Below are 112091 nucleotides of genomic sequence, written 5' to 3'. Positions count from 1 at the left end.
TCTTGAACGGCTTATTTTTGAACCACAACTTTTTTTGTGTTTAGAGGTTCAATAACAGTTTAGGGTGTAAGTATGACAGTTTCTTCTAATTAGGACTGGACCTAATATTTGTGATTTTTTCCGCATGTCAGTATGCACAAGTTCCGTGTTTGCCCACCCCTACCAGCTTTAAGCACAGAGCTCTGTTTCCATAAGGCAGCCCCTGTTTTGTGGAACCTGTCCCTGGTAAATCTTTGTCTCTGTTTTGTCCTTATTTTTTCCTCTTGGGGACATCTTGTTCGATTTGTTTCATGTGTGCTGCCAAAATTGTCATTCTTCAGGATTCAGCTCTCTCTTTAATGTCTCATCTCTAGAAATTAAATCTCCCGGTGGGTGGGTGCATCACATCTCTAGTACACCTGCATGTCAGTGGGTGTGCACACCACAAAAGCATTGCACAGCACCCAGTGGATAGAATCCAGTCGTCAGCCATGGCAATTGTGGGTGGGGAGCTTGGGCAGTAAGTTGGTGTGAAGATGGTTGTTAACATGGTTATTTCCTGTTTTTACAGGTATGCAAAATGTTTGAGGGCATGGGCTTGGCTTATCTGCTTTGGCAGTCTACAATAATGTGTTCTCCATGCACTTGATTACCTGCTTTCTATTTGTGGCATGCATGTAGTTAGAACTGTATGTACACCACACCTCCCAGGTTGCTTTGCCATGGTCCCTACACATTCACAGGTATGTCTCTATTTTCACTGGTGAAATGTTAAAGATGCACATAAAGGGTTCCAGAAAATGGCTTGGGAGCATAGGAACATAGGAAGCTCCATATACCGAGTCAGACCATCGGTCCATCTAGCGCAATATTGTCTATAATGGCGGCAGCTTTTCCAAGGTTGCAGGCAGGAATTTCTCTCAGCCCTATCTTGGAGATGCCAGGAAGGAAACTTGGAACCTTCTGCATGCAAGCATGAAGGTGCTTTTCCCAGAGCATCTCCATCCCCTAAGGGGAATATCTTACAGTGCTCACACATGTAGTCTTCCATTCATATGCAAATGGAGAGAGGAGAGCTGGTCTTGTGGTAGCAAGCATGACTTGTCCCCATAACTAAGCAGGGTCTGCCCTGGTTGCATATTAATGGGAGACTTGATGTGTGAGCACTGCAAGATATTCCCCTCAGGGGATGAAGCCGCTCTGGGAAGAGCAGAAGGTTTCAAGTTCCCTCCCTGGCTTCTCCAAGAGAGGGCTGAGAGAGATTCCTGCCTGCAAGCTTGGAGAAGCCGCTGCCAGTCTGTGAAGACAATACTGAGCTAGATAGACCAATGGTCTGACTCAGTATATGGCAGTTTCCTATGTTCCTATGTTCCTAACCATAGCAGACCCTGCTTAGCAAAGGGGACTAATCATGCTTGCTACCAGCTCTCCTCTCATTCTCTTGGGGATAGTTTCATCCCTTAAGACCCCTCAGTAATTCTAATCACATTTGCCCAGTAATTCTGATGGGTTAGTCCACACTCCACACCACCAAACCACCACTATTTATATACTGCTTTTCAACAAAGTTTCCAAAGCAGTTTACATAGAAAAAGAAAGAATAAATAAATAAGATGGTTCCCTGTCCCCAGAGGGCTCACAATCTAAAATAAAGGTAAAGGTAAAGTGTGCTGTCAAGTCAGTGTTGATTCCTGGCAACCACAGAGCCCTGTGGTTGTCTGTGGTAGAATACAGGAGGGGCTTACCATTGCCATCTCCCACACAGTATGAGAAGATGCCTTTCGGCATCTTCCTATATTGCTGCTTCCCGATATAGGTGTTTCCCATAGTCTGGGAAACATACCAGTGGAGATTCAAACTGGCAACCTCTCTGGCTTGTTAGTCAAGTCATTTCCCCTAAACTACATATATAAAATAAACACCAGTACCAGCCACTGGAGGGATGCTGTGCTGGGGTTGGATAGGGCTCTCCCACTGCTAAATATCAGAGAATCACCACTTTGAAAGGTGCCTCTTTGCTCAGTTAGCAAGGGTCAACCTATCGACCAGCTCATTTTGTTCTTTCACCATGGTAGATAACAGAAATTTCTGGATCATTTCAGATACACCATCTGTATGGCAGGCATAATACATTCACAGTTGCAAGAAACATATTGCTTTGATTCCACTTCCAACAGTGCAAAAGCTTTGAGCTTTGAGTCTCTGGGCATGCCTTATGTGGCAAGAATAGAGCTGTCCAAAGTAGGGCCATTTCTGTTAAGTCAACAAAAATGCAGGCATCATCCCTGTTTCCCCTTCATATTTTCCCTCTTGGTTTAAACTTCTGGCATGCTCTCTGAAATTGTGCCACCTTGACAGAACAAGATACTATGGTGAATACCAACATAAAAGGTCGATTCGTCATACATAGCAAATTACCATAAGTGTGTTGCATTTCAGCAATGATCACTCCCTGGCTGAATAATGTCAGTGTGGAGGAAAAAAAGTATAAATGAGGTTAGAGACAGGAACAGTAAAAAGCCCCATCAACATAATAGACTCACTTGCCTAGCATGGATGTTGATCCTCAAAGCACAAACTTCCGTTCATGTAGCAGTTTGCAGAGGCACAAGTAGATGCCAGAGTCCCAGAACGGAGGGGAGCCTGATTAACAACAGGTATTGGGTGGGCCACTACATGAAACAGGATGCTGGACTAGATAGGCCTTGGGCCTGATCTGGTAAGGCTGTTCTTATGTCCAAACCTTACTGGCTTTCCTGTGAGTGGTCAAATGCAGCATTATAGTATAACACAAAATCATTATATCACAAATAAAGCACATATATGCCTTATGTACCATGGGACTTGATAATGGGCAGAAGTGTGTTGACGGAAGGCAGTGTCATCTAATATTAGAGTATTTGGAGTGAAAGGGAGAGCAAGAGCATTTGCAATGGAATGTTACAGAAATTAAAGTAGGATGGAGAAGTTTCAGTAATACTCATCAAAATCTTCTCATGGCACAGGAGGGCACAAGACAAGAAATGTGCTGGCTTTAGCATGGGAACACAGGGAAGATGGCCCTGAGCCAACCACTCATACATGCTTTCACAAGCCAAGCTTAGGCATAGCAAGTCTTATAAAAGATGCTGAAAGACCTTTTTTGACAGCTGACTAATGAAGTGGAAGGTATGTATCAAGATGAGATAAATGCAATAATCATACCTTGAGTGTGTCTGACAGAATGCCTGGCTACCTTACTTGATGTATTTTAGGGAATTAGTTCTTAAAAGGTAATTTGGCATCCCATGTGAGAAGTGTGAAACTACCTAAAAGGAGAAGAAAATACTCACCGTTCCGTGGCTTGTGTTGAATAATTCCTGTTTGCTTAGAAGCTCTCTCAGCAAACTGGTTGGTCACTTGTGCCAGAAAAAACATCCAGGGAGTTCTACAGGTTCTGAGGGCATGTTATTGTGAAAAGGTGGATCAAGCAAAATCTCCCAGGTGTAACGCACATTAATGAGCCTGCTACTTAGAAAGACTGGAAGGAGGAACGCTTAATTTTAAAACACACACCCTTGGATATAAAAGCTTTAATTAATCTGTTTACAGTCCTTTAAAACATTCTTTCCTTTATCAGCTCCATAACTGACACAAAAAAGCATAAAGATGTAAGAACTCAAATGCTTGGCCCCTCAACCGCCTCAGTCTATGGGTGTGTCCTCACCAACCTTGGACTGAAATAGCAAAAGTGAAGAGTAACTGAAGTAAGAGTTTTTGGGTTGTTCTTCATGCCTCTAATCACACTTCTCAAGGTGCCCCAGCACTCTTGGGGCAGATAGATCTGCACTACTAACGACACACGGATTTCGTGGCTTCCCCCAAAGAATTCTGGGCATCATAGTTTGGTTGTGAAAATGCTCTGCTCAATATTCTTTAGCCCATCCCCCAGCACAGCTCCTGGGTTCTTAGGAGAGAGGGGAATAACTATTAATTAAATCAGTATGTTGCATAGATGTGACCTTTTGCTGCAACAGAGTAACATGGCTAAAATTTCTGGAATTTGAGGATAATAGAAACCTCATCAAAAGCTGGAAACAGCATCATTGCTTTTGCTTTGCCCTTTTACTTTTGCATGGGAGGAATCTCCTTTTGCAAGGAGAGTGTGCTGAATCTCAGTTGTGGGCTGTGTGAGCTACTGTAGTAGTCAGGTGGCATTTGACTTGCACTAGTCCATGTCACCATGCATCTCTCTGGTGTTGAGAGTGCACTGTACAGTTCAGTTAGATGTGGTACTAGTAGGTAGTATGATAGTTTTCTCAAGGGTGGAAGGATAGTGCAGATGTTACTGAGCTAGATGAATCAATGATCTGACTTGGTATAAAGCAGTTTTCTAGTAGGACATAGTTGCACATTCTACCCCCAACAGTCATTGCAGTATTTAAGATTCCCTCTTCACACACACACACACACACACCCCAAACACCGCTACCACTCTTCAGCACAATGGCTAACCTTGAGAGTTACTTATAGTATTCACTGAAAACATGGTAGAGATTACATCCAAGTTCACACAGCATACCCCTATTCGTCACAAGGAAGAGAAGTCCCTCGTAAATCCTTTTCCCCATCACATGGGAATATGAGGAGAAAGTAAGAATCGGGATGGAGACCAGCTCCGAGTGCATGCCCTCTCATGACTTATTGCTTAATTATAGGCCTTGCTATGTTTAGAGGCACCTCAGACGTCTACAGTCATATCATCCATCAGTGGCATCTCTGTCAAACTTCTAATTGCTTCAGCATTCCAAGTACCGTGGGACACTGGAGCTTGACACTCCGCACGTTTCAGGTAATGGCTCTAAATTCATTGCCAGTGGGGCCACATTTCTAAGCAGCGATGATGAATGGGATTTTCTCCTTTAATGTTTGCCAAAAAGGGATTTAGTTTACATGCACATTAAACTTGATCCAGTCACTGTGTGCTAATGCCTCTTTTGCAATCCATTCGAAAGCAGGCCTTATTTGCTTCTTTTTAGGGTTGAAAAAAAATGGAGGTGGGAGGTCTGACCCCATGGTTTGGTGAGGATTGGAAAGCAGAAAAGAAGAAGATTTTGTCTCAAAATGATGCTCCAACTGGGAAAACAATAAATAGAATATGCCCATTGTATTTTAGTATACTGCCTTCTTTTGGGCAAAGAGATTTCTATTCCACTCTTTGTAGCGATTAAGTCAAAGCATGTTGTCTCATAAATGTTGGTGATGGCTCCAAAACAGCACTAAAACTCAAGGGCATGATGCACAATGTTTCCTCGATGCTGTGCAACATATCGGGACCACGGCAGGTTTGTACGGCAGCCCCAACGCTGCAGAGAATGCGCAGCATTCATTCATTCCTTTGTTGCACATAAGAGTAATTGCGGGTAGCGCTGATTGAGCAATTGCTCATTCTCTGCAGCGTCTGGAGTTACCTTACAAGTTGGAAGCAGCCCTGATGTGGTATGCTATGTCAATGAAATGCGACACATCATGTCAGCCACTGGTTTTTAGATTTAAAAAAAAGTTCTCCAGTGATGGGCAGCAATGACCTCAACAGAAAGACCTCAACTCAAAAGTGAGCCAGCGTGGTGTAGTGGTTAGAGTGCTGGACTAGGACTGGGGAGACCCGAGTTCAAATCCCCATTCAGCCATGAGACTTGCTGGGTGACTCTGGGCCAGTCACTTCTCTCGCAGCCTAACCTATTTCACAGGGTTGTTGTGAGTAGAAACTTAAGTATGTAGTACACCGCTCTGGGCTCCTTGGAGGAAGAGCGGGATATAAAATGTTAAAGAAAGAAAGAAAGGTCACTGCAGACTTCACTCTATAACAGAATTAGAGGGGTGACAGAGGACCTCCCGCTCTTTTAACCTTCATGATGGTCCCCTTGGCTACTGTGTTTAAAAGGCAATGGGGAAGGCATGATCTAGGTAAAGTTTGTGTGGGAGTCATGGAGTATTATTACCACTATGGCTACTACTAGGGATATTTATATACCACTCTTCAACCAAAGTTCAATAAAAATGAGTAACACATACATAACGTGTCTCCTGTCCCCCAAAGGCTCACAATCTAAAAAGAAACATGAGACAGATACCAGCATAAGTCACTGGAGGGATGCTATTCTGGGTTAGATAGGGTCAGTTGCTCTCCTCCTGCTAAATATAAGACAATATATAAATATTACCACTTATTTACCATTTTATACCACTTTTCAGCAAAAACAAAAAATCTCAAAGTGGTTTACACAGATGGAAGAGGAGAAAAAGATGGTTCCCTGCCTCCACAGAGCGCACAGTCTAAAAAAGAAACACAAGGGAGACACCAGAAACAACCACTGGACTGATGTGCTGGGCTTGAACAGGACCAGTTGCTCTCCTTCTGCTTAACATGAAAAGATTCACTACTTTGAAAGGTGCCTTTTTGTCCAGTTAGCAGGAATACAGCTTGTGGGCTCTCCTGCCTTTCGCCCCATCGTTCAAACACTGCTCTGTAACATACACATGTATGTAACTCAAAAGAGTCATGTATTTGTCAGAAAAACATAAGACCAGGCTACCACATCAACTTTTCTGTATCCATATTTTTCTTAGGTCAACTGATGTCACAAACAGTAAGTGACTTGAATTCTTACCCATTTGCAAATTAGCTACTTCAGTCAGAAAAATGGCCACTCTTTAAATGGATTACATACTATTTCACATTTAATGTCACCAATTGACTCACGATGCATGGTCAAAACACCACCACTAAAAAAACAAAAACCATCAACCCTGCAGGGATATTAGCACCTTCTAAACAATTCACAGCAGTGCACAATGTTTTGATGTACAGTTAATTTAACAGCTTCCCCTGAAGAAATTAGTAATCAGCACCGGTGTTCAGCCAATCCAAATATCTCATCATAAACTAGCTAAAGCCCTGCAAATGCTATATGGAGGTGACTGACTCATTCATTCTCTGCTTAATGGTGCCCATAACCGTTCCATCATCAATGTGTCTGGTTTTTATGTAAATCACTGCCCACTTCAGCACAGGGCTCAGAAGCTGCTTTTCTGCTTTCAGCTTGAATTATATAATATTGTGCTAGGTATGCATGAGTTTATCTAAGGGCACCTGGAAAATATCATGTGGCTAATCGTCCCCATGTCCCTAGTTAAAAATTAAAGACAAATCTATTAGGCATCCTGTCTGCCTGTGGAAGTCTCCTGCTGAGATTTACAGATTGTATTTCCTTGCTCACACCTGCACCCCAGCTGGTCTGGTGGAAGAGCGGGGTGAGAAGAGTAGTCACTTCAGGCAACCGCCATCTGCATTTAAAGATACTCTGGGCAAAGGCATTCTATTCCTTCTTCAGTGTTGGGAAATGCTCCGTGCCCATGGAACTCTCCTTGCCTACATGTCCCAGTGCATTTTACCAGCCCCAAGCTTGAATTATCTGTATTAGTCATTGTATGATCTCAAATTGTGATCCAGGACCTCTTGAATTTTGTTTTTGTTTTTGGTGAATATGCTGAATGATGCGATCATTTGTGGCAGTTCAAGAGTCCACCTTCCAATCACACCTTGCTTCATTCTTTTTTAAAAAAACAATACATTTTCTATACCGCCAAAAACTTGTGTCTCTGGGCAGTTTACTGTTAAAATCATTTAAACATCAAATCAATAAATAATTAAAATCATTTAAAACATTTAAAAACCAGAATTAAAATTTTTAAAACTGTACATCGAATTCAAAGCCTGGGTGAATACATGTGTCTTCAGTGCCTTTTTAAAAGTTGCCAGAGATGGGGAGGCTCTTATTTCAACTTATTTCTTATTTAAATCATTGGCACCTCTAAAAATATGGTTGCCCCAAATGACTTCAGTTGCTTGCACAATTGGCCTAGTCCTGATTTCTTGATGTCAGTGTGAGTGGGGAAGCATCTACATGCGCAGAGATCTGTTTGATTTTTGAAGTCATACGCAGGTTGCGAAGCATAGGTTTTACAGCAGCATACATCTAGGTTAGCAAAAAGAACATTTAGGTGTTTTGTAAATATTGGCCATAGTCCCAAATGCAGCTGAGTATGTTTAAGCCCATTGAAACGGAGTGTCTTAAGATTGCTTAACTGCATTGGATTGAGACCGCGATTAAATGTGATTAAAAAGAACAACTGTAGGACATGCATGTTGTCCAGGGAAGTAGTGTCATTAGTGAGGGAGAGTCATCACCGATCCTGTGTTTCCAACCATGTTGTTGTTAGTGGAGCATCCGCTGGACGTTTTAGGCACCGTGGGGATGTGGTGTGCTCCTAAGACACTGTGCATGCCCTTATGCAAGAGCACTCTTGCACAAAGGTTAGAAACAGAGTGAACAGAGTTACGTGAAATCATGATTGCACAGGACCATTGTAACTGCACACATGCTGTCTTAAGACAAATGCAGTAGACCCCCACAGTGACTGAAATGCACACGAGATGTTGTGCCATATGGAGCCAGTGTCATTGAAAATTCTGGTGACTGGCATGATGAGGCAAATTACTCAAAGTAAGTTGTCCTTCAGAGTTGCCTAACGTCCTTTTAATTTCAATGGGACTGCTATGGGTTATTTTCTTCCAGTCACGCATTGTTTTTAAACAAGCTAAAACCAGCATGTAGAATGCTAAAACTGGCCACTGCCATATAGCAATGCATCAGGGTCCCTGACTAATCCTGAGGCACAAGATGTAAGACTTAAATGGCCAAGCACATTAGTTTATGATTAAGATGTAGTTAGCTGTTAACCCTTATGTCAACATTGCCAGCTGATGTGACATACTGCACATGACAGGGCCCCGAACTAAGAATGTTTCCTTTTGTGCCAGGACTGGGTGTTGCATGCCTTTGTGTACTAGATCACAGCTGATGACACGAGCCATCTGAAAGAGCAATTTGTAAAGAGAGGAGAAAAGGAAGACAGATTTGTCTGATAGCTTGCCAAGGTCAAAGAAACACAGATGGAAACAAAAGCCTCAAACGTCCACAATTACAGCAAAAGTAATGAAATGAAAGGTTTTTATTTAGTTTAGCCTTCATTTCTAGTCCTTCATTGTTTCCACTTCTCAGTCAATGTCTGACTTACTTCAGGATGCATATTTTTTTGTGATTACTTTTTTCTAGTACTTCTTTGGGGTCATGATTTGCTTTCTTATTAGGCACTGTTGCATCTAGAGATGGGCATTTGACTCAGCAAGAGAAATCCAGCGTTGAAAAGAGGTGCTAATGCAATACCCCCTGCATCCACACAGTAGCCTCTCTGCCACACCACCAATAAGATGTTAACAAAATGAGCTTGAATGCAGATCAAAGGCAATTTAAGTCTCACATGTGAGAACACTGTGGGTGTTAAAGCTGCACTCTTGCCCAAATCCAGAATAGCTCAGTGTTGCCATGTGCTACTAACATTTTCCCTCAAAACATTTACTCAAGAGGAAATCTTGGCTGACCTACTGCCCGTCATTATGTGCATGTTGCAATGCGATGTTTCGGCAATTGTGCAAGCACAACTTGAGCAAGTGCCAAAATAGCACAGAGTTGTGTGACAGTAAGGCCACTGGAAATAATGGCTCTATTGTGGTGCAACTGTGTTTGCACCATTTTGCACTTGTGTGAATGTTAAGTTGCAACATGCACATAGTCTTCCTACAGGAAAATATAAACCTGAAACAAGCAGCTTTTGACACTTTGTAACAAATCTGTGGAGTATATTTAAACAGAAAAATTTGCATTTCTACATGACACGGGGATGTAACAACATGGTTGAAGAACTGTCTTGGCTCTGTTGACTGTAATCAAATAAAAGTAAAGAATTCTCTGATTTAAGAACACAGGGGAGTCTTATGGCAACCTGCTATTGTGTTTTTCTGCCAGAGGGGGAAAAAATTGTCTGTCTCTGTGTGTGGTTATATTATACACACATTACAGTGAAACCTAATTGGTGTGACGAATAAATAAATTTCAATAAATGTGACTAATATGCTAAGAAAACATTATATATAGTATAGTTTGTTTATGTAGGTGCCATGGATAATACATACAGGTATTTCCTTTACAACTTAGCTTAAGGCTATATGGGCCCAAGTTAAAAACCACTACTGTTTGGTGTGTGGATTACATAGCAGAATCCACACCCCATAGGGCACAGGGTAGCATAAACAAATAGTGGCCACTTTACATGTCAACAGTTCGTATTTAATGGGTGTGTAAAAGATATAGAGATTAGGATACTTGCAGTTCCCAAAGTGTGCATCATAAAACAGAGTTAGAACTTGTTTAAACAACAAGCAGAGTCTGTTATTACCATAAACATAAAATTTTACATTGAAAAGCCTTGCATTGAAGGTGATGTGAGACAATGAGAAAGTTCCATCTGTGCTGCAATATTGGGGATAGTCCATTCACATGTGCAAGGCATCACCGGATGCTGCAGTGAGGAGCATGTATGTGTGAGCCAGCCCTAATATCCAGTTGTCTTGAAGACCAGAAGATTACCACTAGAACTACTAGAACTTTTCCTTTTGAGATGGGACCACGAGGGTTCGCTCTATAGCTGTTGCCTGTAGTCTGAAAACATGTCCGATGCCACTGGTTTCATAAGCCATGTTTATACATTTGCTTTTTCCATACTGTCTGGATGCAGTCAACATGGCCTTTTGACTTCACTGTTTGGTTTAGTCTCTAAAGAAATTCAGCCGCAGAGTTAATGAGGCACATCAAACAAATGAGGAAAGGGCTGAATATCATGTGGCAGTCGCTGAATTCTTTTTTTCCTGTTGAAGTCTTATCTCTGTAAACAATAGCAATAGGATTATATTCTGCTTATTTGATTAAATGGATGGATGCAGCCTGAAGTGACTAACAAAACCAGGCAATCATTCATTGCACATTGCTATTTCAAGTTAGCAAACTGAATGCCAAATAACCATAAAAGCCAATGTCCATAAATTTAAAAAGGTATCTTTATTTTGAATCCATTTTCCGGAGGGGGGGAGGAATTAAACATTTACTTTTAAAATTATTAGCCGGCAAGATGTTCTACAGTATGATTGATCATGTGTTCTATTTGAACTTAGTGCAATATTGGTTTGTTGGCACTACAAATAATATCTTCTGGTAGAAGTAAGGAGCCTTTGTTTTGACCCAGCCATGAAGTCACCAAATTACAGGAAGAAGGGGAATATGAATTCATTTTATATACACATCTGCAGGCCATTATCTGTCTGTGGCCATCATCAGGCCACATTTTAAATGTCCTGTAATGCTTAGCCCTAGGGGTGCTGCGGACTCCTAAGGCAGTCCTGATGCTGTTCAGAAATGTCCAGCAAACAAGGTCCACTCACATAGCAGGCATCCATACACCCAGATCAGATGCAGATGTGCTCGCCCAGATGTGCATCAATGTTCACACTGCATTTCGATCATTTTCCTTATGTATAGATCCAGGCATTTAGAACCCACCTAGTGTGAAGGCAGCTCACAAGCTATTAAACATCTGGCTATGCATTCCCAATCTCATTGCAATACATATGACAATACACATTGCCACCCACTCTTATTCAACTGCTAATGCAGAAAACCTTATGCAGCACACATATGGCTGGACCAAGGCCACTGTGCAAAATTATTGGGTGGCATCTCAAGAGTTCATGGCATGTTGCTCCATCAGTGCAAACTCCTTGCATGAACAGAAGGAGCTTGTACTGATGGGCACAGTTCCATTGACTCTCGGACTGTCACCCATTGTGTGCATGCTTTGATGTGACCAACAGTGGCAGGTTCTGTTGTATATATTGTCTCCTTTAAGCTTGTTCATAACTATATCTCCACAGTGCAGCTTTACCAGAGAAGCAGTTATTATCCACAACCTAGCATGAGAAGAGGAAGAATCAGCCCAATAGAGAGAAAATGGATGTATGGAGAGGCAGCAGTTTTGTTTTTAATCTGATCAAACTGGAAGCCAAATTAAGGTTAGGTCAATCAAGCTGACAATTAAAATGACAGAAAAACACATTTCTAGGTAGAAAAACAGTTTGGCGCATCAAACGAGGCTGTCTTCAGATGATACCCTGAAGTGGCAAGGCAGCTGCACATGTGACTTTGCATCTGCTCTTTGTGCAGCGTGTAAACATTCAAATGGAAAGTCACTTGTTTCTCCAGTGGGGAGCTGAATGAGTGTGCACCTCACCACAAAAGAGATTTGTGATTTCCCGCTTTTGGCTATTACACCAAAAGCATGAAAAGCAGATGCTCAAGGAACTCATGCATCCATTTCCCTCCTTTGGCATGCTTCCAAAACTCACACACAGAGATCTCCTCTTAAAGAGGACCTGATGGTGCCATTCTATAGCCATTAGAGTTAAGGAGCAGTTCTCGCTCGAAATCGAGTGTATGAAACCACACAGTGAAACCCCAGTTCTGATGCTTTTGCACAAGAGCACAAATACTTTGAGTAGTGTGCCCATACTCCAGAAGCACTGGTTAGAGCAAAAACATGTTGCTGATGGTCAAATAATGTGTTTCTGATCTAACAGCTAGCGCTTTCAGAGAGCAGGCGCCAGGGCTTCACAGTGATCAGCACCACCCACATTACTCTGCTTAACATCAACCAATGTGTATGGAGAATAGTGGCTGACATGTTGTGCAGCATTACAGACCTGTAATGCTGCACCCTGGGGCTGTGGCAGACTCCAAAGGCATCAGTGCAGGTAGAACAGGCATTAGTGTAGGTAGCACTAATGCAGGTTTCCCCATTCATGACAATGCTTGCCCTACCACCCATTCTTAACTGTATCAGGGCTGCCTTAGGAGTTTGCAGAAGCTATTGGGGCAGAGTGTTACGGTGAGGTCATTTGCACAACCAGGCAGGTGGGGGTGGGGTGGGGTGGGGAAGGCTTGACTTTACTCACCTTCCCCCCCACCCAGATGATTGCGCAATTGTTGGTGGAAATGCTGTCTGCACTCCCCCACAATCTCATTTCGGAGAGCCAGGACAACGCATCCCGGCCTCCAGGAATCCCACAATGCACCATGCACCAAGCGCAGTGCATTGGAGGATTCCTCCGGAAGACAGACACTCTAGGCTCCTGTCTCCATGTGTGGCCAGCCTGGAAGCAGCCCGTGCTCACACACAAGCAGCAGGCCTTGCTCCCTTAACCTAGGCTAACAGCCAGGCTAAAAAGCCGGGCTAGGCAGATCTGCCCTCCCAGGGTTGGGCCCAATCCTGGCGGTTCCTATGCACAGCCTAACCCAGGCTGGGCTTCCCTAGCCTGGGTTACGCTGTGCATGAGAACAGCCTCTGAGCATCATGCCAGCCACTGTTAGGTTAAAAGAAAAACACCCCCATCCGAAGCTCCCTGTGAACTCTTGTCTCACACACAAACCTTGTATGTGAGCAGGCATCCCATGCATTGCAATATGTGAGGCAGCTCTGCAGATTCAGAGTTCCTCCATTAATCTAATGGGGAAGCTCTTGTGGGTGGGAGGGTGCATTGGAAACCCAGGCCCAGTCTGATATTATATTGATGAATAGTCCACATAGGGTGGTTTGTTCAATACTTCCCCAGCTCATGCAACTAAAAGGAGGAGAGGCTGAGTCTACTCCCATCATAATATCTTTCGCAGAAGTCCAATCCCCCTCTGGCACATCTCTTTATTGCATGGGGGGGTGCTGTTTGTCCACTCTGCGTGCAACACAGTATAGTACACTGGTTTTGGGATCACATGTAGAGCTGCTGTTTAGCTGAACAGCTCCCTGCTCCACGGGGCTGTCCTTTGGGTAGAGCAAATCAGGGCTCTACCCAAGCAGACTCCCAGCCCATGAAGCATTCCTATTGCCCCATGCTATTCCAGGCCCCATGCCTTTTAACGCTTAAATGGCCTGTGTGGGCACCTTTCAGCTGAGAGGTGACAGTGAGAGGCACCCATCTGAGCCATTTAAGTTCCAAATGGCCCATGCGGGCCATTTCAGTGTTAAATGGCCACTCCTGTACCACTCTGTTAAGGAGCCCTAAACTCCCTGCCCTGCCCTGGGCCTTGCATCCCCCTAGGGACAGCCCTGCCCCCACATACAGTAAAGGGATGTACCAGGGTGCTGGCGCATCCATGAAAGAGGTCACACAATAGGCACACACTCAGTGCATCCCCCTTTAATCATGTGGACTCATCCAAACCAGCACTTAATATTATTTGATCATGTAACATTTTTAAAAGCACTGCTTTCTAAGGCTACAATAAAATACTTAAAACTGCTGGCAAGCACAATGACCCTTCTATGATATAGCATGTCCTGGGCCCATGATAAATAAACATTTTAATACTGTCAGAATATTACTGAGGCTGTAATCCTAAGCACGCTTTCTTTGGAGTAAGCCCCACTGAATATAGAGGAACTTCTTTCTGAGTAAACGTGCATAGGACGGCATTGCATATCTGTGTTTGGCCACAATCCAGAAAAAACACATGACTGGCTTCCTGCAAGTACAGGAGTGTTTGAATTTCACCCTCCATGGCCCCCTCCCTCAAAGAAACCACAGCCCCTGGCACAATGAGGCAAACTGCTTTGGAAATTTTGGATAGTTTCAAAATCAGATGGTGATACAGTGTAGGAGGCTGTGATACAAAAGAGAAAAATCAGATGTTCTAATGTACAAGAAGGGTACAAACTTTAGGTGCAACTCAAAGAACTCCAGATTGTGGCCTGTGTCATGGTTTGTGCCATTGGACTGAATCTATTCTTTGAGTAGGACAGATGAATGCTGCATACGATAAGGATGTCTCACTGTGCAAAGAGAAAGGGAGTGGCTTTCAGCAACCCCCTTTCTTTCTGCTGCCATTAATCCTACCCCCATATATCCCTGAAGATTGAGAGTCCCTCAGGGACATATTTTCAGAGCATCAGGGCAATAAAAAGGAAAGAAGCAAGCAAGAGGCCACCTCTAATTTCAGAGGCAAGATGCCTCTAAATACCCGTTGCTGGGGAGATACAGCAGGAGAGATGGCAAGCCCTCAGCGCTTGCCTGTGGGCTTCTGAGAGGGATCTGATGGGCCACTGTGTGGAACAGGATGCTGGACTAGATAGACCTTTGGCCTGATCCAGCAGGGCTGTTCTTATTAAGTGGGATTGCTGAAAATCACCCCTCCCCAACTTGCGTGAGCAAAACATTCTTCTGTTGTACTGTATCAGCTCAGATCTTGTTCTTGGATTTCAACTAGAAATAGCTTTGACAGAAGATAAGACTGAGCTAATAACTTACATATTACTGGCTTATTAAAAAAATGGGGGGAAATGGGTTTAATATTGGGTACAATCTGGCATGTGTTAATAATCACTAGGTCCTGTTGAAATCAATGGGACTTAAGTTGCAACTATGTCCAATCGCATCATTTTCAAGAGGAATGAGACATGAATAAATTTTGCAGGACTGTGACCATTGTCTTCAATCTACTCTTTTATGTTTTAAGACTGAACATGGCATTATAATGACACAATCACAGCTACACTTATAAAACAAGTCTCAAAATAGAAAGATGGTATTTGGTCTAAGAAAAAACCCTCAAATAACAGTGAAAATAAATCTTGCCCCCCCCATTTTAAATTGCTTCCCACGCAGAAAAATTCAGCATAGGGTTGTACATTTTAGCAATCCATAATGCATTTGAACTGAAGTCCTACAAACCTATGTGCATACAATCCTACCCACAGCCAGAGCTGTCTTACTTTTACTCTAGCCAATTGCGTAGCTTAAAAGGCAAGCTACATTTAAAACTTAAAAAGCAACTTGCCCATTTAGCTGTGCAATTGGATGCCGGAGAAACTTTAAAAACTCCCCTGTGTGCACCCTTAAGATTGCAACTTTAGACAATAAAAAACAAACATCAAGCACCTTGATAAACACTGTTTCTGCCCAAATCATGAGATTATTAGCTCCGCAAATAGAGTCTGAGAGCTGGACCAAGTTATTCAATATTACTACTCAGGAGTTACTCTAAAGGACTACTTGATTTCAGTAGGGCTTTCGTCAAGTAATTTAATCAGAATGTCAGCCAGTATATTTAGTCATTGTGTCCAAGAAACACAGCAAAAGAAGTTGCACCATTCTATGAAATAAGTTAACGATGGACTAAATTGAAATAAAACTGAATTCAATGAGGCTGTTCTCACGATGGAGGGAGACGAGGCTAAGGGAGCCCAGCCCAGTTTCCCCCCATCATGAGAAGTACCGGGCTCATGGGTGAGCCCAGTGGTTCAACAGTGGCTAGCCTGCCAAAATAGCTCTCCCCTTAGACCAGGTTAGCGGAGCAAACACTCCACTACCCCCGTTTTCCTGATCATGAGTTGCTGCAGTGCAGCTCTGTGCCACGGAGACTCACAAGGAGACTCCTGGCCTCGGGAGTCTCCCCAAAATGCCCTGTGCACTTGCGTGGGACATTCTGGGACTTCCAGGGGCCAGGTGGCCCCCAATCTCCGCAACCCCAACCGGCTCCATGACGGAGCTGGTAATTGTGTGGGCAGTTGATCCAGCTGCCCAGGGCTCAACTGCTGGGTGTGGGGAGAGTGGGCTTGACTCGCACTCCCCACCAAACCCCTCCCGGCTCGACACACCAATCATGTGTTGAGCTTCAAGTGTTCAGCCAGAACATTAAACAATGCTCTGGGCTAACCACAGAACTCACACCATAGTTTAGGCTTCCCAGACATACCACATGCAAACCATGTTATTTGCTGCTTATTTACTTCGGTTTCTCATCTGCTCAGGACTCAACTTCAATCAGGGAAGATGATTGTGCTTTTTTGTAGCTACATTAAATAGTTTGCTAATTTAGAGACAAAAGGAGAATGTTTAGCAATTTGTGAGTGACAAATGAATTGTGACGAGGCCACTCCTTCCCTGACTATCTGTGTAGGATTGTGAACTCTAGATTCATTTGGGCATGCACAGTTGTTGTTTATCTTGCAACTAGATTCTGTAAATACACAACACATATAAATATATTAATAACCATACACATTTATACAGAACACAGCACTACCAATATTAAGGGATGCAGGGATTACTCTATCATAAATGTCTCTTGTTAATAAGATACAACAAAAGAATAAATGCTATTTGTATATATATATAACACCCTTCTTTAAAAGTCAATGGCGGTAGAACAAGCAAGATTCAGGTTTAGGCCTGAGTTAGTTTCAATTTATGAAGATGAGCCAGCTCCACAGTACACAGTATAACCAGCAAAATGGAAAAGTTAGAAGCTGATATAATGGAACTGCTGTTTGTACCAGACTCCTTTTGATGAGCTCTAGCCACAGTCTGTTTTTCTTCATAAAGAACGTTGTATATCCTTAATTAGGCATTCAGCATGCCTTCATCACATACTCAGCGTGATCTGGAAATTTGTTAATGGAACTACCCAATGTTGGCTTGAACTTACTTTGCCCTTACAGAAAATTGGCTTTATTTAAATGAAGGTTCATCAGGGTTTCACAAAGCGGACAAGTGAAAAGTAGTCATCGACCTTCTCAGCCAAGAGGCATGGGAAATAAAAGGATGTCTTTTGTCAATCTATCTGTACCACTAATGGTCTTGGGAGCAGAGTCCTTTTCTCAAGCTCACGTCATCTAATCCAATTTCCCTGGTTCTTCCTTTTCCTTTTTCGCCTTTGAAAATCACCTGAAGAAAGAAGACATTTTAAATGGTAAGCTATAACCAAGAAGAGCATGTAACCCAAATGGTACTACAGTTTCTGAAGATTCCCAGCACATATTTATAAGGGATCTTCTGTTTTTGCATAGGATGTTATGACATTGATTGCTTTAAGGTAGGGGTTCCCAACTTTTGGCACTGTAACTGGGGATGATGAGAGTTGTAGTCCAAGAACAGCTGCAGACCCCAGGTTGGGAACCTCTGTCCTTAAAAAAAACCCTTAAACCTTATTCAGTTTTTTGTTAACTACAGTTGCATATGCACATGTGCTCAGGATGGGGGATATAGAAATTGTAATTACAATATATATGAGGTTTGTGAGCTTGGCAAGATTTGGGAAGACACTCTCTGAGTTCACGGGTTTTCTTTAAAAGGCAGAAGTGTTCACTGTAATTTAATATTCTTTTTTCAGGTACATTCTGTAACTGGTTTTGAAACACAGTTCTTGTTCTGTACTTATTGCTTGGACTAGCATTTGGAATTAGCAGGAATAAATACATAAATCAAAACAGATGATGTCTAACTTGCATATATCTGGGTCATGGAATCAGCTTGCCTATGGCCCAAAACAACACTTTGATCCCTGGAAGATGAATGTCTGGATGTGCCCTAAGCTGGGCACTCCTTCATACATGGCACTTTGTCCTATAGGGAAAAATGAACATAATACTGAGTCTGACTACAGGTCCATCTAGACCAGTATTGTCTGCGTCAGGGATTCTCAACATTGGGTCTCCTGATGTTATTGGACTTCAACTCCCATAATCCCCCGCCCCAGTGGCCTTTGGGTGGGGGTTACGGAAGTTGAAGTCCAATAACATCTGGGGACTCAACGTTGAGAATCCCTGGTCTACGTCAAAACACGATGCCCCTCAAAGTTCTTAGGCAGAGGTCTTTCTCAGTACTGCTTCCGAAGACATTTTAAACTGAAGATGCCAGGGACTGGACCACTGAAATAAAAACTCAGTGCAAGGAAATACATGTGTATCAACATGTATAAAGTGAAGTGCAAGTTTTTCATGAGCTGATGGTGCAGACATGATGGGGAGGGGTGCTAAATGAGGCGTAGGTATGGCTCACTTCTGCTTTCCTTTTGCCACCCTAACCAGCACATTCTGCCTTGTCTCGCCCACCTGCAGGATTAACCCTTGGAGCTCAAGTGGTTATTTGCCCGGTTCTTGTCTTGACTGTTACTGCCATGAATATACAGATTGAGCAGCTGATGCCTACATGGGTTGCCACACCCATGTGTACCCAGGAAAATGAACTTCCGTGCCATACTTGATCTGTATTGTGGAGATTATCTACACAAAGATAATAATTGGACATGTGGCTTTTTCTTAGAGGCATTCTCTAGTAAATACACAATATCTCTACATCTCTGGTAGTGATTATCTGCTTTCTCAATACATCTGCCAATTTATCTGAAGGATATTTTATTCCCTGTTCTCTCATGCAGTCTATATATTTTGGAATCTTCTCTTGAAGATTCTTCACCTTCAAACAATTCACTGAAGTTTATTGAGTTTGGTCTTAAATATGACAACCCCTTTGGTTTCATGATAAAAGCATCTGGAGACATTCTACTTCAGCGAGACTTCCACTTCCTGCAAAAATGAAGACAAGAGCCATTTCTGAAGCAGGATGGGAGGGGTGTCATCTATGGTGAAATATGTGAGACTGGACAACACATGGCCTGCAGGCAGCCATGTGCTCCTCTTAATTTCCAAGAACCCTTTAAGCCAACTTGCTCACAAAAATGAATGTATTTAAAGTGTTTGGAAGAATCCATAATCATAAGAGAAGCCCAAATTACTTAGAGCCTTGAGTTACAGTACTCAGCAATTCTCAAGAACCTGACATTACTTAACGTTTTATTTCTCACAGATTCTAGGCCCACTTCACATTTTTATCACCATGGATGATTATTTATAACATGTTTTAATACAATTTATCTATCAGTAGCAAGCTAGCATCTGAAATCCTTGGGCAAATTCTGTTGAATCTGATCCATATCAGATGCATCTCTGTGACTCCTGAGACGTTTCCAAAATTTCTGTTAGTGCTATAGATCCAAATGAAGTAACTTTGAGGGAATTAGAAAATAAATATACTTCTTAAAATGAAATAAACACAAGATTGTCATGTTATTCTTTAAAATAACTTTTTAACTTTTTAATTTTAATTGTTGACATGTTTTAATCTTTTATTGCCTGTTTTTATTGTTTTGTAAACAGCCCAGAGAACTTGTGTTTTGGGCGGTATAGAAATGTATTGCAGAGACTTCCCTGTTCCCATCCTTGAGCTGGGGGTGGTCCAGTCATGCACTGGGAAATTTCCAAGCAGGCAAAGAACACTTCCTATCTTAGAAAAGAGCAGGTGGTCCCTGTATGTGTGGGGACTTGCCCTCACCCTCCAGAGGAGGAGGAGAGCTGGTCTTGTGGTAGCAAGCATGACTTGTCCCCTTAACTAAGCAGGGTCCACCCTGGTTACATTTGGATGGGAGTCTAGAAGTGTGAGCACTGTAAGATATTACCCTTAGGGGGTGGGGCCACTCTGGGAAAAGCATCTAGGTTTCAAGTTCCCTCCTTGGCATCTCCAAGATAGGGTTGAGAGAGATTCCTGCCTGCAACCCTGCAGAAGCCACTGCCAGTCTGTGTAGACAGTACTGAGCTAGATGGACCAATGGTCTGACTCAGTATATGGCAGCTTCCTATGTTCCTATGTATTAAATCAATCAATCTTTACATCCAACTGTTTCAGCTTGATTAAATGTGTGGGTTTTTCTCTCTAATTTAAAAACCTTTCCAGTAAGGTTTAAATACTGGAAGTAAGTAAATAATTCTACCCATTTGAAACATAAGATTATAATATTTAGCATTTATCCAGTATTTTTAGAGAGTTTTCAAAGCACCCCCCACCCCCACATACAACCCTATTTTAATACATAGAGTAGAGCATCTTGTAAGGAAGATCAACATTATACCCAAATTTCAAATGGAAGGTAAGGCTAACACTGTACCAAGGAATTAAGGTGTACCAATGTGCCCAGTTTTCCATCTCATACTTCCCAGTACTGTACTCACACTCTTGATGCCAGATCCTTTCAAGGTTATATGTGTTTGTCTCCAGCCATGACCACCATTCCTTCCCCAAACTGCTGGTCCATGAGCGCCATGCTTCCTTACAAAGACTTGAAGCAAACCAGAATGTAGCCCAGACACTTTATGCCTGAAGGACAGACACAGATCCCCCGAGTGAGCTAAATGGCCAAGTGGAAGGACCAGACGTGCTACTCGTCCCGCTTTTCCTTTAGGTTCAGAGAGAGATAAATACTGTCCACCTTTAAAGAAGAAAACAGCCGTGTCAAAATGCTTATACAGTTTCAGCATGTCCATAAAGTTAAAGCATGAAATTTGTGACTGGCAGTATAATCTTAATTCTGAAGGTTTTGGTTTTGTATTTTAAGTTTATAGTGTGTCAGATTAGGAGTCATTAGAAAGTCTTCCACTGTTTACTCCAGAACGTTCAACTGCAATGAAAGGAAAGGGGAAAATTTGCAAAGCTTGAAACATGGCCTCCTGAACCTACGAATAACAATCACAATATCAGTCGCAATACCAATAATAACAATCACAAAGATGGGCCTTCTCCATTGCTGCCCCAAGACTCTGGAATGTGCTCCCTGCTGAAATAAGAGCCTCCCCATCTCTGACAACTTTAAAAAAGTTTAAAATACACATTTATTCACCCAAGCTTTTTAACCTGACTTGTGGTTTTTAATTGTTTTAATGTTTCAATTGCTGTTTTATTTCGCTGTAAACTGCCAAGAAATGGATGTTTGGGGTGGTGCACAAATATAATCAATCAATCAGATTTATCAAGTGCAACAAGGCTTACTTCAAAGCAAATACTCTATGCAAAATATTACAGGCTTAGATTCTCCACACAAAAACTTAAAATATGTCCATGCATGGAAAAATTGCTCCAAACCTTGTAAACATGGAATAAGACCCCAGCTCTCTCCTGTATGTCCTCTACCCCACCCTTACTGCCATAAGGTTAGATGGCTGCCAAACATGTGGAATTTATTCAGGGTCATTCATGAGCCTCTTCCTTTCTGGGAAGTTATCTGCTCAAGAGTCATCGGTTGCTAAATGAAAACCAGAGGACTGACACCATTTAGAAAAGTCAAAATCAAAAGGGCATGCAGTACCAACAGGTTATTTCACTGAGTCTTTCATGTATGAAGTCAAAACTCTGATAAATGAATCTTCACGTCGTATAAACATCTCATTCCTATACTAATGAGGGTGTGTTTATTTTGAACACATTTTATTAAGTATTCAAAAGTTAGAACCATTCCTTGGAGAAAGTATGGTTTTTATTTGAAAGCAACAGGAGAAAAACATCAAACAAAACTATCACCCTTATCCAGCAAGATATAAGCAGCCTTCCATATACGTTTGCAGAGTTCAGCACATATTGCCAACACAGATGTGCACCCTTATGTTGACTGTGATGCTGTTCCAAGCCCTGCTGAACTGGCTGGATGCATCTTTGGATGCAAATGAGAATGTGCTTCCTAATCCAGAGCCATCACTTGTTATGCGTGGATAGTTGCCCATTGTAGTGACTGCAACTAGGTTAAGGGCCTACATGTTTCTGGATTTAAATGCACTGGGCAGCAACCAAACTATTTAGTCATTAATAAGCACCATTGAAATCCTCAAGACAAGTTAGTGATGATTAACTTAAGACTTATTAATTTCAATGGAACTTGTTATAACTAACTTGGATTTTGCCCATTGCCTTTAATTGTATGAATATTGGCTGACCTCCCGACTACTACTGCACTGGTGCAACAGTGGCTAACATCCAGACTAATGCTGCACCATCATTCAAGGCAGAGGGGCAATTTTTGCTGATCTCTCCTTCTCTCTGAAGCCCTCTGAAGGTTGTGAGGCTCTCAGGGACATATTTTCTGGAGGCACAATAGAAAGGAAAGGGAGATTGTAAAAAATCATACCTCCACCCTTGTCCAATAGCGCAGTAAGAGTCTGGTGTAGCAATAGTCACTGAAGTGTTCCCATGTGCAGTCTAACCCGGGCTAGGGGCACCTAGCCTGGGTTAGGTTGCGTGTAAGAACTACCGGGATCCATTGGATCCCAGCGGCACCTTGGTGGCAAATCCACCAAAGAAGCTTACGAGTTAGCCAGGGCTAAGGGTGCGCCTGCGCCCGTAGCCACATCTAATGTGCTCATGTGTCGTGCTGAGACACTGCGGGGCTCCCGGCCGGTGCTGGGAGGATCCTCACAACGCACCATGCAATTCTGCAGTGCATCTTTGTACCTCCACGCTGCCAGAGGCAGCAACAGGACCATCTGCATGGAAGGGAAGCTCCTGCAGCCTTCCTCACTGCCCATCCTCTCTCACAGGATTGTGAGCAAGGGCTCACTATTGTACCAACACAGTACTAGACTGTAGGGCTGTGCAAAAATTGCTCCCTAGCACCCTGTTGTGCTCCCCAGCACCCCTCATGCGGCGGTGGCCCGCGCATGGCTTCCGCATGAGGGGTGCTAGGGAGCGCCCCACCACAGCTTCCTGCTGCAGCAAGCGGCAGGTACAGACCTGCTCCTCTAGCTCTTAAAGGTTCCCCACCTCACCTTTCGAATTGGTGTACGAATCATGATTCGTGCACATCCCTGCCTGACTGGATGTCAGCCATTAATTCCAATTAATATTGAATCTTAAATAATTCTTTCTTGATTTTCTTTAAAAAAGGGGGAAAGGAAGAGATCGATTGTGGCAATCTTGGAGAGGGAGTTAGACAATTGCGATGCTTCTACTGAAACATAATGACTTCTGAAAAAATATAGGAAACAGTATTAGTTAGAATGTGGATAGAATGTGATGGTCATCCCCATGTCTCTTATTGAAAACTACAGTGGTTTATCTAATCTCAGTGCAAAAGCATTAAATGTTCCAGAAAAATTTAATCTGAAATTTAAATTTTAAATTTTAATGTGTTTTTAATCTACTGTGATTTCTGTTTTTATTTATTTTAAATGTTTTATATTTTATATTATGTTTTAATCTGTACACTGCCTAGAGATTTCTATATTAGGCGGTATAGAAATTCAATACATGGTAGATAGATAGATAGATAGATTCCAAACAGTCCTGCTCTTTGTGTATGACAAAGAGTGCGACTGATTTACGGCTCTTTTTTGTTCCTACTTCCACTTCCATAACTAGCCTTTGTGCACTACATGTGAAGTGAATGCCAGCCGAGATGCAGAAAGAAGCAAAGGCTGTGAAGCCTGATCCACAACTGCCCTGGCTGCTTCAGCACAGAAGTAGTGTCGCTTCACATACATGCAGAGCAACATTTCAGCACAACAGCTGCACATGCTGCTGGTTTTGTTCATATTCCTACAGGGAAAAGTAGAAATGTGCCCTGGCACAAACAGCATGGTCATTTCCCCCCTCTACCAGGGCTCGTGTGACTCTAATGGCTGCTTGGCATGCAAAACTTTTACAAGTGATGCTTTCTCCTTCATTTCATCTACATAAGAAGAGCCTTGCTAGATCAGGCTTAGGGTCTATCTAGTCCAGCATACTGTTTCTCACAGTGGCCCACCAGATGCCTCTGGGAAGCCCACAACTAGGAGATGAAAGCATGCCCTCTCTCCTGTGGTTGCTCCCCTGAAACTGGTGTTCAGAGGCATCCTGCCTTTGAGTCTGGAGGTAGCCTATAGCCATCAAGACTAGTAGCCATCATTGACTTGCCCTCCATGAATTTGTCTAAGCCCTCTTTAAACCCATTCAAGCTAGTGGCATCACCATACCCTGTGACACAGAAGATCTTCATTGCCTGGAAGAGCTTCACATATTGAATTTCTTCCTATACTGCAGCTCTTAAAAAGCATAGGAAACCTACCAGAAAAAACCATGGCAACCCTAAGTACAGAAACAGACAACAAATGCATTGTATGGTCTTGTTCTACCAAGACAGCTTCTGTTTTCTTCTTACTGCAATCTCTGCAATTCGCTGAGAATTGGGGGTCTCTTCCAGGCTGAGCCAGGAAGGGCATAGAGAGGCATTTTGGGTGACTGTCCCCCAGCTTTGGAATTCTCTTTCTGAAAAACCAAAGCCAGATTGCCTGCCAGGAGCAATGCAAGAGACCTTGTGATTCCAGAAAGCATTTTGTGCCTATAGGGCTATCAAGAGCATCTTTTAATGGTCGATCAGAGAGTTTTGTTCTCTTTTAATGTTTCTTTCTTACCCATCCTGAGTCATTACTGACTAAACAGGTTCAAATTAAATCCAGAGAAATCAAGCATTACCTGAGGAGTCTCTAACAGGTTCCCAGTGTAAATCATCCTCTTTCTCCTTGAGCCACCCACAGAGTCCATTATCAAAGTTACAGCTATGAATCAGAACACCTGCAAAGAGCATATCAAAGGTTAAATGGGGGAAAGGGCTTGACCATTGAAGTGGAGGGACTTCTCAGCATCTAGCTGACTGGTTGGAATGTACAGTAGGGGATCGACAGTGCACCGATAACAAGAGAAACTAGGGGTAGCCCACACTTCTCATAGCAACTGCTGAATGTGTGCCAGTGTTAAAGATTTACATGGTTTACATTTTTTGCCATGGGAAACACCAGTGTAACACTAATCTGCATACATTAATAATACTTGCTGCCTTCCGAAACTTCAACTGGTATGGAACACAGTGGCAAGGTTCTTGGCAAACTGTCAGTAGGTGACAAGTACTGAGGTGGCAGGTACTAGTTTAAGCAAGAAAGGAACACCACTGTTGCCCCTGCACTGACCTGGGTAAGCCCCTGCTCTCTCTCTCGAAATCTGACATATTCATGGGTTCCCCCACAAAGGTGTTGAATTTCCTCCCACATTTTGCCTCCCATAAAAACATCAACACAAATGTGGGGAAGGGCTTAGGACCAGCCCTATGAATACTGCTGGTGTGTGTGTATGTGAGAGAGAGAACACTGCCCTGTTCACATTCTCCCTCCCCAAAAGTTGGAATGTGCCCCTCTAATTTTGCAGCCTGAAAATAGAGCGACAAAGGTTTTGTTGGCGGGGAGGAGATGTGGCTCTGTTCCAAAATAATAAAATATTCTTTTAAAACATGAATTTTCCATGCAGATTATAGAATGATTTGAGCACAAGCCCTATCCACTCCCAGCAGAGTATTTCCAGTGACTGTTGCTGGTGTGTATCTCATGTTTCTTTTTAGATTGTGAGCCCTTTGGGGACAGGGATCCATCTTATTTGTTTGTTATTTCTTTGTGTAAACCACCCTGAGCTATTTTGGGAATGAATGAATGAATGAATTTAAGCATCCAGTGTGACAGCTCCTTCAGTGTGCTTGGCCACCCCCACCCCCAAATCAAAGGAACTGACTGAAGGTTGGTGTGACTAAATACAGGATTTCAAACCAGTTGACTGAAGGACTGCATGCAAAGTGCAAGAAATAACAATATTATACAGTTTTTTAAAAAGGCACATCAAAAAAGAATCTTTGGACTCCCTCAGCAGCCCCACAAAATAACATAAGGTCCCAAGTAAAAACCCAGCAACTACCTGGATCATCGTTTGCTTCATCTTCATCTGCAGTAATCCCTCTTTCAATTTCAAAAGTTTCAAAGAGATTATTGCTCACTCCAGGCTGGCGTGGAACTGAGGGAGAAAAAAAGGAAGCAATTTAAAAGAAATGAATGAAGGAGATAAGGAAGTAGGCCACTGACTAATTTCATCTTTAATATAAAAGACGGAGGGAAAGCTTCTGGCTTTGTGCTCTCAGAGAATTCAATATTTTTAATTACATTTCATGTGCAGATTCACAACTTTCCCTGCTCAGTAATTTATGCTATAAGAGTTCACTGGTTTCTATCACAGGTGAGTCAGAAAAGTTCAAAGAATGGTTCAGACTGAGACTTGTTTTCCACCAGAGTTCTTCTTGTACTTTCCTCTTTCTCCTGACATGCCAATTGTTCTCATTCTTACATTTTAAAGTACAAGAAATACTCCCCTCACTCACATATTCACTTCACACAATGCATAATCGACTTGTGGAATTCTCTGCCACAGGTTGTGGTGACAGCTAACAACATGGAAGGCTTTAAGAGGGGTTTGGATAACTTCATGGAGGAGAGGTCTATCATCGGCTACTAGTTGGAGGGCTATAGGCTACCTCCAGCCTCAAAGGCAGGATACCTCTGAGTACCAGTTGCAGGGGAGTAACAGCAGGAGAGAGGGCATGCCCTCAGCTCCTGCCTGTGGCTTCCAGCGGCATCTGGTGGGCCACTGTGTGAAACAGGATGGTGGACTAGATGGGCCTTGGGCCTGATCCAGCAGGGCTATCCAACAGCTGTATTATGTTCAACAGATGTACAATCTATTTACTTTGTATGCATGTAAAGTTATTCACACATTATGGTCAATGCATGAACACAGTGGCAGCCAATGCTCGCTAGGGCAGGAAGGGCAGTGAGCGAGGCAGCTTATACCTCTAACATGGGACTAAGCCCTGCCACTGCAGCTTCCTCGCCACTGCAGCTGCTGCCACTCAGCCAACCAGAGCACAGGTATACCAGTCATTTTGGGTGGAACCCAGTAAAAAAAAACCCCTTCATTTTTGAGTGGGCTCAACGCTGAAATGGTAGGCATGCCTGCATGTTGGTCAGCTGAGAGGCAGTAGCCGTGGTGGTGGGGCAGTGGTAGTAGCAGGACATGATTAAAGCATAAGCTGTCTTAATCACTATTCCTCCTGCCACAGTGGCCGCCATTACATGTACAGCAGTATACATCCTGTCTGTATCCTGCCTGAACCCCACTCCACATCATGGCTCCAAACTTGATTGTTGTTTCTCTCCCTGCCAAACACAACTATTATTCACCCTCAAAAAAACAAGCACACAGAACAAACACTGCATATATGTTTGGTGAATGGGGAGCCTAGTCCTTGTAGGCTCTCTAGAAATAGTAGGTAGCATCCATGGTGATGTTTGCAAAATAAGTTTTAATGGTGACAGTGCTTCACAATTTCACACAACCACCAGCGGAAAAACCACTAATGGTACCAGAGCTTGTGAAAGAAGTACTGCAATGGGTTGTGTGCAATGTCTTCTGCTTGCATAATAACTGATTTGAAATAGAGGTTACAACATCCTTCTGTCTGAACAAGAGCATTACCACTAGTGGCAGACACCTCCGGATGTCTCCCACCCTAACTACTAGATGCAACAGAATAAGCTTAATAACAGAACTGTAGTTTTCTGGAAATTTTATGAGCAAGCTCAGGATTATTTATTGAACTGAATAATAAACGACTCAGGTTCTCATCTGCTCCTTCCTCTCTGCAGGAAGAAGGCGTGTCCCATCCAGACTACACCACAAATAAATGTATTTCTTGGATCTCACTTTAAATGGCTTCCCTTGGCACCTCCTCCCACATGGTGAGCTATCCATGTGTACTCGTTCACTAAGGAGGATCAGATCTTCTCCACCCCACCACAATTCTACAAAAGAAGGAGGCCTTTTTAAAATGGCTCCATATAGAAATGGATTCCATGTAGTGACTCTCTTGGGTTCCCCAGTCATTAGAAAGATGCTTACCACACATTATCTTTATACCAAATTTAGGTTACAAACATTGCTGTTGAAGAACTGCTGTAAACTGTAGCTAAAATGCTTACTGCACTTGTTCCAGCTGTCTTGAAAATTCCTTTTCAAGAGACAAAAAGACATCTAGCACAACATTAGCGACAGTAGCTGTGCATTTCAGATTTGTTGTGGTTTGCAGATATTAAAGCATCCTGTGGCTTTTAGAATACTTGTGGTTTTGTTTAATAATCCACACTGAGAAATAAACCAAAGACCTCCACCAATAAGTTTGCAACTCAGTTTCGCCGCAAAAGCTCAAGTTTGTGTTATCTGCTTTAAAGATAATCTGTTACTACTGTTGAGAATATTTATATTCCGCTTTTCAACAAAAGTTCTCAAAGCAGTTTACTCAGGAAAACAGATAATAAATAAGATGGTTCCCCGTCCCAAAAGGCCTCACAATCTAAAAAGAAACATAGAGGCTATTCACACGAGCAGTCCAACTCACCCTAGGTCAGCCCAGCCCAGCCTGGCTTGGGCGGCTCATGTGGAGTGCTGGGATCGCTCCCGAAGAGGAGTGGCCCTAATGAGAGCAGCCACCGTGCTCATGGCACAGGGCCCTATAGGATGTGGGAGGGGAAGTCCTCCCACTCCCAGCATTTGCTTTCACCGCACCACCACTCATGTGGGCATAGCGGAGACAAAGATGGCTGCCGCTCATCTGCTGGGGAAGGCAGGCGAGCTCTTGCTTTCCCCGCAGCCCTCCCGGGTGGCAGCCAGAGGTCGTGTGCACAACCTCATGAGTTAGACACCTGGATGGAGACCAAACTGGGGTTGGACAGTTGCTGGGTGGTATTCCCTCCTCTTGCTGTCAGGCTCCACTATTACTCACTCCCTGAGGCCTCAGTTGATAGGAGAGGGAGGTCATTTCCCATTGCCCTCCTCCTCCTCCTCCTCCTCCTCTACTCCCTGGATGGCTTTCTCTCAAGGCTGGCTCCTAGGCTCCCAGCTGCAGTCCTCTGCGCAGCCACTGATCTCCTCCTTGGCCTCCCTGATCTACCCTCTAAGTAGAAGCTGGGCTTGCCAGCAATCCTACACCTGCTTTGCAGCACCACAGGAAAACCCTTCAAAGATGTTTCCAGCTCACCAGCCAGCAGTGTGGCTCTTGGTTGACCCCAACCCTGTGTGGGTTCTTCCCTGCCCTGTCTCCCCTCCTGCTCCCATGACTATTAGGATCCTCATGGACCCCCAATGACATTTGTGAAATGGGTAAGGGACATCTCTCCCACCAGGGAAATAGCCATATCTCAAGAAGTCTCCTAAAACACATTCCACACATTTTAATTGTTGCTAAATATCTTGAGTGGATCTTATGGGGAAAAGAAAGTGTAGTTGTTGTTTTTTTTACATCCTAGAAGAAAATGATCAAACAACAAGGCTTATGGTGACCACAGTGTAATCACATGCATCTAGTCACATTGATTTAATTATTTAACTAGTACATGCAGAGCTGGAATGCCTACCAGCCAATACAGCCCCTTATTATCCAACGCAGCAAATTCAGCTTTCCAAGTTAGGATGACAAAAAGCATAGGAACATAGGAAGCTGCCATATACTGAGTCCGATCATTAGTCTATCTAGCTCAGTATTGTCTTCACAGACTGGCAGCGGCTTCTCCAAGGTTGCAGGCAGGAGTCTCTCTCAGGCCTATCTTGGAGATGCCAAGGAGGGAACTTGGAACCTTCTGCTCTTCCCAGAGTGGCTCCATCCCCTGAGGGGAATATTTTACAGTACTCACACATGTAGTCTCCCATTAATATGCAACCAGGGTGGACCCTGCTTAGCTAGGGAGACAAGTCATGCTTGCTACCAGAAGACCAGCAGAACTGTACATTATATTTTTATAATTCACACTTATTTAAAAACATACTTGCTGTTGTTTTTAATACTCTTCGCTGCCTCCAGAAGCACTTATTCCACATAGAGGCTGCAGGAATATTTTTTAAAACTGAAGAGAGAAGTAACTAAATTTTGTTTGAATGCATAATTCTGCCTTCCCAAAAATATGGAAATAACTGACAGAGCTCCTGAAATATTAACAGTCCATTAAAAAATATGAATGGGGGATAAGGCCAACAGGACTCAGTTTCCATTTCACTTTGTTTTTGCTTCTGAAATTCATTAAATACAATTGTGATGCTTCCTGTATACTTTGGCAGAAGGGTGGAGGTGTGATAGAAATGCATAGCTTGCTAGGCCAGTATATTAATTTCAACAATTTTACAAACAGCACAGATCTCTATGAATCTAGGGAGTGTCAAAGGGAGGAAGGGAAACAGAATATTTCAGAGGGCCAATTAAAACTATTTTTCACTCCACCTTTTAATCTTGAGTGCTTTAATCTATTTAATTCAGCCAGTGGCTGAATTTGGTTGGGAAAGGGTTGCGTTGTGGTTAGTGATTAAGGGTCTCAGTTTCAAGCTGATTCAAAGTGGTAAAAAGAAGCTTAGTAAATGTTGTAGGAACATCTGTGTACTAAATATCAGGCACGGGATTAAAGAGATTGTGGAATGAGGGGTTTGTCGTGAAAGAGGAGTCAGAAACAGGATCACGACCATGGAACACTTCTACAGAGGGATACCGAGTTATGCCAGACATTCCTGATTAGGCCCAGCTCTGCCTTCCTGTTTGTTCACAGGCTTAGAAACTTGCTCCTGAAGACAATGGGAAACCACAGTTGCTCACAATCTGCACAGACAAACGTTGACAGGTGAAAGAGGTTCCTGCACTACTGTATGATCCCCACTGCACGTTAAGGTCGTTTGAGGAGGTCCATGTCCAGGTCGCTCCACCAATATGTCTGGTGGCAACTCGGAACCGGGCCTTCTCGGTTGCTGCTCCTGGGCTGTGGAATAAACTCCCTAGCAGAAATCTGTAGCTTGGGTTCATTGTGGGCTTGCAGGAGAGCCCTTAAAATCTATTTGTGTGGCCTTCCAGGGTTTCAAACTTATTTTTAAATGTTTTAATTATATTAGTGTTTTTAAACTGTGGGTTGTTTTTTTTAATGGGGTGGTATACAAATGTAATCAATACTGTGAGGCTCTCCAAATTAGTTCAGTGCTGCTGCAGAGGCAGGCTGCTCCATGCCTACTAAGCTGCACAATCACAGCTGACACAGGACTTCTAGATAGGGATGTGCACGGAACCACAGAGGCGTGGTCCGGCACTGGGGGGGGGGGAGTGTGTCTTTAAGGGGGGGATAGTACTTAACACACACACCCCGCCACTCTTCCCCCTCCGGTGCTGGACTTTCTTAAAACGTTCTTGGGGCGGCAGAGTTCCTCCCTGCCGCCCCTGCTGCTGCCATTGTCTTTAAAGTTAGCAAGCCGAAAAAGCTGGAGCCACGCATGTGCCCTTCGCGGCGCGTGCGCTTGTTGCCACCACTGGCATGTGCGTGCCACATACGTCATTGTGACATATGCAGGTTGCGCGCGCCGCGAAGGGCACATGCGTGGCTCCAGCTTTTTCAGCTTGCTAACTTTAAAGACAACGACGGGGGCAGAGGTGGCAGGGAGGAACTCTGCCGCCCCAAGAATGTTTTAAGAAAGTCCAGCACCAGAGGTGGAAGAGTAGCGGGGTGTGTGTGTGTTAAGTACTATCCCCCCCTTAAAGACACACTCCCCCCCCCGCCGGACTGCCCAAATTCTGGACCGGTCCGGAGGCCTTTTGTATGGCCCCGGACCGGTCCATGCACATTCCTACTTCTAGACACCTAGAAGTTCTACATGTCTAGAAAACCAGTACAAAGCAGGGGCACTGCTTTATCAGGCCCAGCATCAGCACAAGGGCAGCTGCCAAGACCCAGCAACTGGCTACTAGCTGGGTGGGACCCCTCCCCTTACTATGGCAGAGAACACTGATCCTTTCATCATTATAGGCCAGTAGCAGCAACTACAGCGTTCTAGGCACTGCTGGTTGCCCACCATGTTTTCATCTCCATTTAGCGTTGTTTTCAGCTACCACAATAAGGGGAGCAGTCCCACCAAGATATGAGAGGGTTCACCAGAGGTCACCTTACTGAGGACTCCCAACAACCTGGAACCAGCACACCAAGAACAGGAACCAGAGAACAGGGACTATGCCTGGTAAAGAGGGGCCGCTGGAACAGGCAGGGGCGGATTAAGCTTTTTGCTGCCTGTAGGCAACCAAAGATTTGCTGCCCCAGCTTGAAGGGCTTGAAGGCTATACTTGTAAAAGGGAATCTGGCAAGGATCCCCCTTTACAAGTAAAGGGCTTGTGGCGGGGGGGAGTTAAATCTTGTTCCCACATGCAGACAGCCCTGAAGTGGGCCAAAAATGGCCTAATCTGTCATTTGAGAGGCAGGCGGGCCCATGGGAGGAGCTTTCACTGCTACCCCCGCTGCGCCGCCACTATCCTTCCCCCATCCCGATACGACCCAAGCCCTTTACTTGCACACCATGCCCAAAATTTGCCACCCCTCAAAATTTCCCGCCGTAGGCAAGTGCCTATATTGCCTATGCATTAACCCACCCCTGGAAACAGGTGTTGCTAACCATAATACATTATTGATCTCATCGACAAATTTCAGTTAAAAGAAATGCTGGTATGTACTACAGCTGAATAAGTGCTCAGGTTACAGGGGAGTCCAAGGGACAGTAAGGGATCCCCTTACCTGTGGCGCATCCTCCTTAGAAGGCTACAGAAGGAAATGTGATTTAGCTAAAACTAGAGTTGAGCCAAGTGGCCCTCCCATTCTTGCTCCCCATTGAAAGTGGTGAAAACGGGTGGTGGTGCATATTGTCAGATTTTTATCTGAGATGCAGGAGGAAGGAAGCACCTTATCTGATTGCCCTGTACCAAATTTCTTTACTTTTTTAGGCATCAGGGGAAAAAAATATTTCCCCCCTACATTTTAAATAGCTTTAAGACTTTCTGGATATGTTCAGATGTGTTTCTGGATATGTTCTCTTGGTTTTACTTCTGTTTTAAATGTTTGTTGTGGTGCTGCTGGTTTATTCTTAGAGAAAGCTATTATGATGATGATCAAACCTGCCCTCTACCTTTGGCAGTGGCAATCTCTCACTATCAGGGATCTCACAGGGGGTTACTAAACCCTTATTTTGGCACACACATACCCCAAGTCAAACATATGAAGCTGGTCAGAGTATCGGTCCACCCAGCTTCTTACTGTCCACATGGATGGCAGTAACTCTTCAGGGTTTCTGACAGGAATCATTCCCTGTCCTACCCGGAGACTCCAGAAATTGAACCTGAGACCTCTTGCATGCAAAGCAAATGCTCTATCACAGAACTATGGCCCCTCTCCAAACATGAAAAACATTTTGCAAGTAAATAATCAAAATGGCAATACATGGGTCCCTGTAAATCAGGATCTGTGCACTTGAGAAAAGGGAGGTAAGGTCAACAAAGTCATAGCATTTTTGATATTTGCAGATATTCACAAGTGGTCAATATTTCCATGGACTAAACCAAGATTCTCAGCTGAGCTCAGCTCCCATTTTTGTCCACCTTGGGCAAAACACTGACACTGAAACCTGTATTTTAGTTTTTGTACTGTTCCCCCTCCCCCAATGCCCCTGGAGTTGATAAAAAGCATGATAAATTGGCTCTGAACTCATCTGAAAGAATAAAGCCCTAAGAGTGATCGCCAGAGGAGTGCTCAACAAATTACCAGCATCTAGAGCATGACAAGAATCTCATGTGTAGATCACCCAGCTGTGCCTTTGATTCCATGTATATCAACTAGAGGATAGCGAGATTAATATGGCATTACATTTTGTATATCTATAGCTTGGAATACCAAAGTATGCATTCTGAGGAATTCGTATTTTTCAGGGAATCCAGCAGAAACTGTGGCTGTTCAATCTGGCATTAAATTAAAATAAAGAAGAGAGCTAACTGGCTAAGCCACTTATGGTCATCTAGGTAATAACCTTTCTGCAGATAATCCTTTTCCCTTGGTTTTGTGGAACACAGAATAGCAAAGTATTTAAACAGCAAGCAAACCAACAATGCCTTCTTTAACTGGTGACAGCTTCCAGCCTTTGAATACACACACATGCACATAGACCAATAATTAACAGAGAGTGTAAAATAATTTAGAAATTAATGAGAAATAGATGAAAATAAATAGAATAGGCAAAGAGAACTGACAGAATTGTATGCCAATCACAGAGCCTTGAAGATGGAAAAAATATTGTTAGGGATTCTTAGGGCTGATTACTTATGACTGCAGAAGTAGAAGTCATATAAGGAACACCAAAGGCCAAAAGCCCAAAACATTAAGAGATCATTACTGTGAATTTGTTGTGCGAATGGTATGTACCCATTTGTGTGTGTTTTTTAAAAACTGAATGGAGTGTTGTGAATAGACAATATGACTATTCATTGGATAGCTTCATACAAGAAACATTTAATACCGAAGGTGTCAATGACTCCTTTTTAAACATGTTTTTGTGCAATAATAACTAATCACCTGCTCTTGTTAGAGCAGCCGCCATACTCGGTGTAGCTGCTCCTTCTCCCCAGCTTGCCACTGGAAATGGCCCAGATGATCGCCAGCCGTGATTAAGTGAACCAAAGGTTTGCTTAACCTCAGCTAAATGCCAGGTTAAAACTCAGGCTTGGCATGGGGACAGCATCGAGATCACGCTCAGTCTTGGTACTTCATATGTGGAGCCTAGGCCAGGCTGGACTGTGGATGTAAACAGCCGCGTTATGTCAGCAAATGCATGTTCCAAAACTGGTGTACAGCCACATATCCAAAGACAAGGGGGCACCAACAATGGATGGTCAGTGATAGGTGGGGAGGAGACTAAACGTAATGTAAGTTTGGGGCTGTATACAAATATGTTAAATAAATAATAAAATAAATAAACAACCCCTGGGTTGCAGAGGCTCATCAGCTAACAGGGAAAGGCCATACCACACCCCTGCAAAGCACATTGTCTTCTTTATCTCATCCCAACTCCAAAAGCCATCCATCTGCAAAACCCTACTCTTTGGACAAGCAGGGAGGTCTAAATTTCTCTTGCTGAAGTTCAGGGAGAGAGAAAATACAACATGTGCGCAAGGAAGTAACAGCAAGTCAGAATGAATGACGTTTGCCTAAATGCTCCTCTTTAAAAACATTATTTTACATTAATTTTTTTCTGTTCTGATTTTGTTGGTACAACAATAATTTACAGATTGGAACTCTCTGCAATCACTGGGGATCCCACCATAAGAACAGCCCTGATGGATCAGGCTAAGGCCCACCCAGTCCAGCATCCTGCCTCAAGCAGCAGCCAACCAGGTACACTCGGGAAGCCCACAAATGGGGAAAGGAGGGCAACCACCTCTGCTTCATGTTCCCCCCACCTACTCTTCCACTCCTCAAAAGGGTAAATATCCATCCCTGACTTCTGCAGCAGTTCCCACTTCCCCATCCCATCACATACATTCAACTGTTAAAACTTCTTTCCTATTGGGTTTCTAGTGCTGCATACTGTGGAGAATTTCAATTCACCACATCACCATGATGAGGTTGTTTGGCAGTGCAGCAGTAGAGGAATACTGGAAGCCTGCAACCAAACAAGTGGCTGTCCGGTTCAAACCAATATGGCTCTTCCATTCATCAATTTGCATCTCCACCACTCATAGGTTCTTGTTTTTCAGCCTACTTTCTCTCACTACCTTCAGCCAGCTTTTCTTTCAGCCCTAGCACTCCTGTCTCCCCACACAGTGCATACTTAAGCACTGCCTTTAAGCATTGTGAGGTTTCTTCAGACCCTCCTTTCTCATTTGTTTCTTCTTGCATCAGTTCCCCATCAAGGTGCTTTCCTCAAGATTCCTTCCCTTTCACTTCACCTCCTGCACCTCACATTTTTCTAAGTCTGTTGCCCACTTGGAACTTCTCCTTCAGCCATCTTACCTATGGGCATCATGTCTCATTAGGCTACATACATTTTTCACAATCCTAAGATTTTCTCATGAAGCTACTCTACCTAGAACCTGTAGGAGGATTAAATCCCAGCCAAACTGACAACTTTCCTTTGCCTCACAAAACCTGGTCTACAAACATTCTGACACTTCCCCCCTGAAGAGTTTTTGTTTTGTATTTATCATTTTTATGTGAGTTGCCTTGAACACACCTTTTCTGGCATGGATAGATGAGAAATTACATAAGAAATAATAAAATAGAAGATTTATGAACATTCCATACCATCACACCAACTGTACCAGAGGTTTCACTTCAACAAGCACAATGCATAATGGGAGACTCTTGAAAGCACTATTGGCACAATTATATAGATTTATTCTCTAACCTGCATAAATTATGCTGAATGTCCCTATCCATAGGAACATAGGAAGCTGCCATATACTGAGTCAGACCATTGATCCATCTACCTCAGTACTGTCTACACAGACTGGCAGCAGTGGCTTCTCCAAGGTTACAGGCAGGAGTCTTTCTCTGCCTCAACTTGGAGATACCAGGGAGGGAACTTGGAACCTTCTGCATGCAAGCAGGCAGATGCTCCTCCCAGAGTGTCGCCATCCCCTACGGAGAATATCTTACAGTGCTCACATGTAGTCTCCCATTCAAATGCAAGCCAGGGCAGACCCTGCTTAGCAAAGGGACAATTAATGCTTGCTACCTTCTCCTCCCCAGCTCCAGCACAGCATCCCTCTAGTAGTTGTGGCAGGTGTACCTTATGTTTCTTTTTAGTCTGTGAGCCCTTAAGGGACAGGGAACATTTCTATCTATCTGGATTGAGAATTTTTTGTTGAAAAGCGGTATACAAATGCAAAAAATATTTGTATGCCGCTTTATATAAATCTTCATAGCAGCAGTGGTAGCACCAGACAGGCACAGGTACAAGAAGGTACATAGGTGGCAGCAAGTACCAGACTGCCAGCACCCCATATGTGTCACCCCGCCATCCACTAGCACTGCCCTTCCTCACCCCACTGGGGCACACTGTCTGCGTTCCCTTCCTCGTCCTGCTGGGGCACATTTCTTCTACTCTCGCACCTAACTGGAGCTAGGAATGCCCTGTCACCACTGCTCACATGTTTCTACCAAGCATGGGCTTCTGAGCACCCGCCCACAGATGGGGGGAGTGTGTCACATTGCCCTCCGCCTCGGGCAGCAACACGTCTTGAGCCATTTCTGTTCTCAGTGGATTGTGCCTTCATCTTCCTGAATCCCTCCTACTTCCCATTTTGTCGACTCTACCCCAGTCCGCATGCCTACAACATACGTAAAAGGTGAACCGAACCAAACTCTCATTTTTGAGTGGGGTGTAGGACAAAGAGAAAACTTTAAGATATCCCAAAGAACCATCTTTTTATTTATTTATCTAACATAATTTTTATACCGCCCAAAGCCTGTGTCTCTGGGAGGTTTATTGCTGGGAGTTGTTGAAGCAGAGCCACAATCAAAGCCATCAAGGAATGCACTTGTCCATCTGCTCTAAGCTAACAAAACTCACCTCCTATTTAATTCAGCAGCATTATGGTTTACAAGGCTGAATGGCAAGACTCATCCAAATACCCTCCCGAGCTCTATAATTAACCTCAGTTGTGGTGCTAAAGATGAAACAGGGTGTCGGGTATTTCTTGGCAGGCGTGCCGAAATACACGAGCCAGAAAATGTGGCATCTGTGGCATGAAGTCAACTTGGCATAAAAGTAATGCAATATCTTTCAGTACCGCTCTCAAAATGACACTTCCTCATGCAAGGAGCATCTTTACAATCGTAAGCTTTAAATGTGTCCCTTTGGGTGGGCACATTCCAGATAGCAGGAATCGAGAGTTATTTTTAATTTGATTTCGGCAGTTGCTTAGCAATAAATAACTACGGGGTGGCTCTATGAATTCATGCAGAAGAGCACTGTGCAGCTCAGAAGCTTGCACCCGAAAACAGAATTGGGTGCAAAAAGTCATAATTATCTGATTTTAAAGGTGGGGGGCAGACACTGTTCCCAGGTACAGCATCCCAAGAGCACACTCACAAGCCCCACCCCAGAGCCGATGTGCTCAGAAACCTCATCCCTGCACTGAACATGCTTGCAGCATTTTTCTCTGCAGAAAAAGGAATCAGAACATTGGAGCACACTGGTCTTCCTATATGGAAAGAATCTCTTCATGCTTACAGCATTTGTCTCTGCAAACAAGAGACAAATGCCACAAGTTATTATAATGTCCCTTTCCCCCACCACATATGAAAAGGGCTTGCTTTGTATCTCTCATTTCATTCACAGTCACATAGTTGAAGGAACTGCTCACATCACAGCAACCTTTTCAATTATCTGTTTTCCAGACTGACTGTCAAATGTTTTGACATCACAACACATGCTCACAAATACTTCTCTATAGCTTCCGCGGCTACAATTTGGACTGTGAATATCTTTCAGTGTTTGATGTTGTCTGCCATTGTTTAGGTGGCCAGGTGAGATTAACTGGGGTTGTACTGTAGCAGATTGCCAAGATATATAAACAAGAGGTATGGTATGTGACTATTGACTAAGTTGTCCATAGTCACAGTATTTACTAATTTATTACTATGGTTTAGTAATATGTTACTAGCATTTATACCTACAGGATACATCCACCAAGCTTTGTAGTAGTACAAACTATTTCCATCACAATTTACAGTTTCCTAGGCTGCATGGAGCTTTGTCATTTTAGAGCTAGTACTCTGCATACTTAGCTTCTCTTTGACAGCATATCAAATTGAACTCGTATAACCAGTTTCAGTGTTACTTACTAAACACATCCCCTCGGGGTTTCTGAGGATCAATTGGTATTCTGTTGTCAACTGTAGATCCCTGACGAGGTGTCGTTGCATCAGGAACATTTGGTGGCTCTTTGGTTGGAGGTGTTCTGGTTGTTATAGGCCTAGGCGGCGTTGGAGGTGGTGTTGGTGGCCTTGTGACTGGCAGAGGTCTTGTCACTAGTGGAAGTCTTGTCACGGGCTTCAGAGCTGGTCTTGTTGTTGCAGGCTTTGTTACAAACCTGGTAACTGGCTTGTGTGTTGGCTTCAGGGTTGGATTTGGAGTAGGCCTCAATGTTGTCTTTGGAGCAGGTCTTGCCGTAACTATGGCTGGTATATGGGATGGCTTGATGGGTTGCCTTGTGCCTCCAATTTCAGGTATCCTATTGGTCATGCCATTGCTGCCTTTAGGAAAGGTGGTATCGCCCTTAAATCCACTAAATGGGCCAGACGGATCAATCATAACTTTGGGAATAGCTGTGAGGGGAACACAATGGGGGGAAATTGTCATCTCTCCATGGAAAGGAAACCAAGGACACAATGCTAACTCCACTGAAAACAACAACTGACTTCTTCCTATTCACGTCAGAATATTCGGGATTATATCAAGACTATTAAACTGCATTACAATTTAGTTTTATTACTACCAGTTCCTCTCTTTTGACTTTTGGAATGTGATTGATGAGAGAAAAATAATCAACATCCTGACAAACTGCTGGTGTCCAGCCAAAAGAAAAGTAGATGCGTGGCAGATGCACTTTTGCTCCTGAAGCATCGGAGTTTGCTCATAGAGGGGTGATTTTTCCCCTGATCTCCTCTTCCCCTAGAAGCACTTTGTGCAACCTGCAATTATGTCCCTGAGGGCCGCACAGCCGCCAGGAACATAACTGCAGATTGCACAGAGCACTTCTGGGGGAAGGGGAGATCGTAAAAAATCACTCCACCCCGCCATCCATGAGCCCTTGTTCTTCTGAAGCAGGAGCACATCCACCAAATGCATACTTTTTTTTGGCTATACTCATGTAGCGTTAATCAGGATATCAGCTTTCCCCCTATAACTACATTGATTATTATTATACATTTTTAAAAGGACACCATTTCATAAGAACACACCATTTCAAAGAAACTGTTTATGATTCAAAATGACTAAGAACTAAGCAGATGCTTTCCTGTGTGTGGTATCAGAAATGGCCCCTTAAGGCATGTGCTTGTAAGGATGATGGGGCGTGTGTGCCACATTCCACACATTCAAGAACCCACAGAATGAGCATGGAGAAGCACACACATCCATTACACAAATTGGTACAGAGGCGCAAGGAGCGACATGCGCCATTGCAGCCAAGTAAGATTCTATGGTTGGGAAGAGAGGAGCATTTTCCCAGAGACATGCAGTTTTGCATTGGCCTTTGTGCCTTCTAGGATCCAAAAGGTCCCATGTCAAGTTGTTACATATCCCCTCCCCACTAGAGTGATATGATTGTCTTGTGTGGCAAAGCTGTAGCTCAGTGTTCTTCATTGTAAGGCCTGGGGTCCCCATCAACCCTAGGTGTGGTTCCCTGATATTGTTTCCTGGGCCTGTGTGAAGGTTGACCAAACTGAAGCACTCTGCACAGTCCCCCTGGCATCATGTGGAGGTGACCGTTCCTATCATACAGTGCTGCATTGTGCCCAGCACCAATGGGGCTGCTTTAAGGGAAACACAACCCTCTTGAGCCCCTACACCATATTGGAAGGGGTGTACAGAGTACTGGGAAGTGTAGCCCTTCCCAATGCTTTCTTCTACAGCTCTTAAGAGTGGGCTCCCTCTCTTTTAAAGGGCCCTTCCAGCACTGAGAAAAGTGTGGAGGTCAGCACAATGGGAAATGGCTCTCACATTCAAGCATGTTTGCCAAAGGGGCCTCCTCTTGAAAAAAACAGTGAAGATCACTGCTATAGGAACATGGGAACATAGGAAGCTGCCATATACTGAGTCAGACCATTGGTCTATCTTGCTCAGTATTGTCTTCACAGACTGGCAGTGGCTTCTCCAAGGTTGCAGATGGGAATCTCTCTCAGCCCTATCTTGGGAGAAGCCAGGGAGGGAACTTGAAACCTTCTGCTCTTCCCAGAGAGGCTCCATCCCCTGAGGGGAATATCTTACAGTGCTCACACTTCTAGTCTCCCATTCATGTGCAGCCAGGGCAGACCCTGCTTAGCTAAGGGGACAAGTTATGTTTGCTACCACAAGACCAGCTCTCCTCCTATAGTACACAAGGATGCTTGTGGAAGAGCACCAACAGGTCCTAGCACTGGGAAAGGACTCCAGCTGTTTCTGACCCGACTCTTAATGAACTTCAAAACACAGCACAGACATAGCGAAACGCTTGATGTGAGTTTTTATGCCTCTTACAATAGCCACCAGCAATGCAAAACAAGCAACATGATGGTGAGAAGTCACACGGTAAGGAGTTCTAGACCTTGTAGTCAGGAATGAGGTCATGTTGTCATGGGGGAGACTTTTTCAGCAGCTTTGTGCAAGGATGATATGTGCTGCAATCCAAATGCTCAGGATTGGTCTATAAAAGACCAATATGGCTAGCACTCTAGCCTTAATATAGCAATCCTCAAGACTGACTGAGCAGGGATGACTCCAAGGGGTAGCATGTGTACCCCTCCAAATATTTCTCACTCCCCCTTTTGCTCCCCCATCCACCAGGCTGGTACATTACAGCAAAGTGTCAGACAATACAGTCATAGTATATTACGGGCCTATAGCTTGAATTAATTATTTTAAAAGGCCCCCGTTGTTAAAGACGCCTTGTCCACTCATTCCTCTACCCCAACACAAGCAGCAGAAGCCAGTGCAGCCAGGTAGGTTGGAGACTCCTCCAGCCTCCCAGGAGCTAGGCCATCCCCTTAGCTTCCTCCCTGGCCAGGAACTGAGCTGGGTGAGACCATGTGTGCAAGGGTGCAGGGTCATCTCGGCAGATTTCAGCTGCCCTGGTACTGACCTCTCTCCCTAACCTAGTCTTTCCTGACACAGTCTTAGACAGGAAAACTAACTAGCCTGGAAAGCAGACTGGAAGTTTTGGGCTAATCCAGAAAGGCAGAATTTTCTTAGAGGAATCTGGCCCATTTTCTCAACAAGTTTGAGAATGTCAAGCAAGATTCATTAATAAAGTAAATAAACTAACAACATTAATTACCTTACCTCTATAAGTATTTGTGTACAACAAATCCTTGCTTCCCTAGTAACATTCTTTGCCACCCCTTCCTCCCCCAAACCAGATGTACTAGAGTCACCCTACAATAGAGACGTTGACAATTTCTACTGGGAATGCTAAACATTCTTTCTTCCCCTAAAGCACAAGTAGTAGCCAAATGAAATACTGCTAAGAAAGGCTGTTTATTATTTGCTGCAACATTACATCAGTTATACCCAGCTAAAACGACTAGAGCCCCACTGCACTAGGAACTGCACAAAGACAGACAGACAGTCCCTTACCCCATATTTCCCTCTGAGATGCTGTCTCAGAGAAAACCACATTAAAAGGAACTTGTTCACCTCTGCCATGTGTCTCAGTTGAGTCAAAACCCGTCTCATTTTCAACAGTATCGAAAGCTGGTGAAAGATTTCGTACCATCAGCAAGGTATTTGTTGAGTGCTCTGCAGAAAGAGCTCTCCACTGAGCCTGTTCAGAATCGTTGAAGGCTCTCATGCATGTCACAAGCATCAGGCTTGTATGCAACTCAAACAAGCACACTACCAAACCCTTCACAAAACTTCTTCACAACTTTTGGCAGCAAGCAATCACATTTCTATTCACTGATTTTCACATGCAGAAAATCACTTCCAACCAGCAAAGAAGGAATCAACAATTCTGGTGGATACCTAGATCTCTTGAGTAGCGTCTTGGGAAAGCATGCAGAAACCAGATGTAATTGTTGGCCTTAACTCTGCAAACTTTCAAAGGCCATCACACCATGCAAATTCCCTCGAATTTCAATCTAATTTAGGATGTTGATATTTTGATGACAAGGAGTTTGAGGTGGAGGAGAGACTCTACAAAGGAATCTTTTCTTACTTTCCTCTGTGTGTCATCACATAGAGTTCAATTCAGGACAATTATGAACATACAGTAGCATCTTACAGCGCATGAGGAGTTTAGTTCATCTAGTTCAGTACCACTTTAGCAAGCAGCAGCTCTCTATAATGTGAGGCAAAGGAGTTTCCCAACCTTGCTGCCTGAAATCTTAACTGGAGAGGGCATTATTGAACCTGGGACCTCCTGAAAACAACATGTTTGCGCTACCACTGAACCCATTCCATTGGTTTTATTCAGTGATTTTCAAGTGATGACCTGTGATCCATTTGCGATCAGAAGAGAATTAAAGGCTGTTTGCCATGCTGCTAGAAATGAATGTTGTGGGCCCTCGGGTACTAAGAGTGAATTAAAATTCAAATAACTAATGTAGGTTTCAGGTCAGAGAAAGACCAGTGGATGTGGGCATACCTACTTGCTGGGTGACTCTGGGCCAGTTACTTCTCTCTCAGCCTAACCTACTTCACAGGGTGGTTGTTGTGAGGAGAAACTTAAGTATGTATTACACCGCTCTGGGCTCTTTGGAGGAAGAGCGGGATATAAAATGTAATAAAATAAAATAGTAATAAACAAATAAATACCGGTGGTTGATCTCAACAACAAGATAGTTGAAATCTGGGCTGCCTGATGCCACCAACTACTCTGGAGTTGACACACTGTACATCATGAGAGGGAAAGCTTTAACAATAACCACTAGCAGGGCTTCTCAAACTGCGGTTCCCAAATGTTGTTAGAGTACAACTCCCATAATTCCCACTGACAATGGTCAAAGGCCATTGTGGCTGGGGATGAAGGGAGTTGTAGTCCAACAGCCTCTGGGGACCCAAGTTTAGAAGCACTGACTTATAGCATAAGCCAAGGATACCAGACTGTATTCCTGTTTAAAGCAGATGGTAGATTGCAAAGCATTAAAACTATTAGACCAATGTGCAGAATGAAAATGAAAACTGGGTTCACTGGATTTTCATACTGAGAATGAAAAGAGCTTCAGGAAATGTATTTTTACCCTGGCATATTAAGACTCATAAAAATTTAAATACACCATTGACTGCTTTAAAATATCTGAGTGAAACTGAAACAGACACCGCTGAAGCTGAAGATTTACTGCCCGAAGGGCCTTATTTTGCTTCCTGTCTCATTTGGATTTGGACTTCAAGATAGAAAGGATTATTACGTACTTATGCAGTTCAATCCGTCACCTCTGTATCCTTCCTTACATTTACACTTGTAAGATCCCTGTGTATTGTAACACTGCGAGAAACCTCCACACTGATACTGGCCGAGTGAGCATTCATCTATATCTGTAACAGAAACAGTTACATTTTCAGATTAAATATACCATTCATCTGTGATCATTCTCTCCTGCTAAAAAATTTGGGCAGTATGCTAACTAATACTGCTCTTGCATAAGAATGTTTTACTCATGCAATGATTTTCACAGATCTTCTCTCCCCCTTCCTTCTGCTGCCCCAACACCCCTGCCAAATATGTGCCTGAGGGCTGGGGAACCCTCAGGGGCATACATTGGGAGCAGTAGAGAGAAGAAGGGGATCAGTGAAAATCATTGCACATATTGGTATTTCAAAAACTACTAGCCAATTTCTAGACTAATGAAGCACCTATTCAGCAAAGACGTGGAACATGCTACAGAAGAGGTATGGTTTTCATCAATCTCTCCTTCCCTCTGTAGCAACTTTGAGTCCCGAAACTATGTCCCTGAGGGCTATGTGGACTACAGGGACATATTTTCAAAAGTCATAGTTGGCTACAGAGGGAAGAGGAGTTCAATGAAAATTCCCCTGCCCCATAGTGCATGCTGTATATTTTCTGCATGTGCACTCAATTATTCTGGATGTTGGCCAATGAAATATCAGCGATGAGAAATCAGAGAATGAATTTGACAGATTATTAGTTCTACTACTAAACCAATGTGGTCCCCATAGAACCTACTGCATTTGAAATTGATGTGCATTTGAATGCTAATCCCCATCCACATTTTGGCAAGTGAGTCATGCATAAATATCTTGTTGAAATATGACTATAATAGGAACAGGACATCTGCATTTGTGGAAAGTTTGCCATCATGTTGATTAATTACTGTTTGTCGAAAAACTTGTGCAAATGACTCAGAGGATTTGTCCAGGCATACATTTGTTCCAACTGGAAGGTTGGCTTCCATGGGGGATGTTGCACTGGGGGATGTAGAGAAGCAAAATTTTTAGAACACAGCAAAAAGCAAGTGTTTTTAAAATAAACTTCTAATGCACATTTGAGGGCTATTTGCAGTACAAATGGGATGTGCATCGTTTAGACACAGTAGAACATCCTCCATAGAAACCAACATTGCAGTTGGAATAAACGTGTATCTAGACAACGTCCAAGAAGGTACTTGTTCAGCAGTGATCTCAGGAATAAAAATTATCTAGACTGGTGTAAGTATGCAGTTCTTCAATATGAGCCATTCCTACAACAAATCTGAATGTGAATCAAAGTTTGCACAAAAATTTCCAGGGAGGTCACTCTTACAAAAGAAGAGTTTGTTGCCTTTATAGGCCCTTACAAGAGAGAAAACTTGCGGACAGATCATGGATTATTTTAATAGACAAGACTATGTTTGTCATTTTAGAACTTCACAATTCATTTTGCTGTGAAGAGCTTGCACGGCATCTAAAAAGCTCTCTTCCTTCTATGGCTTCTTAGCCTCTAAGTCTCAGTAAATCTTAAATTAGTATTCTGCAACACACACATCATGTTGGAATCTATCTCATTTTTGCAGACTGATTGGGAATGAGAAAAGTCATTACAGAATCAGCAGAATCAGATTTCTAGCTGTAAAGCTAGTTACAGAATAGATGGGAGAGTTTTTTAAATGTAGCACTAAGGTACGTGATGAATAGCTACTTTTAGGGAATTAAAGATATATGTAATTATGGTACAATATAGAACACTTGCTGAAATGCTGGCTGAAATATTTTAGCCTTCGCAGAAGCTTTGCTTTGTTGCATTCAATCCATGCACAATTGTGCCAGCATAGTAAAGATGGAGAATAGTTTCAACATTCCACCATTATAAGACCTGAACATTCTATTGCTTATAAAATCAAGACTATTTGTCCAATCTGCCTGGTCATTAGCACACATTCACTAGGTGCGACAAGACACCTCCCCTGCAAATTTGGTGAAGATACGTTGAAAATTGGCTTAGATAGAGCAGCTTAAAGTTTTTCTCTTTTGAATAGAGGTTTAAGGGGTCCATTTGCATAGTTTCAGCCTTTAGACTGTATGCCAGAAAAGTGCCTTTTGGGACCAATCGATGGTTATTTCAAAACTGATCCTCAAATTTGTGTTTTAGGGGGTAGAAAAATGCATCTTGCCTACTGAAAGATTCAGGGCTTTTGAAGCTGCTTTATTGCTAAAAGATTCTGTGCAGTAGGACTTTTGAAGCTGCGGTGCCCTCAGAATTGCCCATAACCGGTATGGCAGTCAGCTACTTCCCTCTCCGAGCCTTAGGAGCACAGCCCTTCAGTTTCCTTCCCTGCTCTCTTCTTTCCTTCCCCCACTGCAGCTACACATTTTAATACTGTTCCTTTGCCTTAGAAAGATCACTGTTCAACTCTGGTCATCGATTAGTCTACAGTCACCGGCTCTTCAAAACCACGCGCGTTTCGTCCCGACCTCCAGCCTAAACCAGTGCGCTGCTCTGTACAATAGAGTGTAAGCAGCAGGCAGGAGGAAGGAAATGTGCTCCATTTAGCTAGCCTATGAAGGGCTCCTCTAGGCTCCTAGAGGCTGCAGTTTGTGTATGTGTGTGGGGGGAGAGATGATTGCAGTGTGCATGTGTAAGGGGTGTGTGTGTGATGGTTCTCCAAAACCACGCGTGTTTCGTTCTGACCTCCAGACAAAACTGGTGTGCTGCTCTGGGCAAGCAGGAGGCGGGAGGGAGAAGACGTGTTCTGTTTAGCTAGGCTGTGAAGGGCTCCTCTGGGCTCCTCTATTCATTCATTCATTTATTATTTAAAATATTTATACCCCGCCCTCTCTGCTGTAATTTTTAAAAATGTGTTCTAATGTTTTTAAACTGCTTCTTAGATGTCTTGCATATTTGGATCTGGCTTTTAGGTATTAAAATATTTTATTTGACTATATTTTATAGTTTTAATTATGTTGTATGCTACCCTGAATGTATGGAGGAGGACAGGATAAGTTTTTTAAAAATACTCATATGCGCAAATGCACAATTGTCTTCAAGGAATACTTTTGTGACAAGTTACGTTGATTACCGTGACACTGGTATTTTCCTCCAATGTACATCAGATCGAAACCTTTATGGCATTTGCAAATATAGCTTCCAAAAGTGTTGACACATTTCCTGAATCGGGGACAGGTAACTCTCCCGGTGGCACATTCATCAACATCTACAAATAAAAATCAATAAATCATTTGCTGTAATAGGTTGCATGCATTTAATCTTGTTAAACATTCAAAAAAGCTGTTTATCTTAACAATCTGGTCAAATATAGTCATGACTACCTTGTCCCATTTATTTCAGTCGCACTACTCATGAGTAATTTAGTCTGGCTGTCAGTCACCAGATTTTTTTTCAAAAAACCATCATACACATTTTAAACTCATAGTAACACTATTATGGTTATTGCGTTTTAGGGATGTGCACAAAGCACTGGAGGGGTGGTGGAGGGGCCACGGAGGAGCAGGTAAGACAGCTTTCCTCCTCTTAAAGCACATGCTCGCTCCTGCCAAAATGATTTAGTGGGGGAAGCTCAAAGTGTCTCAGCACCTGAGAATAGAGGTGCCAAAGCACTTTGTGCACATCCCTATTGCATTTTGTTAGGACTGTATAAACAGTTGTTTTTGCACATGTGTGTTCATCTGGAACATATAATGCCTTGAAGACTAACAAGCCACGGAACTGGAGATTACTATAGAAAAAGGAGTGTACTTGTATTGCCACAAATCTGATACTGCCTACATTGTATTTCCTGCATGTGCATGCTCAGCCTGTGCATTTGTAAACAAACAGATTATTACAAGGACAACATGCGTTTCCAGTGCTTTCACCTCCAAAGAAAACTGACCCTGAACAGGCTGCTGAGAATTTTCCATTGCCTGGGGGAAAGAGGGGAATTTGTAGCCTTTGGACTTACCTACACAAGTCCTACCATCGGGTGCTAATTGTAACCCTGGAGAAGGACAGCGGCAACGCACCTCTCCCTTGACTACATCACAACCGTACTGACAGTTGGCCATGGAACACGTGAGAGCATCTGTGGAGATAGGATGACAATCTTCTTATTACGAATTATGGCAAGGCCCTCAGGATTTACATGCTGTGCCAGATCGTGAGCCGGGTCTCACGATCAGTGAGTTTCTGCAGCAGAGCGGGGAGAGCGGGCTCAGCTCACGATCAAAGTGGGAGCCCTGGGTGGCTGGATCGGCCACCCACACGATTCCCGGGTCCATGACGGAGCTGGTAGGGGCTGGGGAACTCGGGGGGCCACACGGTCGGCCACATGGGGGCCACATGCTCCACAAACCCGGGCTTAGGGGAGGGCTACAAAAGCGGGCTAGCCACTTGTAGCCACTGGGCTCACCTGTGAGCCTGGTGGTTTACATGAGCAGCAAAAATCAGGCTAGACTCTTTTTTGCTGCTCATGAGAATAGACCATGTTTTATCATGTTTCTTTTTCTTTCTTTTTTTAATTTTTTTTTTCAATTTTATTGAAATGTAAAGCAAAAAAGAAAAACAAAAACAGTGTCATGATATTTCTTTAAGCAAGTACTAGAAAGAAAACATTCTGAATATATTAACAGTTGTAAGAAAATTCGGCAGCAGTGATCAACATTTGATTACATCTGATCAACACTTGGTTGCATAAAGCTGGGTATGTAAAACTTCACAAATCAAATCCGGACAATGTTTCTTGATAAACAATCATGTTTCTTGATAAAATGGAAGTGAGCTTTAACGAGAGAGAAAATCCGTGGAAAGATTACTCTTGACCTTAACAGGAGATGTCAAGTGGGGTGTCTTTGCTCCCCACACTTCATACAGCAAACTAATCCAGTGAGCCATACCACTGACCAAATTACCCTGGGGAGAGCTCAACTGGCTGTATCATGCTGCCATGTAGTACAGAGAAACTTGTACCGCACATCAGGTGCAAATGTGAGGTGAAAATTGTGGCAAGCTGGTCATCTGTAACCACCCAGTGGCTCTTTAGTATCCCAAAGCAGAGCTTCCCTGTCATGGGCCCCAGATGTTGCTGTCCGGCAACTTTATAAACATACAATCCATTGCAAATTACATACAATTAAAACCAATAAAACTATACAGATTGGGTACCTGTTGGGTACAACAGATTGTTGTACTGCACAGCCCCTCATGCCCAACCATAATGGCCTTTGGAAGTTGGAGTCCAACAAAATCTAGGGCTCCAAAGTGGAGAACTCCCATCCTAAAGTAACTTGAGGTTTGCTCATGGGTAGATTATCTTCAAGTATAGGAATCTTTCAGCAAACTGACCAGTGAAAAACAATTCTGTACTTTGGAGAAACTGGTATGCTTTTATCTTCCGAGAAAGCCTTTTAAAATCTAATCTCTTGACTTCAAGGAAGGCTCTGTAATTTCTCTCTCCCCATTCTTGGTGTGCTGAAGTATTCAAAATATTCACATATAAGAGGGTACGGAGGAACCTGACCTCTGGGAAGATTATACTGCAGTTTTAAAACAGCAGAGCCAGCAAGGATAATGCCAAGATGCATTTATAATGCGCAGCGACACAACCAGGTATACCTGTCTCCTGCATTCCCAGACTGCTATGGAAGAGCATTTCCTGATAATAAAATTAATTGAATGAATTATTCTGAAAACGTGAAGCTGCCTAATGCTGAATGGGATCATCTAGCTCAGACTTATCTTCTCAAACTTGCACACAAGGCCAAGATAGCAGGGCCAACTAGAGCCCTATTCAGACACTGAGGTCATTCACACAACCATTTCTGGGGCAGGGAGGATGGGGGAAGGCAGGGTTGGATCTACTTCCCGCTCCCCCAGATGATCACTGAGCTGCTGTGTGGCATGTGGCTCGCATGCCCACATGATCCACGCTGCTCCAAGCAGCACAAATCTCTGGAGGCTGGGAAAATGAGTCCTGGCCTCCAGGAATCCCAAGATGCACCACATGAGCAACTCAGAGCAGTGAGGGTTTCCCCTTCAAGCCAGGCACTCTAGGCACCTGGTTCTGTGACTGCTCGGTCTGCCTGCAACCAAGCACACAGACGGCACCAGATGTGGGGTAAAGGGCGTGCTTGTGCCCTTTAACCCAGGTAAAAGCCCAGGTAAAAAACTCGGGCTACTGGGGGAGGCAGCACCAGGATCGGCCTCGATCCTGGCGCTTTACACGAGCAGCTATACCCAGGCAGGGCTGCCCATGCCTGGGTTGTGTGAATAGTCTTATTATGTTGAACACTCATACAAGTGTACAGTGGACACAGGTACAGTTATTCCCATGTTATACCAACACAGGTACAGCTTCCTATTTTTACCATGCATTTCAGGGGGCTGTTCATTTTTTTAAAGGAATGCATGTCATTCACACAAAAACATGTATAAACGTACAGACATCTGTGCATGCATACAACATAATGTCTGAAAAGGACTTCGACGTGGCAATAATTGGCCTATTTTTGTTTGTTTGTTTTTACTTTATAAACTGCAGTTCTGCATCTGTGGTGGGGGGAATGATCAGAACCACAGTAAGCAGGGCCTTTTAAACATATCCTTCTACTTTCTATGCCATGGTCCTGATGAAAACCGCCCCTCTTGAAATGCCTATCTGCATTTGGATGGCATCTTTCCTCCCAAAGCAAATAGCAGCTTGAGAGGAAAGTTTCATTTGGACTGCAGCAAGAGAATAAAAGATGAAAAACCCTCTGCTCTGCTGCAGCCCCAATCCTGATAAGCCCTGCCCCCAGATTTGGGCATACAGCTGCCCAAGTAAAGCCAAATACACCCACAGTGCCACTCGGAGAGGTCGTTCAAATGGCCGGGTGGGCAGGGGGTGGACGGGAAGTCTGATTAAGCTTACCTTCCCCCCAGACAAGCAATGGCTTGTTTCTGGGAGTGCAGATGCGCTCCAGGATGAGTAGCACTGTGTGCCTGCAGTACACAGCTCTGCAATGCATTGGGGGATTCGTCCAGGAAACTGGCACTCTAGGCGCCTATCGCTGTGTCTGCTGGGGCTAAACATAGCCCTAGCAAACACACAATCCTGGAGCCCGGGTTAAGGGCTTGCTTGAGCCCCCCTTAACCCTGGCTAAGAGATGGGGCTAATTGGCACTGCCCTGCTGGGATTGGGCCCAATCCTGGTGGTTCTCACGTGCAGCCCAAGCTAGGCTGGGCTTCCCTAGCCTGGGTTAGGCTGCACGTGAGAACAACCTCAGTGCGAAATGTTCACAGCTAGTTTCACTCTTAGGCAGGGCCCTGTTTCCCAGGAGAATTTTTGAAATGGAAATACTAACCACTGAACTTGAGACCTTGTGCATTCTCTACCATTGAGCCATAGATTCCAACTGTCTCTATTCAACCAGGGAAAGTCCCTATATTCTAGAATCTGTCCCTGGCAAATCACTGTCCTATTTTGTCCCCATTTTTTCCTCTTGAGGATCCTTTTCTTCCCCATGTGAGCAGCTAGAATTGCGATTCTTCAGGATTCATCTACCACTCCAGTGTCTCTAGAAATTAAACCTCCATGTGGGTGGATTGATGTATTTCTTGTAAATGGATACACAACACTATATGGATGTATAAGAGTGTACATCATCTAGCAAGTAGAATCCAGTCTTCAGCAATGAGTAACACTGGGTGGAGGCAGGCTTTGACAGTAATCCTTGGTATGAGAATTGGTTGTTACAAGCGTATCATTTTAATCTGCAGAATGTTAGAGGGTATGTTGAAGCATGGATTCTTTTGGTTTTTCTGTTTTGTTTTTGCTTGTCTAATTTAGCAGAGTTCATCTTCTATTTATGGCGGTTCTTTCCAAAAATTATACACTTAAGAAAAACAGTAACTAAGCAGTGGATTCTAACATACTGGAACATGATCCGTCTGGCATAAGCATGTAACCATTCAGACAATAACACTTGTAGCTGCCATAGGTATTCATGCACCGGTGTTTGCATGGCCTTGGTTTCAGTCCACATTCATTGAGATCTAAGACAAAGAAGGCACGGGGAGGGGAGGAAAGAAAAAAGAGAATGGGCATTATACACTGGTATCTTGAAAGCTGCAGAAGACAGTACAAGTCAGGTTCTCTCCCTAAGCCAACTTAGTCTTGATTGGATCCAACAATGTTTCCAGTAATATACTGCTCTACATGCCATCAGTAGGATGATGCAAACTTGCCCATGACTGTAGTGAAGCATGCTGTGGCACTGTAAACTCCTTTCCCCAGCTCTTTCCCTCTCCAGTCTAATATCAACTTTCCTTGTCCACCTTAACCATGATTAAGGCTTATGTTGGCACTAACCCCATGGCTTGCGTAAATTATTATCAGATCTGTACCATCTTTAATCACAGTTAAAAATGGCTGGATAGAGAAGTGAGGAAGGGAACATGTGGTCCTACAGTCCTAACAGACATTCACACAGAATCATCCAGCACATTTTCAGGAAGAAAGTAATTTCACTTATAATATCCAGTAGCCTGGTTCACACAACTATTTGAACCTAGGTTTAAAGTGAGTAACCAGTGTTGGTGTGATTGTGCGAACACAGGCGAATGTGGGAATTTCAGACTCACCTTGGGTCATAAACCAACTTAATGTAGGTTCATACATGTTGGTTATTGACTTTAAACTTAGATTCAAATGATTGTGTGAATCAGGCCTAAGTCTAGAAAAGATTTGGCTATAGATAGACAATGATGAATAAATTGCTACATGCATTCCCACTAAAATAAAGTTTAGATAAGGGCAATAGTGTGTTAGATCTCAAGTGAAGAATGTAACAGAGACCTAGTAGATAGAGTAGATTCATTTCTTAAAAAAAAAAAAAAACCACAACCCATAATTCATAGTTTTTAACCTGTTGCATACTCCTTTCACCATGTGCTGGTCTAAGACCATAATAAAGATAGCTAGATAGGTTTTTTAAAAAATCCAAAATGGTGACTTAATGGTTGGGCTTACACAGTCGTTAAAGTCTAGTTTTGATATGGGTTGCCAACATTAGCATGACTGTGTGAACCCAAGCCAAGGTGGTTTATTGCTTGAGATGAATCTGATATTCCATGGGTTCACACAATCACACTAATGTTGGTAACCCAACATTAAAACTAGATTCTAATTATTGCGTGAAGTAGGCCAATAACACTGAATGCCAACCCACCTACTGTACTGTAAACAGCTGTTTCTTTCTATAGAGCTTTGAATATGACACCACCTGGTGCAATATATTTGGTATACTAGTATAGGCCATGATACTGGCTAGCTACTAGTGACACAGTCTAAGAATAATGTGAGCATATTTTGAATGTTTCTGCTGGGAAGTTTATTAATACTTTGTTCCACTTGAGTGTCTATCACTTGAATCTTCTACTTTTCTAGTGGGTTTACTTAACAGCTTCACCAGAAGGTCAGTTAAAGCATCTATAGTGCCAGGGTTTTGTTTAACTTTAAGATTTCTGTCTTGGGGGGGAAATGCTGGAAATATTAGGAAGATACTTAAGGGTCAGATTACTTTTCCCCCACTGGTGCTCCATTCATAGACCAAAATCAATACACAAAGTTGAATCAAGGCCCTCCATTAAAATTACATTAAATTTAAAAATATTGTTGTTGTTTTTAATTTCCCCACCCCCTATATCTTAAAATCTTCTAGGAGATGCTTTTATATTCCCAAGTTACATTTCTGAAACAGTGCTTCCACAGTCTTGAGTAGAAAACATAGTATGTAGGCAATGGAAGAAAGTCATTGTAGGCACAGGGGTACCTCTGGGTTTGGTGTAAGTTTCCACTTTCATTTAGCTCCTTCCTAGCATTTAGGGACACGAGACACTGCCTTATTCTGAGTCAAGACCATTGGTCCATCTAGCTCAGTATTGTCTACACTGTTATACCTGAACAGGTATATGCCTATACCTGTTATACCAGCTAATAGTAGCAGCTAGCTTAGAATGAGATACGGCAAGGATGCACAGTTTCAGCTCGTCTGCAGATACTGGACTACAACCCCAATAATCTCTATTAGCCACCATGGCTGGGGATGATGGAAGTTGTAGTCCAAAATCAGCTAGAGGGTCAAAGTTGTGCAGCCCTAAGATACTGCAAGGCCCTTGATGAATTACAGCAGAGCTGCACAACTTTTGCCCTCCAGCTGTTCTTGGACTACAACTCCCAACATCCCCAGCCACAGTGGCCAATAGTGTGGGATTATGGAAGTTGTAGTCCAACATCTGCAGGAGGGCAGAAGTTGTGCAGCTCTGAGTTACACAGAAGTTCTGAATTTTCTAGAAGGTAGAAAAATTTACCTGTTTTTATTCATTTTATGTGTTCTCTTAACAACTCATTTAAAATAAATACCCTCTTATTTATTCTAAGAGGGGGGAAAGGGAGTATATTCCAGAAATCTTCATTTTCCAAGATGAAAAATTACAAAGACTTTGGGAGTGTTTTCACATCCCCCTTGCTTCTCTGGTCTTTGCAAAACTTTTAATGGGTTTTGAGAGGTGTTTTAATGAGCCCCATTAGACTGCTAAGTTTCCCCTCCATTATTCCCAATGAAGCAATTGACTATAAAAGTTGTTCACATTTCAGATGCTGCAATTATAGAGGCAGGAAAAAACAACAACACAGTAGTATTGTGGCACTATCAAAGTTGCATACTGAGAAGCACATAAAGCAGGCTAGGTGCAGCGATACTTTGGAGAAGTAGTCCCATACATAAGCGCAGGCTGATAAGCTTGGATTGCATTCGAAGAAGAGAGATAAATGTGAATGCATGAAACATTTCCGAAAGAGAATTGCTTGTGCACTGCGTATTTGCATATAAACGACTAGACGATGGACAAACATAATAGTGAGTTGCCTTCTATTCTGTTCCCCAGTCATGAATGATATTCTGCAGCTGAGAATGAAATATTACTTCCTCTTAAGGATAGAACAGCATCCCCATTTTTCTTTGCTGTAATCTAGATCAGGGTTTCTTAACCTTGGGCCCTCAGATGTTGTTGGATTACAACTCCCAGAATCCCAAGACATGGCCTTTGTGGCTGAGGTTTCTGGGAGTTGTAGTCCAACAACATCTGGGGGCCCAAGGTTACGAAACCCTGATCTAGATGGTTCTCGAACTACTTCCAGACCGGCATCCTCTCACAGTGATAACACTGCAGATGGTGCAACAGCAGGAGGATGTAGTCTCCAGAAGCAAGAGAATGAGCCATTTTAAAGGTGCAGGGGGACACTTGTGGCACACTGGGCATCTCAGGCTCCATCCAATATGCTCTGAGACCGGTGAGAAGATCTCCCCACAGGGATATGGTAGAATCATGGTTGCCAGGCAGCACTGCCAACAGGGGGTAGAATAGAAGAACCTCCTGTACCAGCCCCAGGGCAGCAGGGGACCCCAGCAGGGGAAACATCACCCCACTTGCTTGTGCCCGCCATTACAAATATGTTAAAAACAGTAGGATACTGGCCTCAAGTTCCTCTGCAGAGATACTGTAAGTCAGCACTGTCCTGGCCTCAATATACTTCCATTCCTTTCCAGAGTGGTAGAAGAGGATACTGCTGGAGAAGGCAAAGGAGGTGATTTGGCTGGGGGTGGGGGTGGGGGGTTGCAAATAGCTTGGAAAGAGGTCTGGGGCAGGGAGAATGGTGTGTGTGTGTGTGTGTGTGTGTGTGTGTGTGTGTGTGTAAAATAGCTGCTCAGCATGCTTTGCATCTTAAGGAGAGGGCAGCAGCCCACCATGTAGGTGTTGCCAACAGACTGTGGGTGCAAGGACCCAATCCACATACAGTGGACTGGAGCCCAACTATTCTGTTGGCACCCCTGTTGCTAGAACCAATAACTACTGTTTATCAACAACATGGGATCTTGATCTGAGTGCTGGTAAATAACAGCTTCCCACGTAACAGAAGCATTTGCTTGAGTAATGCTAAGGTGATTCTCATGATCGGCCAAAACTGGGCTAAGGGAGCCTAGCCTGATTTTGGCTGAGTGTGAGAACCACTGGTTTCTCCAAAGCGGGTGACCGGCTTTTGTAGCCCTCCCCTTAAATGGGGTTAGCGGAGCGAACACTCCACTAACCCAATTTTTGTGATCATTTATTGCCGCGCCGCAGCTCCATGGCAACACATGAGGAGACCCACACCAGGAGGCTGAAACAAGCCTCCCAGCCCTGGGAGTCTCTCCAGGATGCCCCACACACTCGTGCGGGTCATCCTGGACCTTCCGGGGGCTGCACAACCCCCGATCCCCACAGCCCCCACTGGTGGAGCTGGCGTGATGGAGCCAGCAGTCATGTGGGCGGCCGATCCAGCTGCCTAGGGCAGACTGAATGATCATCTGTACGGAGAGCAGGCTAAGCCTGCTCTCCCCGCAAACCCCCTTCTGGTGAGTCTCACTGATCGTGAGACTCGCCTCACTGTCTGGTCAACCTCCTCCTGTTACAACAACCATTTCTGAAAGAGTCCTAGCAAACAGATGGTGTTGTTCTACAATACTGAGACTTTTTTTCTTGATTCTCAACCTAGCACCATGCTAGCCCATATCAATGCTGTTGGGCCAGTCCAGGGGCCAGAGGCAATAGTTGTCTGGGAAGGACTAAATAAACTTCATGAATAATCAAGTGGAAGGCCTTGTGTGGCCTGCTGTAATTCAAACAGCCCTCCAGAGGTTGACCAACTTTTAGACATACGGTACTGTAAACGGTCCAATTGAGAAGGTATTAATGGGCATATTGAGGGACACTTCACACATTTCTGAAACAGATATTAATACCTGTGAGAAAGGCATGTAAATTGTGAATCTATTGGTTGCATGTTTGCCTACATTGCCATTCCTATATTGTATTTTATATTCATTTTATATGCCAACACAAGTACCAATATCCGTGTTAGGAAAAACACAGATATTAATGATGATGATGATTAATATACAGTTATGATTCTTATTCCTATCAAGCAGTTGCCTTAACCTATATGAGCAAGCAACTTTCTTTGTAGTTTAGGAAGGAGCTTAGAAAAACAACATATATTTCAAAAGACTAGAGAAGGAAGGTGATACAAGAGCAAATGAAGAGAATTGTCTAGGGTCAAGCCTTTCCAGAAGAAAGGTTTACAGCCTCAAGGAAGTGTCAATGCTTATTTGCTTTGCATGCCAATCATACTGCAGGCTGGGCTTTGACATAGCAGCCAGAAGTTTGCTATTCTTCAGCAGATTTGCAAGAGGTTTCGCTGTAGTTGAAAGCCGTGCAGGTGGAAGGAATGCACCACCTGAATAAAGGATTTTCCTCACCCCTCAGTGGGAAATTTGTTGCATGATGATCCAGAGCACTGAAAAAGGGTGGTTCACTGGGCCAGTCATGTGAGGTACTATACAAGTGTTCAGCTTCACAAATTGGGAAGAAGGTATAACAAAAGTCAAAAGACTAATATCCAGTAAAATGACATGTCAGTTTATGTCAAATACCATCAGTGAAGAATCAGTAATCTCAAGTGTATAAAAAGAGAAAGCAGAGGCAGCGAAAAAGTACAAAATTTGAGAGATGATTTCTCTATAATCACCCATCATTAGACAAACACGTTTTTCAAATGCAATGAGCCCAGGAGCAACCATGAACCTTCTTGCTTCAATGATAATCCAAAGTGCTGATTGGCATGCTCTTGTGCCAGTTATGAAGCGACCTTCTTCCTGCCTCCCTACAGTTATGCAACCAAACAAAGCCCTTCCCCAAGCCCTTTACTCATAACAACAAACAAACAAACAAACAAACAAACAAACAAACAAACAAACAAACTTTATTTGTTAGCCTCCTCATAACAAATTGTTCTCTGGGTGACTTGCAACATGCCAGGTGCACATGTTTGTGAGGCAACATGACTCCAAAATGACTGCCACACCAGGGGGAAGGAATGCCTGAACGGGTTAGTTCTGGAAGGGAGGGAGGCCAGTGGGGGAGGGGGAACCTCTACAGACCCCCCCCCCCTTGGAGGGGGTACATTTAATTTAAAAAAAAAATTTTAAGAACCAATACTTGCAAACCCCCCAAATAGGCCAGGGGTTGGTTGGTTCGGGGTCGGACCGAACAAGGGTTGGTTCAGTTCGACCCTAAACTGTCAAACTGAACCAGTTCAATGTCAAACACATTCAGCGTTGAACCTGTTTGCACATCCCTACTCTGTGCCTGTATTAGTACAGAGATGAAGTTCTGGAGAGTTCTGGATCAGGGGAATGTTTGAATGTTTTTCTGAAGCAGGATGTTTATGGTTTTATAATATTATCACACTGAACATTGAACCCATCCAGGAGATCTGTTCCAGGAGGAACACAGACCTTGGACAGCTCCAAGGGAAAGGAGGGTCAGGACCTCGGATAGCTCCAAGTAGAAACACAGGTGAGCAAGAGAGCAACATAGGAGAGAGATCCTGGAGTAGTGTTGATTCTTAAGGTTGCTGTTGCTGCCCAGGTAAAGTGGATTGGCTCCATTGTTCCTCTAACAGGGATTCCCAGATGTTGTTGACTACAGCTCCCAGAATCTCCAGCTGCAATGGCTTTTGCCTGGGGATTATGGTAGTTGTAGTCAACAACATCTGGGAATCCATTTTAGAGGGAGCACTGATTGGCTCCACCTCTCTTCCCTCTGTTAGTTAAAAGGAGCCTTGCCTAATTTTAGGTGCTGACTCTGACAGCACTAAGGGACCTCTAATTGGCAGCACTAAGGGACCTCGGCCAGGTCTTTGAGGGACTCCTCCAAGTCAGAGGATGAAGGCAGGACCTCAGATTGTGGTAGGGGTGCTGGCTGTGGCTCCTAATGGAGTGGGTGATCTCAAGTGGCATGGAGTTGCCTGCAATTTGAGTCATGTCTCATGCGCTGAACCCCCCACCTCATCCCTCAAATCTAGGATCATCACCAGATTTCTAAAGATGAACATAACAGTTATTGAACTACCAACTGTCAATCCACCTAAAAATCTAAAATGGATTGCAGCCCAATCAAATTGTGTGCATGGCCCCTTAAGCTAAGAAGGAAAGTACATTTCAGAGCTGCACATGCTCTGTAAGTTCTTGGATGATTTGGAGTGTTGTCTGGTATACTTTCACTTTTGGAGTTGCTTGCAGAGTTGCACAGGCCCAGTTTGAAGGGATTACATAAATGCCCTGAACATCTTGGCTCACACAAGTTGAGATGCAGATGCATTTCTCTATACTTGTTGAGCAGCCACATTTTGGCAAGGATGTTGGCTGGCATGACACACAGTCTACCCCCTCCCTAATGGTCCCATCTCAGAGCTACTGTGAACTTCAGTTTGAAGCAGTGACTGTGGAAGCTGTGTTTCCAGAGGTTCCATGTTGTCATTAATAGATAAACCTGTGTGTGTGTTGCATTCCCTGCTATCTCTGGGCTTCTGGGAAGCAGAAAGGGCCCATTCTGGGCTTTCCTGTTTTCCCACCAGCTAGGAGGAGCCTGATGAGCAGGTAGTGGGCAGCAGTGTCAGCATGGCAGCAGGGGATGAGTGGGGGGCCATGCACTGGTGAGCAATCACAGGTCACTAGCTACTCCAATGCCTCATAACATTAATGCAGGGCACTAACTTGTGGGGGGAAATCGATTGATGGGAGGGGATGCATAATAACCTCTCACCTGCTTACTGGTTCTCCCAGGCATCCTAGTCATACTGCAAACTAGAAGGGGATCTAGTTGGGGAAAACCCAGAAGGAGGCTGTTGGATGGGAGAATCAGTGGGCACTGGAGCAGTTAACTGTTCTGCCTTCCCATCAACTGAGCCCTGCCTTGCAAATAATGATCCATCCCAACAGACCCATTATTTCAGTAAATAAGAGGATGGGATGGTATATATGTCAATGTAACTTCTTGTTCAACTGTAAAACCTTCAAACAACCTTGTTTATTTATTTATTGTTACCATTTAAACGAACATTTTGAAACTGAACCTATATGCTGATGGGATCTGAGCTGTCGGTGACTGACCAGCAGAGGGATCATGGGGTCATGGTGGACAGCTCGTTGAAAGTGTTGACTCAATGTGTGGCAGCTGTGAAAAAAGGCCAATTCCATGCTAGGGATCATTAGGAAAGGGATTGAAAATAAAACTGATAATATTATAATGCCTTTATACAAAACTATGGTGTGGCCACACTTGGAGTACTGCATACAATACTGGTTACCACATCTAAAAAAGGACATTGTAGAACTGGAAAAGGCTACGACACCTGGGGCTTTTCAGTTTAGAAAAAAGACGACTACGGGGAGATATGATAGAGAACTATAAAATCATGCATGGTGTGGAGAAAATGAATAGAGACAATTTTTTTCTCCCTCTCCCTCTCACATAACACTGGAACCAGGGGTCATCCCATGAAATTGATTGCCAGGAAATTTAGGAGCAACAAACGGAAGTACTTTTCACACAACACATAATCAACTTGTGGAATTCTCTGCCACAGAATGTGGTGACAGCCAACAACCTGGATGACTGAGGTCTATCAACAGCTACTAGTCTGAAGGCTATAGGCCACCTCCAGCCTCAGAAGCAGGATGCCTCTGAATTCCAGTTGCAGGGCAGTAACAGCAGGAGAGAGGGCATGCATCTGGTGGGCCATGGTGTGAAACAGGATGCTGGATTAGATGGGCCTTGGGCCTGATCCAGCAAGGCTGTTCTTATGTTCTTAACCTCAATCAGATTTTTTTAAATCTTTTTCTTCTCCATTGAATTCATTCATTCTAAGCAGTTACCCAAAATTAGTTGTAGCAAAAACAAATGCTAAAGTAACTGCACAATGAACTTTCTGTTATCTAATGTACAGAGTTTTTGGAGTTTAGCTATTCCCTTAATTTGATCACCTAATACTGTGCACATGATATAATGTACTAAATATAACACATTCATTGAGAAGGAGTGAAGCAATTTTAATTTCTACAGCTGAGCTAAGCTGAGGGCAGGAGAAGAACTGAGAGGTTAAGTATTTGACCGCGAACATGTTCAATGTTGAACCTGTTTGCACACCCCTAGTAATGAGTACCATTTTGTCTTCATACTTGGACTCTAGCTTTGATCGTGCTTGTTCAGTGACTTCAGCAGGTTAGTTCTAATCAGAGAGGTGAATTACTCAGACAGTAGAGTGGACATAGGAACATAGGAAGCTGCCATATACTGAGTCAGACCATTGGTCCATCTAGCTCAGTATTGTCTTCACAGACTGGCAGCAGCTTCTCCAAGCTTGCAGGCAGGAATATCTCTCAGCCCTATCTTGGAGAAGCCAGGGAGGGTTCTTGAAACCTTCTGCTCTTCCCAGAGTTGCTTCATCCCCTGAGGGGAATATCTCTCAGTGCTCACACTTCTAGTCTCCCTTTCATATGCAACCAGAGCAGACCCTGCTTAGCTAAGGGGACAAGTCATACTTGCTACCACAAGACCAGCTCTCCTCTCTATCACATCACTGATTCTCTGAGTCACCTGAACCAGTGATGTAACCCACTCTATGGGGACATGATAGAAGTGTATAAAATTCTGCATGGAGTAGAGAGAGTGGACAGAGAGAAATTTTTCTCCCTCTCTCACAACACTAGAAGTAGGGGTCATGCCATAAAAATGAAGGTCAGGTAATTTAGGACCTACAAAAGGAAGTACTTTTTCACACAGCGCATGATTAGTTTATGGAATTATTTGCTATGGGATGTGGTGATGGCCACTAGCTTGGGTGGCTTAAAAGTGGCTTAGACAAATTCATGGTCAGGTCTATAAATGGCCACTAGTCTGATGACTATAGGCCATCTCCAGCCTCAGAGGCAAGATGCCTCTGAATACCAGTCGCAGGGGAGCAACAGCAAGATAGAGGGCATGCCCTCACCTCTTGCCTGTGGGCTTCCCAGAGGCATTTGGTGGGCCACTGTAGGAAACAGGATGCTGGACTAGATAGGCTTTGGACCTGATCCAGCAAGACTGTTCTTAGGATTAACAGCCTAACTAAACAAATGTTTTGTTGTAATTTCAAATGTATTTGAGCAAAACCATAAAGACGCTTCTTATTTAACAGAGAATGTCTGCTTTCTTACCTTGGTTGCATGTTTTCCCAGTGTACCCTGGGTTACACTTGCATTTGTTTGGTCCAACACATTCACCATGTTTACATCTTGGCTGACATATAGCTGTGAATACACAAATGCAGACCATCAGGCTTCTGGTCTAACTGAGGTACACATGGACTAGATTATAAGAATGCATTTTAACACAGTGAGTAATAAAGGGGTGATCTGGAGCAGAAAAGTGACAGGGAAAGGACTGATTGATCCTTTCCCCATCTACTGCTGTTCTGCTACAGCTCCATCCTCAGCCACTTCTCCCCTTGAGAGGTTCCAAGCATACCTAAAAATACATACATAAACTTTTTAAAAAGTATGGCAAAGTATGGCAAATATTTTCATCTTTAACAAAATTCAAGGTATTACCAATAGAAAAGATAATATGTGTAAATTGAGAGATTGGTCTGTACAAGTACAATGTCTGAAAGTGTTTATTCGAAACTCACTTTTAAGAGTCATTAACATGAGCATATAGCAAAATAGCTTTCCTTAAAAGGCTATAAATTCATTCAATAAAAACGTGACAGTCATTTTATTAAAAGGAGAAAGGATTTTTTAATATATGTATTTCCTACAAATATATATATTTATGCAATAAATTCCCATGAAGCTTCTTCATATTTTCCAGTCTCATTTTAGAGATTTCGAATTGCTATTAAAAGTTACCCATACATTTCTGGAACCTGGCCATATTCACTCCACTCCCTGCTGTCCACACATCCAGTGCTGGTCCAAGATTTGTAGGACCCTTCACAAGACTGGAATAAAGAATGCATTCAGTCCCAAATGAAAAAGTCATTTGGTTGTATTTATTTATTTTTTAAAATAAAACTTGGGAAAACTCATGGCTGAGATTCAAACAAATATTTCAGGTGCACCCAAAGATTTGGGCATGCCCAATAGGGCTTTGGAAACCCACCCCCCACCCTTTAAATAGCAGATTCCTGTGCTGTATTACAAGCTACTTTTAAAGTAGCTTTAACCATTGGTTTCAAAAGAGGTTTGCCACACAGCATCAAGAGCTGCTGCTTCAGGATTGTGGAAATCCTGTGTTCAAAACATGAACTGAAGCTATTTCTGGAGATCCCGCCCCCCTCCCATTTTTCCCCACAACATCAAGCCATTAAATTCTCCAGGACCGGTTTTAATAGTCACCTGGAGATTAATGTGGATTCCTGGAGACTCCAGGCCAGTCTTAGATGGTTAGCAATTCTTTATGGAACTGGTAAATACAGCTATGAGCCATCCAAACTGGATTAAGACCTCCTTCAGCTACTATTTGTCCCGGAATGGAAACTTCAATTGCACCAATGTTTGTTTGTGTGTGTGTGTGTGTAGATAGATAGATAGATAGATAGATAGATTAAAAAAAATAAAATTGTGAGATCTTTGCATGCACATCTGTTTTCTTCACCGCCCCCCCCAAGAAAGAAAGGGATAAAGCGCAATCCTCCTATTGCCCTGCAGTGAGACATCACAATCACCACATTACACGTATGCATTACTTATTTAATTATTTAATAACAATCTATGTTCCACTTTTCATATTGATTTAATATGGGCAGGTTCATACAATCAACCAGAGTCAGCACCAAGTCCAGAAGAGGGAATTGGAGGTGTCTGTGTGGTGAATGGGCTCCCATGAAGCATGTTGTCTGAAGCTAGCTGCTGATGCACCCAGATACTGACTCCCACAGACTTGGTAAAGCCAACCTCAATCCTTGCTGAACAAAGTTGGTAGAATCTCAAGAGAACTGGGGCAGGAACCAGGTTTAGAAGACTTCAGATGACATGCTGCACAGGGTTGCACATGCCCTGGACACCTCTGGTTCCCTCTACCAGGCTTTGTACTGATTTGCAGCTGATTATGTGAACCCATTCTATAAAGGAGTATATCCATAAAATAATACCATCTAAAGAAATCCACAAAAGAGATTTTAAAAAGAAACAGCAAGATCTAGCATGGCAACATCTTCTATTTTAGGGCAACAAAAAAGCAGTTAGTTTTCAAAGGCTAACTGGAACAAATATGTTTTTGCCCATTTTCTGAAAGTTAGCAAGAAGGTAGGTGTAGTCATGTTGGCAGAAAAAGTTCCACAACATTAGGGCCACTAGAAAGAAAGCCCTGCTGCAAATGAGGCTCACAGTCTTCTCACAGGATGGAATTTGGAGCAGGACCTTATCATGTGTTGTTTTACGGAAGGGGAGGTGTGGACTGCAGATTGCAGGTAGTCAGGACCTGGACGACAACCCCATTAAGAATCATGCAGATTATCAGGCATTTCCTAATAATCTGGATAAGCACATAGTTTACTGAAGTGACACTGATCTAATCAATAGGACTGCCAACTGGCTGAAGAATTCTTCTTTGATTAACCATCAACTATATTTAAACCAATTTGCATATTGGCCAAACTTCATTAAAGGTACTTTTTTTGAAACACTGACTGGTGTGTTAAATCAGTTTTTAAATACTTGAACTGTTAGAACCACTCATTGTTGGCAGGGAAAAACCTTAATGGTTAATGGTTCCTTTTTCATTCCCTATTACACCTGAACCAAAATGGTCTCAAAAAATTCCAAAGGCTTGCTTTCAACCTAAGGATGAGCAGTATAGAGATTAGAGATTTTGATCCCTTTCCAGGTTAAGGGATGCATAACAACGGGCTAACTAAAAATTTGAATTTTGTACTAAGTGAATTATAAAACAAAACATTCACCTTACAAAACATCTGTTCTCCTCAATAAACATATTTCTATTATACAATCATTGTAATGGTTAAATGTACTCATTTACAACTTGTTAATGTGCTTTCATAAATCTTTATTGTGGGCAGCTGGCCTTTAATCTTTAAGCAGCTTGATATGCAAAACTTTTGTTACTCTCTCAGTTTGGAATGACAGTGCCAAATGTTGTGCATGTGCTTTTGTAAGCAGTGGGGAGATCTGTTGGAGAACCCAACTTATGGCTATTTTAAATAAAGCAAGTATTGAATTTCCAAAGAGATTTTCAATTACCTACAGCATTCGGGAATTCAATTAGAATGGAGTATGAATACATCAGTGCATGCAACATCTTATTGCAGGTTATTCTAAAGTGGCTTTTAATTGTGCATATACAATTATGACATTTGCACAAAAATATTCCCATGTGCCTAGCAGTTCAGCTCCTTATTTACCAACAGTAAATACATATTTCCCATTGAGTAAATAAAATATTGCACAGATATCACTTAGAATGGTGCATTATAATGGAATGCTTCCCAAAGGTCAATGGAATTATTCATAGAATCAAGCCTGAAGCAGTGACTCCCAAATGGTATGTCAGGCATACCAGTATGCTGTGAAAGGGACTGAAAGGGGCTTGGAAAAACTAAGCCACCACATTGGATGCATCCACCACTCAGCCACGAAAACAGAAAGGCCCTGGACACCTTTTATCTCCACTCTTTGCAAATATGTGGGCAATGGCATCATCCCATTCACTAGGAAAGGCACACCAGGATCTCATGAGATGGCCTGCAATACAACTGAAGGGGTGCAAAAATCTCACAAGCATTAACATTACCTAGAAAACAGAACCCCATATTAAGTTGGCGGCTCTGCAGTTGCAAGGAAGATGTCTGATTCTTGTTCTTGGATAAATTTGAACATCGCTTTTTAAGGAGAAGGAAAGTCCTTTTAAAACCTTATTTCAGCTGCTGGAGAGGTGAATGGGAAGCTGTCTCCACTCCCAATCTCCACACATTCATCTGAAGGTCAAAACAGAGCCTCCTGGCATTGTGCAGTTGAAATGTGTTGGAGGTTCTGACATGTATAACACCCTCCAGGCACCCTTGTACTCTCCCGACCACCCCCTACATATCTCCCCAGTCTCCTATGTGCCCCTTCCCAGCCTTACCTGTATGGCTACTGGTTCCACAATAAAAGCATCCTCCACCCCAGCATTGGACAGAGCAACTACCATCTGGCATTGGTCATACCAGGAGCACGTGCCTCCATAGAGCATGGGGGCTAGCACACACCAGAACTTACAACACATTCCAACGGCCCTAAAGCCTATGTGTGTACAACTGTACATGGGTAGTGTTCTCTTCATGTACTACAAGAGCTCTTCATGTTGGAGTTCCAGTGCATCAATTTTTCACACTATCTATCCTAATGAACACTAGGGGACATTGAGAGCAGAGGTAGCTAGTGAGGGTGCCCTTACCTGTCCCTGCTTGCCTCTACTCTAGGACCCCTGCTTTGACTCCTCAGGTAGTCCCTGTAGTGAGTCAGTCCTCTTCCTTTCCTCCTAGAGAGAAGAAGGAAACATCTCTCTCCCTACCTCTTCATTATGTAGCTGACAGATAGGATAGGTCTCTCCTATCTCAAATGTACTTCACCAATAAATCAATTTCATTTAGACTCTACAGTGATCTCCTTGTGTGTTCCTTAAATAGCTGCAACAACTAAACTCTGCACTCTGTAACTGGGGTGGTAGCTTCCTTGGCACTTTGCTAAATAATCACAAACCTCAACACTTCAAACGTACAAGTGTACACATTAAGTTTCTATTTCAACCTTTGAATGAATAATTGAAGGTCACGCTTGGGACAGGGCACAACTGTGATCCTTCTCTTCCATCACTGCAATACAGAGATGGGCCCATAGCTCAGTGACAGAACATCTGCGTTGTGTGCAGAAGATCCCAGGTTCAACCCCTGGCATCTCCAGGTAAGGCTGGGGGAAATGTCTTTCTGAAGTCCTGGAGGGCTGCTGCCAGTCAGAGTGGATAGCACTGAGCTAGCTGGACCAAGTGCCTGACTCACTAGACATCAATTTCCTATGTTCCTTCCAGTAGACATCAACTTCCTATGTTCCCCTGCTAACTGAGCAAAGAGACACCTTTTAAAGTGGTGGTTCTCTGATATTTAGAAGGGGGAGAGCAACTGGCCCTATCCAACTCCAGCACAGTGGCTGTTGCTGGGATCTGCCTTATGTTTCTTGTTAGATTGTGAGCCCTTTGGGGACAGAGGACCTTCTTATTTATGTATTATCTATTTTTCTGTGTTAACCACTTTGAGAACTTTGGTTGAAGAGCGGTATATAAATATTCATAGAGGTAGTGTATTCAAAGAAATGTAACTATAGCTAATGTATTTGCTTCCGTTTTAATCCCGAGATTTTTCTCATACCTCCAATATCAAAAGTATGGGCAACGTGGGTCTAAAAACCACACGACAGAGCAAACTTGGTGATTTGGATTTGATTTGGCACGGCAGACTGTGCTCCTTGTTTGCTAATAGCCATTTATAGGCTCCTAAAACATTGTTCACAATATATTTAGACTTCAATTCAGAAATAACATTGAGGCGCATGACTTTGCATGTGTCCTATAACACGATCCAAGATACAGTTAGGATTTACTCCCATGAATGTCACTATTTTTATGCTGTACTTTTAATGCAGGGGAAGGGATGTAGCTCAGGGAGAGAACACCTGCTTTGCATGCTGAAGGCCCCTGCTTCAGTCCTTGGGGTCTCTGGGTAGGGCTGAGAAAGACCCTTGTCTGATATGCTGAAACTCTCCTGCCAGTCCGTACAGACAATCGTGAGCTGAATGGACCAATGATCTAATCCAGTATAATTCAGTTCCAAATGTTCAACCTGATTTGCACTATTTATCTACCTGCTGCTTCTCTAAACCATGGAAGAAGTCTACAAATGGGGGAGAATGAGGTTGAAAGACGAGTCCTGGTGTAGCGAATAGCAGATTTTAGCCTAGTCCGGTTCACTCTTTAGGGTAAGGGAGCTCTGACTGCTACACCTGGTCTCCAATGCCAGGCCTCCAGCCATTGGCTATGTTGGTGCTCTGTAACTCTCTAAGCATTTTTCCAGAAGAAAATGAGCCAAGATCTAGCAATCCTGATGAACATGCCCAAGTGCTTCTGCACAGTAGAAAGGCCAGCCTCCTGCTGGTGCTGAAAAGTAGTTATTTATCAACTGAACAGTACCAACGCATTTTGGCCAATGTTTTTCCTCAAAGGTAAAGAGTCTTCATGTGTCTTCTGAAAGTATACTTCTGAGTAAGTTGTTTAGATTGTGTACCAGAATAAAACACATTAAAACTCTCCCCCCACTCCCGAGGAAGATCATTCATCAAAACACATAAGGCAATCTTCATATAGCAAATTACTGCTCACATCAAATAACAATCAGAACAGGGAACTGGGGAGGGGATGCAGAACAACTCCCTACAGTTGAACTATGTTTCTGAGACAATTAAACTGCCTTGCAAGTGCAACGTAATTTCAACAAGCTCCAGCCCTTCTCCTAGTGTGGGGTTTAGGGGGCATCACTCTCACAATTGTGCTGTGCTTCTAAGGCACCTCAGAAGTAGAGCTGGTCAAGCATGACTTGTCCCCTTAGCTAAGCAGGGTCCACCCTGGTTGCATATGAAAGGAAGACTTGAAGTGTGAGCACTGTAAGATATTCCCCTTAGGAGATGGAGCCGCTCTGGGAAGAGCAGAAGGTTCCAAGTTTCCTCTCCAAGATCAGGCTGAGAGAGATTCCTGCCTGCAAGCTTGGAGAAGCTGCTGCCAGTCTGTGAAGACAATACTGAGCTAGATAGACCAATGGTCTGACTCAGTATACGGCATCTTCCTATGCTCCTATGTTCCTAAGTACAATATGACATGAACAACCCCACAATGGCAGGGGCCCAGATCTACACTAAAGAGGGGCAAGGCTAATCTCCACAGTCCCACTGCACTTCTGAGGTGCCTGGGTCCTTCAGAAGTGCATCATGACTCAGATAGATCCCTTCCTGGCCTTCCTCCTGAGGTTGGGCCTGGGAAGAAGGATCACTTCTTCAGTTGTGCTATGCTTCTGAGGCTCTCCAGTCATCTCTTGGAAAGCACAAATGCTGCAATGATTTCTATTCCCCCTCCAGCTCCAAGCTCAAGGTGAGGAATGGGCCTCATCCATATGGCACTGGACCTCCAAGGCACGTGCCTCTAAAGTGCAGCACAGCTGTAAGAATGATACTCCACCCCCTCCAGGGCTGGGATCCTCATGCTCATCAGAGTGGGATGAAGCACTCGACATGGCAAAAACGAGGAATGGAATTCTGGCTCCCTGGTTCTGGTTCTGGAACACTGGCTATAGAAACCAAAGGTCCCCCCCCCCACACACACACTTTAAATTGAATACTGTATCATATACAATTAAAGGGAAAGGGGGCAGCCCAAGACATTCTGCTGCCTGAGGAGAGAGACAATATGATGCTTCCCACCATCTCTGGGTGGGTGCTCAGCATCCTCAGTCCATGCTACCGAGGTGGGGGCATGTGAGCATTTTCAGACAATGCCACCAAGCCAGGTAGTAGTGACAGGGGCATTCCGAGCTCAAGTCAGGTGGGGGAGAAGAGGAGGAGGAGTGCTCCCCCAGGACAAGGAAGGGAAATTGAACACTGTGGCCCAGTACGGTGTGGAAAGATGGCAGTAGTGGATGGCGAGGTGGCACCCATGGTGCCAGGGGCCCTGAACTAGCCGCCCCCTGTGCTTCTTCCCAAGCCTGTGCCTGAGACAGCTGTCTCACCCTGCCCAGGGAAAAGCCATCCTTGTATCAGTCATAGTTGGAAATCCCATGTCTATATTCGATAGGACTCGCTTCTAAGAAAGTATGAAGAGAATTGCAGCCTTGGTATAAGACTGCTCACATTAATTTCAAGTGATGACGACATTTGGCTTCTTGGAGAAATCAGCTTGTAAATGTATTACAAAAATTATTATTAACATTCCTAACTAGATAGAACAAATTATTTGGGATAAAAAGCTAATCAAAACTATTCAGATTTATTTATTACATTTTCTATCTCGCTCTTCCTTCAAAGAGCCCAGAGCGGTGTACTAGATACTTAGGTTTCTCCTCACAACATCCCTGTGAAGTACGTTAGGCTGAGAGAGAAGTGACTGGCCCAGAGTCACCCAGCAAGTATCAGGGCTGAATGGGGATTTGAACTTGGGTCTCCCTGGTCCTAGTGCAGCACTCTAAGCATTACACCATGGTGGCTACATTAGTCCTTCTATGTCTGATTGGAAATACTGTAATTCTAGCACTAAATTCGTTAGTCAATTCAGAGCTAAAATGGAATGCCTCTGTCAATTGCTTCCACCACCCTAAAATAATAAATAACATAATTACATGCATATTTCCTCTTAGGTTTATATATAGTCCATGTGACCTCAGATACGATTTTAGAGGCCAGGCCTCCAAAACACTGTTGTGCCAAAATTATTTCAAGAAATATGTTCAGCTAACCTTTGGGTTGGCACCTTATCCTGGCTATTCTCTGCCTTAAGACGTAGAAAGCTGCAAAACAAATGTCCATAAAAAGCAATTCCAGGCTTTCCCCTCCCTGTAAGTTAGGACGGACTTGGATGGGGATTTTATCAACTTGCTACATTCCCGGAGACTTACACACATTCAACATTCAGAGCTTTTTCTGAAATTAAAAGAAACAACAACTGGGACATGTTTAAAAATAGAAATACCTTATGTCACTATCTTGTTATGAGACGTTTGCAAATAGATGTTACGATATACTCTCTGTAAAAGTTACTACATGGAACGAAGTTATGCTATTCTTGTTCAGCAGGCCAAAGAACTCTGTCTAAACAGTGAAAGACAGGATTGGTTTTTTCACCCAGTGGTAGAAGTTTGTCCCATTGCAAGGTCCAGATGCAATACTTTTGCAAAAGTAGCATTTTTTTTCTGCCTTTAAAGACACAGTATCCTTCCATTTCTATCTACAATACCAAATTTTCTCCGTGACATAAAGGAATTCGCTTTAGAGTATTAACTTTTGTTTAACTGACCAAAGCTTGAAATTGTGGCTTGAAGAGAACGTTTTAAACAGCTGGGAGCCAATAAATGACTACCAGTCTTTGGGTTTTGATTTTCATGATAACTGAAGTTTTGGTTCTCAACCTCTTTCTTAAAAAGAGAACGTTTTAAACAGCTGGGAGCCAATAAATGACTACCAGTCTTTGGGTTTTGATTTTCATGATAACTGAAGTTTTGGTTCTCAACCTCTTTCTACTTCTAACACAGAGGCAGGGAACTATGCAGTAGAATCAAACAAAAAAGGAGACCAGGGTGTGCATTCCAAATGGTGATAAAATCAGTTTGCTCTAAAATTGTTTGCTGTGAGAGGTGATTGTGATGTTACATTATTTAAAATCTCCAATCTTGTAAGATATACTGTAGACTCTTAATTACACACACACACACACACACACACACACACACACACACACACACACACACCCCATTTGAAATATATTATTGCTCTACATCTAGAGAGTAAGAGTTTGACTTTCAAATCTCTTGCAAGAGTCGAAATCCTCAAAACTCCACATCAAGAGGATGTTCCCAAAGTCCACTGAACTTGAAAAGACTATAGTGATTTCAGTAGACAAAGCACAAAAGGTGCTAATCTGGAGACATTTCAAGAGCTGTCTTTTAAACCTTACAGCACTGTTCTTCACTGTCAGGTCTGAGAGCCAATGGCAGCCCCATCAACCCTAAATGGGACTCCCTGCATGAAGTTACAGCTGACAATGAATATTCAGCACAATCCCCTGGCATCATGTGGAGGCAACCATTTTCACCATTCTGCCTTGTGCTGGGGTGCTTCTTTAAGGGAAACGGAGCCCTCTTGAGCCTCTGCACCCTCTTGGAAGGTGTGCACAGAGTTCTGGGAACTGCATCCCTTCCAAGTGCTTTCCTCCTAGAACTCTTAAGAAAGGGCTCCATCTCTCAAAGAAAGAGCTCTCTTAAGAAAGGGCACCATCTCTCTTAAAGGGCCCTCCCAGCACTGAGAAAAGCATAGTACTGTGCAAAGCTCACCACAGTGAGAAATGCCTCTCACATTGAAGGGTTTTTGCCAAAGTGGCCCCTGCTTGAAAAACAGTAAAGGTCACTGCTCTGGTGATTTCAGCAGACAAAAGCTCAAAGGTGCTAGTGCTGCAACATTTTAAGACCTGTCTTCTAAACGTTACAGCTCCTTGGCAGTAGATGCTATAAGCTGTTGGATCTAGCAGCAGCAGCAGAAGCAGCAGCACAAGGGAACAGCTGATCCACTTGCTTTGGTACAGGAGCAACCATTGCCACTGTGGTGAAGGCAGCACTCGGGAAACACTCCTATGCAGTGGAACTACACCATGCCAACAGCTATGGGCATTCTCAAACATGAGGTAGCTCTTGGTCAACCAAGTTTGTAATGCAAATGCAAAACCTACACTGCCCAAAATGCATGCTCGCATTACTAACGTCTTTCCTCCCACTTTTTCTATTTTTCTGCACTTGTAACAAGCAGAAAATAACACAAATAGCATGGAAGGGATTCAAAGCATTTAAGCTTCATGGGTGAAAAATGCTCTGTCGCGGAGCAAGAAGAGAGACGGGGCTACCAAGAGACCCCTTGCATGGCATCCTTGGCTCTGTTCACATGACATGCCACATACAGACAACACTGTAGGTGAAAATGGTTGCCTCGACATTTATAGGGATGGGTTAGCCTGCCGGCTCTGCTCTCAACCTCCATGTATCTGGCAGAGGACCTGGGAAAAAAACCCTGTACATGTACAATTGTATGCATGAAAGCTTTCTATAAGACAACTCAGGATCTGTGCTTTCACAGGTCTCCAGATACATGGAGGCCAGGGGTTGTAACTACCATTAGGCAAGGGGAGGCGGCTGCCTGGGGGCCCCCACGCCTCAAGGGGCCCCCAGAGGTAAGTCACATGTGAAGTGAGTGTGTGTGCATCAGCGAGGGGCCCATTTTAAAATTTTGTCTTTGGGCCCACTCCAGCCTCGTTATGCCCCTGATGGAGGCAGCATATATGCGTGGATCTTGTATGCACATGGCTCCATTCAGGTGTTCTGCTGATTGCATGGAGGTCAGGAGAGGAGCCAGTAGCCATTATCCTGCTCCCAACCCTATACAATTTCCCTGTATATGTCATGTCAGGGCAAATGGACCACCTGGTCTGCTTAACACCTATGTAATCATCTGCCAGCAAGATACAGCAATAATAGATTTGGATGGAGGGTGTTTCAGGACAAACCTGTAGGGCTCTAGCTCCTAAGATTTCTGGCATGGAATGCCATTTCGGATGCCAAGATACAAGCTTTGGGTTTGCACTACCGCCGCAAAAGCGGCAGGATAAGTCCGTGAAAGACCAAAATGTAGAGCTTTACAAAACGACAGTCAAATCTCATTAGTTTTTGCTACATTTTGTTGAAAAACAAGTATCTTGTACATTAGAAAAATGACTTTCAACAGGCATGAGAAAGGATACTATTTCTTTAATGCTCAATGTTTTGTTAGAATACATCGTGCTGTTTTAAAAAAACACACTGAAGAGGCAAAGAATAGCAGAACCTCATTTCCTCCCCTGCATAAACATCATCATGCAGTTCTGTATTATAAGCATGGCAGATTTAACATCTTACAGATTGAACTATGAGGAGTGAAAATATTTATCCTCAAAATATTTACCCTCAAATTATACAACTCCTGCTTTTGATGAGGCAATTCTATTCCAGAGTGTCTTTGCAACCCAGATCCAATTTTTATTTGAGGTCAGATTAGGACATCTTACATTTTTATTATACAGAATTGCATTTATGTTTTAAAAACACAAAAACCCTAAACAATAAATAAATTGTATGATACCTATGCTCATGAAAGGATTTCTATGGGCAACACCCAATAATCATTCCCGCAATTAAGAATAAACATGCATCAAAAAGAACAGAGATCATGTGGGATAACAGAATTTAGCACCTCTTTTATCCCCCAAGCATAAAGGAGGAGGAGGAAGGAGGAGGAGGAGGAGTATTTCTTTGTAGCTGTAGCAAGAAGAGACACATGCAAAGCCCTTTGTTATAGCAGTATCACCAGTACCCTCCTGTACTGGTGCCTGCACAAGCCCTGCTCTTGGTTAGGCAGATTCTACGCAAAGCAGTTTATTGCACTTGGCTAAGGAAAGCAGCCAGTTGTTAGGCTGCATTTTTTATGATCAAATATATTTTAGTGATGCTGGCTTACAAAGTATTCCCACCCCCACCCCTTTATTCTTCAACTGCGAGTGGCTTTCAAATAGCGTTTCAGCAAACTCTGGAGTTCCTCAGAAGCTTATCAGGAGTTCCTCAGTGAGAAGACTAGTAACAGAAGACCAGCATTCCTGAAAGACAGCTTGCCCACTCACTTACTGATCTTCCCCTGCATTGCAGAACTTCAGTGTAGTGGTGTTGTGCTCTGTCACAGGGCTAAAGGAGTTGGGTTTTATTTTTGTTTTTTGTGAAAGAGGAAGAAGCAACCACAAGGAAGGGCCATTACAATTAGCACTGGGGAAGGAGAGTTTGAACCCTTTTCACCCATTCTATTTTCCCAATGAATCCCATCTCCTGCTGTTATTGTCCCGTTGGGGAAAACTTAAAAGGCACACTTAATGAAGCAAGGTGTAGCTCTGGGGATTGTTTTTGGGGGGGGGGGACAGTAAAAGAAAGGACTAAATCCTTCCTCCCCCAGCACCTTGGTCCTGATATGAATCCTCCTTTTTGCAAAAGTTTAAAAGAGATGAGAGATCTCTGTGGATCTCTGTCATCTCATCTAGTCTAGCCATTGGTTCACTGAGATGACACTAAGGTTCTTACAGGTCTAATCAGCACCCCCCTGGGGTGAACCAAATGTGCAGCCCTAGAATACGCCCCACAGTTCTGCATGGTACATGGCTTCCGTGGCACAGTGGAAGTATTCTCTGAACGTAGAACTTTTGGCAACCAGTACAACAGGGCACTGCATTTTCACTATTGTTTGACTGATCTGAAATTAGGTAAGTGGAAGGAAATTAATAGTGGAGAGATTATTAGATGGCAGCAGAGAGGTTAAAATATACTGCTGTGTTTGTCAAAGTCTACTTAGGACCACTAGGTTTGTCATCATAATAAAGGATTCAGTTGCTCTGTTGCACTGGCAATGTTATCAAAGTTCGCAACAAACAAATAACCCACTCTGTGTCCCATTGTTACACATCCTGCTCATCAGGTTAATTTGGCCTTGGCCTGGATGGCCAAGCAGAATTGGGCAGAGAGGAGAATCTGAATTGGGCAAAGAGGAGAAATCTAGGGTCAGCCTAGACTAGCCAATATCTCTCCCTCATAAGAATATGTGAACAGTCCTGCTGGATCAGGCCCAAGGCCTATCTAGTCCAGCATCCTGTTTCACACAGTGGCCCACCAGATGCCTCTGGGGAGCAGGGATGTGCAAACAGGTTCAATGTTGAATGTGTTCGATGTCGAACTGGTTTGGTTTGACAGTTTGGGTCGAACTGAACTACCCCGTTCGATCCAACTCTGGACCGAACTCCCCTGGCCATTTGGAGTGGGTGGGTTGCGAATAATTAAAATTTTTTTTAGTACTTACCCCCTCCAGGGGACTTCTCTCAGGCCACAGGAAGATCCACGAGGCTCCCCCTCCCCCCGCCAGCCTTCCTTGTGCCAAAAATTGCCTGGTTTGGGCATTCTTCAGCCCTTTCTGGGCCTTTCCCCCATCCTGACAGCCATTTTGAAGGCCACCATGCATGTGCAATGGGCCCCTGTGTGGCCTCCAAAATGGCCGTTGTGAGGGGGAAAGGCCCGGAAAGGGCTGAACAACACTCGAACTGGGTGATGCTTGGGACAAAGAAGGCTGGGGAGGGGAGGGGAACCTCCGAGGACCCCTCGGCAGCCTCTGAGAAGCGCTCCAGAAAGGGTAAGTACTACTTGGGAGGAGCCCACAGGCAAGAGATGAGGGCATGCCCTCTCTCTTGCTGTTGCTCCCCTGCAACTGGTATTGAGAGGCATTATGCCACTGAGAATGGAAGTGGTCTATAACCACCACACTAGTAGCCATTGATAAGAATCCATACCTCCATTCAGCAGAAGTATCTACAATGTAAAGGGAATGTCTTGTGCTTGCTATTGATTCAAGTCTGTTATCTTTTCTGACCTACAAAACCTGCCTATTGCCTGGATGGACCTTACCCTCATCCTTCCATCCATTGCCTAATTCCAGCATGGAGTACTGTGTTTTTCCCACTGCTGGTGGGGCCCCTTTAAGAGAAATGGAGTCCTAACAAGCCAAGCACCACCTTGGAAGACACACATGGAATGCTGGGAAATATAAACCTTCCCAGGGCATTCCCCATAAAGCCCTGGTAAGAACTACACTTCCCAGTGCTCTGTGCATGTCTTCCAAGATGGCTCGGAGTTTGGGAGGGGCTCCATTTTCCTTAAAGGAGCCCTACCAGCACTGGGCAGAGCACAATACCTATGCTGCCATGAGCTCCTTGGAGGAAGGGCAGGACACAATATAATGTACTGTGAAGAGAGGACAAACATCCTTGGACATATCTCAAGTGCATAACATATATCTGTGTATTAAGAGCACCTTTAATCCTATTGAAATAACTGGAACGAAGCCAGCATAAATGTAAAAACACTGGATTACATTTTTTTTTAAATTGTGTTTGTCACGTTCAAATTAAAAACACACACACAGAGTTTCATGCTGCTTTGTTTTCAGAGCAACTTTAAACAAGAGATTAAAGTTGAACATGTAGCGCAGCAGGACGAGTTAAAGCTAGTGTACAAACAACAAGCAACGATCAGGCATGCAGGCAAGCCCAAAGCATGTTCGTCTTATCAAAACAGAGCAGCAGTAGTAGTAACTGGGGCATAAATACAAGGGCGGGGGGAATGTCCCTGCCCCTGCCAGCTTGCTTTTTGCTCTCCATTTCATTTCTCTCTGAAGATGAAGGCAAGAAGGTCAGGGACCCATCTTCATTTTTTTCCAACCTTGCTACGGCTGTGATGGTAATCAGGTAAGGTAAAGTGTGTCGTCAAGTTGACTTCGACTCCTGGAGCCCACAGAGCCCCGTGGTTTTCTTTGGTAGAATACAGGTGGGGTTTACCATTGCCATCTCCCACACAGTATGAGATGATGCCACCTTTCAGCATCTTCCTATATCACTGCTGCCCAATATAGGTGTTTCCCATAGTCTGGGAAACATACCAGCGGGGATTCGAACCGGCAACATTCTGCTTGTTAGTCAAGCATTTCCCTGCTGTGCCACTTAAGGTGACTTTCTGGTAGTAAAAGGATGGGCTTATGGCCACTGCTTTCAAAAGAGTATTCTAGGAAACCCTGAGATTCAATAGGATCCCCTCAGTGAGGAGATCAGTATTAGCAGATAAGCTTCCATGAAATACACTTTGAATGCTCACTCCTGATCTGGTTCAGACGGTATTGTTCAACTGGCCTCACTTCCATGCAGATAGAGATGCAAGTATTCCAGGGGCATGCACATCCCACCTCCCTCTTGTCACACCATTGCCTAATTGCATGGGGGTGGATGGGTGTCCAAACCAATCCTCTATGTGCAATTAAAATACTACTTTTATATTCAATTGTGCCAACATGGGGAGGGACAGAATATGTGCGTGGTGTAGTGGTTAAAGTGCTGGACTAGGACTGGGGAGACCCGAGTTCAAATCCCCATTCAGCCATGAAACTGGGTGACTCTGGGCCAGTCACTTCTCTCTCAGCCTAACCTACTTCACAGGGTTGTTGTGAAAAAGAAACTCAAGTATGTAGTACACCGCTCTGGGCTCCTTGGAGGAAGAGCAGGATATAAATGTAATAATAATGATGATGATGATAATAATAATGGGCACTTGGACAGGTTAGCATTAGAAGAGGCATTTTCCAAGGGGACTCACTATCCCCTCTATTGTTTGTAATCGCCATGACCCCACTTTCACAAATACTAAACAAAACAGACCTCGGATACCAAACATCTAAAACATCCAGTAAAATCAACCATCTGCTGTACATGGACAATCTGAAGTTGTATGGAAAGTCCCAGTCAGAAATCGAATCACTGCTAAACACTGTCCGTATATTCAGTAGCAATATAGCAATGGAGTTTGGACTAGACAAGTGTGCTGCATTAATAATGAACAGAGGGAAAATAACAAAAACAGAAGGAATAGAACTGCCCAATGGAAGCAAGATCAAGAACCTGGAAGAGAAAGAATCTTACAAATACTTGGGCATTCTCCAGGCTGATAACATCGCACACACTGAAGTTAAAAGAAAAATTGGAAGTGAATACATCAGGAGAGTCAGAAAAATCCTCAAGTCCAAACTCAATGGCGGGAACACCATACAAGCCATAAACACCTGGGCTATACCTGTTATTAGATACACTGCAGGAATAATAGACTGGACCCAGGCAGAGCTAGAGACGCTAGATCGTAAGACCAGGAAAATCATGACCATAAGTCATGCTCTGCACCACCGCAGTGCTATAGATAGGCTATACCTCCCTCACAGCTCAGGTGGAAGAGGAATGCTGCAAGTCCATCAAACAGTAGAGGAGGAGAAAAGAGGCCTTGAAGAATATATAAGGGACAGTGAAGAAGATGCACTTCAAATGGTCATGAACGCGAAACTATTCAACACCAATGAAACAAAACAGGCCTACAAGAAAGAACAAGTCAAGAACCGAGCAGAAAAATGGAGAAATAAGCCACTGCATGGTCAATATTTGCACAATATAAGTGGAAAATCAGACATCACCAAGACCTGGCAATGGCTTAAGAATGGCAACTTGAAGAAAGAAACAGAGGGTTTAATACTGGCTGCACAAGAACAGGCACTAAGAACAAATGCAATAAGAGCAAAAGTAGAAAAGTCAACAACAAACAGCAAGTGCCGCCTTTGTAAAGAAGCAGATGAAACAGTGGACCACCTGATCAGCTGTTGTAAGAAGATCGCACAGACTGACTACAAACAAAGGCATGACAAGGTAGCAGGGATGATACACTGGAACATCTGCAAAAAATACAAGCTACCTGTAGCCAAGAATTGGTGGGACCATAAAATTGAAAAAGTTGAAGAAAATGAAGATGTAAAAATATTATGGGACTTCCGACTACAAACAGACAAACATCTGCCACACAATACACCAGATATCACTGTAGTCGAGAAGAAAGAAAAACAAGTTAAAATAATCGACATAGCAATACCAGGGGATAGCAGAATAGAAAAAAAAGAAATAGAAAAAATCACCAAATACAAAGATCTACAAATTGAAATTGAAAGGCTGTGGCAGAAGAAGACCAAAATAATCCCAGTGGTAATTGGCGCCCTGGGTGCAGTTCCAAAAGACCTTGAAGAGCACCTCAACACCATAGGGGCCACAGAAATCACCATCAGCCAATTACAAAAAGCAGCTTTACTGGGAACAGCCTATATTCTGCGACGATATCTATAACCATTGACAATAAAATTCTGGCATCCCAGGTCCTTGGGAAGGACTCGATGTCTGGATAAAACAAACCAGTCAATAACACCTGTCTGACTGTGTAAACAAGAAATAATGGATAAAACAAACCAGTCAATAACACCTGTCTGACTGTGTAAATAAATAATAATAATAATTCAATGTTATTAATTATTAATAATTAATAATTATATATTATATTAATTAATATAATTAATTAATATATACTTGACATATTATTAATTAATTAATTAATTAATTATTACTATCATCATCATCATCATCATCATCTGTGGCCATAGGGGCCACAGAAATCACCATCAGCTAATTACAAAAAGCAACTTTACTGGGAACAGCCTATATTCTGCGACAATATCTATAATAACAGCAACAACATTGATAATAAAATTCAGCCATCCCAAGTCCTTGGGAAGGACTCGATGTCTGGATAAAACAAACCAGTCAATAACACCTGTCTAAACAAGTATAATAATTGTGTGGGCATGAGGCCAGTTAGACAATATTGGCTCATACCAATGCCACACTGTATTTTACACCCATCGTAAGTCTGTTTTACGATGCACTCCCAATTCAGATGGAGCTTTATTGTGACACCACAGAATCCTCTGTGTTGCACAGGGTGATGTGCACAAGCTTCCCTGAATGTAGGAAGCTAAAAAAAAAAACCCCTTAGTTTATATGTATCATCTTACATCGCCACTCAATAAATCACAGAAACCTGTTGATTGTAAATGAAATCTATAGTCTTGTATAACAAAGCAGGGAACAACAGTTTTCATCAAGATACTGAGTACACTAGCCTTTACATTAATTATAATTCTGAGTATCCTCCATTCTTCAGACAAGTCACTATTTATTTATTTTATTTTATTTTTACATTTTATATCCCGCTCTTCCTCCAAGCAGCCCAGAGCGGTGTACTACATACTTAGGTTTCTCCTCACAACAACAACCCCGTGAAGTAGGTTAGACTGAGAGAGAGTGACTGGCCCAGAGTCACCCAGCTAGTTTCATGGCTGAATGGGGATTTGAACTCAGGTCTCCTCAGTCCTAGTCCAGCACTCTAGCCACTACACCATGCTGGCTTGTGGCTCGTGGACCTTGGCATCACTCCCGCCCCTTTTCAAGGTGTCTGAATTAAAGCATTAGAAGCACCTGGAACCCTGCAAAAGCCCAATGGAACTACTAAGCAGTATTCTTTCTTTCTACCACGACCACTACTACAAATATGTATATACCGCTCTTCAACCAAGGTTCTTAAAGGGGTTAACATAGAAAAAGAAATAATACATAAATAAGATGGCTCCCTGTCCCCCATGGGCTCACAATCGAAAAAGAAACAAAAGGCAGATACCAGCAACAGCCACTGGAGCGATGGTGTTCTGTGCTCTCCCCCTGCTAAATATAAGAGAATCACCACTTTAAAAGGTCTCTCTTTGCTCAGTTTTCAGACAAGTCACTATTACCTCAGCCTCACTCCCCCTCCCTGCTTAATGGGGTGTTTGAGTTCATGCATGAGAAGTAGCTGGAACACCACAACATGTATATTATATATTAGAGGAGTCTCCCTCCCTCCCTCCCACTTCCTTCCCCTCTCTCTCTCTCTCTCTCTCTCTCACACACACACACACACACACACACAGAGATTTCAGAAGGTGAACTAGGCAGAATTCTCACTTGCACCCCAGTAACAAAGGTAGATATGATGTAACCAGTATATGTACTTTACAGCTATATTTGAAAGTAGCCTTTCATTCACCCTGCTCCTTGATTGCCTGGCATGCTAAACCCCTAATATAATCATATTCAGTATGCAGTTGCATTACATAAATACACTGTACATGTCATCTAGCTATTTAACATATTCCAGGCATTGCTGACTAATAAGGGGGCAGCTTCTCAGCTCTTCTCAGCATGGCTCTGTAGTCTTCCGGGTGTAGCCAAAGAGAGACAGATCCAGTTTGCCTTCCAATCTAGGTGGGGAACACCAGATTAAAGGACAATCTGACACCCCAAGCCTCGGATGTATACCACGCTTTCCCCCGCTGCCTCCCAAACTAGCTGTGTTTAAAAAGGTCATACCACTGGAGATGAGCACAGGATAAAACTAGAAGACTTCACTTGAATTAATTTTCCACTGGCTTTTCTAGACCCATTTTAAAAAACATGATGGAACCTTATTTGTTCTACTTGCATGCAATCAAATGGGGATCAATATGTGGGATGATCAATATCAGTAATTTTTACTCTTGTTCCATTCCAGTCACCCCCAGCCTATCGTTAACTGGGGGGTGACTTGAATGAAAGTCAAGTCATTCACAGGGAAGGCCAGCAGAAACTTTCAAACGGCATTCCTGGATTTTCCCAACAGAGTAGCCTATTCAGCTCTCAGAATACATATAATGCCACACTGATTTGTATAATGGCCCAGAAGAGTGAATTATGTTCTAAACTTTGCACAGGAATGAGACCTTTTGGTCTTTGGCCTCCAGATGTTTTTATGCTGTCATCACCGTTGGACACCTCTTCTCAAGCCTTGTATGTTATTACTTATAGGGTTCATTCTAACAGCCATTTAGAGGCAGGGAGGAGCCCAGGTGAGATGTTAACCATGAGTCAACATATGATCACCACCTCTGTTGGGCTCTGCGAGCCCATCTAGCACACTATCATGGCTGGCAGCGGGTCCACTGCTGAAATTGTCAGCTTTAAGTTATGCCCCTCCATGGAAGGTCCCCCAATGGCCTGGATGAAATCTCAGCATCCTCTTCCCTACCAGAAGACTGGAAAAGCTTCACAACATCAATGGCTGCCCTTCCATTGGCTACAAAGGAGCAGGAGGTGGAGGTAGCCTTGCCAAAGCTGCTCCTGCTATGCAGTGTGCTACATGACTACACTTCTTGGTGCTCTGTGCACATCTTCCAAGATTGCTCTGAGGTTGAGGGGGACTCCATGTTTCTTCAAGGAGCCCCACCAGCACTGGCAAAGCACAACACTATTCACTAGGAACAGCCACCTCTGTGCTGTGCCAGGGGGGCCGTGAAGAGTATTTCATTTCAGCCAAAGCTTCACACCAGCCTAATAAGTCATGGAATCATACTTTGGGTCATGGAATCACACTTTGGGTTGATGGGAGCTCCACCAATTTATGGACCTTGCAATGAGGAACATTGATTTACATCCAGGCTTCACAGTGTTTCTTATATTGAACAGATTTCCATTAGAACACACCCCGATGTTAGGAGCAAAGGCATACATCAAAGCCATATACAGGTGGCCCACGTTATTCATGGGGGTTCCGTTCCTGCCAATTGCCACTGATAACGAAACTGTGGATAAAGAAACCTTAACTCTATGGGGCTTGGGGGGTTATGTTCCTAAGCACACTTAGGAACATTTCTGTGTGCTGAAAATCACAAGAAAAAGCAGTGGGGAGAAGAAATAAGCACAGTACCTAGCTTTACAGGTAATGCCCCAACATTTACAAATCCTCTGGTTTTTGTTCCTTTTTGAGGTTGCTTTTGTTTGTTTTTGCAGAAAAGAGCCACAAAATGGGTCAGCAATACAAAATGGTGCCAGGAAATGGCATCAGAAGTCATTTCTAGCTACTCAAGAACCACGGATAGGTGAAAATGACCCTATTTTCCCCATGAATAAAGAAACTGGGTCTCTATGACTGAACCACAGATACCCCAAACTGCAGGTGGCAGGACCCTGTGTAACGAGGGGCACCTGTATTACTTTTTGAATTGATTTTGCTTGTGCCAGCACTGAAGAGGTCAACCTTTGGTTATACCATTCCAATGCTGCACGTAGATATACACATCTGGTTCCTATCCATGAGACAGCTTATTTACGCTACTGTTTATAATGGATACGGTACAAATGATGGTGGGGCTAATTTAGATTTTATGTTTAAACACACTGTAAATTAGACTCTCATATATTGCTTATTTTATACCGAAGGAATTTGTGCAGAGCATAGCAGATATGGGAGAAAATTTGAAACTAACATATTATACCTTCTTTTTCTCTCTCTGCACATTTTTATTTTTGGCTCATGAAGCATAAATTATGCCATGATGTGAAACAAATCTCATTCCACATGCACTGGCATTGCAGCACAGTCAGTGGCTCCAGTGTAAAGTAGGATTGTACATACAATGTGCTCTGAAAATAAAGTCATAAGTCTACATCAAAGTAACCCAAATTCTAAGCCCAGAAAAACAGAACTCTGCAAACTGTGTACATTATATACATTAAACAAATGGCATAATTTCTCATATTAAATAAATATGAGAGAAATATAAAAAAAATTCCTCATATAAAATAAATATGTTAAATAAATAAATATTTTTCAGGGGTCCACAACTTCACTCGCCGTGGCAAGCATCCCTTCCCCTCATGCTATCCGTATGAGATCCTGCCTCTCTCCAAAGCTTGGAGCTAAAGAAGAGAGTGGCAGCAGGGCAAGTCTGTTCATTAGGTGGACCTAGGTGGTCACCTACGGCATCAAAGTGGCTCCCAGTGGTGACTGGAGCGGGGCTGCTGGTGGTGAGGAAGCAGATGATACCTTTAAAAATTCATAAATGCCCCACCACTGCCAGCCAGCCCCTTGCCTCACTGCCCCACGACATGCAGTGTCCACCTCTGCTGTGCGCCCCACCCATGTCCCTCAGCTGGCCGGTGCCCTTGTGCAGCGGCCATTTGAGGGAGTCAATCTGGTTAAAAAACTCTGCTGGACTGACCCCTCAAATGGCCACTGGGCATGTGCACGGCCAAGCTGAGCAGCACAGGTGGGCTGTGTGACTGCACAGAGTTGGGTGGCAACGCGGGGCAGCAGCAAGAGGACATCTTTCAATTTTTTTAAAGTGTCGCCTGCTTCCTCCACGTCTCCCTACACCGGCCAAAACCAAGTATTACTGCCAAGTATTACTTGCCCCCCACACACACACAGTTAAAATTATATTCTATACAGTGAAGTAAAGTGTGCCTTCGAGTCGGTGTCGACTCCTGGCGCCCACAGAGCCCTGTGGTTGTCTTTGGTAGAATACAGGAGGGGTTTACCATTGCCTCCTCCTGCGCAGTATGAGATGATGCCTTTCAGCATCTTCCTATATTGCTGCTGCCCAATATAGGTGTTTCCCATTGTCTGGGAAACATACCAGCGGGGATTCGAACCGGCAACCTCTTGCTTGCTAGTCAAGTCATTTCCCGCTGCGTCATTAGTTGGCTACATTCTATACAGTACACAATATAAAAAGAACATGGGAGGGTGCCAAAATTAGACTTTGCCTAGGGCACCAAAACTCCTAAGGCCAGCCTTGGGTGGAAGAACATCTCTATAGCTCTACCATGCTTGGAAGGAACTCAAAACACCTTTGCATTGCTCTGCAACACAGATCAGCCTCTTACACAGGTTAGGTGGGAAGCTGCCTTACACCAAGGCAGACCATATTGTCTACAACATCACTGGTCTAAATTGGTGTGAGTATCACTGGTCTAAATTGGTGTGAGTGTTAAGACCTGGAGCTACCAGAACAGCATGTCTTTCTCTAGTACCATTAAATGACTTGCATCGTCCACAATTTACAAAACCTTTTATGCTTTTTGTTACCACTATTCAGCCTCATTTAAGATTTCTTTACTTCATGAGCTGAGTTTCAGTGGGGGGTGGGGTGGGGTGGGGCTGACATTTAAAATCTTGTCTCTGGGCCCACTCCAACCTTGCTACGCCCCTGCATGTATTTATGTGCTTATTAGGAAAAACAAGTACCTATTTTTCTGCAATAACCACAACTATTCTACTAAAACGAAAATACCTAGAAGAAGCAAAGGATCAATGTGGTTAACAGGAGAAGCCGAGAGCATACCACTCTTTTCCTGATGAGGAGGAGGAGGAGTAAGGCCAAATTCTGTTCCCTCACAAATATGAGTGGGAGTTTTGCTTTTCATTAGAGTGGAAGCAGGCTGGCTATTTGCAGACCTGCATTTCTGGAGGCTTTTCAAAGATTGCTTTCTCTCCCTGAGAGTTCTTATGGAGGTCAAATATGCCATTTCTGTGCCAGCCTGGGCTCTCAAGGCAATCCACCAGAAAGTTCTCCTGTTTATTTCCATAGGGCTTTCACCAGAGGATGTCCTGGTGCCTTTGTTTGGACTGCACATCCTTGAACACTAGAGGGCAGGTCTTAACTGGGTTGCCAAATATAAGAATTTGCATGTATTTAGTTTAACCTTAAATCAGGCCTGGCCCTGAAACTAGGGACAGTGGAGGTGTATACAGAAGACCTAAGCACTGTCAAAGTTCCTCCCAGGCTGCCTAAGAGGGAATTTCAAAGATGTTCAGGACTCCTACAGCCACTGTTTACTAGGGCCAGACCTGCTTTTCTGTTACCTGACCCTGGTAAATAACTGTCTCTTTTCTCCATGTTTTGATAAACATTTGAGAAAAGTGCGAGGGGGCCTTGTCGACGCTTTGTTTCTGTGAACTGCTAAAGTTGCCATTCTGGAGGTTTCCACTTCATCCCCTCAGTCTGTAGAAGCTAATCTAAGGACCAAACAACACAGGCATGCAAATGTGTGCTATAGAAATGTGCTTCCAACCAGATGTGCCATTTTTGGGTCAAAAGCAGCTGCACAGGGGAGAGGTACATCTATGGTTGCCACCGGCTCATATGGTGGCAACTCAGGGAAGGGCCTTCTCCGTTGCCGCCCCTGGGCTTTGGAATGCGCTCCCTGTTGAGATAAGAGCCTCCCCATCTCCGGCAACTTTTTAAAAGGCACTGAAGACATATTTGTTCACCCAGGCTCTTAATCAGATTTATAGTTTTAATACTTTTAATGTTGGGTTTTAAATGATTTTAATGTTAATGATTTTAATTGTAAACTGCCCAGAGATGCACGTTTTGAGTGGTATAAAAATATGTTAAATAAATAAAAATGCTCTGTGGAACTGAGACAATTAGGGAGGGGAGGTACCCTCTTTCCCATGCCCTGTTTTCCTACCCCAAACCACCCACCTCTGAACCAGCAATTGGTCCCTGGAGCAGTGTTTTCATCAGTGCAGGTGTTTATGGCAGGAAAATGGGCCGCGGGGGAAAGGTGAGCCTATCTCTCTCCATGTGCCTCAGTCCTGACTGGGTTCCCCCCCCCCACTATTTGGCTGGCTTTTTATTTTAAAATTAACACTGCCAGTTGCAAACATTACTCTATAGCACATTATTTACATGCCTGTGTAGTGTGGCCCTGAGTGAGGAGCAGATGCAGCTCCAGTGTGCATGTGTGTAAATGTGCATGAATGAATGCTAAAGAACCATGCAGGGCATCACCTGCTATGTTACATGCTGCAGCTGTGAGGTTCACTTTGACCTGCTGATAAAGTACCACAAGACAAGTACATTTTATAGTATCTATCTACCCAAAGGAAGACACATTCTTTGTTTTTAATGCAGAACAGGCTGTTGCAGTGTAAGTGAATACAACCACAAGAAGAGACTCATCCACAGTCAGTAATAGTTAGTAGGAGGGGGCCTAGACACCAATCCTTGATGTAAGAAAAGGAGCAGGGTGCAAAAGTGCCTCTATTTTCATATGTAAGATGTTGGATGATATGCTCCTAATCAAGGCCGGTTTTACCCCCAATATGCGCACTCTATTCCCTTTAAGCCGTAAGTATACCAGATGTCTCTTGAACACAGGAACATAGGAAGCTGCCTTATATCAAATCAGGCCATTGATATGTCTGCCTTATTTCAGTCATCTGTGACTGACCTAAGATGTAGAGTAAAATCTAAAGTCGCAACAACTCTAGGCTTTGCACACAGTTTGCTGTTACGGCAACTTTGTTGGAAGTAGGAAAAGAAAAAGTAGAAAAAAATGCCCAGGTATGTTACTGAAGCAGCCAAAACAGACTTGAAAATACAAGTGAAGAACATAAGAACAGCCCTGCTGGATCAAGCCCAGGCTCACCTAGTCCAGCATCCTGTTTCACACAGTGGCCCACCAGATGCCTCTGGGCAGCCCACAGGCAAGAGGTGTGGACATGCCCTCTCTCCTGCTCAGGGGCGTAGCAAGGTTGGAGTGGGCTCAGAGACCAGATTTTAAAATGTCCCCCCCCCCCGCCCACTGAAGCTCAGCTCATGAAGTAAAGAAATCTTAAATGAGGCTGAATAGTGGTAACAAAAAGCATAGTAAAATTTATATATAACCTATGTACCACAATAGAACATCACCCTAATTTTTTTTTTAAGGTTTTGTAAATTGTGGACGATACAAGTCATTTAATGGTACTAGCGAAAGACATGCTGTTCTGGTAGCTCCAGGTCTTAACACTCACATCAGTTTGGGAGGATGAATACAACTGAAGGAAACCCAGGTGGGTGTGTGGCTGGGGGAGTCAGTCATGTGACTTGCCTCTGCCCCCCCCCCGCAAGGCAGTGGGCATCCAGACAACTGTCTCCCCTTGCCCTATTATATTTACGCCCATGCTCCTGCTGCTGCTCCCCTGCAACTGTTAATCAGAGGCATTGTGCCTCTGAGGCAGGAGGTGGCCCACAGCCACTAGACTAGTAGCCAATGATATACCAAAGCACTGCTGCATGTAGACATCTGAACCCATGCATACAAGTAAGAAAGATGAGGATGTTTTAATTATTATTTTTTAAAAAAATTATTCAATTTCTATACTATATTCTATTCTATAAATAAATAAGATGGATCCCTGTCCCCACCCCAAAAGGCTCACAATCTAAAAAGAAACATAAAGCAGACACCGTCAACAGTCACTGGAGGTACTGTGCTGGGAGTGGATAGGGCCAGTTACTCTCCCCCTGCTCAATAAAGAGAATCACCACATTAAAAGAATCACTCTTTGCCAAGTTAGCAGGGGCACTTTATTATGGCACTTTATAATTATGGCACTTTATAGCAGGTCTTTAACATAACTGTTACCTTTTTTCTTCTTTTGTGCACTACAATTGCATTCCACTATAAACTGTGATATAAATCCTCATGAAGGACCTGGCAGTGGCACTGTAATCTACCTGCCTCAATGCTGTGGCATGTTAACTAGATCTCTAATAGTAGGCTTGTTCACATGACTGCTAAGTGAGTAGGACAAGCATCCTACCCACCTTCAGGAGCTGGGCACACTCTTGATTTTCAGTCATGTGAGAGTAAAAATCAAGGTAAGAGGCAAGGATCAGGATCATCTGCTAAGGCTTAGCTGGGTAGGACGGTTTTTCCTCCTACCTCGCTCAGAAGTTGGGGATAGAACCTGGGTAGGACATGCTTGTCCTTCCCAGATGAGGCTTAGCAGTCGATCATCCCTACCTCTTAACATGATTTTTATTCACACATTAGGAGTGTGACCCCCTTCTCAGCCCAACCTATATGCTTATGATCTTCTAGGCAGTACCAGGACCTTTTCAGCTGCACACTGGCATTACCAGACACCTAACCGAACAAGACATTTGACTATGGAAGGTGAGTGAAGGTTCAGTATATTGCTGCCCCTCTCCCATACATAACACCACTAAGCAAGTCTATGAGTAGATCACACAACTTGAGAAGACCCTAGAACAAATGCAAACAAGTCTGATATGCATATACTATGAAGCCTTCCCCAGGCAATTAGGTATTCACATGTAAAGGTTTCCTCAACAGAAGAATCTTCCCCCTCAAGCACCAAAACGATTTCCTGCTGATTACCCTTGAGGACTAGAACCTCATGATTGAACCTCACCTTGAAAGGTGAGCTACACACCCATGATAAGCACTACCCTTGTGTGATTCAGCTTATTTGAATCCCCTAGCAACTGGCTCGCAACACCAAAAAATACCCTTCCAAGTTTGTCCCCAAAATGCTGTCTTTAGGGTATAAGCCCCAGTATACTGTTCAGCTTTCACACAGAATTGTTGTCCATTGTCATCCAGCATCAGACATTGGTTAGCTTTGCCTAGCTCACTAAGCTTCCCAGGAATCGAGTCTGCTCTGATTCAAATTACCCTGACCATCCACCCCACTGAAAGCCCAGACAGAGTGCATGTGCTGTGGATGAGTCCTAGAGATTCCCAAGTCTGAGAATCTCTGAGCTGAAATCACTGTTTTGGGCCCTTCAATCTCTTGCAAGCCACTAACCTTGACCAGAAGGAGAGCTGGTCTTGTGGTAGCAAGCATGACTTGTCCCCTTAGCTAAGCAGGGTCTGCCCTGGTTGCATATGAATGGCAGACTACATGTGAGTACTGTAAGATATTCCCCTCAGAGGATGGAGCCACTCTGGGAAGAGCATCTAAGTTCCAAGTTCCCTCTCTGGCATCTCCAAGATAGGGCTGAGATAGATTCCTGTCCAAAACCTTGGAGAAGCCATTGCCAGTCTGTGCAGACAATACTGAGCTAGATGGACCTATGGTTTGACTCAGTATATGGCAGCTTCCTATGTTTCTAACCTAGCTACCCAGAGTTGCCCTCACCAAGCAGATCTCCAACCTCATCATTCCAGCCTAGGGAAGCTGCAGGACAGGTAGATATAGCCCCTTCCTGCACTTGCTTATTTTAGAACAAGGAACCCTTGCTTCTCTTTCAATTTCTTTCCTATCTTTTACTAGTAAAAGCGGAGCCCCCAGATTCCTTCATTCGTGTGTCTCTGGTCACAAGCACAGGTGGTCAGAGGAGACACTGAGCTTTATAACCCATTGTCTCTGTGGGAGCAAAACCTATTCTCTCCATTTGACAAACAAAGCATAGTGGAGATCCCTATTCACAAACAGGCTTCTCCAACTACACCCTAAGTTTGCCTAAGTTCTCTAAAAAATCCCATCCTGTCCTTTTCACTAACAACCTAAATTATAGCGACTAACTTGGAAGAACTGCCTCTCTTTGGTTTCCTAGCCTCCCCTCTTTCTTTTTGAACAGTCTGCAGCTCCTGCTGATTTAAGCCACTTGGTCTACCTCTAAAGCAGCTGCATTGCATTAATGTGTTTTGCCTGCCCCCTCCTTTTCTAACCAGCCAATTCCTCTGATTTGTGATTCCCTGTGACAATCAACTCCCCACCTCTCTCAAGTACGTCCCCCATTTAACATTGCAGAGTAGCAGCCAGTGTAACAATAAGGAACCACACCAATACTAGGAGCCACACCTCCCAAATCTCTAGGGTTACCCCATTCATTTCAATGGTTGTTATTGAATGCATTACTTTTCTCTATTGATATTAATGCAAGTTAGTTTAGTCTCTTAAATTCTCCACATTAATAACGGGTTTGCTAGTATTACAATTAGAGATCTATTTTATTGATTCCTAAAATGAGATGGTGTATTTGGGTTGCTATTCAATAAATGTTGTCAGTTTTGCATTGGAGGTTTGTATCGTATTGTCCTTTGTATCATCCCCACATCTGCACTCAGGTGAGCCCTTGCTGTAAAGTTTCTGCAGAGTACACGTCCTGCCCACCAAAAAATGGAAGCACACACAGCTCCTGAAAATAGGTAGGATGCTTGTCCTACCCACAGCAGTTGTGTACCTAGTCTCTTCTGTAGTGAGGTGCGTGGGGGTGGGGTGGGGTGGGGTGGGGTAGGGTAGGAGGACCAATAGTTCATCTTCATATTATATACATGGAAAATCAGCATTTGTCACATTCAGGACATCTTCAAAAAGGGACACCTTCCTTACTAGAAAGAGGACATTTCTTCCAAGGGGAACCAAAAGTAAAAGGAGGTTGAGCACCACCAAGGAAACATGAAGAAGAGGAGACCGTCAAATGCCTCACAGGTGTATTTATTTTGGACCAGCCCATTTCAGAAAAGTCCTTTTTCAAGGGCACTCAAACATGAATGAAGACACAAAATGTATAAACTATGCTGATACATTGCTAAAATATTTTAGAATGTCGAGTTCTAGTGCTCTTGAAAAAGGACTTTTCCGAAATGCATCGGTTCAGAATAAATACACCTGTGAGGCTTCTGAGGGTTTCATCTCCTTTTTTTCTCCTAGGTGGAAACCAGCTAATACAGAACAAGATGTTTGGAGAACCTGGACCAAAAAATGGGATTGAAAGACTAAAATCCAAATGGATTCTTGTAAGTGCATTGCACCTTGGATTACCTGTTCTCTCTACCAAAATCCAGAGATTTTCTAGTGCCAAACAATGTTGAGTTTTTAAATGTCTTTGTAATGTTTTTTTTGATTATTTTGTGTTTTCCTTAATAAATGTTTTGTCAAGCTCCAGAATTCAGTTTGTGGCTTTGGAATTCACTATCCCTATGACTTCCAGAAAGGCTGCTTAACAGTGGTGCTAAAAATAATGTTCCTCCATGTTTGCAGCAAAGCTGGTCAGCTGGAAAGTTGCTAAGGATATATTTGTAGCAGAGGCCTCAATTACATTTTTGTTCTGATTTTTATTTCTTCCATAGCCCTATTGAGACATCACCTGCATACAAGTATATGTTGTGTGAATGACTCTACATGCATTCATTTTAAAAGTGAACCTGGGTACATGCACCCTCAAATGCAAGATACAGAAAGGATGTGAACTACTATACATACATTTAAACATAACTGTGAATAACTACACATGAGTAAAGATCTGTATCCACTGTACACAGATTGTATATGCATTGACTATAATGTGTGAATAGGTTTGAAGTGTCTCATTATTTCCTGCTTCTTCTCTGCAGTGCATATATGGGGGCAGGGCTTTCTCTGCTGTGGCCCCATCCCTTTGGAATGTTCTTTCAAGGGAGAGTCAGTTGGCTCCCTCCCTTCTCTGTTTTAGATGGCTGGTGAAGACTTTTTTATTTAGGAAAGCATTTAGATCAGTGGATCAGTGGGACAGATTGTTATGGGGAGGGGGGCCTCACTTTTAGGTCTTGTGGCTCTATCTTTATAATTTGACCAGTGTTTTTAGATGTACGGTTATGTTGTACTGTTGCTTATGGTTTTATTACTAATTTTAACATTATAAACTGCTCTGGGACTTTTGTGGTATAAAAATCTTTTAAATAAAAAATAAATGCAAAAGGCAGTAGAGGAACAATAAGGGGCAAAGAGAAGCAAACATGCCAGTTCAAGTGGCAAACTGATGTGAGTAGGTTTACTTGTGAGTTGGCATGGGAAACAGAGAGTCTACTGAGAGGTACATTTATTCAAGGGTAAGTGCAGTGGCAGCCACCTAATGGCACAGCGGGGAAATGATTTGGATAGGAAGCCAGAGGTTGACGGTTCAAATCCCTACTTGTATGTTTCCCAAACTATGGGAAATACCTATATCGGGCAGCAATATAGGAAGATGCTGAAAGGCATCATCTCATACTGTGCGGGAGATGGCAATGGTACACACACACACACACACACACACACACACACACACACACACACATCCTACCAAAGAAAAACTACAGGGCTCTGTGGTTGCCAGGAGCCGACATCGACTTGACAGCACACTTTACCTTTAAGTTCAGTGGCATACTTTGTAGTTCAGAGGGCAGTGGTTGACATCTAGAGCAATGGAGATGTGTCTGTGATGTGCAGAGCTTTCCTAGTTGTGCAGCAGAAGGAGCAAATGCTCATGCTTTTCTCTGCCTCCAGAAGCCCCCTGCACCACCTGAAAATATGCCCCTGTGGGTCACGCAGCTCTCTGAGACATATTTTTGAATTACACCAGACACTTCTGGCAGCAGAGCAAAGCACAGGAATTCTCTCCCCTACCTCTGCTGCCTGTGCAGCCACCACAGTAGTAGCTCTCCTCAGTGCAGACTCATATTTCTGACGCATCCATTCTCTTTTGCTCTGGATGCTAGCCAATGTTCTTGTCAAGACACTACAAGAGACACTGAGAGAATTTAATACTGACTTTCTTGTGATAAACTGGATGTGGAGCACAAATCAGGCATGCTACCCAGGATGCAGACTACACCAGCTGTTCACAGTATGTTCTGGGGGCACATGACAGGAAGAACAGCTGGTGAAAAGATACTTTTTAAAGAAACGGAGTAGACACTAAGCCATCAAGAAGCAGTATATCTCCAAGTACCAGATGCTGGACACAAAGAGCAGGGGATTATCTATCACCATCATGCCCAGCTAGTGGGATTCTCAGAGGCACCTGACTGGCCACTCCTACAGAATGTTAGACTAGACGGGTCTGATCAACAAGGCAAGTAGCTTGTAAGAAGCTAGTAAACAACCATGTCTGTGTACCTCAGGTCTCAACAATGCCTGCTTAGAAAATGGTTCTGCTGGTGGCAACATTACTTAGTCTCAATCAGTGAACTAGAGGGGTCTGATGCAACAGACTGATTTGGGGGAAAATGGGTGCAAATTTACCCACAATGCATGTTCCATTTATTTCAACAGGGCTTTGCTCCAGTCCCAGTAAATGAATGGAGACCATTAATCATCAGTGTATTTCCAATGTCAACAAAAAGCAGCAGCTGAAATACTAAAAAAATATAAATAAAAATGTATGTAAGGTGTCATCATTATTGGAGGAGGAGGAGATCACTATCATTTACCAATAGGTTTTTAAGGAAAGTGAGGGAAATCTATGAAAGTATGTGATGCTTTCAGTGCTTTCCCCCAACAGAATGCAAGTATCTTTCTATTTCATTTCAATGCACAGCAGGTATTTTTTTTCCTAGGAAGTCAAGGTTGCATATTAACTTTAGGATTATGTAGCATGTTTTATGCTGACCATATGTACTATCAGTGAACAATTCACTGAAGAAAGCAGAAAGAAAGGTTTTCAGAAAGAAAATCAGAAGATCGGAAATGTTGGAAAAAATGGATCAATCTGTACAGTAATCGTTTTTTTAATTACTTTTTGGAACGCATATTTAAGGAAGATGTACTCTTAGTTGTTGTTGTTTTTGTTATGACCTGACTGTATATGTTATGATTAGGTCATATTAATTGTTACAATTGGAGAGTAATAATTTTGTTTTGTTTTTTCTTCCTGTCTCATAACATCAGAACTTGTATTCCGTCAATGAAATTGATTGGCAGTAGATTCCGGACAGATAAAGGAAGGACTTCTTCATACAGAGCATAACGAATGATGCTGTGTCCCAAACAGCCTTAGCACACAAAATAAGACAATAGCCTAACAATATCTGGTAACTCATGTTTGCGAATTTTGCCCTCCACGAAGGAAGTTTTGTCTCCTGGGCTGCTGTTACCACTTCTAGCACATCCATACAGGGGTAGGAAGAGAGTGAGCCCAGCAACAGGGCTATGGTTAGCTGGTGCACTCCCAACTCCCTTCTCCACATACAGTATTCACCTGGGCTCTTGAAGAAATCCAAAAGCCTAAATCTAAAAGCCCTCCTACCATGGTCACCTCATTTATGTTTGCTCATCAATGTTCATCCTGTTTATGAAACCTGAGCTTGGAATGTGTAGCCAGCCTGCTTTGCTATCAGTCCTGAACCTCAATCCTTCCCTGTACTCATTCAGGCCCTGATACTGGCTGACACATGCCGCAGCATAATGTGGGCAATGCACACCCACATGTGCAGCTGCAGGGCTCTAAATGACACTTCTCTTGCACAATCACATGCCGTGCACTACTCCAATGAAACCACACACGATGTGCAATTGCACAAGTGTCAGAAAGCCGCTACTTCCCTCTCACGCAGCAGCACAGCTGGGTGACTTAGAGCCCTGCAGTGGCACAGGGGGGTCTGCACCTTCCACATTGTGCTGTGGGACTTTCTGAATTGCATTACCCTCACTCTGAGCCAATCTGGGAGGCACAAACTCTTACATGCCCTTTTGAGGACCACCCACCCTATCCCCCACAATTGCCAAAAATGAATGGTTTTTTGCAGGAGGAGAAAGGGCTGATAAAAAGCACTCACAACATCATTTCAGCTCAGCCCTGCTATTGACCACCTCCCGTAATATGTCAAGTGTTATGAGGCTGCAGTGCTGAACTGCTTATCTGCTTGCTTGCTTTCTTGGAGTTTCTAGCCCTGTTACTTAACTTTGAGCAAAGAGGAACCTTTTAAAGTGGCAATTCTCTTATTTTTCACAGAGCGACACCAACTGTCCCGATCAAACTCCAGCACATCATCCCATCAGTGGTTGGTGCTGGTGCCTACCTTATATTTCCTTTTGGACTGTAGGCCTTTACAAGACAGGGGACCATCTTATTCATTATTCTACATTCAATGCTTTGAACAGTTTTGTTGAAAAGTAGTATATAAAATACTGGTGATGGCGGTGGTGGCTGTAGTAGTCGTAGTAGTAGCAGGCTGGGTTTTCCTGGTCAGTTGGCAATATATTCATTCAGGAATTCATTGGATAACCTCAAGCAAAGCACTTTCTCCTGCCCCATTTCTCAAATCTATATCATATCAGCAACTTTGTGCAAAAAGATGTATCGGACAGAGCTACCTAGACTAGCTCAAAATAGTGTGGGATTCGCAACAATTCCTGCTTTGCCCAAGCCATCCCACAATAAGTCATGCACATGCCAGCTACAGGTCTGCAAGAGAGGAATAGGATTATTTATGTTACACACATACAGTAGATAGGCCTAAACAAACCCCTAAATAGCTCACCAGCTCTGTTAGTTTCGGCTAGTGGTCTGCTGTCCACTCTCTCCTAACCCAGCTTAATCCCTGAGCCTGTCCTCTCAATGGAAGGACACAAAGGATATTTATTTATTATGACATCTATATCCTGCATTTCTTCCATCATGGAATCCAAGGCATCATACACTGGATTCCTATATGGTCACCATCCACACTGACTGGGCCTAGACCAGCTTGGCTTCAGCTCTTGTGTGCCATCTGACCATTCCTTGGGGCATTTCTTGCTACCTGCATACCTTGTCTGGTGCGTGAACTGCTGGAAGAAAGAATTAACTGTAGTAACAGTGGCAGGATACATGGAGTCTCTCTGAATTACCTCCATGTAAGCAGTGGTCAGAAAACTACTATCTATAAAATACCGCTGCAAGCACAGCCAGCCAAGAAGGAGGAAAAGGTATCCTTCCCATTTTTGCCCTGGCCTCTTCACCCACCATGGTGAAACCATGAGGCTATTCCCACAATCACTGGGAAGCGCTCTAAGAGGGCTTAGCCCGTTTCCCAGTGATCGTGGGAACCACCAGACTTGCAGGTGAGCTTGGTGCTCCCAAGAAGGCTAGCCTGCCAAATTCCACCTCCCTTTAAATGAGGTTAACAGAGCGAGTGCTCCGTTAACCTCATCTTTTTGCTTGTGTATCGCTGCAATGTGTGGCAACACACAAGCAGACACCCCAACCAGGAGGCTGCAGCCAGCCTCCCAGGCTCAGAGGTCTCTCCAGGAAGCCCCGCGCATTTGCGTGGGGCATCCTGGGACTTCTGTGGGCCACGCAGCCCCCGATCCCCTCAGCCCACACCGGCTCCATGACAGAACCAGCAGTCGTGTGGGTGGCCGATCCGGCTGCCCAGGGCTGCACTTTGATCGTCTGCGGGGAGAGTGGGCTAAGCTTTTTCACAGCTGCCACTTTCAACAAGCTGTCCACCATGACCCCAAGATCTCTCTAATGATCAGTCATTGACAGCTCAGACCCCAGCAGTGTATATATGAAGTTGGGGTTTTGTGCCCCAATATGCATCACTTTACACTTGCTTACATTGAACCACATTTGCCATATTTGTTGCCCATACACCCAGATGGAAGAGATCCTTTTGGAGCTCCTCACAATCAGTTGTGGATTTCACTACCCTAAATAGTTTAGTGTCATCTGCAAATTTGGTCACTTCACTGCTTACCCCAACTTCTAGATCATGTATTAACAAGTAAAAAAGCACTGTTCCCAGTACAGAACCCTGGGGATTCCACAATGGATTCCCTCCATTGTGGAAACTGTCCATGTATTCCTACCCTCTGCTTCCTGTCCTTCAACCAGTTACCAATCCACAACTGAACCTGTCCCCTTATCCCATGACTGCTAAGTTTACTCAAGAACCTTTGATAGAGAACTTTGTCAAAAGCTTTTTGGAAGTCCAGATATACTATGTCAACCAGATCACCTTTATCCACAGGCCTGATGACACTCTCAAATAACTCCAAAAGGTCAGTGAGGCAAGACTTGCCACTGCAGAAACCATGCTGGTTCTCCTTCAGCAAGGCCTATTCTTCTATATGTTTAAGCATTTTGTCTTCAAGTATGTTTTCCATCAATTTACACGGCACCAAATTTAAGCTAACAGGCCTGTAATCTCCCAGATACCCCCTGGATCCCTTTTTGAAAATCGGAGTTACATTAGCTACTTTCCAGTCCTCCAGTACAGAGCCTGATTGTAGGGACAAGTTACATATTTTTGCTAGGAGATCAGCAATTTCACATTTGAGTTCCTTCAGAACTCTTGGGTGGATGCTATCTGGCCCTGCCAATTTGTTAATTTTTAGTTTTTCAAGACAGTTCAGAACATCCTCTCTCGTCACCTCAAACTGGCTCAGTTCTTCAGCCTCAGTGCCTGAAAAGCTCAGTTACAGACTGGGTATATGGTCATTATTGTCCGTCATGAAGACAGATGCAAAGAACTCATTCAGCTTCTCTGAAACCTCCTTATCCTCCTAAATAATCCTTTTCATACCATCATCTAAGGGTCCAACCGAATCCACGGCAGTCCCCCCCCCCCCCGGTTTCTGATATATTTAAAGAGGTTTTTGTTATTCCCCTTGACACCTCTAGCTCTATGCTTCTCAAACTCTCTCTTTTGCATCCCTTATCATCTCCTTGCATTTATTTTGCCAGGGTTTATGTTCCTTTCTGTTCTCTTCATTTGGGCAGGACTTCCATTTTCTGAAGGAAGTCTTCCTCCCTTTTATAGCTTCCCTGACTCTACTTGTTAGCCACCCTGGCATCCTCCTGAGCTTGGTGGTACCTTTCTTCCATCTTGGTATACATTCCAACTGAGCTTCTATTATTGTGGTTTTAAATAAGTTCCATACTTTCTGGAGTGATTTGACCACGGTTTGACATCTTGGTTTGGCTGCCTCTCATAAACCATGGCTTGTAAACTGGGGTGGGTTCAGACTTAACGACAAACCAAGCTTTGGCTTTACCAATCATGGTCTGGTATTATGTCTTAATGCAGCCATCACCTATTAAATTGTGAAGGCCACTGTGACTGGGGATGACAGGAGTTGTACTCCAACCACATCTGGGGACCAAGGTTGGGAACCCCTGCCCTTTGGGATCACATTCATTCTGATGACTTCCCAGACACTGGACTACCTTTTACTACATTTATGTCACGTAATGATGTTCGAACTGCACAATCAGCTAAAAATTTGTTTATTTTTATATAAAACTTGAACTGAGTTATTACACCCTTCCTTCCTTTTCCCCCTTTAGTATTTCATTTTTTTTAAAAAAGGGGAATTGACCTCTTTGATTTCAGATTTTTGTGAACTGACTCTGAGAGACATATTTCTAGGTGATCCTCAGGGAGCTCTAAGGGCATTTCTAGATCCAGAGCAAATCATCAAATTGGCTCCCCCTTGCTGTGTGTGTGGTCCCAGCACAGCTAGGAAAGCTCTCCATAGCTTCCAGCTGCACTACCAGTACAGCTCCTCCACATGTCAGCCACTGAAACTAGCTCACATTGAAAGCCAGCATTTATGTATTCCCAGCATTTATGTCGTTTCTAGCCTAATGCTAGTTGATAAGGTTGATAGACCAATGAGAAAGAGAAATGTTATTAATACATGAACCATTTCAAGACACTGTCAGGTTAAATATAGGAACAAATGTGGTTTGTTTTTAAAATCTTTTTCTTTAACATTCAGAGGAGTATTTCCAAAATCATTTTGTTTAACTTCTAATGAGAACCATGTAATTGTATTAAGGAACAGCAAAAATAAATTCCCTACACTGCTTGCAACAGCAAACAGTTCGACCTTTTTCTTTCTTTCCCTCCAGAAAAGAAAAGTAATTACAGGATGAAAATTAACTAGGCCATTTTAAAAATAGCCTGTTTTTAGCATGCATTGTTCTTATGTTTTATTTGTGCCTGCTGTTTTAATCTTATCATGCCTTTTGTTCTGATTCCTTAAATTGTTTTTATTGATTGGAATTGCTGTCCTGAGAGTATTTGTGCTGAAGGATGGAGTAGAAAATGTGATAAATAAATAAATGCAATAAACACAGAATGAATGTAGCTCTCTGAAGGGAAAGGGAACAAAGATCAATTTTGTTCAATACTATGTTTCATTTCTGTCACTTGCAGGATTATTAATACGAGAGAGAGAGAGACAGAAAATGGGAGTTTAAAATGCACAGGATGCTTAACCTGCCAGTGTCCATCTTGGTAAAAGCAAAAGCCCCATGTATCACAAACCCTGCATCATGTCAGTGCCTGTGATTATATGAAAGCTATTATTAGAGAGGTTCAAGTGGCTCAGAGCCCCGGCGGTGGTGATACTCACGTTGGCATTGGCCCCATGAGGGCCGAGCCCATCCCCAGCAGCAGTCAACTCGGCCTCCAAATCGGCACAGTCCAGTCGTGGAAAGTACTTGCCTGGGCCACCTACATCAGCACCAAAAATAAATTTGAAACAAGGTAAACATAGTATCGTATTTGGAAGGAATCCAGTGGTCCATCTAGCCCAAGCCTGATGCCTCTGAATATTGACTCAGTTGTTTGGGAAGACCTGGGAAGCGGAGCTGGTCTTATGGTAGCAAGCATGAATTGTCCCCTCTGTTAAGCAGGTTTGGGTTGCATTTGGATGGAAGACTACATGTGAGCGCTGTAGGATATTCTCCTTAGGAGATGCGACCATAGCTCGGTGGTGGAGCATCTGCATGCTTTCATTCAGAAGGTCCCAAGTTCACTTCCTGGCATCTCCAGGTAGAGCTGGGAGAGACTGCTGCCAGTCAGTGCAGACAGTACTGAGCTAGATGGACCAATGGTCTGACTCAGTACAAGACAGCTTCCTATGTTTCAATGTAAATTTGAGCAGTTGTCTTGACAAAATGCCTGCCCAACAAGGAAGCAGCAAACCGATGTTTCCCTATGCAGCTCATGACATCATACTGAAATACTCCTACGCCACTTCAGACTTAGAGCTGGTTCCTACAGGTCTGTCCATCATTTGATGACTACAGCACCAAGCTAGTATATGTGAAAGGGTCATTACAGAAGGGACACCAGAGGCAGACTGCTTGTACCACCTCACATCAGGGCAAGTGCCATACTTCTCAACTAAGTCAGGTCAAGCATTTAGTTGCCAATTAACAAGTATACAGAAAAGCATACGTCCAAGGGTATGGAACTATGATACAATCATGTTATTAAATGTAAGTAGATCTAGGTCTGGTCCAAGCCTGGATAGGAACACAGGAAGCTGCCTTGTACCGAGTCAGACTATTAGTCCATCTAACTCAGTATTGTCTACACCAGGCATCCCCAAACTGCGGCCCTCCAGATGTTGCTGAACTACAACTCCCAGCATACCCAGCCACAAAAAATTGTGTCTAGGGATGCTGGGAGTTGTAGTTCAGCAACATCTGGAGGGCCACAGTTTGGGGATGCCTGGTCTACACAGACTGACAGCGGCTTCTCCAAAGTTGCAGGCAGGAATCTCTCTTAGCCCTATCTGGAGATGCCAGGGAGGGAACGTGGAACCTTCTGCATGCAAGCATGCAAGTGCTCTTCCCAGAGCAGCCCCACCCCCTAAAGGGAATATCTTACAGTGCTCACACACGTAGTCTCCTATTCAATTGCAAACCAGGGTAAACTCTGCTTAGCAAAGGGGGCAATTCATACTTGATACCACAAGACCAGCTCTCCTCCATTAAAGGGGACCTCCTAGGAACTCCATGCATGCCACCTGGGTTTCAATATGGGAGAAAAGTAGGACAGAAATAAATTTATGTTCATGCATATTCGAACCAGCCTCTAGGAACACGGGGCTTTCCCCTGCTCAAATGATAAAAAGAAACCAACCTTAACATAGTTGAAAATAGCTGTTTTCCTTCCTGACCTCAACAGGGAGAGCAGACACTTGTTCCCTTTCTTCTTGCATTCATTTAAATATTGTTACCTAAAATATCCCTCCATTATATTCTCTTCTTGCCCTCACATACCCAGTTACCTCAGCCTTTTCTCATAGGAATATTTCCGCCCCATGCTTTTAACTGTCCCCTTCGGTCAGATTCATATCAGAAGCAGCCCAGAACCTAAACAATGAGGAATCTGAACCATATGATGAGCCACTATTGTGTGGCCATTTGTCAATCTGGCTATGCTGTTGCAAAGCATGCCTGGGTGGCTGTAGTGATGTGGTGAATTCTGAAGAGCCAGTGGGGCAGCTGCACAGAGCGGTCTACAAAGTGGAGGTACAGCGCATGGGTCACATTTCAAGCAGCCACCAAAATCATCACCCCATGCAACCTCTCCACCCACTTCCTTGCTAGTCCTGGGGCCCACAGTGTTTAGAAGTTCTGAATGCCTGAATCACCCTGAGTGTAGACATGTCTCTCCTCCCTGTTCATGACAGCTGCTGAAAAGGCCATGGCTACTCATAAAGGATGTTCTCACAAGCAGCCTTACCCAGGTTAGGGCAGCCCAACCCAGCCTGGGTTAGGCTGCTCATATGTAGCGCCGGGTTCAACGCAGATCCGGACACTGCCTGCCTGCCCGCTCCAGCTTTTTACCCCAGCCTTTTACCAAGGTTAAGGGAGCGAGTGCACCCTTAACCCCAGCGCTGGGGCCATGTGGATGCTCAGGCTGCTTGCTCATGGCGGTATCCGCCAATGCATCATGCTCATCGCGCAGTGCATTGTGCGATATGTGGAGGCTGGGATGCTTCGTCCCAGCCTCTGGAGAACCATGTTGTGTGCAGCAGCATGGAATGTCTGGGAGTGTGCACTCCCAGCAACTTTTCCTGGATCATCTGTAGGGAAGGTTGGTTCGGTGCAGCCTTTCCCCCACCCACCTGCTTCACCTCTTGCCCGTGTGAACAGCCTTATAATGTGATGGGCCAGATCCCTACCACCATCTTGGGACAAAGAAACAAAACAAAATGGGAACCCCAGAATCACCCACAAAAAACTGAATGTCTGAAGTATGAAGTATAGAAACTGGGCTGCATGATCATGTGCAGCATTACGAAGCCTTAACACTGCACCCTGGGACAGCTGCTACATAGGGGTGTGCACGGAACCACGGAGCTGCGGTCCAGCACTGGGGTGGGGGGTTCCATTAAGGGAGGGGGGGCTTTACTTACCCCTCCCGCATTTTCCCAACTCCGGCACCATAGTTACTGTAAAAATCCGGCAGCAGGATCCCTCCTTGCCGCCCACTTCAATCTCCTAATCATGGCTCCTCCATGGTAAACAATCGGGCGGCAGGATACCTCCCTGCCGCCCCCTTGAAGCCCCCTGCCGCCCCCTTCAATCTCGCCCCCACCCCTCGCTTGCGGCAGGGAGATGTCCTCCCGCCCCCTTCCCTGCCGCCCCCCTCCCGCCCCCTTCCCTGCTTCTTAAAGACTTTTGCAGCCCGGCAGGGAAGGGGGCGGGAGGACATCTCCCTGCCGCGAGCGAGCGGTGGGGGCGAGATTGAAGGGGGCGGCAGGGGGCTTCAAGGGGGCGGCAGGGAGGTATCCTGCCGCCCGATTGTTTACCACGGAGGAGCCATGATTCGGAGATTGAAGTGGGCGGCAAGGAGGGATCCTGCCGCCGGATTTTTACAGTAACTACGACGCCAGAGTTGGGAAAACGCGGGTGGGGTAAGTAAAGCCCCCCCACCCTTAATGGAACCCCCCACCCTAACCCTTCCGAATCCGAACCACCCCATGTCCGGACCGGTCTGGAGGCCAGTAGAATGGCCTCCGAACTGGTCCATGCACATCCCTACTGCTGCAGACCTCAAAGCAAGCCCCGATGCTGTTCTGAAGCAGCGGATGTGGAAGCCGCGTGTGCTACCACGACGGCACCAAGCAGCACACAGCATTCTCGCTGATTTCCTCATTGTCGCAAATGGGAGAGCCTGAGGAATAGTGCTTCTTGATCTTCAGCTTCAGAAAGCATCAGGACTTGCTCTGAAGGCTGCAGAAGTGCGGGACCCCGTGTCACAGCTTCATAATGCTGTGCATCATGTTAACCACAGTCACCAGAGTTACATAATGATTGTGGATTTCCACTGTGGTAGCACAGAGAAAGACCCTGTCCACACCCCACCCCCGGGGGCAGTTGCAAGTGTTACAAAGAACCTGCCCCCACCCAGGGGAGTTGCAACCTGCTGGCAACCACAAATTTTGATTGGCTACCGAGTCCAGCCAAAGTTTGTGGACCCCTGATTTTAAGTCACAATGCCAAATGAATTAGCAGTAAAAATACGTTATCTGAGCAAATAATATAATTTCCACATAGAATAACTCTCAAAACCCAAGGCATTGGAATATGTTCCCTCTTGAAATAAGAGCATCTCCGTCTCTGTTTGCTTTTAGGAAGACCTTCAACCTGTTTTCTCAGGCTTTTAACTGAAATTGATTTATTTCATCAGACTGCTTTTACTGTATTTTGTGAAATTTTAACTTTTTTTTAACCCTGCTTCATATTGTGTTTTAAATTTTGTACACTGCCTAGAGATGTACATATCAGGTGGTATAAAAATTTGATTGATTGATTGATTAAATGAATGAATGAATGAATGAATGAATGAATGGCTAAACTAAGTGAGGAAAGTACAGTTAAGGGCTACCCTTTTCATTTGGAATCCTGCTCAGGCTGTCTACGTTCTACATGACCTACTGCCTAATTTGCATCAAGTTTTTTCATCACATTTTGACACATTGTGGCTGTAGCAATTACACACACATTCCTGCTCTTCAGCACTCACTTCCACATTTCACTTATCTGGATTCATGTTTAAACTTGAGTTGCAATCTTCCCAGTGTATTATTTCATTGCCTCAGTGCTCAAGTCATCAACTTCTGGCTTATTCACCGTATAGAACAGGATTTATATATTAAATAAGGTTTTAAAAAATAAGCCTTCCAGTAGATCCATATGATCCTGAAGTCATATTGGAATATATTAGGGTAGCCACAGGAATTGGCATTGGTACATTAGCCCCAGGAATCTACGTGACTATATTTACAACACAGACACTCAGTATAGACATACACTTAATTTCCTTGATCTAGATAAGGAAACGCAAGCACGGAAGCAGGCTTCTGTGCACACATTAATTGTTGGATCAGGAATCCCAGACATAGATCAGATGCACATTCAAAAGAGACTACAGCTATGACTGCCACTATTGTTTACATGCTGTTTTCCAACAAACTTGGTCTCAAAGCACTTTGCATGGAAAAAGAATTAGAACATGGTTGCCTGTCCCCAAAGGGCTCACAACCGAAAAAGACACAGAAGGCAGCAAAAACCACATTCTGATAGTATACAGTATGTCATCTGTATGCACTGCATGACTGTCATGGGGATTAGGGACATGCATGGAATCGGTCCGGAGGCCCGTTATGGGCCTCCAAACCGGTTCGAAAAACTGGTGGTTCTGCCAGTCTGATGCTGAGTGGGGGGGGGCTCCTTAAGGGTGGGGGAGGGTGCACTTACCCCTGCCGCCGCTTTCCCCCCTCCAGCGCTCTGTTATTTACCAAAATCCATGGGGCGGCAGCGTACCTCCCTGCCGCCCCTTCCCCCATTGTTGGCCAGAAAGGCGGAAGTATCATCTGCACGTGTGTCCACTGTCGCGCGCACACACCGCACGTGGCGTGCACATGCCACGCACATGACGTGTGTCCATGACATGCAATGGCAGGCGCAGATGATACTTCCACCTTTCCAGCCAACAACGGGGTAAGGGGCGGCAGGGAGGTACGCTGCCACCCCATGGATTTCCGTAAATAACGGAGCGCCGGCGGGGGGGAAGCAGCGGGAGGGGTAAGTGCACCCTCCCCAGCCTTTAAAGAGTCACCACACACACACCCGGCATCAGACCGCAGCTTTGCAGTTCCATGCACATCCCTAATGGGGGGTGCTTGTTCAGCTGCTGTCCTGATCCAACTAGCATAGAGAGCCAGTGTGTTATAGTGCTTAGATTGCTGTACTAGCCCTTGAGGGACCTGCTATCCCCATTCAGCCATGGCGCGCGCGCACACACACACACACACACACACACACACACACAGGATCATAGGAAGCTGCCTTATACCGAGTCAGACCATTGATCCACCTGGCAGTGGATCTCCAAGACAGGGACTGACGTAGACAGTGGATCTCCAAGACAGGCCCTACCAGCCCTACTTGGGAGTTATTCACACATGGCTTCATGCTGCAGGGTAAATGTTGAGTGAAACCATTTTGGATTACATTCACGGCATTGAGGGAAACAGCCCCTCCCCTCTGCTCTCAGGGGGTGGTGGTACCGGTTCACATTGCATGCCTCCGTTTTTCCTCTAGCCAATGGGGGTGGGGAGATTTCTGAAGCCTATACCTGCAGTCCTAAAGAGGGTTTCCCTCCTATCATGTTAATGATTCTACGTCAGTGCCTCTCCATATTTATTCCAGCGTTTTCAGAAAAAGTTGCTTAAAACCAGGATTCTAAAAACCCAGAAATACATCAAGATAAGCTAGAATTCAGAAGACAAAGCCCAATTTGTGGGTGGAGTGCTTCCAAGGATCTCAAAGGGACTTCGAGGTACATTTGGCTGGTGTGTGAATGTACACACTCTCTTCCAGAGGAGATTAGGGGTAACAGCCCTGTCTGTAATTCCTCCAGGTGAATGAACCTGGGATCTTCTGCATGCAAACAGATGCTCTACTACTGAGCTATGGCCCCATTTCTCACAACCATCCAAATGCAAACCAGAGCAGCCCCTGCTTAGCAAAGGGGAGAGTTCATGCTCTACCGTAAGACCAGCTCTTATCCCCTCCCTGCCACACACATCTGCAGCTGATATTTAGGCTCCAATTGGATAGGCTCATCTATATCCATGGGTTTTAAGTGGCCAGGGATTATATTGAACTGACTGGGGTGACCCTAGGCTAGGCACTATCTTTCAAGCTAACCTGTCTCACAAGGGTATGCTGTCCTGAGTTCCCTTGAGGAAGACCAGGATAAAAATGAACTCAGTTGATTTTTGTGAAAATGGCATATATATTCATGGAAAGCCATGAATATATTCATAAGTGGCACAGCAGGGAAATGCTTGATTAACAAGCATAAGGTTGCCGGTTCAAATCCCCACTGGTACTATATCGGGCAGCAGCAATATAGGAAGATGCTGAAAGGCATCATCTCACACTGCATGAGAGGAGGCAACGGTAAACCCCTCCTCTATTCTACCAAAGAAAACCGCAGGGCTCTGTGGGCTCCAGGAGTCAAAATTGACTTGACGGCACACTTTACTAGAGCTGAAAAGTTGAATATATAGGGTAGATTCACATCTGAAAAGCATAACTGGGCGATGGAGTATAAGCACCTGTTTTGTATAAATTTATTTATTATTTATTTGTTTGTTCGATTTTTAGACCACCCTTACAAAATAGCTCAGGGCGGTTCACAAACATCAAAGACCCTTTAAAACAATTTAAGAGCTATAGAACAGTTTCCTGGTGGTGTACCATTTATTTAACCAAGCCATTTAACCAAACATTCTTGCACACATTTTACTCCAGTCTGCACCTTAAGGTGTGGCATAATCCTCCTTACCTGAAGGATGATACAGACCACAAATCAACCTTAGACTGAGATAGCTTAGTCCAGATTAGTTTGGTTGAGTCACCAAGGGCCAGACTACACATTATGTTAACAATATGTTTGGCCCTGATGTCCTTAGTTTCATATGCTAAATAGCAGCCACAAGGGGCCCAATACAGAAGGGGAGACATGGTAGAGGTTTATAAAATTAAGCATGGTGGGGAGAGAGTGGATAGATTTCCAGGAAATTTAGAATCAACAAAAGCAAGTACTTTTTCACACAGCGCATAATCTATGGAATCCTCTGCTATAGGATGTGATTACGGCCAGCAGCTTGAGTAGCTTTAAAAGGGCTCAGACAATGGAGAACATCAATGGCTACTAGTCTTGATGACCATGGCCACCTCCAGGCTCAGAGGCAGGATACCTCTGAATACCAGTTTCAGGGCAGCAACAGCAGGAGAGAGGGCATGCCTTCATCTCTCGCCTGTGAAGGTTGCATTGTCGGTGTCGACTCCTGGCGACCACAGAGCCATGTGGTTGTCTTGGTAGAATACAGGAGGGGTTTACCATTGCCTTTTCCTGTGCAGTATGAGAAGATGCCTTTCAGCACCTTCCTGTATTGCTGCAGCCTGATATAAGTGTTTCCCATAGTCTGGGAAACATACCAGTGGGGATTTGAACCAACAGCCTCCTGCTCTGTAGGCAGTTTGCTTCTCTGCTGCACCTAGGCGCATATATATATATATATATATATATATATATATATATATATATATGCGCCTAGGTGCAGCAGAGAAGCAAACTGCCTACAGAGCAGGAGGCTGTTGGTTCAAATCCCCACTGGTATGTTTCCCAGACTATGGGAAACACTTATATATATCCCTATATCTATCTATCTATCTATCTATCTATCTATCTATCCATCCATCCCTTTGAGGGGCACCACACTTACATACAAAAGTGGATCTTTTGCATAGTAGCTGCACTTTCAAATATTACGAAAGCTGCATGAGCTCATTGTATCAAGTTCTGCCAAATGAGGCAGCCATGAGGTGTGCTGCACCTCAGCATCCCCAGGTGTCCTCATAAATTGTTGAGGAAACAGGCATCACATCCATCTCCAGACTTTCTTCACTTTCAATTCACAAATGAGGCAAGATTTCCAGGTGTGCATCCTTTTTATTGGCTTGGGGGGAATCACAGCGAACGTAGAAGAGATTCCACTGGAAGTGAACACCTCCCACTTCACGTTGCTTGTGGCCACGGCTTGCAATGAAGGAAGAAAACTGCTCTGTAACCATCACCCATTCTTCATGCATTTCAGATGGAAATGGCTTTACAGAAAAGGTCAAAGCATCCATGATCACAGCGATAAATTGCAGAGAGATAATATATGGGCTAGGATTATCAGCGATGCTGTGTGGGAGTAAAGACTGAGTAATAAAGTTTAGAAGAACCCTGGGTTGCCTGAGCCTGTCAAAGCATGCCTATCTCACATCTTTGCACAACTGAAATATGTACAGTACACAGAGGAATACAATCAAGCCCGAAGTTGTACTCCCCCACCCCCCGATTAATTGCCGCTTTAGGCATGCATTCGTAAATAACACATACATTTCTGGAAAACATACATATAGAGGAGGGAAGAGCTTTGTAAGGACGACAGGGATTTCATTGAGTATATTATTCACCCAAGAACTGTTCACCCTGGCTAACATTGTTCCCTCCCTACACACACACACACACTCACTCACACTCACTCACTCTGCAGGTACTGCATGGATTTATTATGAATATTGCAATTATTCATTTATGACAACTCATAAACAATTCTCAAAGAAGGAAGAACAGCTGCCAACACAGACTCCACAATAATCTATATGCTTTATTCTCTAGCTCTGCTTTCTAGGTTTTCTTTTTATGGAATCTGCAAAAAGTTTCATGAAAAAGAAATAAACTGTCATGGCTGTCCGCGGAATAGATAGATGATAGTCTGACTCAGTATAAGGTAGCTTCCTATGTCCCTGTAATACTCTGATATGTTTACCTAAACCACAGATACAGTACCACCCCCGTGCTCCCTGTCAGTTAATAACTACTACTAACTACTTGTCCTTGATTCCATCACTGCAATCCCTAATGCAGATTAAAATCCCTTTCTCAGCCACAACTATGCACTGAAAAAGTGGCAAAAAGCTGTCCATCTTTCCAGAGGATGGATTTGCTTTCATTACCCCGTTGCGAGTACAAGGATGTTAATGAATAATTATTCCACCTTAGGACTTCAGTCCAAAGCACACCTGCTTGGAGACCAGGTCTATGGAACAAAGCAGGAGTCACTTCCATGACAGCACCCTTAGGATCAAGCTATAAGTGTTCCTGAATATGGACCCCCTACTCTGCAAGCAGTACCACCTAATGGCACAGTGGGGAAATGACTTGACAAGCAAGCCAGAGGTTGCCAGTTCAAATCCCCACTGGTATGTTTCCCACACTGTGGGAAACACTTATATTGGGTAGCTGCAATATAGGAAGATGCTGAAAGGCATCATCTCATACTTTGTGGGAGGAGGCAATGGTAAACCCCATCTGTATTCTACCAAGACAACCACAGGGCTCTGTGGGCCCCAGGAGTCTAAACCAACTCAATGGCACACTTTACCTTGACTCAGTGAAGCTACTCATCCACATCAATGCACATTTCAGGCCATTAAAGCTGGTTAGTGCAGTGGCTAAATGGCTAGGCTACAGATCAGGCAGCTCCTGGTTCAAATCTCACATCTGACACTGAATCACTGATATTAATTAATTATTAATTATTATTATTAATATACCACTTCTCAACAAAAAAGTTTTCTCTCCCCTTACTAAATATAAGAGAATCACCACTTTGAAAAGTAGTCTCTTTGCCCAATTAGCAAGGGCAGGTGGCCTTGAGCAAACCTCTCAGCCTGAGCCCCCAATCTGCAATGGTCAGGGGGGTTATAATATTGACCTACCTTACAGGCTTGTTGTAAAGACTCCTAATTAATGCAGCTCCGAAAGTGTTAGTTATAGCCTCATGAGGAAGGGCACTTAGATCTACCCCCAAAATACACATCCCTGTGTCTTATTAATATATGCAGATGATATGCAGACAGGTGTCTCTCTGTGTTCTCTCCCTCTCCAACACAAACCTTCCGTCCTCAAGCATGCGCAAAGTGCCAGTTCGGCAGGCTCCGGGTGCTGCCTTTCCTCCCCTCGGGGTGTGCAAGCGCTGATTCCAACACACACCCTTTTTAAATTATTGTTGCCTTCTCAGAATCACACGGAGTTCCAAGTCGAAACTTCAGCGGGGGCCGTCTCAGGACAAGGTGCGTCCCCCACTCCCCCAGCAAGTGGATTCGGAGCGTTCGCGATCCAAGTCGCGCAAACAGACGCACAGATCGGCGGGTCCCTCCACTCTCGCCCCCCGGCTGCCCCGCCCTGTCCCCGTCCCCTTCTGGGAAGACTAGACAAAGTCTTCGCTTACCTTCCGTCAAAGTCCCCTGAAGCCTCCAGGTAAAGCCAGGACCACATGATGAGCCTCAAAAACAAATCCATTTCTGGCGAAGCGTGGCGGGAGACAGAGAGAGAGAGAGAGAGTGAGAGAGAGGAGAGCCTTTGGTGACTTTCCAGGAGCAGCAGCAGGTTAGGAGGGATGCGAGGCTGAGGGGGAAGGCGCAGGGATCCCTTCTGCTCTCAGAGGCACTCCCAGCCCCAGCCAAGCGCGCTGTAAACTGAACTGCGGGGGCCTCTGGGCTGTTGCTAATCCTGGCTCCTGGCAGAACGCGAGAAGTCCCAGAGAAGGCGCAGCAGCAGCGGCAGCGGGAGGGAGCCCCTCTCCGCTTGCCTCCCCGCCTTCCAGTCACTCTTCCTCCCTCCCTCCTTCTGGGGCGAAGGAGGCGCTGCTCTGAAGCGGCAATTCCTCTTGCTGCCAGGCGGGGCGCACTCGCCCCCCCCACCACCACCACCAGCCCCGCGCGCGTCTCCTTTCGCAGCCTGGAAGGAGCCCGCGGCGCGCAGCAAAGAGGCGCTTCTTCGCGAGCGCCGAATTCCACGGCAGCAGAGACGTGCGTGCCCCGAGGGGTGTAGTCTGCAGCCGGCACACCCAGCACCTGAGAGGCTTGACGTGTCTTCTTGTGGCATCAGCTGCTGTCGCGGAGTGAGCGAGCAGGGGCGCGCGGTCCGAAGCCCCCCCGTGCAGCTGCCCGCCCGGGACGGGTGTAGGGACAAGCTTCGCGAAGGAAGCGACGAGAGTCGAAGAAAAGGAAGGACGGCATTCCCAAGCTTTGTATCATGTATTTTCATTTAAGGAGGTTTCTCATGCAAATAGGCTTTTTGCAAGATAACTGGTTTTTAATTTTATTTCTATATTTCTTATAGTTTTATACCGCCTGTACATAAGAAGATGTACATTTCTTGTTAGATTATTAG

General features: G+C 43.9%; 1 protein-coding gene across 1 annotated transcript; it reads right to left on the bottom strand.

Moving 5' to 3' along the window:
* Positions 1-10957: 10957 nt before the first annotated feature.
* Positions 10958-111658, bottom strand: NPNT (nephronectin). The gene is made up of 12 exons (XM_053256724.1): positions 111148-111658; positions 100399-100499; positions 62546-62638; positions 52344-52463; positions 48397-48516; positions 47515-47649; positions 44414-44536; positions 39148-39630; positions 26333-26428; positions 25070-25168; positions 20806-21062; positions 10958-17686 (listed from the first exon to the last, which is right to left on the bottom strand). The coding sequence occupies exons 1-12, from the start codon at positions 111216-111218 to the stop codon at positions 17591-17593; spliced, it is 1794 nt and encodes a 597-aa protein (XP_053112699.1). The 5' UTR covers positions 111219-111658; the 3' UTR covers positions 10958-17590.
* Positions 111659-112091: the final 433 nt, after the last annotated feature.

Source organism: Hemicordylus capensis, chromosome 5 (assembly GCF_027244095.1).
Source record: "Hemicordylus capensis ecotype Gifberg chromosome 5, rHemCap1.1.pri, whole genome shotgun sequence".
NCBI lineage: Eukaryota > Metazoa > Chordata > Lepidosauria > Squamata > Cordylidae > Hemicordylus > Hemicordylus capensis.
The sequence above is the reverse complement of the archived record's forward strand: the minus strand, read 5'-3'. Positions and strand labels throughout refer to the sequence as shown.

Coding starts and splice junctions, on each gene's coding strand:
- NPNT (XM_053256724.1), bottom strand. CDS start 111,218: ATGGATTTGTTTTTGAGGCTCATCATGTGGTCCTGGCTTTACCTGGAG. Junction 39,631..44,413: donor TGACGGATTGAACTGCATAA/GTACGTAATAAT, acceptor TTCCCCTCACAG/CTATTCCCAAAGTTATGATT. Junction 26,429..39,147: donor ACCCCGAGGGGATGTGTTTA/GTAAGTAACACT, acceptor TTTCTCCCTCAG/TTCCACGCCAGCCTGGAGTG.